Source organism: Candoia aspera, chromosome 3 (genome assembly GCF_035149785.1).
Source record: "Candoia aspera isolate rCanAsp1 chromosome 3, rCanAsp1.hap2, whole genome shotgun sequence".
Taxonomy (NCBI): Eukaryota; Metazoa; Chordata; class Lepidosauria; order Squamata; family Boidae; genus Candoia; species Candoia aspera.
In genome coordinates this window covers 82,339,238-82,483,416 of record NC_086155.1, presented here as the reverse complement: position 1 = coordinate 82,483,416, position 144,179 = coordinate 82,339,238, and the positions used below count along the sequence as shown (strand labels likewise).

The following is a 144,179-nucleotide window of genomic DNA, read 5'->3' as shown; positions in this document are numbered from 1 at the left end:
CACGCGGCGGGGTGAGCTCCCGTTGCTCGTCCCAGCTCCTGCTCACCTAGCAGTTCGAAAACATGCAAATGTGAGTAGATCAATAGGTACCGCTTCGGCGGGAAGGTAATGGCGTTCCGAGTCGTCATGCTGGCCACATGACCCGGAAGTGTCTATGACAACGCCGGCTCCAAGGCTTAGAAACGGAGATGAGCACCGCCCCCTAGAGTCGGATTCGACTGGACTTTACGTCAAGGGAAACCTTTACCTTTACCTTGGAAAACCAATCCTCATTAATTGGTAATTGCATTTTCTGTACTGTAAAGACTTTCTCAGAATCAAAGAACCCCATAGAAATTTTCTAAGCAAAGAATTTATTTTCTGAAAATATTTTCCAGATATATGAACTGGGATTCCTCTCAGAATATAAATTAATCTGGGAATAATATTCATTTTGAGAGCAGTCACCTTTCCCCAAAGGGTGAGGTTTAATTACTCCCATCTATCAATATCTAAAGAAACCTCTTTCTATATTTTATTTAAATTACATGCTACTAACTGAGTTATATCTTTTGGTATGCACATACCTAGATATTTAATAGATTCAGTACAAATATGGAACTGATATTTCTTAAATGAATGGGTAGCCAAATTTTCACTTATTGGCATCAATTCCAATTTGGACCAGTTACTAGAGTATCCTATTTTACTAAAGGCATGTATCATTTGCATCACTGGAATAACAGTGTGAGGTTTAGATATAAACAAACAAATGTCATCTAAAAATAAAACCAATTTCTGTTCAACTGAGTTACCGTGGATATAAAAAGTCTACACACCCCTGTTAAAATGCCAGGTTTTTGAGATGTAAAAAATCAGACCAAGATAAATTACTTCAGAGCTTTTTCCACCTTTAACATAACATACAAGTTGTACAATTCAATTGAAAAACAAAGTGAAATATCTTGATTCATTTTATGAATTCCAGAGTAATTCCATACTCGTTCAATACGGCAAACATGTACTGTTTATATATTTTGTCAAAGGCTTTTTCAGCATCTAGTGATAAAATTACAAATTGATCTTTGTTTTTATTCAAATCTATTAAATCTACAGCTAAACTAATGTTTTCTGCTGCTTCCTAAAGTATTCCTTAAAAGTTTGTGAACCCAAGTCAAAGTCCTGCCCCTGTTCCTATAGAAATGTTGCTGAAGGACCTGAAATGGGCTATTCATGCAAGGAAGCCCACCAACATCTCTGAGTCGAAGCTGTTCTGTAAGGAGGAATGGGCTAAAATTCCTCCAAGTCAATGTACAGGACTATCGACAGTCACCAGAAACATTTAGTTGCAGGTATTGCTGCCCAGGTTCACATACTTTTGCCACACGCGAACATGTAGCCTCAGGTCATTTTCCTCAATAAATAAAAGAAGAAGTATAATGTTTTTGACTCATTTGTTTCACTGAGTTCTCTTTATCGAGTTTTAGGATTTGTGTGGAGAGCAGATCATGTTTTAGATCATATCTATTCAGAAATACTGAAAAATCAAAAGCGTTCACAAACTATTAAGCACCACTGTAGATAGGGCTGACTTTGAAAAGCAATCAGAGAAAATCAAATGGGTGCACAATCCACAGCAAGAGCTTGGACCAAATCCATTGTTTGGAACTCTTGCTCATGCTGGATCATCATGAAAGAAGGTTAAGAGCTGGATACATTTAGCCTGAGGAGATAATATTATGGAGAAACATAATAGCATTTTCTAAATATCAAAAGAGCAGCTACCCAGAAAACGGAACAATATTGTTCTCTGCTATGCCAAAAGGTAAACAGGCAAGTATTGTAAACAAGTATAGTTTAAATGCTGTAAAATATTCCCTTATAGCACATGCACTTCTGAAGGGATTTTAACAGAGGCTAGAGGGCCATCTCTGTAGGAATGTTGTTGTTGTTGTTTATTCGTTTAGTCGCTTCCGACTCTTCGTGACTTCATGGACCAGCCCACGCCAGAGCTTCCTGTCGGTCGTCAACACCCCCAGCTCCCCCAGGGACGAGTCCGTCACCTCTAGAATGTCATCCATCCACCTTGCCCTTGGTCGGCCCCTCTTCCTTTTGCCTTCCACTCTCCCTAGCATCAGCATCTTCTCCAGGGTGTCCTGTCTTCTCATTATGTGGCCAAAGTATTTCAGTTTTGCCTTTAATATCATTCCCTCAAGTGAGCAGTCTGGCTTGATTTCCTGGGGGATGGACTGGTTTGATCTTCTTGCAGTCCAAGGCACTCTCAGAATTTTCCTCCCACACCACAGTTCCAAAGCATCGATCTTCCTTTGCTCAGCCTTCCTTATGGTCCAGCTCTCGCAGCCATATGTTACTACAGGGAACACCATTGCTTTAACTATGTGGGCCTTTGTTGTCAGTGTGATGTCCCTGCTCTTAACTATTTTATCGAGATTTGTCATTGCTCTTCTCCCAAGGATTAAGCGTCTTCTGATTTCCTGACTGCAGTGAAATATAGTTGGACGAGGCAACTCACAAGATCTTTTCTCTTCCTTTATTTCAGCTCCAGTGGTTTCTAGTCTACTTCCAGGCATAATTCAGTATGATGGTTATTCAGGTCCCAAATGACTTAGAATCTGGATACTTAAACAATGATCTCTCCTTGTAAAGTCCTAGCCATCCACTGAAATGAGAAGAAACCATGCTTTATGACTAACATAGAGAGAAGGCCTGCTCTATACTGGCATTTCTAACAATGATCCTGTTAAAACCATTTTAAGTGTATCATTTGAAGACATTATAAAATGTTAAAATAATGCAGGGAGATTCAAGGTATGTCTCCTGTAACATTTTTTTTCAGTCCAAACACATGCAACCTTATCTTCCTAAGTCCTGTTACCTTCTTATATGTAAATGCCGGATTCTTTCTTCCTTGGCCAGGAATAAAATGTTTTTCTCAGGCAAGCGTTCTGTATAATTTCAAAAATCTTGCATATCAATACCTCTAAAATAACTCTTAAGTTTCTCAGATCGCACTTTTCTGTGTCACTTGTAATAAAAGGACTCTTGCTGCTTCAGTGAAACTGATCAAGGGTGGGACCAGAGAAAATCAGACAGAACTTCAAACCAAACACAAGAACCTTTTAGAAAGTATGGCCTGAAGATGTAGAGGTTATCACTGGCTTAGCTAGCATTCAGAGGATTTGACAAATTCAGGAGCTGCGAGGAGAGCGAAGGTCCCTTCTGCACAAAGTACACAACACTCACTTTCCTATCGTATTAGATTTAAGTACATTTCTTTACTAAAAGAAGAAATCTTTTGATACTTCAACAAACCTGTATATTCATTATGGCATAACCTTTTGTGAACACTTTACAGTTATACAAAATGCCATCTGGAGGTGGTTTGCGCCATAATGAATTTGTTCACTTTTAAAATGCAGCAAAGTTTTAATTTTATGCTATGCAGATATATGATAAAGGTAAAGGTAAAGGTTTCCCTTGATGTAAAGTCCAGTCGTGTCCGACTCTAGGGGGCGGTGCTCATCTCCGTTTCTAAGCCGTTAGAGCCGGCGTTGTCCGTAGACCCGTCCGTGGTCATGTGGCCGGCATGACGACACGAAACGCCGTTACCTTCCCGCCGAAGCGGTACCTATTGATCTACTCACATTTGCATGTTTTCGAACTGCTAGGTGAGCAGGAGCTGGGACTAGCAACGGGAGCTCACCCCGTCGCGCGGATTCGAACCGCCGACCTTCCGATCGGCAAGCTCAGCAGCGCAGCGGTTTAACCCACAGCGCCACTGCATCCCAACCCACGTCCATCCCACTTTTAAAATGCAGCAAAGTTTTAATTTTATGCTATGCAGATATATGATACCCTTCTGGATATTATTTACCAAAAGTAATAGAACTTGCAGCAACAAATACTACAGCTAATAAGTTAGCACTACTGAAAATGAAATCTTATACTCAAGTAGGATTATTTAATTTGGACAATTGTACTATATGCATCTCTTTCAGGCGTGTGTGTAATCATCATGCTTGGCAAATTATTAATTTAGCAGGTACTTTGTTTATGCTAACAAGCTGCTGAAAAAAGCAGAGAAAGGCTACTGTAGAACAAAACTTGTTTACTAGATTTTTTTAAAAGGTAATTATAACAAACTGTTGCCTGGATAAACTAGAGAGGACAGCAAGATGTAAAAACCATTATCATTTTAACTATAAATAGTTGGTTAAACTTGTAACTCAAAATATAGTAAGATCTATTACAAAGTTAGCCCCATTTCAACAATGTATATATTCCAAGCTTTTCAGCAGGAAGCAAGGGAGGGATCCCTGAAGCAATGATTGAAACTTGCTGCCCAGGGGCCATCATGAAAGCCAGCCCCATGTACATAGAGGAAAGCAGTGGGAGTACCTTGGAGACAGAAAAGAAGGAAGTTGGAGATACCATTATAGTACAGCATCCTCCATGGATTAGGGAGCAGCAGCATCCTAGATTCTGAGGCTAGTTTTTCATACTTCTATGAAATGGAAGTGATTCATTTTCCCAAGTACACTTCAGTTATTTTCACATGAAGGCAGTCCCGCTTGATTGATTCATCAATGAATCTCCTTGGAAAAAAAAGTAATAGCCAGGAAAAACTGGTAGAATAAAGAATGGGGATGAAATACAAAAGTACGTTGTTACCAGTGAACCTATTTTATCAGCAGTTTCTATGCTATTTAAAAAAATAACATAAAATTACAGAATCGTAACACAAGCGCAGTGACTAATTTTGACAGCAGAACTTATTCTCAAACACATTTGCACCGGAGCACACAGAGTGTTCCCCGTTTTTCCCTTTTTGGAGATAATGAGACATCATTCTGTAGAAAAATCTGGATCAAAAAATCAAAAACTATTTTAAAACATATACAATTTCAGACAGTGGCTTCACAGAACTAAAACACCAGCAAACATAATTTTTGTCATTTTTATTTTTAAAACTATAATGGTTGAATTGTCATTAGGGCCAGTCTCAAATATACTTTATTTAGAAACCTGGTGTCTGTTTCTCTAATATGAACATATGCCTCACAATAATGACACTGTTCCAAACAAACATCCGTCTGGTGCAAAGTTTCCTGGAGAATATAAATAGGAATAATTAGATAATTATCTCTTGGGGATTGCAGAGTTCCTTGAGCTTCATCATTCAAAGTGACACCGAAGCTTATGATTGGTCATTCTTTATGCTCCACAGAGGCTGCCTGGGGATTACTGATCAGGGACTTATTGTTGTACCCCAGCTGCTGCATGAAGCCACTAGAAGAAAGGAGATTTGCAAGTATTTCACCAGCACCGAACCAGGGGCTACACAACCAATACAATTGGGGAAGAAGTAACTTTAAAATCCACGGGCATTATGCCAAGGGAGGGTGGGGGAGCAGAGTTCAGTGTCAAGGGAGCCTTCTAGGAGCAACAGAACATTTTACAAAAAAATCTCTAAAGAATAAATTTAACAGTTATTACAGAACTCCACCCTGTTATTGCAGTTGCTGAACTTGGTATCACAGTGGAGGATGCCGATTTTCAGGAAGACATCGATCATTTAAAAGTGACAGCAACCTTAGCACAGGCAACCAATTCAAATTCCAGGGTGGGGGCTGGAAGCAAATTAACCCGTTATTGGAAGTCAAGACAATAACCCTAGCGTGTACATGTTTCCTCAAGTTTCAAAGGCCACATGCTCGTTAAGAAATTAAGCAGCAACACAATGCAAACTGGTGGTGCGGATTTTTCATGAACTTCGTACATTTTGTTTTCCATTGAACAGTATAGGCAACAATGTAATTTATGGCCTCCAAATGTAACATGCCTCCAAAAAGGTATGTTAACTTCAATAAATCAATTATACCTTTAAAAAAGACAAAACCAGAATATATTTCGTTGTGCAAAGTACCTTTTCCTCAGGTAATTGATAATGGCCAACACGTTCATTTCATAGGTTCTTTCGTAGCTAAATAGCCAAAATTTCCTTTGCGATACAGTCTGTATCTATGTATTTTATCCTATGCATTTAAATACCCATCAGGTACTATGGCACAAAAAGGTTAAGATCCCCTGATAAAAGTTTTTCATTCAATAACAAAAACAATTCATAATTAAGGTAAAGTTAAGAAAAGTTAAAAGTTTCTACACACAATATCCATTTCCAATTACAGATCACAGACATTACTGAAGACAAAATGCTTTCATTTAAAAAAGAACATGCCACACACATAAAAAGCTGCATTATAGGCTGTTTTCCTTTTTCCCACAATCATTTCTAAGGGCAGCCAGTATTTGGAGAGCAGAATGAAGGCAAATGAGGCAGTCCATCAGCAATTCATAATGTTACAATTTAGTTTTATCAAGCGGTGAAGTACATAACCATGCCTTCTTTCAAAGTAGTTTCCACACACTTTAATGGAACAAGCAACGTTTGCCATCCTTGTACACCTCATCTAAAGGAACTCACTCTTCTTTAGTGTAGCACAAATTGCACAACCAACAATATATAAAACTGCTATCTAATATAACCTAGATTTGGGTGCACACAAAGTATTATAAGGTTATCTTGTAACACTTAAAACTAGAATATACCAAAGCATGGAAATTTCTACAGAGTGAAGGAATAAGCCATAAATGAATGAACGAATGATGCCTTTTAGGGAAGGGAAATTCAGATGCAAAGGAGAAAGCTATGATTACTTGAAAGTAGCAAACTCTGGAGGACAACAAAAACAAGTTTATTTTATCAGGGTCAGATTTCAACTTTCAGCTGCATTGCTTTCTCTGTTGTGGAGTTCAATGGTAGCATATATACAATTTCTAATGTAAGATTTTACTGCACAGATTATCATAGCTAAGCCCTGCTACTTAACTATAAAGAAACAGGTCAATTTTGCTGTTGCACTCTTCCAAAAGTCATCTTCAAGATATTTTTTGTATTGAAAAAGTAAAATTTTCTAAGACAGGACTTTGTGGTATGTGTGGTGCAACAGATGAAAGCAGATCATTCATGGACATTTCAACAAATCAAATGACATTTTTAAAACAGAAATGCTGCCCCACAGCTTTTAATGTAATGTAAAAAGTATTATTTACACCGTTTTTCAGTAGTAAAGTATGCAAAGCTCAAGATAAAATCATAAACAATTCAAGTTGCACATAGAACTAATTTTAAGCCCCAGCAGGGTGTGTGTGTGTGTGTGTTTTATTTATATTAAAAAGGGTCAAGTGGGTATTCACCCTTACATTCAAACAACTAAAACGCACTAATTTTTGTACTCAGCACCTCTATTTTTTACAGACAAACAGAAAAGAACAGCATTTTTGGAACATAACAGTGGCTAAGAAAATCTAGCAGCTATTCAAAAATAGTCTCCCAGGAACACCATCAAAGACAACTGACCACAGGTCTTATAATGATAGATTTACCTTGAGACATTCAGTAGCAAAGAGAGGATTATGAATACTGAATACTGATGAAATTGTGGAGATGTGTGTAAAGACACAAATAACTAGTTGTAACTGACAACTTATATTTTAGATTGTATTACAAAACTAGTGTACTGTCTTTCAGAGCAAACAGTACTTTACCACATTTATATATCAGAAATTTAAAAGGCTGTATTATTTAATAGGCTAAATTTTGCTGGCTGTTCAATTAAAACTGGACATTATGGTTTCTAAAAGGTTTTATTGCTACAAACAAGTACATTTTATCACAAAAAAACTACAAGATCTGTCATAACATATACTTTACAATGAGTGATGCAGTCCAGAAGACAGCCACACTCACAACATAATTCTATGTTTATGATTCTAGAACTATTTACGCTGCATTTAGTTAAAAAGCTTTGTGTTGAAATGATTTTAACTTTCTACTTACTTTATTTGTATCCAAATCTTGACATCAAGAAAGGAAAAACCAATGTTTACAAGGTACACAATATAGTAAGTTCTAACAGCAAGGTCACTATAAAAGTTCAACTAAAAATGGGTTTACCTCCATTTTTAAGCAAAAGTGAAACTAGATTACAGGAGGACATCTTCAAATGGAGTACATGCACAGGGTAGAGGATAACAACAGTCCTGTTTTAACTATTAAGAAATTTTACATTTAGCCATACAAACAGAAAAGTAAAAGTAGCTTGTGCAAAATGTTTTGCATTTAATTATCTTCCGTTTGGTCAAGAGTGAAGTCAGTCTGTTCTTCACCTTCTGCTTCTTCCTCCTCTTCTTCCCCTTCTGCCTCCTCTTCCTCCTCCTCTTCTGCAGGTTCATTTGCCTTGTCTTCTTCTTCTTCTCCTTGCTGTTCTGCAGTTTGATCAGTGACTTCAAATGGGTTTTCACCCTAATAATCAATAATTAAAATTGTTATTAATTCCACTAACTGAAAAATCACAGTAGCTGAAAAATGCAATGACAAGTGTAAAGAAAATTAAATCTAAAATTGGACTCCCAATTTCCAATTCATGGTGAAAACAAGTAGGAGTAGCTTCTGTACTTGTTATTTATACAATTTATATGGCCACCCATTTCACCATGGGGACTAACAGCATTTAAAATCAAAATGCAAATAACATAAAACCACAACTACATTTTATACTTTCTATCCTATATCGTCTCAATTTCATTCCACTAAATTTGGAGTATTTTACAACTAAGAACATATAGTAAACACAATTCATGTACAGATCATTTAATTGAAATATATCTATAATAAATTGTGCTTGTAATTTGTTCAGATCTACCACACAGATTTTTAACCAAAATATATCCCCAGCTACTTCTTTCCCATGGCTTTTTTAGTCCAGAATAATTGGAAGAAGCTACAACTCAATGCAGAATTCAAAAATTCTACTGCCATTATTCTGCACTACTTGCAGAAAGAATAGACTGAGGTAGGGCAGAAAGTACAACTGTGTTTCCTTATCTAGTCCTTCTGGACAGTTCAACTAGATGGACATAAAATCCAGGCACTGTAAGTCTGGCTTCAGAGCAGGGACCAACAATTCCAGAAGGATAAATTTGACAATCCCTTGATGTCATTCCACTGTATTTCCTAAATCACATCACGAGGCATGTTGGGATGAAAATATTATGCTGACCCTTATCATATGATAAACTTAAATTCTAGAATAATCAGTGCAAAAGTAGCAGGTAAGAGTTTTCTATAGAAAGCCACTATTTCTAAAATTTGTTTTTATTTAAGTAATTTATATGGCCGCTCATCTTAAAACAGTGACTTTGGGCAGCATACAACAATTAAAACCAAAACTAGCCAATAAGCCTACTGCCAATCAAGTTCTTAAACCATCTGAGTTATTTCAAGGGGATTTACTGGGGGAGGGGAAAGGAAGGACAGCAAAAACAATTACTCTTCAATGCCATAAAGACAGTTGAAACTCATCTTGGGTCATTCAGATGTGCTCACTTTTTGCTTATGAGCTAGTTCTCTACTGATGTAATAAAAGAATGATCAGCATTTTCTGTGTGTCAAGATTTAATGATGTCACCTATAATGTGCTTTTTTCTGGGCTTTTTTTTTTGGTTTGTTTTCCTGTTTGTCTTAGGCTTTTTCCCCTTTTTTCATATATACATGTGAAGCAGCAACTGACTATCTTAAACCTTGCAGAGTTATGCAACATACTTATCCCTAAACTAAAAAGAAGATGTATTACTTGCATCAGAAATATTTTAATATGAAAATATATACTAATTTAATGTACAGACATATTCACTGGATTAATCTTTTAACATTCATTTAATTTTCCAGCCCTAGTTTCTACTGATGTGTGAGCTGGGCTTTATAGCACCAACAAATGTAGTTTTGGGTTTGTTAAATTAAAAGAAATTAATTTCATATAAATTTTAATCACTGCTGCTGCTGCTGCTGGAAAAAGTAATCCATACTGCAAACTTACCTTGACGTAGCGTTCATACCGTGCCTTCACTATGGGGTTATTCAAGATACTGGTAGCAGTTAGAACACTCTCTCTTTTAATTTGTTCTTTGTAAGTCTGTAAATATTCCAGAGCGACATTCAATAAATATCACAATAGCTGAATTAACCAGATATACAGAGTTGTCACTGAAGACAAAAATTATCTCAAAAAGGTTGAATTCTTACTAATTCTTACAATCTAAACATCTGTCATTACCATTATGGAATCTCCACTGAATCTTCAGGTGGTGTATGTAGGAAAGACCTTTTACAAAATTGAACAGCCCGAGAGCCCAGGGCTGCATACAGCCCTAAATGCCTTAAATGTTGTTAAGCAACTGCAGTATGTAAATTGATAGAAAAGGAAAAAATTCTTAAACATGTGAGTAGAGAGTTTCATTAACTGATTTTCACATGTTTTTAGAATGTGTACTCTGACATACCACTCAGAGGTCATATGCAGCCTTTGACCTCAAGCAGATCTTACATTGCTGGCCTACTCCAATCTGACCCAAACTTGGTTTTACTTTAACGGTATGTTCTGACACTCTGAGACATTTTGACAATAAAATTATCCAGAACAACATACAGGCAGTCCTCATTTAACAATGGCAATTGGGCCAGGAATTTCCATCACTAAGCAATGAGGTTGTAAAGCGAGATGGCATTGCTCTGCAACAGCAATCCTGGCAATTCCCCTTGCCATCATTAAGTGAATTATACCGGTCATTAGCCCAAGCAGCCACCCCAATCCAAGCCATTCCAGGCTTGGTCACTCCCAGCCCCGAACACTGCCTTCAACTTCTCCAACCTGCCTATCTCCCCAACATCTCTGCCCTTCTGGAAGCCCTGTACCCTGCCTTGCTGGGTGGCAAGTAGACTCAGAACCATGCCGCTCTGGGGCTGCAAGAAGCCCGAGCCACAGCACAGGACGAAACTGCATTTTGATGCATGAAGCTGTCCCAAGCTGTCCCAGCCTCACCGTGCAAAGCCATCCCACCTGCCTTTCTAAGGCCTATAGGGTTGACACCAACCATATATTGTGAGGGGAGAGATCATCCGAAAGGGCAGAGACAGCCACCAAGAAGACACACCTCCTGGATCCCACAAGGTGTCGCTGTTTCAAAGAAGAGACCTGGAGTGTGCCCTCCCTACTGGAGTGTGTTGGATGGGCAGAAGGTGGTCCCACACATAACCCTGTCCTATGCCATGCAGGGTTTTATAGGAAATAACCAACACCTTGAAATGCACCTGGAACATATAGAGATTCAGTGCAGTTTGCGGAGTAGAGGTGTTACATGGACCTAACGAGGAACTCTTTTAACCACTCATGCCAATGCATTTTGGACTAACTGAAGCTTCCAGATGGTTTTCAAGGGCAGTTCCATGTAGAGGACATTGCAATAATCCAATCAGGAGATGGTTAAGATGTGAATGACTATAAGCAAGCCCCCTCAATCCAGAAACAGGTACAACTGGCACACAAGGTAAAGTTCTGCAAAGTCACATTTGCCATTTGTTCTCCAAGCAGGAACTGCAAGTCCAGGAAGACCCTCAAATTGTCCACTAAATCCAAGCAGGGTCGTGCAACCCCACCCAGAGTCAAAGATGAAATCTCTCCAGTTCCAGGACCCATGGAGTCCAAAACCCACAGCATTTGGTCTTGATAGGGTTGAGCCAATCTAAATCCCCACAGCTTACAGATACCAGGACCGAACCTTGACAATTTCACTCGGGTGGCCAGGTGCCAAGATACACAACTGACTATCATCAGCACACTGATACTGCATCCTGTGCCAACAGGTGACCTCCTCTAGCACTTCATGTAGAAGTTAAAAAGGAGAGGAGAGACTCCCAAGGCAACCTGCAAAGCAGGGGTCTATGATTAGACCACTCTCCCCCACAACCATCAGCAACTGGAACTGGCCCTGGAGGAAAAAGGAAAACCACCATAAAACAGTGTCCTCCACTCCCAACCCCCTATGCCACACTAAAAGGATACCATGGTCAATGTATTGAAGACTGATGAGCGTCAAGGAAGGCCAAGATGGATGCACTACCCCCATCCTGAGCCGGCCACAGGTAGAACCAAAGCTGCTCATACTGTATCCTGGTCCGAAATTTGACTGGAAGAGGTCCAGATAATCCACTTCCTCCAGGACCATTTGAAGCTGTAGGCCAACCACTTTCTCAACAATCCTACCCAATAAAGGAAGGCTGGACATCGTACAAAAATTGTCCAGATCTGTTGGCGGTTGTCCAATTGTCAATGGTTTCTCGAGGAGGGCAGACTACTGCCTCCTTCAGAGGCAGCAGGACTATCCCTTCTCTCAAGGAAGCATTTACCATTTAAGCATGGATCCATCCACATGCCCTCTTGAGGCCTTGACCCATCAGAATATGGGTCTAAAACACATGTGGTTGCAAATACAGTGCCAAAGATAGCATGTACTTCTTCAGGACCAACAGGATCAAATTCCTCCCAGATTACATCACAGGACCGTGCCTCGGTCAACTTCATAGGATTTGGCCATCTGGGTACAGCTCAGAATGAATCCAAGCAATTATCCACCAAGTATAAAGAACTGACCCTGCAGATAGTACCTTGGCCCCTCCTGACCCAGGAGGGATCAGTTTGCCCTGAACAGATGAGGTGAACTTTATTAGAGATGATTTGGCATTCAAGAGCATCAGAGACCAGAGCAAACTAAGACTTGATAACCAGGAACTGGGGATGAGCACAGGGGGCCAGAACACAGCCCTCCCCTGACTCCCATTATATCTCCCACTACCCATCGCCACCCCAGTATTCCTACCTGCACCTAACTCTCACTAATACTTTCCTTATCCACGACCCTGCTTCTTCTCCACCATGGTCAAGGGTGCCATTTACACTACCAGCTTACACACTCTCCCAAGTTGATTGACTGGCACCAGGATGCTTGTGACAGAGACTCAGCATCCTCAGCACAAATCACACTGCCCTTCCCACTTCCCAGAACCATCCATACCACCCCAAACTCTCTGCTCTCACTCAGGAGATGAATATACAACAATGTCACTTTTAGGAGTGGGAAGCAGAAAATTCAGCCTCACAAAAACATTGCACTGATTCTCATCATAAAAAAAAGTCCCCCAAAGCCCAAATTTAATGAATATTGGCCACTTTGCCACCAGAAGTACAGACTTCAGTGACCCAGAATGCCTCTTAATAGTTCATACCAGTTTTTACTCTATTTGGTCAGAGATAACCTTATACCTTATTTATGCTCTGGATGTTTCTGTGATATCCTATTTGCAAGTGTTGTGTTATGGAGGCTACCTTCTCTTCTCAATCTGCCTCTCTGAACCACAAGGTCATCAGGAACCCCATCCAAATGCCTCAGAGTAGAGGCAAGATAGATGGCTTCAAGTCAGAGGGTTTTTCTGTTGTGTTGCCCTGTCTTGAATTACCTCTCTCAAAAGGTTTATCTTAACTTGCTAAAAAACTGTGATATGTGATTCACTTCACACAGGTTCTTTGCATCATTTCTGAAGCCACTCTGGCATGTCTTGACCAAGTGCAGAAGCTCTTTCTGCCACTGGATATTCCAGAGGCTTCTGAAAACTTTCACTTTTCAGAAACAGGGTGCTGTGTTGCTTCAGAAAGCCCCTTTGAAGCAAAGCTTTGTGCAGCTCTATGTGTTACTTTTGAGCATCAGATGAAGACTTTTCTATATGCTTGGTGTTTTTAAGAACCATTTTTAGTGATTTCCTATATATGAACAGTTTTATTTTGCTTCCAGTTTTAGCCTGATTTTTATATGCATTAAGTCATTTATTCTTGCTGATGTTATCATTTTTATTGGCTTGCATTATTTTTTATTAGTTTGTACAGTGTTTTTTATTGGTTTGTAATTGAAATTTAACTGAACTCTAAACAGATAAAGTTGTTTTCCTAGTGATCATACAAGTTTATTTTGGTACAACTATCTGCATTTAATATAATAAAAATATGTATAATGATTGCATTGTTAGTCTATATAAACTCTGCTTCAGTTTAAATGATAGATAGCAGCAGCTCCAGTCTGAAATAAATTCACAAACTCTCACTATTTTCATGAACAGCTGAACAGGATTTTAAATTCATGCATTTTGTCAGCATTAATTGTTATGATATACAAGTTCCATGCATATTCTATTTAACACGCATTATCAGCGCTGTAGGAAATAAAATTTGCTTTACATAACATGGTAGCAGTTTTGTGTTTTAAAATATTTTCATGTTCTTCAAACTAAGTTTCCATGCTACCTAAAGATTGCCAGGCTTCAGCATCTACAACAGGGTTTTTCAAACTGTGCTTCCCAGAATCCCAGAGTTCTGTGAGAATGTGATATAATTCTGTGACAGACTAAGGGCAAAAAAAAAAAAATAGAAAAAATTGGCACAGATAAATGCATTGCACTGCTGCATTATCTCCGTATCATACAATTTAAAGCTAATAAAAATATTAGTCAAAGTAAATTTCAATAAAAATGAAAAACTAAGAACTTTACTTATTTTTTTTCTTATTTATATGGAGGGAGAAAGCTCTATTTACTGTTTCAGTAGTATCTATTATGAAAACTCAGGAACCATCCTCAAAAGGAAAGAAAGACTAAGTGTTTTTGTACAAACTGTTACTTCTTACCAGTTCTCCTATATTTGAAAGTACAGAGCGACATGAAATAAGATTAGCCATGCAAACAAAGATGTAATCAAGGGGGGATTAATATAGTAATTTATATCACTTACATTTTCTGATTACTCTGCACTGTGGAATACAGTTATGAATGATACTAACAGGTTACACAGCCATCAAAGGTCTCAAGTCTCTGACAAAACTTCAGAAAATTGGCCAGTGCCCAGGCTATGCATCTCTAGAGACACCTGCCACCTGGAACATTACTAAAATTAAATTGAGTAGATACATTTTACCTGTTTTCCTTTTGCATGCTCAGGAGATTTTAAATGCTGCTGAACAGAACTGTGTAGTGCAGGAACATAGACGCTGCATGCAGAACAAAGAACAGTCTCAACTTTCATCATATGATCATCAGCTGTAACACCTAAGAAAGGCATAATGGTTATCTGAGATTAGGTCAAAAGAAAACAGTGAGAATTCAATATATAAAAAGGAAGCAAAATGGATTTTGCAAGAGTAAAAAGGGGGCAGATATATGGAAAACATTTCCAAGTATTCAACTGCTGCATAATGTAAAAAAAAGGGGGGGGGGTTGTAGAGGGAAAAATTACAAGTATATACACATATTCCTTGCTTAATGACAGTAACTGGGACCAGAACTTCTGTTGCTAAGCAATGCAGTCATAAAGCTTAGCAATGGCAATCCTGGCAGTCTCCATTGCCACCAACAAGTAAGGATCACAGGTCATTAAATGAGGGCCTCCCTGTGATTTCCTGCCAGCTTCCAACAAACAAAGTCAATGGGGAAGCCTGCAGGAGGAGTGGAAGGGCATGCAGGTGGCAGCTGGGTGAGGGGGTGGCTGCTGCCAGGTGTGGGAGGGTGCACTGGTGGCTGCCATGGCACTACACAAGTGTGGCCAAGCTGGGGGTGTTCAAAAAACCCTGTTTTTGTCAGGTGCACTGGTGCCAAACACAGCCGGGGTGGCTGCTGCCATGTGCAGGAGGGTGCACTGGTGGCTGTTGTGGTAACAATGAACATGGCCAGGCAGGGGGTAGCTGCTACCAGGTGTGGGAGGGTGCACCAGTGGCCACCGTGGCCAGGCCACAGGTGGCTGTTGCCAGGTGCAGGAGGGCATGCAGGTGGCTGCCACAGCTGGGCAGGCACTATGGAGTGTGAGTAGCCATGCACTATGGAGCACAAGATCTTTTACTCCATAGCCAGACTCCTTAGGAGAAAAAGCAGCGCAAGTGGGAGTGACTTAACAGGAGTGACTTGTGACCTTCCCTGCTGGCTTTGCTTGTGGGAAGCTGGCAGGGAAGGTCGCAGATGGCGATCACAACCACAGGAAGATGCAAACGTTAAAGTGTGAGCCAGTCGCCAAGCACCCAGATCATGTTCAAGTGACTGCGGGGGCTGCTGGGATGGCCAATGATGAAATAGAGGACCTATTTTTGCAGGCTACTTGCCTTCCATTACATCTTTTTCAGTAATCTGAGCAGCTTCCATTTGGCTTGTAGTCTGCTGTTTACGCATAGCAGTCTTCTTAAATTTATTCACCATACATTCCTAAAATACAAATTAATATAATTTCGGAGGAATCAAAAATTATTTTCACTTATCCCAAGTTCACCTCCAACATCCTGGAATTCTAGATTTATCAGCCATGATTTGGGACAGGAGAGCAGAAAGTTTTTCTGTAATAGTGGAGTCCCGTTCTCTTCCCTTCATCTCCCATCTTCACAAGTATTACATAAAATTGTTTCTACAATGGAATGGTCAAATAAAAAAAAAAACCTCAAAAATTCCACAGCCAGAATAAGCCACTTCTACAAATCTCGGCAGCTCTTTGGCTCCCAGCTTTGTGGCTATGTTCAGACCTGGCTAGTCCTATCACATGGCAGACTGAAGTAATCTGCATCAAATGGCATTATGAGAAAGATAAAGGCAAAAATATGGTAAATGGCCAACCAAGCATTGGATTTAGCACTGAGGTGAGGGATGGGAAAGCAGGAGAGAGAATTTATAATTGAGCTCCATTTCAGGAAATAAAATGTTTTAGGATGACAATGTTACAAGATCAAACATTTTCAACATGCATGCAATGAACCACATAGTTTAAAACCATATCCAGGAAGTATTTCTTAAACAGATAATATCTATGCTTGGGTTTACACCAGTCTTCATTGTTTCTGAAGTTTTTTCCCCCTGAAGATTATGCTGTTAATTATTGCTCCCTGGATTTACAGAATTAAGATAGCTACTCACATGCAGAAACTCCATCACAATTTTGTCAAATTTGGTCTGTTTCTGAATGTGATCTAAAGTCTCCTGGTGAACAGCACTTTCAAGATGAGCTTCAATGTCTTTCTCTTCAAATGTTCGAAATTTACAGAATGAACAGGTGAATGCCATTCTAGCAGAAGATATAGGCACATTGCATATTACTATTTTTCTTTTTGTTTTAACATTTTAAAAGCCATCTCATTAAGTTCTACATACCCAGAAAAAATATAGATATGGTCCTGTCTACCAAAATTAGTGAGAATTAATTCTGAATAAATCTGTTTGGTTTGTTCTACGAGACTAGGACTTCAAGATCATTACAAAGACTTTCATGAATTTCTGGTGCTTAAGAGCAGCTTCTTGCAAACATTTACTGATATCAGCCAACTACTATAAAATTCAAAATGATTAGAGATATAATATAGCAAAAAAAAAGTCTACATTATTAATGCAAAAGATCAATTTAGTGTTCCCTCATTTCTACTATACTTTAACAGAAAAGGAAAAGCATTTACTTCAACTTTCTTGTTAAAACAATAGTCATTTGTATATCTTTAAGCTTGTCAGTACAACATGCAGAGTAACTAATTTATCAAAGTTTAATGGCATCAAGAGAACTGGATATTCCACTGGTTAATGGAATTATTTTATCAAAACATTTTTCAACTATATTACAAATGTAGCCATTGTGAGTGAGATTGTGAGTTAGTGTTTTGAAGATTACAATGAGTTATGGAAAAAGTGAAATTTGAATCAAAAATTTTCTGGCTCAAACCTTTAGCTACCATACTAGCTTAGAAAGCAAAATAAAACTTTGTAATGCATTAAAAAAAAAACACAGGGTTACTTGGTTTGAGCTGCAAGAAACCAGACAACCACCAGACAGCACCAGAAGGTTAGAATTTTCTGTTTCTCTGCCACTGTCTGGATTTTTACAGCCCAGATCTTGCAGCACCAGAAAAAAATACCTTTGACAAAACTACTCTTCACTATTATATCAATATAGTATACTATAGGATACCATAGTATAGATATACTATATCAAAATAATTATCATGGTGACTCCTCAACATGGCTTATTGGCATTCTATTCTTGTAAGGGATTTCTTGGGGATTTCAGAATATTCCTGGGTATAATGGCTTATGCCCATAAACCACAAAAAAATAACCCATATATATGCAAACATGATACGACAGCATTGAGATTTAGATACTGAACACCATGAAACAAACAGAGCCAAGGCACCCTAGGGAAGATATTATTGCCATTGTGCATGCCCTTGAATTATGGCTGGGACAAATTCATGACATTTCCACCACAAACCTGTAACCATCACCATACTTTTCACTGTTTTTCTCCCTCCTACGCCTTTGCTTCTCTCGTCTTGCCTCAATTCGACGTTTTTCTTCCTCTTCATTTTTTACTTCTGGCTTCACACCTAAAAACAATTAAGAGATAAATAAATGCTTAAGTTCTAGACTCTAACCAGGGGAAAATTTGAACTTACCCTATTACCTTTCAGCATTATTTATGATCTCATAAGGAGGAATAATTTGTGCCATGTGTGATGATGGCATCTATCAGGATGTTGTTGAATTAAAAGGGAAAAAAATGTAATTTTTAATATTTTTGCAATACATGTATGATTAAGGGCCATGTTCATAGGAGTAATATCCAGAATTGAAGCCTAGCCTTATTGTGCCAAGATAATAAAGGCACAAAGTAAATGTTGAGATTAACAATGGGAAATTGCCTCAATTGTTGGGCCTACAATTACCATTAATTTCATGTTTATTGCTACAAACTTTGTTAAAACTAGATACTTGCTGGTTTTATTGTGAAGACAGCTTATAGAATAGATGACAAGAAAATGCATGCAAGATTCCAAAAAAACAAAAAGGGGAACTTCTGCTGTGAAATAGCCCATCAGGTCCAGCAGGAGGGGTATGTTGCAAGTCCCATCTGCTAAAGAGTTCCATCTGACAGGACCCAGACGATGTGCCTTTTCTTCTGTGGCCCCTGCCCTGTGGAACACCATCCCCCCTGAGGTGAGGTTAACGCGATCCTTGTTAGCCTTTCAGAAGGCCCTGAAAACATGGGTTTTTCAGTAAACTTGGGGATCCCATGGGAAGCCTGAGCATTGGTTGTATTATGTCTTGTGGGATGTTTTTCTCCCGCGATCTTGCTTTTATTTTAGTTTTAAAGTGTTTTTATGGTTGTGACATTGTTTTAATTGTTGACTGTATGCCACCCAGAGCCCCGTTCAGTCAGATGGGCGGCTATATAAATTTGTTAAACAAACAAACATAACAGAAACTCCATAATAAGTATCCTGATTTTCCCTACATGGCTAGTGTATTTCAACATACATATAAAATGCTTTAACATTCCTTATTTTTTTCTAAACCTGTGATTGCATGCCAGAAAAAGTAACTTCAAATTTTTCACTATTTAGGGGGCTGCCTTCTTATAGGGGAGGCAGGCTTTCAGTCCATATGTCAAATGGGGGATTATATGTCAATCTGGACACGATTTTCAAGCAGCCAAACAGCTGTTCCCTCCTTTATCTGTCACTTTGAAATAAAAGTCTGCCTTATTAAGAACAGGTATTAATGAGCTATCAATTTTCCAACTGCCAAACAGCATCTAATATGGAAATAATAACTAAAACATTATACAAATATTTTTGGAAGTCACTGTACAATTTCTGTGACTTAGCAATGAGCAGAAAGAAGATTTGGATCTAAGAGCAGAGAAATTGGAAGGATTTCTGACTCCCATTTGTTGAAAGAGAGACACATAGCTCTGTCAACTGTCATAAATTATATTGCTGAAACTAAGAAAGCTTAGAATGACCAGTATTGATTTTTTTTGTGGAATAATTTTGAGCTTTGTTTCATTTGAATATTCAAAACAAATTCCAGGGCCCAGAATTCTTTAGTATTAAGTATCTGCGTCTTGCACCAGGCTTTGGTTTATAAATCTTGGATTCTTTTTAAAAGATAAAGGAGATACATAATCCTGCCCACTCATACACTGCCAGTTATAGGAGTAATAGCACTCTATTCCACAGAACAAACACTCCCTACTAGCATACATACCCTCACCCAGGCGCAGTGAACTGCCAACCTACAGGCCTCAGTGCCCCTTGAGCCTCTGAATCCAGCCTGCAGCCTGACACCTTCCCTGTATATTCTCCCATAAAACTATCAGGCTTATCAAACAAAAAACAAGCAGCCATTCATATTAATCGAGCATTATTTTAAGCCTAACAGCTGACCAGGAAAAGTCGGGGGGGGGGGGAAGAGCAAGAAAGGGAAGAGAGGAAAAGGGTAGTGGAAAGGAAATGCATGATCCACCACCATCTCTACTCATCTCTACTATGCAGTCCAAGACTTTTTTTCTCCAGTGATCATGGACCTTGATAAAAAAAGGAACAGGTTTTCCACCTCTAAGGGACGCGGTGGCGCTGCGGGTTAAACCGCTGAGCTGCCAATCGGAAGGTCGGCGGTTCGAAACCGCGCGGCGGGGTGAGCTCCCGTTGCTCGTCCCAGCTCCTGCACACCAAGCAGTTCGAAAACATGCAAATGTGAGTAGATTAATTGGTACCGCTTCGGCGGGAAGGTAACGGCGTTCCGTGAGTCATGCCGGCCACATGACCACGGACGGGTCCTTAGGGACAACGCCGGCTCCAAGGCTTAGAAACGGAGATGACCACCGCCCCCTAGAGTCGGACACGACTGGACTTTACATCAAGGGAAACCTTTACCTTTACCTTTCCACCTCTGATCTAGCCCCTACCACCCAGAAATATCCCAAACACCCTCCAAAATACTATATAGGGATAAACTTGCAATGTTGCATCTTACCTCTGAAGCCCAAAGGATATGCAAATGAAATCCTGTTTAATTTCTTTGTAAGTCATTTGCTTGAGTTCTGCAGAGAGACACTGCTACATCTTGCCTTTCAAGATCAGCAGACAACTTTAAATCCTAGCCTAGCACAGACCTGGAGAAGGGATGTTCAAGTCCATATATGAACTTGATACTTCTGTTTGAAAAGTTGAGTGGGAACACATAAACATTTGCTAAAGTACCGTTAACTAATAGATCTACATACATACTGCTACACTAAAACAGACTTAAAATCTGAAGATGGTGCAATCTGGGGGAGAAATAAATCCACTTGGCTTCAACATTAAGAGCAGTGCAGTTTTTTAAAAGTGCAAGGTAATTTAATGGAAAGCCTATTACACAGTATGAGATATGCCCACAATTTTTCAAGACAAGAAACTTCATGTAGTAAGTTCCCAGTACGCTTCATACCATACAGATTATATACAACAGCAAAGCACAACAGGGAAAGGAAGTTTAGGATAAAATTTCAGTTTCAGATGTTGAATTTTTCTTGCTTGTGGGCTGGAAGATGTATTTTAGTGACTGAAGCATTTAGAAAAAGATAGTTTACCTGTTTTAATAAGCAGCATATATACACACAATCAATTTTTGGTGAAGAACAGCTGGTAGATGGACTACTTTAAAATCAATACCTGATGAAATATTCAGTAACTAAAAGGTAAGAATCATTAATACTAGAACACTCATTTTAAGTGATAGTGTTAATGCTAAAAGAAACAACAAGTCAAAGAGAGGATATACATTGTCTGGATATTGAAAAGAAAAGTGTATCACAAGCAAGAAATTATTTGTTTGACATAGTCATTGATCATTGCTACCTAAAACATTCAATTTGAAGGAGGAACATCCCATACAAATACTGCAGGAAATAGCACAATTAATCATGTGCAGCTCTTATATGAAGATATTTCACCAGGTGAAACTGTAAACGCATTATATCTTGAGTTTTACCTGAGAAAACAAGCAAACTTACCTTCAAATGCCTGATAGATGCCATCACAGGCATCTTTTGTAAAGTCTTCATCCGTAATTGTGTCACATGCTTCAGCTTCATTATCCTAATGAAAGGTCAAATGCACAAGTTTCCAGAGTAAACAGAAGAGCTGACAAAATGTGCCATATTATTTCCAATAAAGGAAGTATTCATTTTAATCCAATTGGCTGAAGTGATTAGCTTGCAGAGGACTTAATTTAAGGAAGTCAACTCCAGTTCATTATATAGAGTTAACACGTTAAAGTGTTAACTTTAATTAATTAAAATAATTAAAGTGTTAAAGTCACACATTAAAGAGTCATGTTTTATGTAACAGACAATTTAAAGCTGTATTTAATTATTCATTGTAAACAGTATATGGGGTAATTGATTTATGCATGATCCAATAACATATTCTCATCAACTGAGTATGTCATATGCAAGGACATTTGTATCTAGCTCTACTGTCAAGGCTAAACTTGAAGCAATTGTTTCCTTATGCAAAAATGTTGCCCAACTTAGAAATGAAAATGTCTTTCCGCATTATCTTACTGGATACTTACATGTTTTACTATATTCTGTTTTTCATTTGATCATTCTTCATGCTTTGAAATGTAATATTCAACTGTCCCATCCATCCCAACAGTATTTCAAGAAGTGTTAGCTCTCAAGAATAGCTCTGATTTTTTTTTGTACAGTTCAAACCCAAACCCTTCAAGTCCCATCATCAGCTGCAGAATCTTTGTTTCAATGAGGTGACACTTATCTCATATAGTATCAGCATCTTCCCACAAAGCTTTCCAAAGCATGCAAGCATGTTTGTTCCATCAGGCTTGAGTAGTGGTAAGAGGACATTACTATGGAGTATCAGGTTCATACAGCTGTTTTAATGTTTTTGCTATGCACATTCTTTTCTTTTCTTTTCTTTATTTATTTATCTATCCATCCATCCATCCATCCATCCAATTTGTCCCCACCCATCTCCTCCCATTGGGGAACTCTTTATATATTATACTTTGTGAGTTGAAACTATTTAGATTTTACCTTGCAGACTGCCATTTTACCATTGGAAGACCTAAAGAGCAGGCTAGGTACAGATTGTCATGGAGAAAATCGATCTATGTGGTCATTAAGAGTCAACACTGACTTGATCGCACATAATCAATCATCACCATTTTAAACTGTCAGCTGCCTAAAGATCTCAGAGGTTAAACGATTAACCATTTTTATAAATGAATCTACAGAGAACTCAGAAGTAGTTCAGAGATTCTGATGCAATTTTTTTTTAAAATGCAGCTTCATACCAACGAAATCATATTTCAAAATTCTAATGCGTCAAGGCAGCCAGGCACATAAAATGATTTCTAATCCTGATTTTGTGAGGACTCCGATTTAAATAATGATAAATGAATCTTTTTATAGAAATGAATGGTCATAATCTGGTCTAAATTGAAAACTGAACACTGCTTCCCTACCAATGATTTTGAACACCTGTTATTTTTCAGTGAAACCAACTGAATCTAGACGAATTGAGATTTTTTGTAAAACACTGCTTCAAAGCTTTTAAAGTTCCTGTTTTAGTTCTGTTTAATACAATTAAACATTTCTTAGAAATCCAAATTTTAAAGTTATATGGTCTGCATCTGCCTAGTTTTAAATTCAGTATTATTAGAATTGATTTTTTTTTAATGTCTCTGGATTGCAACCACAGCTTCAAAAAGAAATTCTACATTCCAACATTTTCTCATGTGGTACCAGATGTTGCTTCAAAAATCACCAAGAAAAGACTGAGAAAGCCCACTATGTAGACAGGTATCTCTGCTTCTTGAGAAAATGTTTTTGAGTAATTAAAGTAACTATTACTTTAATGAACTGTAATGCCTGATGTAAAGTACAGTATTTTCCAAAACTAGATCTTTACCTCTGCAGTAGTGTTCTTGCTTGGTGTCCTTGGGTCTATTAGCATGAAAGGAGGAAGAAATTCAAGAAAATCAAACTGCAATTAAATGTTTTGTCTCACCTAGCAATTTGTTTAAATCCTGGGAAAATAGGAATCTTGGATACAGAAAATCAGAAGGAAACATTAAAGAAATCGGCATGTAATAGCATCCTATATAAAAAACAGGGAAAATATATAGAAGTTGGCTTAGCCAAGTTCTCTTTTTCAAGCACTGAAATTATACCAAAACTGAAAATGTATTAGACCATGTGGGATTATATCATCATACTGTGTAATTGGTTTTCCATTAATCTGTTATACATCTTTTAGTTTCAATTCACAATTGTTGCTTATATCATGTGCAAGATTATTCTTCACAGTATTATACTAAGATCAGTATAATTTTCTACACTTATTCTCAAACCAGGAATAAAATAACATATCAGAACAATTAAACACATTTTAACAACCAACTTGAAAGCAAGAAATTAGGTACCTGTAAACAACATTTTAATTTGATTAGTTTAGAAAATAAGAATGCTTAGTAGTAAAAGACCCGTCAATATATTCAAATTCACACTGGTTTTAAATAAAAATACGGTAGCTAGTTTTTAATGAAATGTATTAAATACAACTGAGTCAACAGGAAAAATTTATTGTCAAATCGTTACTTGTTATAATGGAGAAATAGCTGAAATACATAAGATATATGTATATTTTGTTTTTATATTCAAAGAGGGGGATCAACACTAAAAACATAGTAAAAGGAAAGAGAGGAAAACACATTGGAAGGCGAGAGAGAGAGAGAGAGAGAGAAGGAAACATTGACTCTTGTAAATTCTAATTGTTTAACCTAGCCAAGTATGAGATAGAATTTTCATTCATGTATTTGATACTTGTGTAAATGTTTATTGCCATCTCTATATAGGAGAAACTATTCCTAATATATTCCACAAGCAGAAAGCATAACCATTTTAGCTTATTACAGCAGTCATTCTCCCACATATATTATGATGAATGTTTATTTTCAGAAGTGGCATCCATTCAATGAGCATAGTGGGGACAGCCAGAAGATATTAAGCATTGTCTTTTGTGATGATATTTCAGCAAAGGCAAAAGCAGCACTGATGGCTGCCCAGCCTCCACCATACAGGTAGTCCTCAGTTAATGAATGCCCTGTTTAGCAACCAAAGTTACGACAGCACTGAAAAAGTAACTTTGTGGCCTGTCCTCGCACTTACAACCGTTGCGGGGTCCCCACAGCCACATGACTGAGATTCAGGCACTTCGCAACTGCCTTTGCAACATTTACTGCCATTGCAGCAGCCTGCAGTCATGTAGTCGCCATTTGCGTGCTTCACAGCTGGCTTCCGACAACCAGAGTCAATGAAGAAACTGGCAGTAAAATTGCAAGTCAGTCACATGATGTCTCCCTTAACAATCGCAGGTGATTCACTTAACTACCATGGCAGAAGTGAGGTTGCAAGCCTGTCACAGTCACATGTTGTCTCACTTAACAACCATGTTGCCTAGCAACCGAGTTGCTGGCCCCAATTGTGGTTGTTAAGCAAGGACTACCTGTATTGGGATTTATTTGGAAGCACTATGTAACCTATTATGACCATTACCTCCACCTCCCATTGGACTATAATTCTATCCTCTTACTTCTATCCTTACAATTGTATCCTCGTATTTAGCCTTATTCACTGACATTATATGCACTTTTATTAGTAGAAAAGCATTATTTATTTATTTATTAAATTTATGTCACCCCCCATCTCCCCCAATGGGGGACTCTGGGCAGTTTACAATAAAATAACACTAAAAACATAGCCATCTAAATTACCATTAAGATACAATAAAATGAATGAAAAATCCAAGTGGAGATGGAACACAATCACTAAGAGATGCTATGGCGCCAGCCATCCCCAGGTGGAACTATCGCTCTCCCCCTCCCAAGCAAGGCGGCAGAAACAGGTCTTCAATTTCTTCCAGAAGTCCGAGAGCAAGGAGACCCATCTCAACTCCAGGGGCAAGGTGTTCCAAAGGGTGGGCGCCAATGCAGAGAAGGCTCGCCTCCTGGACCCTGCTAGATGAAATTCCTTTACTGATGGGGTCCGTAGCATGCCCTCCCCGCCTGACCTGGTGGGGCAGGTCAATGTTATGGGGATGCGACGGTCCCTCAGATACCCTGGTCCCATGCCATGTAGGGCTTTAAAGGTGATAACCAACACCTTGAATTGGACCCGGAAGCAAACTGGTACCCCATGCAGCTCGCATAGCTGTCGTGTCACATGGGCTGATTTTACAGCACCAGTAACTGTCCGCGCAGCCACATTCTGGACCAGCTGAAGCTTCCGAATACTCTTCAAGGGTAGCCCCATGTAGAGCACATTGCAATAGTCTATATGGGAGATGACAAGGGCATGAGTGACTGTTCGGAGGGCATCTCGGTCCAGGAATGGGCATAGCTGGCGCACCACCCGAAGATGTGCAAAGGCCCTCCTGGCCGCAACTGCCACCTGCTCTTCAAGCAGGAGTCACGAGTCCAGGAGGACCCCCAGGTTCCGCACTGGTTCCAAATGGGGCAGTGCCACCCCATCCAGAACCAAAGATGACAATTTCCTGGAACCCAAGGGGCCATCAATCCACAGCCGCTCTGTCTTACCAGGGTTAAGTTGAAGCCTGTTGTTCCCCATCCAGACCCCCACCGCCCGCAGGCACTTGGAAAGGGTGGAGACCACATCACTTACTTCACCCAGGATGGAGATATATAACTGAGTGTCACCAACATATTGATGATACCTCCTCCCATGGTGACAGATGATCTCACCCAGCGGTTTCATGTAGATGTTAAATAGGAGAGGAGAGAGTACCGAACCCTGCAGCACCCCACAATTGAGGGGTCGAGAGCCGGATCTCTCCTATCACCACCAATTGGGAACCGCCCTGGAGGAAGGAGGTGAACTACACCGCCCACCACCAACCCCCTGAGCTGCCCCAAAAGGATACCATGGTCGATGGTATCGAAAGCCGCTGAGAGGTCTAGGAGAGCCAGGATGGATGCACTGCCTCCATCCTGCTCCCGCCAGAGATCATCCATAAGTGCGACCAATGCAGTCTCCATCCCATATCCTGGCCTGAAACCTGAATGAAAGGGGTCCAGATAATCTGTTTCCTCCAGAATTCTCTGGAGCTGCAACGCAACCACATTCTCAACCACCTTTCCCAAAAAGGGAAGGTGAGAGACAGGGTGAAAATTGCCCAGTATAGTAGGGTCCAGGTATGGCTTCTTAAGGAGGGGGTATACCAGGGCCTCCTTAAAGGGAGCCGGAAACACCCCCTCCCTCAAGGATGCATTAACCATTGCCTGGACCCAACCACAAGTCACTTCCCAGGCTGATTTTATCAGCCAGGAAGGGTATAGGTCAAGCTGACATGTGGTTGCATTCACAGTCCAGAGGATCCTGTCCAATTCCTCAGGCCCAACAGGATCAAACTGTTCCCAGATAACAGGGTAAGTACATTCCCCTGGCATCTCCCCAGACTCTGCTTCACGCTTAGAGTCCAACTTAAAATGTACTTATGCTTATAGTCCAACTTAGAATACTCACATTTTGCTGCTCTTACCGCCACAAGGTAGGCCTTGTGTTCGGTCAGATTCAGCTCTAGCTTGTGTTCGGTCAGATTCAGTCTCCGTCCTCCTCCAGCGATGCTCCAGGCATCTCTTAACCCTCTTCAAAACCCTCAGCTCCTCCGTAAACCACGGGGAGTGATGGGTCGAACAAGGAAAGAGAGGTCGCACAGGCACGATCCTGTCCAAGGCCACGGCCCTATTCCAGGCCGTGGCTAGGACCTCCACTGGACCATGCAGCAGACCCTCAGGAATAACCCCCAGCTCCCTCTGAAACCCTACCAGGTCCATCAGTCGCCAGGGGTGGACCAATCGAATGGGTCCTGCCTCCCTGCAGAGCGGGGTGGCACAATAGAATCTCAGGATCACCAGGGCGTGGTCTGACCGTGACAATGGGGACAGATCTAACTCTCCCCTCAGATCACATTGCCACTGCTCCGACAAGAAAACCAGGTCCAGGGTGTGACCACTGTCTCAAGTCGGGTCCTGAATAATTTGGGACAGGCCCATAGCTACCATGGTAGCCATGAACTCCCAAGCTGCCTCCAAGGCCCACCTCAGGGACGGCAGATTGAAGTCCCCCAGAACCATAAGCCTGGGGAACTCCACTGCCAACCCCGAGACGGCCTCCAGCAGCTCGGGCAGGGAGGTTGCTACGCAGCAGGGAGGCTGGTACAATAGCAACACCCCCAACTGTTCTCGGGATCCCAGCTTGAAAAACAGGGTCTCAAAACCGGCCACTTGCAGAGCAGGGCCCCTGAAGGCCACTAAAGATTCTCTAATGACAACTACCACCCCTCCTCCCCTGACCTGGTGTCTCGGCTGGTGCCACACTTGAAACCCAGCCGGGCACATCTCGGAGAGGGCTACTCCCCCTTCTGAGCCCAGCCAGGTCTCGATGATACATGCCAGGTCTGCCCCCTCTTCTGTGATTAAATCACATATGAGGGGGGCCTTGTTGTTCACTGACCTGGCGTTAAGTAGCAGCAGCCGAAGACCAGGGCTCATGAGGATCTGCCAAAATGCACACATGCCAATTTCTGTTCTCTCAAACCCCATCATTCAAATCACAACTTTTTGGCCCATCCAAACAACGTATCTTTTTAAACAATAAAAACCCATGCAAAGAAACCATTCACTGGCATGTCACTTAAGTCATCCTTAAAAGCATACATTTCTGAATGAATTCCAATAATGATGTTATTGTGCGGAGAATATGTTAAGTTTGGCGAGGAAGGGGTACTGCTTTTTGTTTTTGATTGCTTTGAAAGGCATTGAAGTCTACATCAAAGTAAGCCAAGTACTAGTCCCACCAAAAAACATTTTATAGAAGGAACTGGCTGATGACAAACATTTGCTTTCTACCATAACTGATCTCAATCTGAGTACCAGATTTCCATAAGCATTCATATACAAAGAACTGAACTTAGAGTCAACTATTATTCTGTTGATAACAGCCCTACAGCATCTCATGTAGCAAGCAGTCTTCACAATAAAATAAACCAGAATAAATGTATCTATCTCTATATATTTATCAACAGATTAAATTTCCTTTGAAGTGTTTAATCAAGAGCATAGTATATAGGCACAAAGCTAATGAAATATCTTGTAAATATCTTAATAAAAATTGTAATTTGTGCCACCAAGGTCAATCCCTATAAACTGGTAACAGAAGGGGCTTTGAGTCTGGAAAAGGAGGAACAGCAATGCATTATAAATGTATCCTCTCAGAAAATGTTAAATAGAGCTGTAATTCACATCTTTCATTCAATTACTTACTAGGTTTGTTTTGGTTCATCTTCACATTAGGTTTTGTCAGTTTGGGTTTCTTGATAAATGTCCCACCTGGTTTATTATACGGCTGCTGTATCATTTTTCTCTTTATTCCTCGTGCAGCTACTGCTGCAGAACTGGGTTTGTTATGATAGTCTACCACAATTCCAGGTCTATGCATGCCTCCAAAGTCTCCCATATACTGTAAATAGGTGAAGACCAAGTATTAGAAAATGATGTGGCTGACTGTAAACAATCTAGCTTATATAACAACGTATTTAAAAGTATTTTAACTCAAGAAAAAAGATGCAATACTAGTAAGTTAACACACAACAGAATTGCAAACTGATTAGTTTTTAAAATATTTGACCTCAAAGGCTTGTATCAAATGGATTTCTGCTTATTCAAAATCATTAGTCCAGACTATGAGCCTTGTCAGAATTTTACCTATGTTCACTCCCTTAGGATTCTCCAAATAATGCCTCAAACAAGCAAACAAACAAAAGAAAAATTATTTCTAGAAAACTGTAATACAAGAGTATAAATGTAAAGCTTAAGAAAAAATAGAAATGAGTCATAAAAGCCGCTGCCTGAAACTTTGATAGTTTCTCTTTTACTACGATTAAAAATGTTTCAAAATATCTTCTGGTGGTTCAAAATGTGCTCTTTGAATATCTATGTAAGATATTTTCTGTGTATACTGGTGAGTATGTTTAAAATTGGTAAATATCCAAATAAACTCTTATCCTTTAATACTGTGATGCAATTTCAGTTTAATTTATGAAATTTCTTGCTCACTATAAAATACATAGGTTTTGTTTTCAAAATTTATTTCTCCTACTTCCCTTTCTCTCAAAAAAAGGTATACCCACAATTCAGAGTAAAATCCTAAGCATGTCAACTCAGAAATAAGTGCTAGCAAGTTCATACTATACATGGAATAAGTCTCACTGAACTCATTGGAGTTTCTTCTGAAAATACATGGATAGATGAAATAATTTATTGTTTTGAGGCATCACATCTCATACATCCCTACTTCCACTAAAACAGCAATTTCCAAATAAATACATATAGAATTCTTAATGTGAACCTTCTTGGCAGGGATTTTAAGACTACTTAAAATAGTCTAAATATGTGAAATAGTGTTGTATTAAAGCAGTTAATTTAGACTGGATAAAAAACTACCTTCCATAAAATGTCCTTCCACTTCCCCTCATATAACAAACAAACCTAGTGCATTGCACTAGGCATATTAAAAATTAGTAGAAATCTTACACCTTTATCAACAGTTAAGCACAAATCAATAGTTTCAGGAATATGTATGTATGTATCACCAGTGTTGAGGAAATGATTGATAGTGAATGTAATCTCAAACAATAAAAAAATCATAATTATATCAGAAGGAGCAGTGAGCAAAGTAAAATATTAGGCCCTCTTAGATCAAAGTCTTTCAAAAGGAAGAAAAAATATTTTAACATAGAATATCAACGAAGTGATGAAAAATCTCTAATCCTAACTTGGACATCTAGCTTATATTGAAGACAGCCTACATGGTTGGCTTCATCAATTTTAAGGCACTGAATGGAGGAACAAACTGAAGAGAAGGAACTACTATAATATAATACAAAAATGCAGACATGCTGTTCTACTTAAACATTTAGGCTGCAATCCTGTAATACTTATTTGGGAGTAAGTTCAACAAAAATTAGTAGCACTTACTTCTGAATAAACAAGACACAGGATTCTACTATTGGTTGACAGTAATATATAAGAAAGGCTCATCTGACTGGATGAGTGAAATCATATAAGCAGAAATGAATAAACTGCCATAAATCTTTAATCGTAAAAGTTAGACACAATAAAGGCAGTACAATTATATAATATTTCTTTACTTTGACTAACATTTAATCCTAGTAGGCCACAATGTGTTAGAGATCATTATACTAAAAAAATCCATGCATATATTCTGTATTTCAGTTTGTATACAAATTGGGCTCTAATAAATAACAGTCTAGCAATATTTTCACGCTGCATATTACATACATCAAAGGACACTTTCTAGGTGATGTACATTTGCACGAGCAAATAGTTTCAGAATCTATTAAAGGTGCAATGCATTTCACATAAGTAAGAGCTTATTTCTCAAGGGAGGGGGGGGGGAACTAATCAACACTGTCTAGTTCACTAACTTAATTTCACAACCCTACCAGACTAAATAAATCATCTTAGTCCTTTATCAACAAATTATAAAAAGATTCCCAGCTGTATTGGGTTCCTATGTCTATGGATTAAATGCCAATTGAACCCTTCAAAGTATTACATGGATAAACCAATTTAAAAAAACAAAGGCATGCAGAAAACTTAATAAAAAATACTGTATTCCAGTCTACATTTAATATTCCAATCTACATTAAACTTTTTATTGTTTTCTTAAAGCCAGCTTCTTGAAACTCAGTACTTAAGAGTTTTAAGACAGCATCTACTGATGGTCAGCTGAAATCAAACTCTTTGTATAAATCCAGATACGAAATTATAAGGTAAGTTAATGGGACATCATCTTATAACCTGAAGCTTTCTGAACTTTAGATTCTGTTAATGATGGTTTGGTTTGGTAGGGTAATATTTGATCTTTGTTCATAACCTTTAACTTGCTCTTTTGAACTTGCACTAAAACATTAGATCCAACACAATTTTTGATGAAAATGGCTGAATATATCATTACCTTTCCTTCAGCATGATCAATTCTGATGATATCCCTTTAACAATAATTTGAAATTATCCTATTTTTTATGGCCTGCCTGTATTAAAACTTCCCTTCTACATAAGTCTAAGTGACCTTAAATTAAACTAAAACTGAGTATGAAGAACTAATTGCTTCTTGCCTCGACAAAATCTGTTCTATGGCATTTATCCTCTAAAATAAATAATATATATACATTGCACCTTTAACCTACTCAAAATGGAGAAAGGTTCTAATTAACCTTTACAAAGTTTCAAGACTTCTCCCACTAGCCAAGATGCTAGTGTTAACAAGGAAAAATGCAATTCCTTTTAACCCCTTTTAGACCAAACCCATTGCCTTAATATTCACCTTTCACAAAAGGAGAGATTTGATAAAACCTTAGCCACTAATCTCTTAGTGCTTTTACTTGTGTAAATGAAGAGAGAGACAGGGTACTAAGTTCTGGGTAAACACCAAACCGGATTGGAAGGTTTTCAACCCTAACAGTTTGGCAAAAAGTGCACCGTGATATACAGCACTTTTGTTTTAATGCTATGGTCTTGAAAGGGTTTAAAAGAGTGACTAGTGAAAAGAATCTGAAAAGATTCTGTACTTACTCCTCGGCCACGGCCTCTGCCTGTTGATGGTCCTCCAAAAGCATCATAGTTTCTGCTTCCAAATCCACTGTCAGGATAAGCAGGCGTTCCTCTCCCCCGAGAGCCTACAGGTGCAGGCTTCATATGGGGTGAAGAAAAACTGCTGTAGGAAGAGTAAGTCTCTCTTCCTCTGTCCTCCATAAACCCAGGCCTCAATTTTGAGCGTGAGTAAGGTGCTTCCCAGCTAGACCCGCCCTGGTTTCTACCTCCGAAAGAGTCAAGGCTATTCCGGTAGTTGCTGTCAAATCGACCACCATAACTACCTCCGAAGCGGCTTTGTTCGGGTTCATTATAACCATAGCCAGATCTGTACAGATCTCGCCCACCCAGAGAAGACCCGGAGTCATAAGACTCATAAGGTCCAAACCTGGAAAAGTTGTAGTGAGGAAAAAAAAAGTAAGCTTACTAAAGTTAAACATTTCAAAAGACAAGTTATCAGTTGACATTTATCAACTAAAATCAATGTATATTTTACTTTGGTAGGGTTTGCTTTGATTAGGGCTGGGCATTTCCATGCTGTGATCAGACAGAAAGCTATCTGAGTCACTTTTCAGTAAAAAAAAAAAAAAAAAAACAGTATTAAAATTCAGAATGCCTGAATTTCACTAAATTTAGTTTCTCAAAATTATTATTTAACCTCATTATTGTGCCCAGACCTAGTCTAACGAATGCAGGCACCTGCATAGTTTTAAAGGTTCATAAAACTCTTTTGTCTAAAGTCATGCCTAAAACAGTTCAACAGCATTTGAAAGACTTTGCTCTCAACTTAGAAGTTGTGACAGTATCAATAATGGAACTATTTTAACGTGATACTTCAATGGATTTCATAGTTCAGTTATATCTTATAGAAGAAATCTAAATAATCTTCCTTAACCAACTACTAGCATGCCTCATCTTCTATTATGACATTTAGCATGTATCAGAGAGGAGTGGGAAACCTGTGGCCTCCAGATGTTGTTGGACTCTACTTTTCATGAGCCCTAGCATGAAATGTTAAGAAATGCCAACACTTCAGAAACATTTGGAAGGTCACAGATTCCCTGCCTGTTTGTAGGGAATAAAGCAAACATCTTTTTATAGAACTGAAAAGTCAAAATAAATCTTAAATATTAATGAACTTTTGGCACAGAGAAAGGCTGTACATTACATGTAAACACCATATTACCAAAAGGCTGTATGCAACATTTTTAAAAGATATTAACTAAAGAACAGAAAAAAAGAAGTGTGCAGGGTAACATCAGTGTCATATACTGCACGGAAATGGGAATTCATTTTCATCCCAAAGAATTAACTATATTTTAATTCTTAGTTTAAATAACTTGAAGAAAAAGAAATTTCTATTAATTAAAAATCACAATATGAGACTAAATTTATCTTGCCTACAGTTCATATTTTTAAAACCTGAGTCATACAAGACTTTCATATTTAAAATACCAACTATAGAACAGTCCATTACAGCAACAAAGATTTTTATATAATGTGGTCAAAAAACTCCAACCATATTCAGATTACTAGATGGTAGGTACATATTTTCCTGATTCTCAAAGCATTTTGCACCAGCATTAGTTATATTAATTAATTGTTGAAAAGCACTGTGCATTTATACAACTAATTTCCCGATTCCTTAACAATCAATGTCACAAGAAACTGGAGGATTCAAAATTGTCAATCCATGTTCTTCTTACTACCACTGAAGAATTAGGATATGCAAGTGAGACCACAACCAGGTTTAATATTTCATACAGTTATTTTGTTTAAAATGCAGAGTTCTTATGAGAAAGCCAATTTAGAATAACAATTATGACCTGACGTTAGTAGACATCAACTGCAGGCACAGTGCAAAATCAAACCTTGTCAGAAATACTACTACAGTGCTAAGAACAATTATAAAACACTGCAAAAAAAGTGTGTTTTAGTGTAATTAGTACCTGCCAATAAAATAATCTGGACATGAAAAGCTGTCTATCAATTAATATTCTTGCAAAACATATATACTATTCAAATTAAATTTAAGTGTTCCTTTCAAAGAGGATGGTGAAACAAGAGCAGCAGTTTTGATCCAAATTAAGAGTATTTCAGCTCTAGATTCTGTACTAATACTTAATTGCTAGGTTTTTTAAGATCACTAGTCGAAATGGATTTCAAGAGAGATCTGTGATAAAACATGCATTACAGCACTCTATTTCATTAAAAAACACTTATTTTAAAATACGGTACACATTACATCTCTGCGTAACAATGCACAATGCCCAGCAATATGTTCAAGGAACACTTAAATTGGAAAAAGGAATATTGCAGAATATATTTATATTATGTCTGGTACACAAAGCAAATGATTCAGTATTTTACCTGGCACCACCACCTCCTCCTCCACCGCCGCCTCCATGGCCTTCCATTCCATATGACTGATTCATATAAGAGTCCATAGCTCTTGGGCCACCGTAGGCACCATGCCCATAGTCACGGTCCATTTCTTTAAAAAAAAAAAAAAAAGTAGGTTACTGAACTGTTGCAGATTAATAAGTCAACAGTATTTCCGCCCCAAGAACAGCTTATATATAATAGGCAGGATACCATCAAGACATTTACCGCCAGCGAGCAACAACACACAAATTCAATCACACAAAGAAAATTCTCTGCCCTCTGCTTTCTGGTTCAGCTAAGGGGGTTGACTTGCAGAAAAACAGAAGAGATGGGGCTAAGCAAATCAAGCTCAAATATGCCATATTTATTTGTTTCAAAAACCAATTAAGATCTCAGAGAAGGGCCACATGATGACCAAGAAGGTTTTGGGCCAAAAATATTAAAATTCTGCTTCTTCCAAGAGTATTTTAACATAGTTCAACGGTAAATGTAATAATATTATGCATGTTGCACTACATTTCCCCTCAATAAAATATTTCATTTCTCATAATTTTAGCTGTCAAGAATATTGGATTTAAAATTACATACAGTTCACTTTTTTAAACTGAGTCTATTAAGCTTGCTAAACTTAAAAGGTTTCTGAGAAATTTTCAAATTCTAGAAAACCTACATCAGTGACTTAAAGGACACATGGAACAGCAAGGAATTTGCACCAAGAACAAAATGTTGCAAATGCCTTAATTAGCTATAGACAAGTGTGATATAAAGACAGGAAAAGGTAAATAAAGTGGGATTATACATTAGGCACACCCAAGAAAATATCTGGGAAAAGATAATGACAGTGGAATATTTCCTTTTATGTAGGTTTTTAATCAACACAAAGGTCAACAGGGGTCTCAAATCTGCTGCCTGCAATAGTCCCCAAATAGCATCCACAGAATACCTTTTCGGACCTTTTGGCTATAAAATAAAATTTAAGTTGAGTTGATCCACAGAACACCAAAATGAACCTAAGCATTTCAAATAAAATGTGTGAAATCTCACCATCTCACCAGATTTCAGTCATTTCTTAAACAAAAAGTTGGTATCCACATTACTCATAAAATTACCAGGGAACCTCCAAACGTTCTTTACAACAATCCTGTAAATTAAGCTCGACTAAACAGTGACCAAATGAAGGTCAAACAAGGAGCTTCATAGTTGCCTGGGACATGAACTCGCACCTCACAGGTCTCTGCCCAAATAATTACACCACAGTCTGACCAATGAACATGTTTACATAGCCACTGCCCATCGCGCTCATTTTAAAATAGCATTTACAATGCTTTCTCAAAATTCCACTTATATCTGCCAGACTATAAAGGTGGCTACTACATACCACTTTGTAGCAAATCTCTCAACATCATCTTTTTGGGAGGGCAGAAAAATAGATAACTGAAACAGCAATAATCCACTTCAAGTTAAAAACTGTAGGTTCAGTATGGGAATACCAACTCCTACCCAGCATGAGTTTGACACCTAATATTCTTGGTTTCACTGAATTATGTAAAAATGCACTGAAATGATTTCCTTACTGCTATTATCTACCTTCTCAAACCTCCAATACAGAAAACTTAGCTAGACAAAATATACAGAACAGAGAACTGCAGATTTGTTATTGTAAATACATAGCTTGGATTGTTCCTGGTTAGATGTAACGTATATTTTGTTTAGTACCCATTTCCTAGAATGGGAGAAAAATAATACATGGGGGTTTAAATGCCTTTCACTTCTCGCACTGAGATTTAGGACTATTCTTTCTGTTTTTATCACATCATTAATGTTGCATAGCAAATACAGGTGATTAGGGGAGGCAGAGCTAAGATGGCAACAGAGCAGCAGTTTCCCTGCTGAACTCCTTATGATATTTTATTTAGTTTACCTGTTTTTATAAATAGCCTAGCTACACGCAGCAAATAAATTCTGGCCGTATAAGCTTTTTTACATTTACATTTACAAGCCAAAACTATCAACTATCAGCTTCCTATAAAAGCACCTACTGCTTCTAGGAAACTATTAGGCTTGTACAGTGTTAGTGAATTGTTTTGATTTTATTAAATAACACAATTATTTTACATTTTTATTCAGAAGGATTATATATTCATTTGACCCTATTATAAGCTGAATTAGCAAATTATATCTACACTACCCTTTCCAGAATCAATAATTAGTTACACTGTCTTAATACTTGTAGAAATTATTTCCAAATATATCGAGCATAAGAATGCATTAGTTATGGGCCACTGAGTCATGACTGGTGACTGTGTGTACAAATGTCATTTATTATTTTATTTTATTCATCACCTTTCTTCACCGCTCATCTCAGCAAGCAACTCTGGGTGGTTTACAATCAAAGTAAGATAAAAAAAGATTAAAATATAAAAACAGATTCATTATAAAATATAAATATAAAACATAAAATCCAAGATGGTGAAATAACAGTCTCAATAAAATTTCCCAGGGCCTCATCAAGGTGCCAACCACCCCCATGACTGACTATCCCCCTTTCCACTCCAAGCGAGGTGGCACAGCCAAGTCTTGACTCCCTTTTGGAAGGCTGGTAGAAGGGGGGACCTGCCTCACCTCTGGGGGCAACATCTTCCACAGGGCAGGGGCCTCTTCCTGGACCCTGCCAATCGACAATCTCTCATGGACAGGGTCCGTAACATGCCCTCTCTGCTTGACCAGGTGGGATGGGTCAATGTAATGGGGGTGAGACGGTCCCTCAGGTAACCTGGACCCACGCCATGCAGGGCGGTAAAGGTAATAACCAACACCTTGAATTGGACCTGGGAGCAACCTGGAACCCAGTGCAGCTTTCACAGCAAGGGTGTTATATGTGCCATCCTTGGGGCTCCTAAAACTGCTTGCGCAGCCGCATTCTGAACCAGCTGTAGCTTCCAGATGCTCTTCAAGGGTAGCCCATGTAGAGCGCGTTGCAATAGTTTATACAGGAGATGACTAGGGCATGAATGACTGACTGGAGAGCTTCCCGATCCAGGAAGGGGCATAGCTGGCGCACGAACACAGCCGGCACACGAACACAGCCACAGCTGCCACCTACTCTTCGAGCAGGAGTCGTGAGTCCAGGAGAACCCCCAGGTTCTGCACTGGATCTGTCTGGGGCAGTGCAACACCATCCAGAACCAAAGATGGTAAGTTCCTAGATGCCAAGGAGCCCCCAACCCACAGCCATTCTGTCTTACCAGGGTTTAGCTGAAGCCTGTTGTTCCCTATCCAGACCCCTACAGCTGCCAGGCACGGGTCACTGCATCACTTAAGTCACCCAGGATGGAGATGTATAATTGGATATTATCAGCATATTGATGATACCTCATCCCATTGCAACAGATGATCTCACCCAGAGGTTTCATGTAGATGTTAAAAAGGAGCAGAGACTGAACCCTGTGGCACACCACAAGGGAGGGACCATGGGACAGATCTCTCGCTCCCTATCAACACCAATTGGGACCGGCCCTGGAGGAAGGAGGTGAACCAGCGCAAAACCACATTGCCCAACCCCAACTCCCTAAGCTGACCCAAAAGGATACCATGGTCAATGGTATTGAAAGCCGCTGAGAGGTCAAGAAGAGCAAGGATGGATGCATTGCCATCATCCCGCTCCCGCCAGAGATCATCCAAAAGTGCGACCAAAGCTGTTTCCGTCCTATATCAGAGCCTGAAACCCAAATGAAAAGGGTCCAAATAATCCATTTCATCCAGGATCCTCTGGAGCTGCAACACCACCACTTTCTCAACCACCTTCCCTAAAATGGAGAGCTGGGAGACTGGACGAAAATTGTCCAGCATGGTGGAATCTAGTGATGATTTCTTGAGGAGGGGGCACACCAACGCCTCTTTAAAGACAGCCAGAAACACTCTCTCCCCCAAGGATGAATTCACAATCGCCTGGACCCACCCACATTACCTCCTGAGCTGCCTTCAGCAGCCAGGAGGGACAAGGATCTAATTGACAAGTGGTGGTGTTTACAGTCCGGAGAACCCTGTCCAGTTCCTCAGGCCCAACAGGATCAAACTATTCCCAGATAACTGGGTAAGTACACTCTCCAGGTATCTGCACAGGCCATGCCGCACACTTGGCATGCAACTTGGAACGGATCTGAGCGATTTTATCCTCCAGATACCCATAAAACTCCTCTGCACAGCCCTGTAGGTGAATTACTGGACCCACCTTCCCCAGAAGGGATTGGTGATCTTAAACAGGGCCATGGGACAACATTCTGCGGATGCAATAAGAACAGAAAAATATTGACATTTCACTGCTCTTACCACCACAAGGTAGGCCTTAATAGCGGCTGTAGCTTGTGTTCGGTCGGGTTCGGTCCTTGTCTTTCTCCAGGGTGCCCTAGACGTCTCTTCAGAACGCTCAACTCCTCCGTAAACCATGGTGAGTGTCGGGTTTGATGGGACAAGAGAGGTCACACAGGCGCAATTCTGTCCAAGGCTCCTGCCACGTCCCTGTTCCAGGCAGCAGCCAGAGCCTCTGCTGGACCATGCAGCAGATCCTCAGGTATAACATTCATCTTTATTTGCCACTGATGTCAATCTACAGTTCGTCCAAGGATCCCATCCATCCACCTTATCTGTTCTCTCCCATTATCTCCCACCCTCACATGACCAAAATTTATGCAGATAGATCATTTCCTCAAAGGAGCAGTCTGTCTGTATTTTATCTGGGACCTACAGACTAGCCTTCTTGCAGTACACAGAAAACTGAACGGTACTGTGTACTAAATCCATAATTTGAAAGTATCTTACCTCCTTTTTCTCACTTTTTCTGAATGTGCCATGTGCACATCCATATATTACCAGTGGAAAAAAACATTGGTTTACGTATTTTTATGTTGTCATAGAATGTTCTTATCTTCATGATCTTTTCTACATCTGTCATTTCCTTTTTTCCTTAAGATTAATCTATTCACTTCCCCAGCACACTGTTTACCTTTTCCTCAGCTCAAGAAGAACAAGGCAATCTATGACTTTTACTTCTTCACTGTCAGCTGTTTGTCAGCCCTTCAAGGAAGACCAGATCAAGAAACAGATCAAGGATTCCAGGAATGCTACTGTATTGTTGTAGGATATATTAATAGAATCTTAAAAGACAGCCCATGTTTCTCTCTGTCCCATCTTTTATCACTCTTCCCTTAATGGCTCACTCTTTCCCCTTTTAATGGCTCTCATACATTCCCCAAAGTCAGCTCTAAGTTCCTTTACAACTGTGAACGTATTAACCACATTGGTTGACATTACCTTTATATTCTTAATATTTAATATTAACCCAGGTCTTCACTTTCCATTTTTACTTTTATAATTAGCTCTCTCTTTACTTTCTGCTAATAAAGTGGCATTGTCTGCCTATCTAATTCTAGTTGTCATTTCTTTCAGTTCTGCCATTCTTACAGTGTTCTTGCTAACTCTAAGTTGAACTCATATTTTGAATCATTCTTTTCTCTTAACATAGTTCTTAAAGATTCCTCAGAATAACCAACTGTACTGTCATATTATTATCCACATTCTTGCATGATTTCTACTAGGACTCTCAAGCTTGTGGCCCATGGGCTGCATACAGATCTCCCTGACATTTTCTGTGGCTTACAATGATAGTGAAAAGAATAAGCTCTGCAAGGCATGTGTCTCTCAGCTAACAAGATCTATCCCAAAAGATAGCAGTGCTCTGTCTGGGTATGTAACAAGTGAACTGAGAGCAAACTAAACTGACAGAGACAAGGATGGAAAAGAAAGGAGATAGCACATGGCTCAAAACAATAAAATGCACCTCCCTCGTTGCACATATAGCAGGAAACTAGCTGCCAAAAATAGACAGCAGCTTGCTGATCTTGGACAAGAACTATGGATCCTCCCTGAATCTGCAACTGAGCATCAGGAGACTGGTAGAGATGTGTAAGGCAGTGGCATTCACCAAGTTCATTATACATGCTGAGACCAACAGCTCCAGCCTGATAAGACAGTGTGTCTTTGGGCTGATAACAAAGTACAGCTCTTATGAGCCGAACAAGGGGAAGCCAAACTCCTAGCCCCACTCTTCCCCACTCACCTGGTCTCCCTGTCACTGCTATAGCTACTCCTAAATACCAGTGGTAGCTGATCAGGGTCTTCTCCAGGCAGGCAGCCATGCTAGCCTTGCTTTCCCAGGACATCTCAGACAGAGGGGAGGCACTGCACAAGGGGAAGGGGCAGTGGCAAGATCCAGAAGCCCAGTGTAGGGCAATGGTCTGAGCCTGGCTCTGTTAAGAGCAGTGGGAGAGGTGCCCCCACCTGGAGTTTCAGCACTTCCATATTACAAGGTTCCCAGGATCTGCTCCAGCCTCTCTCTATAGAAGAACCAATCACCACATGCACAGATCTAATGGCAACAGCAACTTAAACTGTCATTGTACAGCTATCTTTGCAGCATATACACCCACTGGTTTAGTGACTACCTCAGTTAGTGACCATTCACAATTACAACTGTAATAAATGGTAATAAAAATTTATTTTCCAACCAATGTACACATTTGTGACCAAATTTCATGCACCTGACAACACATGTCAGAGTGAGAGTAACACTGGCATAGCTGTACAGGAGAACTTTATACGAATAAGAAGGCAGCAACCAGTGATCTTCGCAGTGTCTCTGTCAGCCTTGTGAGGTATTCCACACAAGAAGCACACTAGCTCTATCTTTATTGTAAGGTTACATTAGCAGAATCTTGCAAGTCTGAAAGTGTATCTCTCCCTCCTCATCTTTACAGGCCAAGAAACTAGGGACGGTCCCTTCTGAGACATTTGCCATGCCCCCATTCCTTCTGCAGGTTCAGCTGCCTCTTATCTGACTGCTGCCTAGTCTACCACTTTCTACTGTCTCCCAAGGTCATTCCCACATACCATTATACTGTCATGGGTTCACTTAGTGACCATTTCCCTTAGTGACCTGATCATGGAATGGAACTCAGTCACTAAACAAGGAGCAGGTGTACAGCCAGTGAAATGACAAAACAAAAAAAAACTGTTACATGGTAACTTAATTTAATAAAATTTTAATCGCATACTCTTCACTTATTATTCATTCAATATTTGTAGCAATATATGAAATTAATCCTCATACAGTCCTCAACTCAAGGTGGCAAACATACCTAATACTCCTGCCTCCTCTTACCATTCAGAAAACTGCAATACAAATGCGACTGGACCAAAAAAAAAAAATCCACCTAGTTTCAGCCTTACTTCTTTATCTGAAAAACTGAAGCGGAAGCCTGGAAACAGCGGCAGAAAACAAGTAACAAATGCAATACCCGCCGCGAGCATCAGAAACGCTGTGCGTGAGTCACGTCTGCAGCTACGCGTCCCATTTGCAGGCGAGGAAAGCTAACCTTCCTTCGTTCAGGTGTGAGAAGCGCACCACGGCTACGGGCCCTTTCAAAGGGCTCCCTCGCTCAGATTCTTTCCCATGTGGAAGATCAGCCTACGCTGAGGGCTTTCCTAAGAAAACTGCAAGGATCACGTGACCGCGAAGGGCTAGAAAACCAGGGTGCCCAGTTCAGGCTGCAGAAATACGGGCCGCCGTCCCACCACCACCACGAGGTGATCCAGAAAACGCTCTTTCCTGCCATCTTGTGGTAGTTCAAATTCCCAGATATGCCCGAGCTAAAATTTAACGGTCTCTTCGCTGGTCAAGAGATTCAGCCCTTAGAAAGGTCCCCGTCGCCATCGGTACCCCTTTCCAAGTAGCCATGCCCGTTTTCTGTTTGTTTCCCTCCCAATAAGAGGGGAGGATGGCAACTTCAGGGCTGCATCGTTATTCGTGCCGGACTGGGATTAAAGCCAGTCGGATTCACTAGGCCGGGACGTCTGTGAGAAGCGCGGCCCCCTCAGACTGCCCTGGGCCGTTCGTGCCGAAACCCACGCCGGGTGTTCGTTAACTAACATGGCGCGCCTGTCGCTCAGGGCAAAGGCCCTCACTAGGCGGGCACGCTAGTTTCCCGCCGCCACAGTCGCTCCCACCGCCATTTTGAGCCCGAGCCTCTCTGCGCTCCACGGCCGCGGCGGGAAATCCCAAGGTCTCACCTTCCCCGTAATCCATGGCGGCGACGGCCCTCGGGGTTTCTAGGCGCGTCTAGAAGCGGTGGTGGGAGCAGCGTCACTCCCCGTGTGGCGGCCGCAGGCTCCCCGTGACGTAGTTCCCTTCCCAGCGACGTAGAGGAGCAGCCGCACGCACGGATCTGGGCTCGCTGATTGGCTACGTCAAGCCCCTCTTTGAGCATAGAGCCTGTGAAAGAAGAGAGAGAAGGTCGATACCGTGAACAAGAGGAGGTTTCAATAGTCCCCTAGAGGTAACAGCAGCTGCAAGAAGATTGGCCGGGGTGGGACGGCAGTACGAACGGCTCTCTTCACCGCCGCCTAGTGGTCAAGGAGGCTCCGGTATTTATACACATAAAATGTCCAGTCGTCCGTAATAAATGTTAAGATTCATTCTGGTGTCAGATAGACGTTTGCTGTCAATGAGAAGGCATTATGCAACATGTCTATATTTTTGTATAGGGAAAACTATAGAGGGGAGGGTGGCAAGGATAAGACATCTTTGAACTCTCCCCTAAAACTCGGTGAGCGAGGCAGAAGAATTGCTCAGTTTTTTTTTTATGTCAAGAAATGTCCTCATTCACATGCATCTCATATTCCACCCATTTCCACAAAAATTTCAGCAGCTCTAGTGAACTGGCTACTCCAGTGGTTGTCAATTATTTGTACAGATGTCACAGGTGGGATTTTGAAATAATGTAGGTGGGGCACAGAGTAAGTCACAGAGATTTTAAGTCTTAAAGCATAGGGCCAAAAGCTCACTCTTTTTGGATAAAATGATTGATGAAATATAAGAAATAATAGGAGTATACAACCTTTTCAGTGCAGGCTAATTTTGTATGGGACATACAGTGATAACCATTCAGTAATAACTTTGAAGGGGTACTTAATTTTCCTACTTGCAATAAAAACACCAGTCAATCACTTTAGCTAATGTTAAAAATAAAGTTGAGCGTGATTCTTGTGACAAAATAGACATGCAGTTTTCCTGCAAATACGATGGAACTGATTTGTTCAGGGATGTTTTTCAACTTTCTTGTGTAGGCAAGCATTAACCAGCTCAAACCCATTTAAATTCTAAGTCCAGAAAAGGTCAATCAGTTGCTGTCACTTAATGTTAGAAACATGTAAGCTTCTGGAATTTGCCTTTGTATTATTTTGGACCAAAGAACAATGACTTCTGGGATCATGAACATGTTTTTCAAAAAACTACATTAGGTCAAACTATTCATGCAAACATAATTTCTGAGAGCTTTCAGAAAATGTTTATTGCCCCATGGCCTCAATTCTCCTCCCAGTTGTCCAATTTTCCATGACATTTATTCCTCTTTCCTAAGCTTTTCTGTTACATCCTCTAATCCATTTTTCCTCATGCCTAAACACATTGTGCAAACCTGTTTAAACAAGGTTTTGTGTGTTATCTTTTTAAATTGTTCTTTTAAAGTTCCTAGTTTTAATACATGCAGTTATGCAATGCATTTAATAGGATCAACTGAAATGTCATAAAGTTTTCAGCCAGCTTTTGAATTCTCCAGAACTCTTCTTGAAGTTGGATGTTAAAACAGCAGGAAAAGGAAAAGACAGGACATATATCATAGAATACTGGGGTCTGAATATTGCATCAATATTGATGCAAAAAAATCTGTTATAATTAACGACATAAGCATGGAGCTGTATGTTGACCTTGCATATATCACTGAGATGATGATAATGGAATATAGCTAAGACACCAGCAAAACTTGGGATGACCACTAAAAGCCAACAAATTGTTGACACCTTCTGTACAGGTAGTCCTTGCTTAACAACAGTAATTGGGACCGGAATTTCCATCACTAAGTGATGCAGTCATAAAGCATGACGTCATGTGACCGCTTCGCTTAGCAACAGCAATCCCAGCACTCCCCATTGCCATCACTGAGGGAGTCCTGGGTGGCTCGCAAGTAGGCTGGTGGGCAGGTAAGTGGCTGCTGCCGGGTGGGGGAGAGTGCGAGTGACTTCTCTGCTGGCTTCCCATTGACTTTGCTTGTGGGAAGCCAGCAGGGAAGGTTGCAAATGGCAATCATGTGACCATGGGACACTGCAACCGTCCTAAGTGCGAGCCAGTCGTCAAGCACCCAGATTGCAATCACGTGACTGCACGGGCACTGAGACAGCCTGAACTTCAAGGACTGGTCGTAAGTACCACTTGTTCAGCACCATCATAAACTTCGAATGGTCACTGAACAAATGGTTGCTAAGTGAACACTATCTGTATCTCTTTGCTGCCATCAAGTTGTCATAAAGAGTGTACAAACCAGAAAAGGTAGCCATAATATAGCTGATGTACATGTATTTGTCACGCTACTTACTGATGGAATAAAACAGATCTAATGGGCAAGAAAGGAGACTGCAGAGCTCATTTGGTTCCTGGTATTCCATGGAGCCAGGATGGGTAAAATAAGTGGAAGGTACCTAGTGTGATACTAAAGGAAAAATCCATCTTCCTTTTTATTCTATCAGCAGCCTTCAGAAGTAAATTTAACTGAAAAGATAGTGTCTGGTCATAGATTATTCAGTTAACTTCATGGCTGAAGAGAGATTTAATTTGAAGTTTACCAGCACTTCAGACAGGCCCCAGGGCCCAAACCTATACCCCCTAAGACCTGGCTGTGCTTTGACTCGAGCCTCAGGGCCTCAGCCTCACAGCAGAATCAGCTCTCTCTTTTTAAGGCAGGTGCAGCCAGAGTTTGTTTTCGTGCTCTGGCCAAAGGGCATGAGAACAGTTACGTAGATGTGCTGTGGAGAAAAAGCATACTTGTGCTTTCTATTTTCACAGAAGCTCTGGAACACGCTGCCCACAGAAGCACACACGGCTCCTCCCTCTTTGCTTTCCACATAGCAATTACAGTAAAGCCTCTTGTATTCTATCATACTATTGGTGCTAACAGATTGGTTGGCATGTACGTATTGCTGTGGTTTAATCGGCTGGGGGATTTTTCTCTACCTTGTTCTGCATAGGCCAGAGCCTTATGATGGGAATAGTCTACACATATTGTCAAGTAGGTAAGTGACACGATAGCAATAAAACCATATAGCCTACAGTTTGCGACAGACTTAAAATAAAACACATGGGAAGCCATTCAAACTCACTCCAACACTCTCTTATTTGGGAATCAGTTCCCATAAATTCAGGCTGACATATTTTTAGGTACCTGTCAGGGTAGCCTTACTTCGAATAAGACACGGACTCACTTAGAGGGTCTAAGGATTTCTGAGTTTATTGAAGCAGAATGCATACAGAGAAAAAGACGGGAATGCGGGTGTGGTAGCAGGGTGTCCTGTTTATACCCCGGTGGCGGACCTTGTCCTCCTCCACCCCCCATTGTCCCCCAAGCCGGGTCCGGATGGGTGATTAGAGTTGGTATGGTCTGACAATGGGCTATTCGGGCGATCTCCGATGTTCCCCTTTGTCTCTTTGCCTTCGTCCGGTGCAGGTGCGTCCCCCGGGGTAATGGGTGGGAGTTCCCCCGATCTGTTAATGGTTTCCAGGTCCTGTCTGAGGTGCGCTCCTATTGTCCTGGTGATTGATTTTATGGGTTTGGGTGCTTAAGGGATGATGTGTATGTTTAAAGGATAATGGTTATCCCTTCCTCTTTCCTGATGTGCATGTTCCCCGTTGTGATGCACTTATGCCTTGCAACAGGGAACATGACAGTACCTTTATCCTGTTAACCATGTAGCAGGATAGCTGTTAGTCTAGGCTAGCCAAGAATCTTTTTTTTCTTTTTTAAAAGTTAATCGGAAACAAATTTTCTGCTACCAAACTCCTCCTGATTTTTATCCTGTTCTTTTATCTAATAGATTACTTTATGCTTCATGCTAAATAGATTTCAGATTGAGGACTATGGAGAAAGAAACAATTTCATTAACTGGTTTGTGTTTTTAGGCAGCTTTCCTACTGTTATCAGATAATATATGAATGAATTATTGTCTTTATAGTATCAAGGCTGGTAATGTTACATTTTATATTTATATATTGTACTGTTCGTTGTTATATTTTTATTGCTTGTTTTTTGTTTTTTCTTTGCTTTTATTGTAATGTTGTCAATCATGGTACACTATTATTTCAGTGCAGATTTCAATGCAATGGTTGGGGCGTATATTTGGATCACTGTGATGTTAGATGGCTTGCCCTGAATTCAAATTGAGATCATTCTATTGTTTTTGGATCGTATCCAAGCACTGCTTTAGCCACTTTACTATTAATTATGAAGGCTACTCCATTTCTTCTGTGGTCCTCTTGTCCACAGTAGTAGATCTGGTGGTCATTTGATGTGAAGTGGCCCATTCCAGGCCATTTCAGTTCACTGATGCCCAAAATGTCTATCTTTGGGCCACCCAAGACGGGAAGGTCATGACAGAGAGGTCAGACTAAATGCGATCCCTGGGGAAGGTAATGGCAACCCACCCCAGTATTCTTGCCATGAAAACTAAATGGATCAGTACAACCAGAGATATGTCGGTACACCATGGGAAGATGAGACCCCGAGGTCGGAAGATGGTCAAAATGCTACTGGGGAGGAACAGAGGATGAGTTCAACTAGCCCCAGACGTGATGACGCAGCTAGCTCAAAGCCAAAAGGATGGCTAGTGGCCGACGGTGCTAGTGGTGAACGGCGAATCTGATGTTCTAAGGATCAACACGCCATTGGAACCTGGAATGTAAGATCTATGAGCCAGGGCAAATTGGATGTGGTTATTGGTGAGATGTCAAGATTAAAGATAGACATTTTGGGCATCAGCGAACTGAAATGGACTGGAATGGGCCACTTCACATCAAATGACCACCAGATCTACTACTGTGGACAAGAGGACCACAGAAGAAATGGAGTAGCCTTCATAAATAATAGTCAAGTGGCTAAAGCAGTGCTTGGATACAATCCAAAAAACGATAGAATGATCTCAATTCGAATTCAGGGCAAGCCATCTAACATCACAGTGATCCAAATATACGCCCCAACCACAGATGCTGAAGACGCTGAAGTAGAGCAGTTCTATGAGGATCTGCAGCACCTACTGGACAACACACCTAAAAGAGATGTTATTTTCATCACGGGAGACTGGAATGCTAAGGTGGGCAGTCAAATGACACCTGGAATTACAGGTAAGCATGGCCTGGGAGAACAAAACGAAGCAGGACATAGGCTGATAGAATTTTGCCAAGACAACTCACTCTGCATAACAAACACTCTCTTCCAACAACCTAAGAGACGGCTTTATACATGGACTTCCCCAGATGGACAACACTGAAATCAGATTGACTACATCCTTTGCAGCCAAAGGTGGCGGTCATCTATACAGTCGGTAAAAACAAGACCTGGAGCTGACTGTAGTTCTGATCACGAACTTCTTCTTGCACAATTTAGGATCAGACTAAAGAGATTAGGGAAGACCCACAGATCAGCTAGATATGAGCTCACGAATATTCCTAAGGAATATGCAGTGGAGGTGAAGAATCGATTTAAGGGACTGGACTTAGTAGATAGGGTCCCGGAAGAACTCTGGACAGAAGTTCGCAACATTGTTCAGGAGGCGGCAACAAAATACATCCCAAAGAAAGAGAAAACCAAGAAGGCAAAGTGGCTGTCTGCTGAGACACTAGAAGTAGCCCAAGAAAGAAGGAAAGCAAAAGGCAACAGTGATAGGGGGAGATATGCCCAATTAAATGCAAAATTCCAGAGGTTAGCCAGAAGAGATAAGGAATTATTTTTAAACAAGCAATGCGCGGAAGTGGAAGAAGACAATAGAATAGGAAGGACAAGAGACCTCTTCCAGAAAATTAGAAACATCGGAGGTAAATTCCAGGCAAAAATGGGTATGATCAAAAACAAAGACGGCAAGGACCTAACAGAAGAAGAAGAGATCAAGAAAAGGTGGCAGGAATATACGGAAGACCTGTATAGGAAGGATAACAGTATCGGGGATAGCTTTGACGGTGTGGTCAGGGAGCTAGAGCCAGACATCCTGAAGAGTGAGGTTGAATGGGCCTTAAGAAGCATTGCTAATAACAAGGCAGCAGGAGACGACGGCATCCCAGCTGAACTGTTCAAAATATTGCAAGATGATGCTGTCAAGGTAATGCATGCTATATGCCAGCAAATTTGGAAAACACAAGAATGGCCATCAGACTGGAAAAAATCAACTTATATCCCCATACCAAAAAAGGGAAACACTAAAGAATGTTCAAACTATCGAACAGTGGCACTCATTTCACATGCCAGTAAGGTAATGCTCAAGATCCTGCAAGGTAGACTTCAGCAATTCATGGAGTGAGAATTGCCAGATGGACAAGCTGGGTTTAGAAAAGGCAGAGGAACTAGGGACCAAATTGCCAATATCCGCTGGATAATGGAAAAAGCCAGGGAGTTTCAGAAAAACATCTATTTCTGTTTTATTGACTATTCTAAAGCCTTTGACTGTGTGGACCATAACAAATTGTGGCAAGCTCTTAGTGGTATGGGGATACCAAGTCATCTTGTCTGCCTCCTGAAGACTCTGTATAACGACCAAGTAGCAACAGTAAGAACAGACCACGGAACAACGGACTGGTTTAAGATTGGGAAAGGAGTACAGCAGGCTGTATACTCTCACCCTACCTATTCAACTTGTACACAGAACACATCATGTGACATGCTGGGCTTGAGGAATCCAAGGCTGGAGTTAAAATTGCTGGAAGAAACATTAACAATCTCAGATATGCAGATGATACCACTTTGATGGCTGAAAGCAAAGAGGAACTGAGGAGCCTTATGATGAAGGTGAAAGAAGAAAGTGCAAAAGCTGGCTTGCAGCTAAACCTCAAAAAAAACAAGATTATGGCAACCAGCTTGATTGATAACTGGCAAATAGAGGGAGAAGATGTAGAGGCAGTGAAAGACTTTGTATTTCTAGGTGCGAAGATTACTGCAGATGCTGACTGCGGTCAGGAAATCAGAAGACGCTTAATCCTTGGGAGAAGAGCAAAGACAAATCTCGATAAAATAGTTAAGAGCAGAGACATCACACTGACAGCAAAGGTCCGCATTGTTAAAGCAATGGTGTTCCCCGTAGTAACATATGGCTGCGAGAGCTGGACCATAAGGAAGGCTGAGAGAAGGAGATAGATGCTTTTGAACTGTGGTGTTGGAGGAAAATTCTGAGAGTGCCTTGGACTGCCGGAAGATCAAACCAGTCCATCCTCCAGGAAATAAAGCCAGACTGCTCACTTGAGGGAATGATATTAAAGGCAAAACTGAAATACTTTGGCCACATAATGAGAAGACAGGACACCCTGGAGAAGATGCTGATGCTAGGGAGAGCGGAGGGCAAAAGGAAGAGGGGCCGACCAAGGGCAAGGTGGATGGATGATATTCTAGAGGTGACGGACCCGTCCCTGGGGGAGCTGGGGGTGTTGATGACCGACAGGAAGCTCTGGCGTGGGCTGGTCCATGAAGTCATGAAGAGTTGGAAGCGACTAAACGAATAAACAACAAAATGAGCAGTTACTCAAGTAACTAAGCCTATGGCCAGATATCTAGATCGTTTAGCCACTGGCCAGCAGAGATGATGTAGTTCTTGCAGGAAGCCAGGAAACCTTCTGAGGGGACATTCCATCGCAATGTGATATAACATTTGCAGGACATTCCCTCAGTTACAGTTAGGATTATCAACCAGCCCCCATCTATGTTTCCAATATCGGCACCTACCAGATTAGTTTGAATTAAAAGTAATTGAGGGTAACAAAGTGCTTCACAGTCTTGAAAACACTATACAGATCTTACGTAATGTTATTGACAGAATTATTATGCTGATACTATTATGAAAGAGGTTGTGAGATACGGCATGCAAAGACAAAGGTTATGATTTGATCCAGGGCTGTGCAGGGTCACCATAAAGGACAAACTGTCTGCCCCACTAGGAATATAGCGATGCGATCACCAGCAATTTAGAAGTTGCTCAGCAATGGGAAAACTAGCTGCAAGAACACATCAGCACATGATGCACCGTTCAGGACAAGAACTGGTTCCATCTCCCCGGCAACAGTGTGGAGAGGAAAGGACATCTGCAGGCTTTGATATTTAGTGTTGCTCTCTTAGATAAGCAGAAAGCTGTGGGAAGCCGAATGACAAGAAACAGTTTTTGTGGACAGATAGAGAGCATTGCAGGTGTGCTGCCTGAGACAAACAGAATGGTAAGATAGTGTTATTTTAGCTTAAGGAAGCATCAGTGGATTACTATGTGTAAGAAGCAGGACTTGTCTCCCTGCAGGACTTCTAATGTGAAAAGCAAAGGAGGGGAAGAAAAACGCAATAAAAAGACCAAAAAGAAGAACACCTAATAGTACTGGGCTGTTCAAGCCAGCAGTAGAAATGATCCAAACAAACCATAAATGACTCAACCAAAATGTTTGCTTTGGTTCTTACAAAAGCAAAAGGTTTTATTAGGTTGGGCAGTACAATCTTGTGCTCAGTTTACCAATAAATTGTGTCTCCTGGTGCTCATTGAGGCTCGCTCTTAAGTAAGGATGAAAAAGCATCCTTTTTCCTACAACAATAATTATCTCTTGTAAAGAAGAGAATAATGTTTTGCTTCTTTCAAGCATTGCATCACCAAGGCAATTGATTTAAATAGTGTCGACACTATTCATTTGATGGAATCATATCCTGGGTTCAGATTTTGGTATGTCATTTTTAGGAAACTGGTAACCTCTAGCTCCTTTTTTTCATCTTCCTAAAGTCCTCCTCTCACTATGAACTATCCAGAGCAAATCATCAATTAATTTTAATCCAAATTATTTCACCCCATTAAATATTTTTGAAGCAAAAGTAAATTGATGAACAACAATTTGAAAATAATGAAAATCAACAAGAGAGCCAGTTTGGTCTAGTGGTTAAGGCACTGGCTAGAATCCAGGAGACTGAGAGTTCTAGTCCCGCCTTAGGCATGAAAGCCAGCTGGGTGACCTTGGGCCAGTCCCTCCCCCTCAACCCAACTCACCTCACAGGGTTGCTGTTGTGAGGAAAATAGGAGGAGGAAGGAGTGTTAGGTATGTTCGCAGCCTTAAGTTATTTATAAAAAAATAATAAAGGCAGGATAAAAATGTCTAAAAAAACAAATATGAAAATAAGATATCAAAAAAGAGACTTCAAAAAGCATCCTTATCAAAAACAACATTTCCACATACAGTTTATTAAATGAGAATCAAAATATTTTGAAGTGTGTTGCAAAATAAAAAAAAACTGGTATCTGTTATCTTTAAGTCAAAGCAATCCTATCTTGATTTTGGGGTGCTGTACAATGGAAGGGAATATATTTAGACCAGTCTATTATTTCAGGTTTGGGGACTGGGACGGAGAGTTGGTGGCACCAAGGATCCTTTGGTTCCCCCCAAATTCTTTTTCCAAGCCCAGTCCCTCCTTTTGGAACTGGTCAAACTTGTCTTTCCAGAAATCAGAAAGTGCCAGCTCCTGAGGCTGAAAGGAAGCAGGGATCCTACTCTGGATTACCCCCTCCAAACTCTTAGCATTATCTCCAATCTTGGAAGGGGAAACCATTAAATGCTATGGCTGATGGTATGTTATTGTTGGACCTGTAGAATAACTCTTTTCCAGCAAATATTTTAGTTTGCATTGATCTGTGTGGGAGACCTGTCCCTCAGGTAACTAAAAAAGGAGCATCCACTTCACACTTCCAGAGATCAAGCAACACAATACGTGCATTTACTTTTCTAATTAATACAAAAGTTACATGTATATATAGTTATGCTCAACTTGGATCCCAAGAAATCATTTTGGGGAAGCTATACTGTAACCAATAATTTAGACAAATAATTAATAATCTATTTACTGATATATACAATAGTATAATCTGATAATTCTAATACATTTTCATTTCAGTAGGTAGAGTTTCTATTTCTGATCTTATTAGTGGTACCATAAATGTAACTTTTGAAATTCCTGTCATAGCAGTTTTAATTACAAGTTTCATCTGATGAAGATATTCAGCTTGCCTAACTTAATGGGCAGTATATTTGCTATATAGGGGTTATCAAATCCCCATCATGGGATCCTTTCCATGTCTACTGAGGAATAAGCCCTACCAGGTTAATTTATTTACTCAGAGGTAAATATGTAAGAATTGCAGCTTAAAAGAGATATTTTCACATACAGAAAAATTTCTGTTAAAATGCCTCCTGCTTCAATGATTGAAAAATAAAGAAAATGTTTATTTTATCACATTTGTATAACTGCCCATCTCATATAGTGACTCTACATTTTATCTGTGCACAAATGTATGCAAATTTGATAAAGGGACTAACAATACAATGTTCTATATGTACTTTTCTGCAGCAAACTCTAATTACCTCAGTGCAACTTACTCTCATATAAATGTGCATTATATTACAGGATAAAACACTTTTAGACTTTCATCTTGGGTTGTTGTCCGTTCGTTCTTTGGATGCCAACAGCTGTTGTCTGATCTGAATGTGAATGAAAGGGATGCTTTTTAAGGGAGAGGAACTGGGCCAGAACTTAGTCTGCTGATTCCTCAGCAGGCTTGCATTAGCAAGAATGTGTGTGGGCATACACGTGTGCCTTTGGTATTAGTTAAGTAAGGACCAAAGCAACACCAGTACAATAATCATATGACAGCCATATACAATATGTGCTTTAAACTTTAAAGGACCTAATGTTTAGAAGCATTAATCTAACAATAGGAAAGGATGTACTTTAAATCCTATGAGGAAGGATGTACATTGCTGTTCACATTTCTTCCTTCCTTTTCCCTCCACATCCTTGTGAATAACAAGACCATTCTTCTTCATCATACCTGAACTAGGTATTTATCTCCTTCCAAACCAAAGCACGGGGAGAGACAGAACAGGACTATAGGGAAATGGACTGCCAGAAGGGCATGAGAAACAGACTGGGTTCACTTACTGCTTTAATCCAAATTTGTTTTAATTATGGTTTGTTGAATAAGCCACAGTTGACTGGGTCCATCCAGTATACTAAGCCTTATAACATTTCTATCAACGACAATGCTAACCCAAAGCCAAACCAACCACACTGTGGCTACGGATGGTGTGTCAGTCTGGCCAGAGAGTTTGTATTTTCCCATCTGGCATGTTCTCACAAGAAGGATTAGTTCCATAGTTCTTAATATATAGGCCAGAGAGATGGACAACTAAAAGGCTTTCAACATAATTACTCAATAACAAATGCAAAACAGAAATGATTTCACGATGAGATAACTAAATTTGAAGATTCATTTTTTTTCCATCTCTGTCAGGTAACCAAAATGTACTTCTTTGTGGTCTCTGTGCATCACAAATAATCTTTCATGCAGTGTGCAGGTGCTCAATCCTAAGCAAGGAGTAAAATGAGAAGAGCTTGTCCAACTGATGCATTGGTTTTGGTACTCAGAAGTCTTTGTTATTCTTTACAGGATCAGTTCTTTTCCAATAGCAATAGCAGTCAACTGGTGGACAATTTTGGAGTGTTTTCTGAAGGAAGATCTGTATTATTTATACTAGCCAATTATGTATTCAATAGTTGAAGTACAACTAAGGCTTGGAGGTAAACATCAATATTTTCACTTGTAATGGTAGAGCTGAAACAATGCTTACCTGAGCAGAAGCTGTAGTGATTACTTGTGCTTGTTTGGGAGGGCTCATAACCTCTGATACATGGCATCAAATTTGTCAGAAAGGAAGTAGATTTCCATGAGAACAGTCCCTTGGAAACCTACTCATATGAGAAGAAGAATCACAAATATTGCAAATGGATAGATAGAAATGTGAGAGGTCAAATCCAAATTATGGTGGGAAGGAGGATAAGATGTCCCCTGTTTCAAGATGAGAACAGCAGTATTGATGCTGATTGGTACCATGGGACTAGTAACCCTGTAATCACCTCGAGAATAACAAAATCCAGGTGACTTTGTCCATTCTAGGTATAATGCATTGTGTATTTGGTTTGGTTCTGTGGCAGAAGTTGAAAAAAGATTCCGTGTTCATTAAAAACTGCTGATGTTCTACTATGAGATAAGAATAATTAAGCCACCTATTTCATTTGTCTATTGAATATGAACTTGCAAGAAAACTAGCCTGGAGGAGGGACTTTAATGATGTTGCAATTTAAAGGGTGAAAGACAGGTTTGCAGCAGCATTGGACCATTAGCATAAAATAACCCAGAACAAGGACAGGAGGATATCCTTATTGACTTGAAGGACTCTTCTTCAGATGTCATGTTATCCAAAAACAGCAATTGTAGGATTTTTGTTTTGCACTTATATCTATGGATATAAGCAAAAGGTTGTATTTATACAAGTGTGTTTGCACAATATGCTAAGTCACCTTCAGTTGTTGACAGGGACCATACACACTGCCATCTTAAGCCTAGCTCCTAACCATCCTGTAAAACACTTCAACCAAAAACACAGGTTTACCTAAGTCTCAGTATGTCATTGAAACCTGGATCTATCATTATTTTTGGTTCGGGTAACCCAGAAAAGGGTATGTTGATATTCAGCAAGGTTGGTAACAAAAAATATATTTTGTAGACATTAATCTTGCATTATATTAGCACTGTGAAGATCCTGATTTAAAAATAAGATTGTCATATTTCATTTTCAAATTCCTTTCATGTTATTTTATAACTTGTTTAAATTAAATCAGAATACTTTCTGCCAAGGGGAGACCAACTGTAAACAAAATGTAAACAAATATCCCTGGATATGACAGCTTCATGGAGCTATAATGGTAAATCTGCATTCGAAAACCTTTCCAAGTAGCTATGACTATGGTAGCTTGGTGTTTTCAAAAGCTTTTCCCAAGTTACTGTGATATTTTCTGAGTGGAGTGGGATGGAGTATACATACTGTATAATAACTCCAAGATATGGTGGTTTCATGAACAAGCAGCTAAATCTATGGAGGTGGGAGAGATAATTTTAATTACGGATTAATGGACACAATTTTGATATCAGGGCACCTCTCTGTAGCTGCCTCAGCATTTTGGAATAGCGTCCCAATGAGTTTTGAAGAGCTCCTAACCCTTTTAGCCTTCTGGAAGGCCATGACGTTCCCCCAAGCATTGGGCTAGGATGGGGGGTGAGCCTGGAGGTTGACAGCTGGTTGGTGTGACGCCTGGTGGGAACGGTTATTCTGCTTTTAACCTGTTTTTTATTGGTTGTGTGAACCACCTAGGATCACTATGTGAGATAGGCAGCCAGATAAGTTCCTTAAATAAACAAACAAGGACAATGTAGTATCAGATAATTTCAACCTCCCAAGACACTCCATAGCAGATCTCAAAGTAACTTTTGGAAAAATGGGACTTTAACTCCACCATTGAGTGAGAGGCTTCTGAACTCACATATGTTAAAAGGTTCCAGGCAATTTCAGAAGGTCCAAACAAACACACTAGGCTTTTTGTGTGAGCGTGCCTTCGAGTCAGTGTTGATTCCTGCGACTGCCTGGACAAGTCCCTGCAGTTTTCTTAGCAAGATTTTCAGAAGTGGCTTGCCATTGCCTTCTTCCTAGGGCTGAGTGAGAGGGACTGGCCCAAGGTCACCCAACTGGCTTTGTGCCTAAAGTGGGATTAGAACTCACAGACTCCCAGTTTCTAGCCTGGTGCCTTAACCACTACACCAAAATTTACCAGTATACCAAACACATTATAAAATTGGAATGGCTGTTTTTGAATAAACAGATATATAAACTAAAATCAGAAATGTTTTTTTCCATGCAGAAATGGTACTATAAAGACCTCTGAGTATTGACAGGTTAATAATAGCTTAACCATTGCATACCAAATCAATTTTGATGTTACAATGATCCAAAGGATGAATTTTGTCACTGTTGCCCTACCCTCAACATTCAGTGGATTCATTTGTGATTGGTGGTTGATCTGATTGAAAAGGAGCCAGGGCCAGGATCTGCTCATCTGAATACCTTTACAATGTGGCCTTCTTTGGAAGGAGCCTTATCCTCTTACTGAGGTTAAAGGTTGGAGTTAGCTAGCTCAGGATGTGCTGTGATTGCAGCATCCAGGCAGGCCTAGCTGAAAGCAGCTGAGACTTGCCATGTGGTTGAAGTTAACATTTGCTAGTTTTGGAAAGATAATCCCCATTCTGGGCCTCTGCCCTCTACTTAACTTTCCTTGGTTCTCCAAAATACACAAGGAAGAACAAGGTTCCCCTAATAGAGCAAAAGAAGACATTTATCCAGATTATACAGCTTGGTAAAATTAATCTCCATTATGAAGCATAAGCAAAAGGTTAGATTTGTGTTCAGACAACAGTGGATGGGAGCTTGTGAGTGTGTGGTTGTATTATGTATCCAAGATGAATGGCATTTTGAGCCAGAAAAAATTCAGGGTGAAAAGTGAATGCCTGTAACAACATGGAGAAACCCACATTGTGATAGAAAGATGCAGAGTATTGGTTCTCACATTTCCAGCTGGGGTCAGGTATGTCTGTAACCATGTGAACAGCATTATTCTCATGCAAACACTTAGGTACCTTGGCTGTTCTTAGACCAGATGAGTAAACATCTTTCAAATGTTAAGAAAGTACTGTGCATACATAATGGTAATGACCCGCTCCATAGCTTGTAAAATAAGCAGCCCTTTATTTGGCCCCATTCTTGGGAATGACTCACATCCTTTTCTCCATCACAGGAAAATTGAGATCCATGGCTTTTTTTTTCTTTTTTCTTTTTCTTTTTTGCATTTTAGATAAGCCAGAGGTACATAATTCCAGGTAATCGGTTGCTACTAGAAACAGATTGGGCTTAACTGATGTGAAGTTGGTTTCCTATACTTTATTCTTGCTTGCTTTTAACAGCATCTATAGCAAAGTTTTGAAAAGCAGCCTCTTTAAAAACATTGTGCGTCCTCTATGAAGAAACACACACACTCATCCAAAACAGTTCATGTACACACCCTGAAACTAGTATTGTTTATTCGATCCTATTTTTTCTCATCTTGCAGGCAGTAGCAACTGCAGGTTCACTGAGATTTCTGTACTTGCAGAGCCAAATTCAGGACTGAACTTGCCATCAAATAACTTTGGTTCTGTCTTGTTTAGCATCCATTTGGAGGCTTCCTGTTTAGCACTGTGAGCATGTCTAACTAACTTGCAAAGAAGCTCTTGCAAAGGTACCCATTTTGAGGGTACATCTCACCTCCCTTGCAAACTTCACTCTGTAAATTTCTACTGAGGAACTGAGAAACCTTAACAAAGTTCAATCTGCTTTGTGAATGTAGTGCCACAGGACTCCTCATCAGGCCCTGATGTGCAGAGAGTTTTATTACAAGATTGAGCTACACCCAGGCAGGAGTGCTGTTCTGCCCTGTGCTACTCCTCTTTTGCAGCCAAATTCAACAGGAATGTTCGAGTTGCAACACTACAGTTAGCCAACATTCTGGTGCTTGGCTGCTGTGAATCACAATCAAGGAGGATTCCAGGAGAAACACAAACCAGACAGTCTAACATAAACCAGTTTTCCTTAACACAGCGAGATGGATCTTATTCTATGAGAATGAATTTAATTCCTTTAAAACACTGCTGGCTGGGGAATTATGGGAGTTGAAGTCCACACATCTTAAAGTTGCCAAATTTGAAAAACACTGCTTTAAAGCATTCTCAGCAAATGACCTTCCCCTCTTCTTGGGATAGCAAAAGTAGCTACCACAGTTTGATTATGGAGGGCATTCAGAAGCACTTCCTTGGTCAGTTGTAAATTTCCCATCATTCAGCTGATTCCTTGGAGGAGCCTGGCTTCTAATATTATCAAAATGGCCAATGTACTTTCTCCACACCATTTATAATTTGATGAACATCTACCATGTCTGCCTCTCTTTTTAAAGAAACTTTTAAAAAAACACTTTTTTCTAAATCTAAGAAGTCCCAAGTTTTTCTTTCAGGGCAGTTGCTTCAGCCCATTCATCATTTTGTTTGCTCTTCTCCAGTTTTTTAAGATGTAATTAATTGAAATTGTGCATAGTGTTCCTAGAGAGCCCGCTGGGGATATCTGCAGAGAATTATAGTATTATCAGCAGTTAATCCTTTAAATGGAACTCACCTTTTTGACTGTTGCCAATCTAAATTGCTTGTTTCGACTGGTAATGCACACTTTTGTAGAGACAGGTCCAGAGGAACCTTGTAACACCAAAATCCAGATAGACTTAACAGAATCAAAGCCTCCCCCAACTATCTATGTATCTTTTCTAATCATGGTATATGTTCAGGCTTGTGTTCTATTTAGGGTAGTACTGCTGTTACAAAAGGTTAGAAAATACAACCTAAGGGGATTGGAAAGGATGCTTTGACTGCTTTCTTATGCCTTCATTTAAAGGACACCTCCCAATTCTGTATGGCCGGACAAGTTTTCAGCTGAATTAGATGTTGTCATGTTCACCGTTCCAATGTTACCGTTACATCGTAACGTTTCGCATGTCATTTGGCTGATGCGTGTTTCGTCTGGGAGGGGAGGAGGATTCCATCTCGTGGGATTGTTATATGTTAGCAGCTGGATTGGAATGTGTTTGGGTTATCTCGTGTGTTCAAGGTTCCTTTCCCAGGACATCAGCAGAAACGGTTACCAGCACCTGGGGGGGGGGGAGTTTGCAACGGCAGGGCGAGGGGAGGGATTACGTTTGAGCCGAGGGTTTTTAGTTTGTATTTGGCACGCTTTTGCTCATTCTCAGCTTTCTATGTATTTGCATACTATTCTTTAATAAATCAGATATCATTAAGTTCCTGCTTGTGAGTCTGAGTCTATTAGGGTAGGCAATCCTTACAGATGTTTAGTGGAACGCTGGGAATGCAGCGAGTTGTGGTCCCAACTCCTTTGGAGGGCAGCAGCTTGGGGAAATGCTAGGCTGCTACTTTTATATATTGCTTTCCTACTATCCTTCTGCCAAAATATAAAGGAGAAAGGACATGAAAGGAAGACAGGAAAGAAGGAGTGAAATTATCGCTTGTCCCCTGCTTTTGGAGGAGATCCCCAGCTGTCCCTTTGCTACAGCTAGTTGAAACAGAGGTAATCCTATGAAGAGGAGAATCCAGTACTAGTTGCTGCAGTTTAATTGGTTGTCATATAGGAACTGATTATCTTGTGAAGCCTGACCCAATTGGCTAAGCTGGCTGGGATTGATGGAAACTGAAATACCTGGTTACTATGGATGCTCTGCTCCAGCAGTAGAATTGTTTGGAACAAAGTAACTAACCATTCCACATACCTGACTAAAGACTGCATTCCTTCATACTTCATTTCTTGATCCAGGCCAAAGCCACTTCGGTAGTCATCTAGTTGGGAATTCTGGGAGTTGCAATCCCCAAGTTAGGAAAGGCTGGCCTAGAGAAACCCCAGTAGTATCTCAACACCCATCTTTGTCCAAGATAAGCTTGGTGTAAATTGACATGCTCTCCACTTTCCAAGGACAGCATCTATAGCAGTGTTTCACAATCTGGATGACTTTTCCCCATGCTGGCTAGGGAATTCTGGGACTTGAAGTCCACACATCTTAAAGTTGCCAAGGTTGAGAAACACTGACCTATAATTCTGGATTCTGCAAGCCTGATGAGCAGAATGCATTTGTGTTTGAGTGCTATCTTTCCACTGCTGATGCTAATTGTACCTCATAGAACAGCTTAGCAATTAGTTGCCCTTTTCGAATTAAGTGATGCTAAAACTTCCAATTAGGCAGATTATCCAGAGAGAAACAAACTGCTGCAGCAGACCCTGGCTTTTCTGTTACTAAAATTGGCATGCCCACAATATAATTTTTATATATATAAAAAGCTTTACCTTGAAAGTATTGTTGGTGCTTTATTTTTCACCAGCACCAGGTGTGTCACTCTTTCTGGGCAACCTTGGCTTTTGAAGGCCCTACCAGGGACTGAGTTCCAAAAAGTAATGGTGGGGGCCATAGGATGGGAAGCCAAAACCTAAAATGGATTTCATTCCATTTTCATGTTAAAAGATTGCTCTCCAGTCACATATCTAATACTTTTCCTCTTCTGTTACATTAAAATTTGATCACAATTCTTAGAAGTCCCTGGAGGACTGCAGCCGGCTTTGAGGCCTCAATTTTGGTCAACTCAGCTTTCTCCCAGGGTTAGCCTATCAATCCTCTCAGACGGTCCCCATCTGTATGCTCATTTAACATTAGAACAGGACTTGGCACTCACATTTTCTGTTGACATCCTCAGGAATAATCTGCTCGGTGTGGGCAGGGCCACCCCTTCTCCCTTTCATTGACCTCCTTTTTTTCTTCCTCCTCAGCAGGCCGCTAGCTAATGAGTAGATTGCTTACAATTCTGCAAATGGTTTTTAAAATTAAATCCAGGGCTGCTTGTCATTCTTAGGTTCCTAACTCTGCATTAGAAGCAAGAAACAACAAGATTAATTCTTTCCTGTTTGGGGAAAAAAGGCATTAAGGCCAGTTGAATATGCACTTAATAATTGGCTTGATTAGAGAATAGCTGGATTAGAACCACAGACAATAGTGCAGAAAGGCTTAAAAGGAGGGGCTTTAGCTCAGAGTTAGAGCATATGGTTTGCAAAATGGAAATGCTGAAGATCCCAGTTCAATCCCTGGCACCAATTCAGTTAAAAGGATTAGGTTGCAAGTGATTGCAAACCCTTTCTTTGTCTGAAGCTCTAGAGAATTGCAGCTAGTCAGAGTAGACAGTACTGTAATACATGGACAAATAGCGTGACTTGGCCTGTGTTTAGATATGCGCAAAATGTTTTGAATCAAACTGTATCAAATTCATACCTCTGCCCACAGCAATAGTGTGGCAGTTCCACTGCCTGCAACTCATTTATTAAACGGGAGGCAGAACCACCCAAACGGGAGGCTTATTAGGTTATCTTACCCTTTTGTTTACATTAAGAAAGCCAGCATGGTGTGGAGGTTAGAATTCTGGCCTTAATTTGCTGTATCAACCACAAAACTAATTAGGTGACTTCAGAAAAATGAGGCAGAGAAAGCTCTGAGCTCCTTGACAAAAGGCAGAACTCAAATGTAATGTTATTGTGAAACATGTAACTGTTTCTCACATTCTAACTATGAATTGTGGCAAAGTTGGCCCAAAAGATTGGTTACCATTAGACTAAACCATTTTGGTAGCAACTTTTCCAGGGTGCTTCCAATAAGACATCTAGGGCTATCAGTCAAAAAGCACTACACACTTTTCTATATCATTATCATTATCATTATCACCTGCTCCAATAGATACTTTTTGTCCTTGATGGTTTTTCTCCTATAATATCTGCCCAACCACATGGATCTTACAGGGTTAGTGAGCTCCAGATTCCTTCGATTAAACAATGTCATCTTATTAGGAACCCAGAAATGCACCTCCTCTGAAGCAACAGCTGTCTCTGGAATGAGGTTCCCCCTGAGATCTGGATGGCCCCCACTCTATTGTTCAGAAGAGTGGTGAAGACTTGGCTCTTCACCTAGGTCTTTGGTGAGAGAGATCCCTTGTTTCATTCCACTTGTCTGACACACTTGCCATCTTTTACTGATTTTATTGCTATGTCTTTGATTGTTGTAAGCCACCCAGAGTCACTGGGAGTCAGGCAGCATACAAGTTAGGTAGGTAGGTAGATAGGTAGATAGATAGATAAGAAAATGGACAGTACAGTTGTTGGGAAACGTAAGAGGTTTCCAAGTAGAAGACAGTAACTGGACTTTACAGATTCCATGGATGAAGCATGATGATTGCACAATTAAAATCTCCTCTGGAACCACATCAAAAGAAACACAGCTTGGAAAATGATGAACAGTGAAGACTTTCTGGCTATGACAATCTGTCACCTCATCAATCACCAGAATTGATTTGACTGATCTGGCTTCTTCTCTCACTGCTCTGTGCATGTCCCTCCCAAAGCTACGCACCTGGCGAAAGAAGACAATGATCCCAGGTAGGAGTGTGCTGTTCTTTGGTCGAGAGTATATGATAAAGGTACGAATGGAAACACAGCTTAGAAAATGTTAACAGAATGCAATTGATTGAAATAAATGATATGCAGGTTTCAAGTTTCAGGGGGGTCTTTTAAAGTGTGCCTATATTCGTGATAGGCAGCTGTTTTTTTGCTTTTAAGTCTATTTTTCAGATCTAGACAACTGTACGGCTTGGGGCTTTTGCAGTATTTTATGAACTCTTTAGAAATTTTCCATTGGTGACCACTATGGAATCTAGAAGGAAATTAATCTAGTGACTCTTAACACTAACAGGATAAAAACTCTTTCCCCCACCACTACTAGGAAATTGCCATTCCCCAGACTTCATCCAATATAAGCACTAACCCCAAGCATCAGCAGTAGAGAATGTGTGATCCTCCTTATGATCCTAAACTAAAAACATCCCAGCTCTAACTGGTTGGAACTACTGAAAATTGAAATTAGGCAGTTTTCTTCCCTCATACACAAGCAGAGAACTACTCTGATCAAAACAATAGCCACACTGCAAAGTGTTCTAGCAACAGCGTACAGAACAGTGTTGACAGAGGCTTGAATTCAAGTCCTCACTGGCTGACTTTGGAACCAAGGCTCTCTTGGTTTAGCCTATGCCGCAGGTGGTGTTTGGTTTTGTTTGGAGCCTTTGAGTCAGTGTTGACCCTTGGCAAACATGGAGCAGTTCATGCATTTTTCTTGGCAACAGTTTTGGAAGTGGTTTGCCCTTGCCTCCTTCCTAGGGATGAGAGGGAGGGACTGGCCCAAGGTCCCCCAGCTGGCTTTGTGCCTAAGGCAGGACTAGAATTCACGCTCTCCTGCCTTCTAGCCTAGAGCCTTAACCACTACACCAAACTGGCTCTCTGTGCCACAGTAGCTTGTGAAAATCAGAATGAATGGTGGGAGAATTATACACATTCCCCCTTATTCTTTGGAGGAACAGAAACATTAATGAATCGCAAAGAGGATGAGAATGGAAATTGTTTTAAATGTAACAGGCATGAGAGATTTCAAACTTTTAAAAGGATTCTTTTTACTACATGGTAAGTTCCCCTTCATTACTATATACATTGTTTTGCCTGATGTAAGACAGATGTAAAATTTCAAATAGCAATTTCAAAAAATAAAATTGTCATTGTTTTTTTTCTGGAACAAGCAACAATAAGACAAAGCACAGGCAAAGAAGCAAACTAACTCAAAAGTACTGAGTGTTCATTGTACACCCATGCAGCTCAAGGAATTGGACTTGAAGGGGAAAAAAAAACACCTCTGCTACAGGTTACATTAAGCCTGTGGCCTAATTTTTCAGGCAAGCATTTTGAGACCTCAAAATGGGCCGATCTGTGTCTAACTGGCAGGCACAGCAAATTGATGAAGGATTACCAAACAGGTCTAAACAGTGGCCTGCTTCTAGATTAGATTCTGCTCAAACGACAACATGTATAATTAGAGACAACAATCTTTAATAGTTGTTCTATGGAATTAGGTGGTACCTTCAGCTTCATTTCTTACATTCTTTTAAAGGAATGCTGTCCAGTTTTACAGATACTTTTTAGAAATCCTTTGAATTAATCGCATACACTGAGGTCATGGAAAAATACTGATGAGGTGCTGGCTGTTGTGTGCAGGAAGCCATAGTTGATTACACAAATAACTTTTCAAATGTCTTCCGTCACTGACATTTCTCAATATATTTTCATCATGCACAGTATAAGGCCCAAGTAACAGAGCAAAAGACTCAGAAGCAGCCCTGCCCTAGCTTGCTACCCCACTGCACTCTCACAGGTACTGTCTCTTTTCTGGAGGCGATTCACATCCAGGGTGTGAACCTGGGGTCCATTTATGCAAAAATCTGTGGTGTTGTATGGCAAAGACTCCCTTGGTCATGGCTCCAGCATTTCGATCTGTGGAATGGGGATTGGATTTTAATTGTTCAATACTGTATGTTCCTTCCTCTGGTCCTCTGACTGAAGCATTCCCCCCCTCCCTCAGGAATGATTTTTAGCAAATGGCAATGATATTGCCTCTTGCTGGGTCCTTGATTTTAAATAGCAACGTAGCAGCACAAAGCAAAAGAAACTGGCAGCTGCAAATAATAATTAAATGGCCACATGATAGTTTTTATTTATTTATTTATGGTAACTGATGAGCTTACATAAGATAACAGCTAAAGTAGTAAACAAGCCAAGCGTGGAAGCACCAGTATGAGCTCTAACGCCACATCTGATTTGGCCTTTATCAGAGAGCTGCTCTGTGGCTGATGTGGCTTCCCTCCCTTCTGTGATGGTCCAGATGTGCAAAGGCGGTTCTGATGGCCAAAAAAGATGCAGTGCCTACTTTCTGTTCCACAACACTATGCAGTGACATGCCAGCCCATGGCCATTAGACATATACTGTGGCATCCATTATTTTTATAGTACCTCCTTCTCCCAAACTCCTATTCTGATGAAGGGTTTGCTCCCTCAACTAGACTTGAATTCTCGCTTCAGGAAAGTCAGTACCTGTTTTATTTGCTTTATCCCAAGCATCCTTTCTTCTACAGGTCCAGCTGTCCTTCTCACCATGTGCTAACTGGACAAATCAGCAGTATTTATACTGTACAATATGTATATTTCTTTTAGGGAGTATAATGAAAGATGAACTCATTTGAGCAGGGACCTCTGCAGCATCTCAGCTTCTTTGTCCTTGATACCTGTGCCAAAGATGCTTTTATATCTAAAGTGCTGTGGCAACCATACTCTGCTGGCTGAAGATGCTTTCTCCGTGTGGCTGGGCAGAATGATGTATTCATTCAGACTGACTTCTACCTGACTGAGTTAAAAAGGGAGAAAGCAAGGATACTAACACACAACTAACTGCCTGGAGGTATGTTGTTGACAAAGATACCAGAAGCGTGCTTGTTGACGATGTACATTCTGTGTCATTTGATGAACTGAAAATTCTTCCCCAACCTGCTAGCCCTGCAGAGAATAAATATGTCAGGCCTTATTGGTTTACCTTAACCGTTATGGGATGTAACATTTTATACAGTAATAGAGAATTTTATCACTGCTTTTTTATGATTTTCTAGATTTTAATTTTTTTTACAAGTCATTTCTATTTCCTGATTTATAACAATTAAGTGGAAGTTTTAAAAAAAGCTTTTCACGGTGTGTAGTGATATCCATAATACAGCAGTTATCTATTTTAAATTTAGCATGGAATAGATTAAGACATTTTAGTATTATTTCAAATAAAGGATGGTAAATAAAAATAATTCCTTTAGTATTCAGTAAGTAAAACTTCAATTTAAATTAGCAAATACAACTTTTGCCTCAAATCAACCAGCAAATACAACTTTTGCCCCGAATTCAGCTGAAATTTGCAGTCCAATGCTATATATTTCTATTCAGAAGCCTGCCCCAATTGTATGGGTATTGCCCCAGAGCAAATATGTAAATAATTTCAACATCTGAATAGCAGCTTATGATGAGCTTCTCAGCTATATTGCAATTAAGTTAAAAAAAAAACACATTTTCATTTACATATTGCAGGGCAGATGAAAACTATATTGGATTACTTACTATTGGATGTATCTATAGATTTTTCTTGCTGATCAATAGCAATAGTACTTGCTTTAATATCATTCCAATTTTATAAAGTAAAGAAAACTATGGCCTCTAAAACAACTCTAAAATGAACAGAGCCATTTAAAATTATTTATAGTAAGAAAAAGTCACCAATTTAATCATGTACATTAAGCAGGCAAGCAATTTGTAAACATTCAAAAGCGGCAGCATCCATGTTACAAACATCTTAAAAGGAAAAAAAAAATCAAGATTGTTTAAGGATTCCCTACCCCTTCTTCTTTGCCTTCCAAAAATTTTGGAAATGTTTAAAAATACTACAAACACCGAACGAGCTTCTACCAGCCTTAACAGTCCTTTCTTACAAAAAAAAAGAGTTCCAAATTCTCAACACAGCATTTTATTACAATGTGTTCTTTAATATGATCTATATTGGTCACTAAGTTCGAGCTCTGTTTAAATCCCATTAGCAAAGGGAATGTTTGTATCTTGATTCAATGCTTCTTTAACTTCTGAGGGCAATGTATCAAAAAGATGATCTTCTACAATGAGTCCACTTTTCCTGAGAAGCCGACACTGCCCCAATGTAGCTGGTAGACGGTCTAAACAGTTCCCCTTCAGCTCTAGGTTAGTTAGTTGCAACAGCTGACCAATTTTTTCTGGAATTGAGGTGATACAATTTTGTCCCAAACTCAAAGTTCTCAACTTGGAGCACTTAAACAGCTGTTTTGGCAAAATATCCACTTTATTTCCTGTGATATGCAAATGCTGAAGATTTTGAAGCAACCCTATTTCCACAGGAATCACTGCAATGGAGTTGTAGCTTACATCTAAGCATCTGAGTTTCTGTAAACTGAATACTGCAACGGGTAAGGATTCGAGTTTATTATTGGAGAGGTAAAGTGACTCCAAGTTTTTAACATGGGTAATAGAAGGAGGAATGTTAACTATCTTATTGTGCCACAATTTCAGACAAGTCAATCTTTTTAAATGTTGGAAGCTGATGACTTCTTCAATTGTGCGTATGCTATTTGACTTTAAGTCTAGTTCCTGCAAGTTAGTGAGACTGAAAATGGCATGGGGAATACGTTCCAATTCACAGTTCTGCAGCTCTAATTCTGCTACATTCATCATTTTCTTAAGGCTATTCAGTACAAAAAGCTTGGTACCATCATTATGAATTACCAACTTGGTTAGATGTGGTGCTACATCTGTGATGTTAGATGGAATTTTGGTCAGATTGCTTTTCACATAGAGAATCTTAAGGTGCCTTAATTCTCTAAGTGATTCAAGTCCTATCATTTTATTATTTTCAGAATTCAAATTGCCTACCAAGTACAACTCTCGAAGATTTTTAAGTAAGTATACCCAAGCTGGTATCTCTGCAACATCAGTAAATTTCACATGCAGGCATCTCAGGTGGTCACGAAGAAAACTGAAGGCTGTCTGCTCCACCTTTGCAGGGCAGTGATAGAGATGTAGCTCTTGAAGGTTAGTCATCTGGGATATTTTAGCTGGGATTTTTGCTTCAGGAATCAGCTCAAGTTTCAACACATCCAAGTCTGTCAGATCAAAAACTGCATCTGGGACGCCTGATAACATGAAAAGATGCAACTCTTGCTTATCCTGAGCATTACGAGAAACATGTTGCCTCAACTTTTCAAAAGTCCATTCGTGGTTCAAACTTATTTCCCTCAGTTTATTTTCACTGACCTCTGACAAAAATACACCAAACCTCTTGGAGTACAGCTGATCGTACTGATCAACCATGTGCAAGAGAAAAGCAAAATCATTTTTAACATCTGGAATATCGCTGAAACTGCTCTCTTCTCTAACTTTTTCGAAGGAGTATTCCTTCAGGGGTAACCGAAACAACCAGAAGAGGGTGTATAAACAGACAAAACCATAGACACAGATGAGAGAAATGTAACTAATAAGCAACTTTTTTAACATATAAGCCATATTGTGTGTGCATTCAAATTCCTGGTAGCCAGTCAGATGTTCCACTTTGGGCATGCAAATATGCTGAAAACTGATTTCATTGACAAAATTTGCTGTGTAGCAGAGAATAAATATGAATTTTACAGTTTTGATGACAGTCTGGACAACATAGAGCTTATAAATCAAATCACTATCCTCGACATGGGCTCGAAACTTCCGTACTTTTTCAAAGAGTGCTTTGGCTTGCTCTCCATCTTTTTTGTCCAAAATAGTCATACTTGGGACCTCAATAACTGGCTTTTCTGCTGAAAACTTGAAACCAGTTTTGCTTATCATGGGGGTACTGGCATTTGGACTTCCTTCATCACTACTAGTTGATACATGCTTTGGCAGAGACTGGGCCCCAGTTAGTCTCTGTTTATTCTCCTCAGAGTCCTCACATGCTGTTTCAGACAATGCTTTTGTAGTCCAAGGAGATTCAAAGCATTTTCCTAAAATAGAGACAAAATGCTCAATCTTTGAGCAAGTTTTTGGATATTTAAACCAAAAATTGCTACTGACCATTAAAATAATTGTATGTATAAGAGCTAAGTAGGGAAAGTACTTCGAATACCAAGGAAGAGCCAAGTGATAACACATCTGGTTAATGAAAACATATTGCTGATAATCCAAGTTAGTTTTGCGGCCCAGAAAATCTTTCTGCTCCTTCTTTACTTCCTGACTTGCAACAGTTGAATGTAATGGTGGATAGGCAGTTCTACTCAGAGGTATATCAGGTGTAGTGACAGGTGTCCTGTCAAAAGATACAGTTGTAGCTGCCTGTTTGTCTTTGTCTTGAATAGCTGGTGTTTCGGATTCTGGGATATTTGTAGCTTTGGCACTTCCCAAGGGGCTGGGCTGCATTTTTGCGCTTACAGCAGACTGTAACACAGGCAAACAAACCACCTGATCTTTGGTCAACTGCATGGTTCCAGCAAAAATGGCAACCATTAGCATTACAACTGCCAGATAGTCCATAAAAACATCCCACCATGGTTTCAGAATACGGTAAGTTGGCTGAATGTCATTCAGAGATGCAACTTCTGCAAGGGTAAACATTCCTGCAACAAAACAGAAGTTACTGTTATTTGCTATTGACGGGCACAATAATAACTTATGCTTTTCTTTATTTCTAATTTCTATTTTTCTACTTGTTTTAATTTCAATTTTATCTCTTATAAATGGTGGACAATAGCTACTATTATAACTGTCATTATCCAAATGAAATATATTTTAAGGTCTTTCAAGCTGTATTGACAAGAAATTAAGATTGTAACACTAAAACATGCTACTTAAACATATTTTAACGTTTTAGTAGATGTTTTAGTGTTACTATCTTGATTTAACACTTTAGCACAGAGATGAATAATTTGACCTACAAATGACCTTCACTGATCTAATAGTACTAGATGGAATACATAATAATTCTCTATCTTATCAATTATAGCCATTAATAGTATCAATAGGTCAGAGCAGTAGTCCATATAAAAGGGACAGTAAGCAATACATATGTGATTTTATTTCTTCAACTTCACATATACTTATCCATTCCAATATGGATATACTACTGTATTCCCCTTCCCAAAACACTGAACATTTAATATGGTAAGGAAAATTCAATCTGATGCAATGGACAGGCAATGCATCAATACTAATAAAATAATCAGCAGGTTGAAATCCTCCTGTTAATCCCTTCCCACAAAATAGGTGCAGTATTATACTCAAGGTTTTATGGTCTATATCCAATAACCTGCTGCCTGATTTCAGTTTTAAGTGTCTCAAAACCAAAGCAATCAGTTTGCTTTGAACTGCCAAACAAGTGATGTTTCTTTGGAACACTGGAAGGCCTAAAAGCAGGAAGGAAGGATTAGTGTAATTCAACGTATTATTCAATCTGAATTAAGCACATCTTTAGTCTATTCCACTGAAATAAAAGAGAATGAAAATATATTCATGATCATGAACTTGAATGATGTACTGCCCTGTCCATGTTTAACTCAATCCTAAATTGTCTGCTTAAAAAAACCAATTCTCTAAATTCAGTGTAAGTTTATTTTCAAATGACCAGGATAGATTTGGAGTCTTGATGTCTTCTGAGTTACAAATATATGGTATAAATATGAAACACAAGTTCTGATAACACTGATTGTCAGAAATTAGCTACTTGATACAATTAAATCTTGGCAAATATGACCTTAGGACCCTATCCTAATCATGACCTTACAGGAAGTTCATTAAAAGCAGCTCTGTTAGCCAGTTTAAGAGCTCTAAACAATCCAAGGAGGAAGCACAATGTAATTTAGATGTTCTTTATAAAGCCTTCAAGTAATAATGTTAATAAACAGAATGGAAATTTAATATTTTTCTTATGATAAAATATTAAACAGATTTCAAAAGCCAAGACAGTAGCACTGATGCCAGAGAATTCTTCTAACATCTTCTCAAGTGAACAAAAAATATACTTTTTTCACACGCACACATAAAAACAGTGCTTCTTCAGTTGAAAACGTAAGTGCCACAGCTAGTCTGTAAGAATCCAGCACTTTATGATTTGACTGGTTTACAATAATGTAAATAAAAAGCCATTCCAAAACCAACATTCTTCTACCACATTTCATACAAGCATAAATGACTTCTGTTGCAAAGGCCACTAATCATAAGCCAGCATTCTCCAAATCAGATACATGCCAGACTTCTATAAGCAATAAACTGCTTGATCCATGTCATTGCTGAGACTGCGGAAAACAAAAAGTATACAGTGGCCTTTCCATCAGTTTTAAGGCTGCAATACTACTGAACCTAGTGGGAATGAGTAAATATACTTAATTCTTAATGCAGTAATAATTCAAAACTTTGAAGCCAAGAGGAAAAACTAAAAATAATTATTTCATTATTCCAATTAGATACAATTACACATATATATTGTAAGCACACTGAATTCAATCTACTAGGGCCACCATATGGACTGCAAAACTCTGCCTGATCACTAGATTCTAGCAAACAGTTAAAGTTTTCTCTATCTCCTTGTTGCCATCTTTTTTTTTAATCCATTCAATCGTGTCTGATTCTTGGAGACTGTCTAGACAAGTCCCTGCAGTTTTCTTGGCAAGGTTGATTGGAAGTGGTTTGCCATTGCCTTCTTCCTAGGGCTGAGAGAGAGATACTGACCCAAGGTCCCCTAGCTGGCTTTGTGCCTAAGGTGGGACTAGAACTCAACATCTCCCGCTTTCTAGCCTGGTGCTTTAACCACTACACCAAACTGGCTCTCATGCTTCCATCTAGTGATGGTCCAAAGTTTTGCAGCCCACATTTCATAATAGCATTTTGTTTTCCTACTCTCCTCAAACTTAAACTAGAATAATCTTTCCATCTCCCATTATCAATAGTGTGGAATAGTCAAGAATAGTCAACCAACAAAAACTGTGGTTAGATAACCAAGAGCAAAAGCCCAGAACTTTAGACCTTTAGACTTTAGGGCCAGAAATAGTTCCCATAAGTCTTGGCTATAGTTCACAAAGCAGTTCCAAAACTTGAAAGGAAAGTGAATTTTCTTATGTGACAAAGAAATTGACTTCATGAAGAGTAATATTAATTGAATGTATTGTAATCAATTAGTTTAGTAATTTAACTGCATTTAACTTAAGTAAGGATTTTGTCCTGGTCTACCCACATCTTTGTTCTGTGTCTCTGGCTATTTTAACAGTGTACAAGGCACCAAGTGTTCTACAGTGTTTGAAATGCAGAAGTTTGGTGGTATTATACATGTAATTCAATATGCCAGTAGATACTTTCAAGACAGTAAATGTGGAAAATAGGATGAAAAATATGGTTACTCATTTATTCTCAGGAAGTATATGAGGAATGTTTCAATTTATTTATTTATTTTCTATCCCGCCTTTATTATTTTTATAAACGGAACAACAGCTAGAAGCCACATTTTTAGAAGCAGTGTGAGCGTGGCAGGGCTGAGGGTGGCTGCTGCTGGCAGGGGAGGGTGCAAGTGACTTACTGGAGCAACTTGTGACTTTCCCTACAGGCTTCCCCATTGACTTTGCTTGTGGGAAGCTGCCAGGGAAGGTTGCAGATGGTGACCACATGATCACAGGATGCTGCAACCATCACAAGTGTGAGCCAGTTGCCAAGTGCCCAGATTGTGATTACAAAACTGTGGGGGTGCTGTGATGGCCAGAACTTTGAGGGCTGGTCGTAAGTCTCCTTTTTCAGTGCCGTCGAAACTTCAAACACTTGCTGAACAAATGGTTGGTAAGCAAGGACTATCTGTATTAGGAAATTTTTGCACAACAGAATCACACTACCTCAAGACTGGTATGTACTTAGCAAGCCAGTTTAGTCTGGTATATTAAATTCTGCATATATTGTTAATAACCTGTACAGGCTGGAAAACATTTAATATTTCATAACTCTTTCTATGGTTTTTGGCAGGGATTATGCATATCACTGATATGCATAATCACCTCTCCAGTGAAGGAATAACAACATGTATTTTGAATATAATTAGGTTAAAACCTGGGTTTTTATTATGCTCAGAAAAGTTACACTTTTAAGCAAAATATGCTGCTTCAAAAAAATCCAGTTAAAAAAAACATCCAGGGAACACTATACCCAGTCAGCTAAAGCAGCTATTCCAGTTAAAATATTTTTTTTTCACATAAAGAACCTTCTCGCTGTTCTTGTATTTTCTAGGCCACCTTTTCACCTTCACTTATCCTCAGTGCACTTTTAAAGTAGGAATAATAGTCATATTCTTCTCCCAGAATCCTAAGAATTGTAGTGCTACAGGAGAAGATATAACAAAATTCTCAGTATTTCACCAAATTATCATTTCCTAGGATTATGCTGTATCCCCATCCTTCCTCCATAAATCTCAGGATAATAATCTTGGTTCTGATCCTTAACTACCCAAGCACCTGGCCCCTTGCTGGTAAGCCAGTGAGTTTAATGATGGATTTGAACCCAGGACTTCTTGCTCCTACACAACCTGCACTTTTGCTCAAAAACAGCTCAGCTCTAGTTAAAACAGAACTGCAGTCCCATTTTGTATGAGAATAATCAAATACTTAGCTGGTTACAGTCTCATATAGCTAAAAAAAAAACCCCTAAAAGCTGTTCTGTTTAAAAACAAAAGTATGTTCGGGTAGTGGAATCACTGTTAACTATTTCTAACGTTTGGGGGGAAAAAAGAGATTCCCCAAGTCTGTTTTTCTTCTTACATACTGTATATACCTGTTTAACAATAGCAATTAAATTGTAGCAATTTAAATATCAACAAGTATGTTATGAGACAACTTTTTGTGAATTAGAATCTATTTCTTAAGAGAATAATAATAATAATAATAAAAAATTGATGTTCACAGTGTTACAGAATTGCAGTGACTAAACACAAAAATCATGAACTATGCTTCCTTGGTTCATTTTAGTTACGAACTCTAAAAGCATACTTCAAAAAGCTGCCCTCAATCACACTTCACTGATATGTGGAACACATTAATTAAAGCTGCTCTAAGAATTATTGAAATAAATATGTCTGAAAGCACTTCAGAAAATACTCATTTTATTTATTTATCTATCAAATTTGTCCCCACCCATCTCCTCCCACTGGAGGAGAATTATTATATAATTCTTATTTCCATAAGAAGGGAACAGCACACAGATTTCTCCTTGAATGGCTGGCCTCTGTCCGAGGTGAAGACAACTTTTTTCACTAGGGGACCATATTCTTTCAAGTGTAACCTGCTGGGGCCACACAGTGGGCAAAGCAGAAGCAAACACTGCTTAAATTCAGAGTAAAATGAGTGGGAAAGCTTATTTTCCAACCCCATTTTTCTTGGACAACATCCTTTTCTCTCTTCTAAACAGCCTGCTGTAAAGATGATACAGATAATGCTAAACAAAGGTCTGAACTGCGTTCCTGAAGAACGTTTTTAAAATTAGGCCAAGGACTGCATGAAAAATCTCCAACTATTACAAAAACAAGAAGGAAGGCTTGCTCTTTCAATCTTTGCTGTTTTCAAGAATCAAATAAAGTAAACTACCAATTGCTACTGAATACATCTGAGACCTGTGTCATTAGTCATATTTGTCTGCAGTTCTAACAATAAAACCAGCAGTATATTACAAGAGATAGTCAATTTGTGTATTGATAACAAAGCTATGTAAATGTATTAGGAAAAGCTCCAACACAATTCAATTATATCAGAACTTGTAATGGGAGGAGGGGAGTGTAAATGGAAAGAAAAAAAAATATCTTTCTTAATTGAAGTTTTGAAGTTCAAAAGAAATTGTGTGCAGATAAGAGAGTCAGGCCAGAACAAGAAGTGTCACAATTAACACATCTGTGGATGCTAAGATAATGTAAGAAACTCACTTGCAGCCCTGGGTTACTCCAGAAAGTATGAGTATCAATTTATTAGTACTGTCTGCTCAGTTAAATTTCCCCTGACTAGATGGTTAGAAAATTCCTCATAATGTAACCCCCAAGAGGGTTACATTTAATGACCAAGCCTATGTTCACAGATTTCAAATGACAAGTTACTGGATTACTCATTGAAATGGAGAAGAGATGACTTTGCATGAAAATAAACCTTGCCCCAGAGCTATATTAGATGGTAAAAAATTCACAATCTATATTCAACTAATTTTTTATTCAGTGGCTATGGTCAATATTTCCCCAATCCTCTGAAGGAAAGTTTCATTTCCCCAGCACTGAATGTACTGTTGACAAGTGTTATTTTACCCATGTATGCACATATATGCAGAAATCTATGGTCTATGGTTCCTTGGACATCTGCATGGAATTATTAGCAGTGATTTATAGTTTATCTTTTAAGACACTGAGGACTGTCCTGACAAACATAAGCAAAGTTAATACTTTCATCCACATCAACAACCCTAACATGTGTGTGTGTGTGTGAGAGAGAGAGAGAGTGAGAGAGAGAATAGAAATTCTCATATTTCTATTAAAATAATTATTCAGTGTCTTTCTCCGTCTCTACACACAAGCAGAAAAATACAATAGCAACTCATGAAGAATAAATATAGATTGAAAGAGTACTCTACAAAGATATGTGGGGGAATACATAGGTCTTATGTACTGTGTGTGGCCACAAGAATCAGCCCTCAAGCTTACTGTCCTTCCTTTCATTTTGAATAATTCCATATTCCTTAGTCAATGGGTTTTGTAAAACATTGTTTGTAGTAAGTTGTGCAATCTAAAATTTTATTTCCAATGCAGAATTGACTAGACAGCTGCTATACTGGGCAGAAGAGGATGAAAAAGGAAATACAAAATCATCACGTATACTATTAAATAGGTGGGATTGGCTCTGTCTGCTTCTACCATCCCTCTTTTCCTTATGTCCAATGGCAACGTAAAGAATTACAGATACAAGTATTCTTAAATTAGTATTTCCCTTTGCACTTTCAAATTTATTCTATTCTGATTAGAATCTTAAATGCATATCCAGAATACTCACCATGGTTCAAAGCTGAATATGACAATTTCTCCTATTGCAGAGCCTTGTTGTCTCCAAATTACATGAGACAAATTTCCTGTTCTGTTTCATCTTGAAAAACTTATACATACCTAAAATGAAATCCTTTTATGACTGTGCCTAATAGTGTATTGCTTGTAAAAAGATTTAATTCAGGTGTTATATATGCACCATTTTGTCTGAACATCTAAAATACCTTGTAAATATCATCCGCTTACTAAATCCTTTTTCTATGAAAACCTACCACTTTGTCCCATCTATACAATTACAAAACAAAGTAAAGACTTTAGCTTTTGTTTGAACAGGTGTTAAAATGCAACCAGGGAATCAAAGAAACCCTTTGGGATTGAATTAATTCTCTGCTGAAAAGCTCAAGAATTTCAAAGCAATGATTCAAGTTCCTTACAGGAGCTTATCTAAATTAATAATTCTGAATTTAAAAAAAGAAAGAAGGCATTTTTAATTTTCTGTCATCACAAGCATTTTAAAAACATTTTAAGTAGAGCTGGCATTAATCAACCTATCCCACCATTTGAGGACAACAAACAGAGTCAGATGCAGTGCAATTTTTTTCAAACTACCCAAGCACACCTGGGAAAATTCCCATATACATACTTTCCCCCCTCCCTTGCCCAGAAACTATTATAAATCCATGATCAGAAATGGTAGATTTTACCTGCCTTGTACTCACAGGACTTTCCTGAGTAGCTATACAGTGACTGACCAGTTCAGATAAAATATTTTCATTGCATGTAATTTCAAATGTGTCATTACACAAGTAATCCCTGTTAATCCCTACATTTGTATTAAATAATTCAGGTATCAAAATTAAAAGATATATCGGTTCAGCCGGTATTTTGAATGATGCAAAAATTATGGTAGGGTGGCCCAGAAAGGTTGTGGAATATATTTAGTTATGCTCAGACAACTATGAATATTTGTTAAGACTTTGGGTTATAGCTAGAGGAATGAGGACATAGATCAATGACAGATTCAAAAAATACCAGCCTCCTCAGCTAATTTGTCACTCATTAATAACTACATGAACTGCTCTTTGGACTGTATTAACCACCCTAGAGCACAAAATGGTAATTGGTGAGGCAGCAGCATTCGTACTATATACTGAACACAGAAAGCGAGAGGTATACTCTCACCTACAAAAGCAGCTACTTTAAACAGCTGCTGGAGAAAGAGGCTCTTAAAAGATCCTAATTCTATTTACATTGTACCTCTCTTCAAGCATTTAGCTAAAATTTGTGGAGGGATGCAAATGCGATAGAGAACAGGACCTATTCCTTCCTTTCTCTGACCTTCATGAGTTCAGCTGGATCTCTGAACAACAGGTGTACAGAACCAGCTTGAATGCAAATGCAGTTCTCCATGATTATTAAGTTCCTTCTAGGTTCAAGTGGTTTAACACCAAACTTGTAATCAGATTAGGGTTCCTCTGAGTCAAGATCAACTATTGGTGAATCCATGGATAGACCCATACACTTTCCTTGGCAACAGTATGGAAATGGTTTACCATTGCCACCTTCTGTAATGTTTTTCAACTTCCCAGTCTAGCCTACAGCCTTGCTATTTATTCTCTGATAGTCTTGCATCCAAGCCCAGACAAGGTCAGTCATGTGCTACCCCCATTCTTCAATTTCAGTTGTAATCCTTTATTTTGGGGTGGACATTCCAAATAAGTTGATCTTATCTTAGTACCAGTAACACTGACTTATCTGGAATATCCAGACTAAAACAATACAGAATTGTTGTAATACAGTATTTATTATTTCTGGTCCCACAAAATGTTCACATGACCATTCCTACTTAAGACTAGCCAGTAACCACAATATGAACCAACAACTAATCAGAAATGACCACTTAGGGATCACATAACACAATTAGGGAAAGAAGAGCCATCAGCTACAGTTAAGGAGCTACATGGATGACTCCTACTCTCACTTTAAAATTTAAACAAATAGACAAATAACAAATCAACAATGGCCTTCCAAAAACTGGTAAAAACCTGGCTTTTTCAGATGGCCTCTTGAGATTGATTGTGGAGCCAAAGGCACTTATATATTTCTTATGATAGTTCTAGTAAATCAAAGTAATGTGTTATTTATTACTGTTATTTTACTATCTGTAAACCACCTGGATTCCACTGGGATTAAGGCAATGGAGAAATTGCATACATACATGCATACATCTGTCTACAGTACAAATATACACAACACAGGGTTTACCAAAAATCAGGCCCCATAGACAAATTATATAAATTACATTAAATGTTCAAATTGGTTGCTATTTTCTTCTAAACACTTACTTGCTTGACGCATGGTATTTGAACATTCTTAAGAACAAGAACATTTTTTCTGAAAAAAATATTTAATAAAATTAATAAAGCATATTAAAATTGGCCTATGGGGCCTGGATTTTGGTACACTCTTTATATAAAACCACAAACTGGCTGTCAAATATCAATGATATATCAAATATCTCAAATATCATAATCATTTCCTTGATTATGAGTCTTTTTCTAACTATATTTCATTCTGCATAAAGTCAAATATCTCAAATAAATATAATTATAATCAAACAGTTCAACATAGCCCTGGATTTTAAAACAACTTCTAAAGCACTATTTGATTTTTTTTTAACATTAAAAATCTATTTACCAATTCTTCACTAATGCAAAGTACCATTTCTGATGATTTTACCTTCTGATTTTCTCAGATTTCCTTTCTCTAAATGAATTGATACAAATGTCTTTGCATACAAGAATAAAAAAATGCACTGAAAGTATGCAAGAATTTTCTTTCACCGGATCTTCTATATGCTATGATGCATCTTATAGAAGAGGACAACATGGCTGAAGATACTACATGATGAAATATATGGAAGCATTAAACTATTAGATCTATATCATTAAAAGATTTCCACTATTTTATACTTATTTTTCAATGTATTGGAGTAAACTGGAATTAAATAAACACAATAGCAGCAAGTTTATAAAAGCTCAGGCTTTTTAAATACAAAGTTTTGGAGGAGCAAGTGGGCATTTTCATCAAATCAGGTGAAAGAAAGTCAGGTAAGTAGATTCCAACTAATTTTTTATTTCTGACTAGAAATGCTTAGCCCTAAAGAATGCATAATGCAGTTCTAATCCCATAATAATAAATTATTAGTCGGAACGTACTAGAAAACCAGTGGTGGTTGTCACATATTACTGTTTTCTTAGCTCAAACAGCAAAGGCACATATACTGTATGGGACAGTACAGTCTATCCCACATTTTGTATTCAGTAGCTTCTGCAGTATTTAATGTACTTACTAACAATAGCAAAGGACTGAAAGTATGAATGCAAAGATAACTGAAATAAACTAATCATTACATAAATTAGTGTGCAACAAACTGTTACGTTCTTAAATAAGTGGACAATCTATAAATTCTGGTTGGTCACGCAGAAAAAAAAGATGGACTAGCTGTAAAAGAGTTCTTAAGGAAAAATCTTGAGTCATTGTATACTCAGTACTGGAAAAAGTATAGTGTACATCACCTCTCTATTATATGGTGACAGCAGATTATTGCAACTTTAAGGAAATATACAGGAAATTAATAGAATATTTCAGAGAAAAGGAATGAAAACATTTTTTAATTTATTTTTTAAAGAGATTTATATAGCTGCCCAAATCACTCATGGTGACTCCAGACAGTTTACAAAAATAAAGCCCCAAATACAAAACCCACTACACCCCCACCCCCAGGCAGCAACAATACATTCAAACAAACCACTTGATGGGCTCTGCATCATATGCTCCTGTGCAGTGTAGTTTCATGGTTCTCTGCTTACTAAGTGGTGTTGCTCTTCTGGTATCATATTCCTCAGAGCCAAGAGTGACAATAATTTGATTTTTGGTGCTATGGAGAATCGAATGTGATAGGTTCTCCTATAATCCAACATTATGATGAACCAGTTCAGTAAGGAATCCACAATGGATACTTAAACTTTTTGAGAAAGCTTTGTGCATACCCACAACCCATCCTCACAACAATCTTCTTTCAAGTGGAATTCCTAGTCTCTTGTTAATACATTTAGAATGGAATTCCTAAAGGATGTGCGTCTACACTTTAAGAAACACAACAGGAAAAATGTTTCACAAACTATTATAATAAAAAGTGGATATTTCACACTCTCAAGTATAAGAATCTTGAAAGATATTCTCTGAATTACAGGATTTACTCCTTTTATTGTGCTGACATTCCTTTAATTTTACAACTCATCATGTGAAATCTCTAAAATGGTTTCTTTCAAAAATAATGTGGTATTAAAGGGAAAAAAAGCCCTTCAAAACATCTACCAAAATTTTGATTAACATAAAAATTATCAATTGGAAAGCATAAAAACACTACAAGTATATAACTTAATTTTATTCTATAATTACCTTCATTTTCTTAACACTAAATCCAGTTTTATTCCTTACTCAAACCTCTGCAAGTTTTAAAACAAATGCCTCCAGAAGTCTCCCACTGGCTCCAATATGCTTCCTCTAGATCTTTATCGCCTTTGTTATTGTCTCTCATTAATACACCAGAGGTAAAAAGGCAGCATCCAAAACTTATGGCTAACATGCAGCTCAGCTCAGGTACATAATCAAGCAGAGAATCAGTCCATAGTGTGTTCTTTCTCCTCCTGGCAACAGTTTTTCTAAGCACATGTTACTCACTGAAACATGTTCCTGCAAGCAAGACTTCAACACTCCACATAAACTAACAGAACAACAGCTGTTACTGAACTAATTCTCTAAGTTTTGAGGGGGTTTTAAAGGTTTTTTTGTCCTTTTCTGTGAAAAAGATGAAAACAGGTATTAACTGTTGTTTAACATACAGATGAAACCAAGGAATTCTTGTATGCAAAATATAATCTCTAAATATTATGAGGAATTGATTAATTTTCTGTACAAGGCTAGGGCAAATTAAACGGGAGCATAACTGAAACATACTCCTGGTGAATTTTTGTACTTTTATTAGTTTTTTTTAAAAACAAAACAATGCAAATGTTTAAGATTCCTTAAAATTTAGAGTAGTGCTTAGCTATGGTCTGAGGAAGGAGCAAAATGTATACCAGGGAGTTTTATAAAATTCAGTAGAGCTGATGCTTTTCCTGTTGTCCCTTACACCTGCTACAGTACTAGTTTTGGACCCCAGCAGCAGCACTGCTGCAATGCATTTCGATCCCATTTGCACACGCTTATCAAGCAGCATTGTAAAGGGTTGGAAGCTGAGCAGCTGTATTATTCAATATGATTGAAGGCAACCAAACTTTATCTGCCATGATACTTTTGAAATAAAATATGGTGACCTGCACCAATCAGAGGTGAAAAAAAATGTTTGGTCCTGCATCAACTGCTTTATTGCCAGATGCCATGTCAGGCTGCTTGCTCAACAGATGACTGGAAAATTGGTATCTGAAGCAACACTGCTGGGGAACACACCTATAGTACCACATACTTCAGAAAGATATACCGAGGGCAATTTGCCAAGGGTCCTCAAAGAACCAGGCCTTCAAGAATTAGAGCTGTAAGTTGAAAATGACTGACTGACTGCAAGTTTTATATGCCTTTTACATGTGGAGTATATAAGCACTACAAAACCAAAGAATATACATGTAATATTTATCATATTTATCATAGCTGTCTGTATAAAAAAGGGGAAAAAAACATGCAATTCGCACTCATTTTAGTTTAGCTAATTACAGTACAGGGAACAAGCATATCAGTGCCTACTATTTAAGTTGCCCAGCACCTTTGAGTGTAATGGTTATTTTCAACATTTACAGTATTTGCATTGCAAAGCAGTAATTATTGAAACTAAATTTCTCCATAATTGGTTTGTTCTTCAGAATACTATGATTTTAGATGTTTTGGTAAATAATTATGTAAAAGGTAAATTAAAGCATAATGAAAACTTCCATAGCAACCTGATATCAGCATAAAAGGAAACAATAACTTGCAAATTAAAGTTTATGTTTGTTAGGCCAAATCTCAATAGTTTAAACATCCAAAAGCACATTCCAAAATCACCTATGCCATATACTTTTAAGATAATTGACAGAAAATGCTGATTAACTGTCATAAAAATCATGATGATCATTTTATTCACCCCTATTACTAGAAGGAACAGAAAAGATAAACTAAAAACAATAAATAAAGGCAAAATAAAAGAATGCGGACAGAAGCAAATGCCTTAGAATGCAAAAATTTGACAACTGAATATGAAATTATTTAAACTGAGATAAGACAGAAAACACAGGATGACAGGATACAAAAAAAATTGAAATAAAAACCAAGATTTTTACTTTGGAAGAGATAGTAACATCAGCATCTGTCAAAGGAACAGAAGAATAGGATGAAATGAGTAAAGGTGTTTTGAAAGTTCAACCTGCCAGTGAATTTAAGAGGACATAACAAGTCAAAATGATTAACAAAAGATGATGATGGCAGTTCCTAAGAAGTAAATAAGGTTAGCGGGTAAACAATAATACCAGGAGGCTGAATTAAAGAAACTAAAGTGCCAATGGTTAGCTCAGAGGCTGGATCTCCCTTGCAGCCCACTAAATGCCCAAGTACCCACCAATGTTGTCCCACCACTCAGTGTCAAAAGAAGAAAAGAAAAAGACAGAAAAAGTCTGTTACACAGCTGTTGCCATTTTTAAAGTGGCTTATTTTATTTTTGTACAAAAATTGCCCCTTCCTCTAATAATGACACGTTCCCCACCCATTCATGTCATGTACAGGTAGTCCTCATTTAGCAACCACAATTGGGACTGGCAACTCGGCCATTAAGCAAAGTGGTCACTAAGAAACCGCAATTGTGCTTATGTTTTCAGCTTTCCTTTGCTTTACAGACCTGCGAAAGTTGTAAATGAAAGTTGTTACTTTTTCATCACCATCGTTAACTGGTTGCTAAACAAGGACTACCTGTACATCCCATTCAAACCCGCATTTCCATGTGTGAGTGCACACACGCACACTATTAACCTCCAATGCTTGCAAGTATGCTGGGGAGGGAAAGCAGCTTTATTCTGCCCCTCCCCTAGTAATCAGCTTTACTATTTCTTTATTGTTGAGACCCTGGAGAACCAACAACAGAATTGGGGCCTGTAGGTTGGGTGAGCCTGTCATTGTAGTTTATTCTTGCATGTCTAGGGTTATGTGGTTTAAGTTAGATTGCCCTCAGCTGCCATTGTGCTACTATCATGTTGCTGTTGCTTTGTTATTTATTCTTCTTCTGTTGGTTTCTTGACCTTGCGTTCGCCGAGTCACAATGATGAGAAGCGAGGCTATGTAAATCGGTATAATAAATAAATAAATGATAGCCCCAACTTATCCCCTCACTCTTACCCTCCTTCATCATTGTCCCTCAGTCGGAAAATGCAGTTGCTGACAAAGCTACTCAGGCCCAACATGGCAACCGCTCTGGCCATCGCTCTGCAAAGACTCTATGGTTGACAACAGAATCCGCTCAGATCCTGCCACCTGCAGGGCCAGTGTTTTGCAAAGCTGAATCCTAGCATCTTCCTACACTCCCAGAATTTAAGCAGCCCAATTAGCATCCTCATTTTAATTATGGCAGCAGCAGGGAAGGGAAAAGAAATGGGGTGCAAAACAGGAGGTTGAGGTCTGCATGAAATCTACTGGGTTCCTTCCCTAGTGTTATAACTACACCAATCATCCCCAGCCAGCATAATCATTTTGGGTGAAAATAACAGAAGTGCTGAAGGACAATGTTTGGGAAAGGTTACATATGGCTGCTGTGCCATCATACTCCATCTCTCATCCTCCCTCTTCCCTTTGATCTCACAGAGCTATGGCTAAATGAGGCCAGATACAAAGCAAAAATCTGGTATCAGGTTTCAAATTTATTTAATATTTTATTTACTAGATATATACCCTGCCTTTATTTTGCATCTCTCAAGGCAATTAATGTTCCCTCTTTCTATTTTACCCATAAGAATCCTGTGAGGTGGGTTGAGCTGAGCGAGAGTGAGTGGCTTAAAGTCACCCAAGTGGCTTTAATGCCAAGGGAAGACTAGAACTCATTAGACTCCAAGTGTTTCCAGTACTGAGATAAAGAACTGAACTCTCTTCATAAAAACAAGTCAAGGAGGCTGCTGGAGTCATGACTCAACCATTTCACCTCTAGATAACTCATTCTGTCAATGGATCTGAGGTCACCATCTTGGACACAGCATTCCCTGCAAGAAGTTTGTAGTGAAAAAGGGGTGGGTTAACTAATACATGCGACCCACAAAAAGCAAAGGGTAGCTACAGATGCAGAAACACCATTTCTGATCAACACTAGATCTAGCTTTTTCAATCTAGCTATGTTTTCTGAAAGTTACTGTTAGATCTTATTAATTTTAAAAATAGAAAAAACATGAAAGATTTACAGAGGACATTTTCTTTAAGGGAGGAAAATATTACACATACATCCATTTTTGGATGGTCATAAGCCAAAAGAAAATCCTTTAAAATTTCATTTGTTTCAATGGAATAGAGTTAAACACCAATAGAGTTACCATTCCCACTACAGTTAAAAAAAAATGCTTCAAAAACAGACAAGGCACTGCATAGGTCTCTACACTTTTAGGAACATTAAGCAAGATCTTCAAAGATTTTTATCTCAACTGCACAAAGAACAGACATTTGTTCCCCAGTGAATTCTGGGGGCAGGAGTTACATTGTGATCTTATCTCAGGTTTGGAAAAACAGCAGTATTACTAGTTTGCTCACTCATTTTTCTGCCTACTGATTAAGTTTGTCCCCATTAAGAGTTCCTGTTTCCAATATTTATTTCAAAGTATGAGCCACCCCTCTGATTCATTTTTTGAACTACTATCTTAAGTCTTTTGTCCTGTTCCTCAGTTTTCAGTTTCTTGTCCTTCTAAACTGACTCTAAATGAAATGCATGCCTTATTTATTGAAAGTATACAAAACGTATCAAGGAGAAAAGTTGTCTGGTATTTCACTGATTTGTCTGAAGAAATAATGATTTGAGGCTCCACAGCTGTAACTATCAGGTTGAAAACTTTTCAGAGGCCAGATGTGGGGCCATTGACCCCATTTAGACTGTTGTGTAAAGAGGAACATTCAAAAAGAAGGTGGGGCCATGATACAAAAGTGGGCCAGGGTAAAAACGAAACTTGATTTAATTTAAATTTACTTAACATTAAGTTACATTAAATAAAATTAATATGATTTTTACCCATAGACACGTTTTATTTATCCTGTCACATTAAAAATTACAGCTTGGTAGCAATTTTTGGAGCACGCTTAGAGGCTACATGTGGCTCTGGGACCTCAGTTAACATAACCTTTAATTTAAAGTTAATCACACTTATGTTTTACATAATGTGAAGAAAAGTTGTTAAGAACAAAAAGAAATCAATTAAAGCTTTCAGGTTAGAGGGATATCATAGATCAGCACTCTTCAGCTGTATTGGCCAGGATTATATGTGCTATAATCCAATATATCTGGGAAGTGTATGCTTGAGGAATGCTGCCAGATTTATAATCCTTTTACTTCTTATGTATTTCCTTTTAATCAGCAAGGTTGCCTTGGGTCTGAATTCTTCAAGATAGTATATCTGCCAAAGGTCTGTTTTGCTGGCCTTGAGAAAAGTAGATTTATAAATGATATAAAAGGCCTCATCCTCAGCAAAATCCAAGGCATGCCTCTATAACCCTTAAACATTTTTCATCCCCTCTGCAAATCTTGCTATAACTCTCCCCTAACATAATGCAGATCCAGAAATTTCACTGCTGATATTGACAGTGCTAAAAAATTCATTACTATGTAATTTTATTTTAAAAGCAATTAGACTTTCTGCTGCTTTTGTGCTCCAAAATGAGAGGGAAGTGAAAGGTCTACAGCCAGATATTATTCACCATGAAAGAGGAGCACATTTTTTCCGTTCTGAGAAGAATATTATACACATCACACATTCATTAGCATTACTATTTAATGTATCACTAAATAATTAAGAATGGACAGAAGACCTTATTTGATGGATTAGACACAAGACTATTGAGCTATTGAAAGAATCTGCTCTGGAAGGATAGTTAGCTGGAACAAATTTTCAGAGCCAGAAAAATTCCAACTCAAGAGTTCCGCCTATGAAAACAGATCCATCAGTAGAAATACAACAGATCCTATTAGCAGAAGTCTAATCCTCATCCTCAGATTTTCCTATGATATTTCAACTGTATGGGTTACCTATAGGTTTTAACAAGATTAGTGGACAGATAGCAAAATCCCTATTGATAAAAAATAGTTTAGATTTAAAGATACTATGAAATACATGTGGTCCTCATTTAACGACCATTCAGCGACCGTTCAAACTTACAATGGCACTGAACAAATGGTAGTTATGACCAGACCTCGTAGTTATGGTCATCACAGTGTCCTCTCAGTCAAGTGATTGTAGTTTGTGACCTTCCCTGTTGGCTTCACACAAGCAAAGTCAGTGGGGAAGCTGGCAGGAAGTTGGAACTCGTGGTCATATGAGGTCCTCACTTAATGACCTCTGCAGTCCTCACTTAATGATGGCAACCAAGACTGCCAGCACTACCATTGCTAAGCAGCACTGTCATGTGGTTTTTCAACTTATGACGCATCTCTTAACGATGGAGTTTCCAGTCCCAGTTAGCGTTGTTAAAAGAGGACTACCTGTATGTCTTTAGTTAGCTGAGCAACTCTGATTCTGTCATTAGCTAGACCAAGATAAAATAAATACACACGCATAAACACAAACAGAGACTGGAACTGGGTACGTTTGGGTCTCTGAAATTGGAACCTGAAATGAAGCAAGCAAAAGGGATCAGAAATAATCAGATGGTTCTTAGGTGGAATGGCAGAATACAAAGTCAATAAATAAATGTCGTAATATTTATTACAAGATTTGTTAAAGATAAAGTCTCCTCTGACTATAACTGATGAAAATCAGTGAAATGTTTTTCTAACATTTTGAGGTGCGTACAGTATATGTACATGTGTATAACTAACTAAGTAACAAGGGTTGTACATTGTCCAGAGCCATAAAACATTCATTTCACATGTTTAACTCTCCATTCCTCCCAATGGTCCTTCTTATCCACTTTGGAAGTGCAACCCCCTTCAGCATGCTGTGTAACAAGTGAAGTGGTCCTCTAGAGCAGTGTTTCTCAACCTCAGCAACTTTAAGAGGTGTGAACTTCAATTCCCAAAATTCCACAGCCAGCAAACACTGCTCTAGACACTGGAAGCTGCACACTTCTGACAATCGTTCTTAAGCCATATCAGTCCAGTGGGTACTCTGCACTCCTTTGCTATGCATTTAGGGCTGCTTAGAGTTGAACACTCCCGTTTTTTTATGCTAATGATTCCAAATCTAAAAAATAAAAGCCACTAAGCTTCTCTTCTAGCTTTTCCTCCTGAATGTGTGTTTTCTGGTAACAAGAAAGGAAACAGAAGCAGTGGGTAAATGCAAGGCAGGAAAGCAGCAACAGCAGGACTCTCGCAAAGTTCTGGTAATATGGCAGGATGACTACACAACAAAGAAGCCCCTTCTGTGAGCTGGCATGACAACATTTATAAACAAGGATATGACCAAATTCAAAAAAGAAACAATTAGCTAGTCACCATACATGCCACCTGAAATCTTAATCTCTATAAAGAACAGAGATAAAGTAGACTTTTCTTGGTGGTATGGAAGGTTTTCAAGAGGGTTACATCAGCAGTGGACAATTTAAGGACCTTGGGGCAGTGCAACCACCCAAAAGTTTAGACAGCATTGACAGACCCTTTCAGAGTTGTAATTTTAAATATGTCAGAAAATCATTCAATACATTTAGGGGAGAACATAAAAAAAAAAAACACAAAATTTATTTTTTTTGCAAGCTCCTATTAGATTTCTGGATCTTTTTTTAACCCAGTGTTTTAGCCTTTGTTATTATGGACAGGTATTGCATTAATGAGAGCCAGTTTGATGCAGTGGTTAAGGCATCAGGCTAGAAACCAGGAGTCCATGAGTTCTAGTCCTGCCTTAGACATGAAGCCAGCTGGGTGACCTTGGGCCAGTCCCTCCCTCTCAGCCCTAGGAAGCAGGCAATGGCAAACCACTTCTGAAATCTTGCCAAGAAAAATGCAGGGACTTGTCCAGGCAGTTGCCAGAAGTCAGCAATGACTTGAAGGCACCAAAAATGAATGAATGATTTTAAAAATCAATAGTGCAAAATTAACAACAAAAGCAGTAGAATGCAAAAAATCACCACAGAAGTCTGCAAAAAACCTGCAATTTCTAAATTTATCTCAGCTTGGGTAATAATTTCTCATGCAAGCAATAGCTCTGACTTCCACAGGAATACCTCCCATGACAAATGGTTTATTATGATACATGACACAGAATGGAAAAAACAGACTTCATGCCCTGCAGCAACCCGCTGTCCTCCCACAAAACAATAAAAACAAAACAGACAAAATCAGAAGCCCAAAGATGCTCTGTCACTTCTACTTGGCTCTAGTATATTGTTAACATATAAATACATCTACCATGCATTCAAGAATCTTTCATTTTTTTAAAAAAAACATACAGAGTAATGTAATATCTATATATCTGTGTGTGTGTGTGTGTGTGTGTGTGTGTGTAATTTTATTTTGTGGGAGAATTTTATTAAATAATGCAGTGTTTCAGGAAGGAAGGTTTTTTAAGCATAGTATGGAAAAAGAATGTTTTCTCCAACCATCATAAAAAAAAAAAGATTTAGTATCAAAATTAGGAGACACCAAGAAACGTACACATATTCTGACTGTTGGAATAATTTATTTAGACTAAAACCAAATTTTAATCTTTATCTTTAATCTACAACAAGCAGTTTCATTCTAATAGAACCCAACTCATGTATTACATCCAAATGCTTTTGGCTGACAGCAACCAACCAACCAATCAAGGCATTAAATGATTGGTTGTATAATACATTATTGGACCAGGATTTGCTGTTGGGGTAGGAATTCTGGATTTTTGTTTTCAAATTATGCTTCAACTTATTTTAGGGCCTCCACTACATTTTTCATGCATTCTTTCACAAAATCCTGCTGATTTCCAGCAACTGTTCTTGAAGCTGGAGAAGTCGAATTGCAGCCAGCCTTAAAGGTTACTCACCCTTGGCTGGAATAAAAGCCTTAGCTTCCATCAAACCAATATTACTTACTCAGCTATGCTTGTGTCAATTTCAGATAAATTAACATCATGCTGACTTGTTACTCTGGTATTTTGGCAAAGTAAAGGGGCAATTTTCTTATATTTAGGGCTATCTCTTCAATGCAAATAGCCCCTCAATAACCTCTTCTGATTTATGGTCACTTTCATAAGAAAAGGCAGGTAGTTCTCTTCCCAGCAAGCGCTTGCCTGAGATTCATTTGTGCCTTCAACAGCTTTCAGGATTCTCGGTGTCTTGAACAGCATCTTTCTAAAAAGGGATCTAAGGAAGCAAAAGTTTATGAAGGATATATTAAGGGGGTTTAAGTTTCTGGCAATTGATCTATATGGAAATAACCTCTGAAATCTTTGATACTCTCACACATAGCAAGAATTTCTTTTTGCTGGGAATGTACCAATGGCAAGCTTAGATGTCTTAAACGGCAGTTGTTATGTTGGACGGTATCACCTATGCTAAAATAATCATTTAGCCTAGGAGCAAGAGTGGAAACAAGGAAAAAGCTTTTTCCTGAGAAGCTGTTGTTGGGGAATCAAGTATGCTGTGCATTTGAAATCCCCTTCATTTGTTCCTATTCAAGACAATCAACAATTGCTTTGATTATTCTGGTATTTTCATTCCCTTCTGTATTTAATTGATAGAACCATTCTATACACGACACATCTGCAAGAGACAGAAGCGGAATGCAGTGTTCCTGTCCTAACAGTCAGGAATCACGCTGAGACGAGGAATAGGTCTCTAGTGTTTATTACTGCTACGTAAGACGGAAAATCCTGACAAACTGAAGAAGCGTGGGAAAAACCCAGACAGATAAACCCCAAAGGTTAAGGCGGGTCTGTTCTGTGTCTCTTTGAATGGCTGCTCAACTCCTCACTACTACGCATGCGTTTTCCCCCCTGGATAGGGGCCCCCTCCTGCTCACCATCAGTGCTCATGACAGTTCCAGACTCACTAGGCAGAAAACCTTTCTCAGCAGAGAAACAATTATGTCCAGGAATTCATATGAATTGCAATTCTACAGAATTATAAGCTAAGTACAATTAGGATTGAATTGCTAAAGTGTGCCAAGTTTTATTTTCTAGTTACAAAATTAAGAAGCATTATAGGTTGGTAGGCTTTGGCAGCTGACAAGAAAATGGTCTGAAGTACATATTAATCACACAAGGCTATGCCTTCTACTTTCAGCAAACGATTGTTACTTTGTCGTGGTGCTGGAGCCTGAGCACCTCAATGATGCCATGAGCTAAACCGTGAAGGGCCACCCAAGACGGGAAGGTCATGACAGAGAGGTCAGACTAAATGCGATCCCTGGGGAAGGTAATGGCAACCCACCCCAGTATTCTTGCCATGAAAACTAAATGGATCAGTACAACCAGAGATATGTCAGTATACCATCGGAAGATGAGACCCCGAGGTCGGAAGATGGTCAAAATGCTACTGGGGAGGAACAGAGGATAAGTTCAACTAGCCCCAGACGTGATGACGCAGCTAGCTCAAAGCCGAAAGGACGGTTAGCGGCCGACGGTGCTGGTGGTGAACGGCGAATCCGATGTTCTAAGGATCAACATGCCATTGGAACCTGGAATGTAAGATCTATGAGCCAGGGCAAATTGGATGTGGTTATTGGTGAGATGTCAAGATTAAAGATAGACATTTTGGGCGTCAGTGAACTGAAATGGCCTGGAATGGGCCACTTCACATCAAATGACCACCAGATCTACTACTGTGGACAAGCGGACCACAGAAGAAATGGAGTAGCCTTCATAATTAATAGTCAAGTGGCTAAAGCAGTGCTTGGATACAATCCAAAAAACGATAGAATGATCTCAATTCAAATTCAGGGCAAGCCATCTAACATCACAGTGATCCAAATATACACCCCAACCACAGATGCTGAAGAAGCTGAAGTAGAACAGTTCTATGAGGATCTGCAGCACCTACTGGACAACACGCCTAAAAGAGACGTTATTTTCATCACAGGAAACTGGAATGCTAAGGTGGGCAGTCAAATGACACCTGGAATTACAGGTAAGCATGGCCTGGGAGAACAAAACGAAGCAGACATAGGCTGATAGAATTTTGCCAAGACAACTCACTCTGCATAACAAACACTCTCTTCCAACAACCTAAGAGACGGCTTTATACATGGACTTCACCAGATGGACAACACCGAAATCAGATTGACTACATCCCTTTGCAGCCAAAGGTGGTGGACATCTATACAGTCGGTAAAAACAAGACCTGGAGCTGACTGTAGTTCTGATCACGAACTTCTTATTGCGCAATTTAGGATCAGACTAAAGAGATTAGGGAAGACCCACAGATCAGCTAGATATGAGCTCACTAATATTCCTAAGGAATATGCAGTGGAGGTGAAGAATTGATTTAAGGGACTGGACTTAGTAGATAGGGTCCCGGAAGAACTATGGACAGAAGTCCGCAACATTGTTCAGGAGGCGGCAACAAAATACATCCCAAAGAAAGAGAAAACCAAGAAGGCAAAATGGCTGTCTGCTGAGACACTAGAAGTAGCCCAAGAAAGAAGGAAAGCAAAAGGCAACAGTGATAGGGGGAGATATGCCCAATTAAATGCAAAATTCCAGAGGTTAGCCAGAAGAGGTAAGGAATTATTTTTAAACAAACAATGCGTGGAAGTGGAAGTCGACAATAGAATAGGAAGGACAAGAGACCTCTTCCAGAAAATTAGAAACATCGGAGGTAAATTCCAGGCAAAAATGGGTATGATCAAAAACAAAGATGGCAAGGACCTATCAGAAGAAGAAGAGATCAAGAAAAGGTGGCAAGAATATACGGAAGACCTGTATAGAAAGGATAACAATATCGGGGATAGCTTTGACGGTGTGGTCAGGGAGCTAGAGCCAGACATCCTGAAGAGTGAGGTTGAATGGGCCTTAAGAAGCATTGCTAATAACAAGGCAGCAGGAGACGACGGCATCCCAGCTGAACTATTCAAAATCTTGCAAGATGATGCTGTCAAGGTAATGCATGCTATATGCCAGCAAATTTGGAAAACACAAGAATGGCCATCAGATTGGAAAGAATCAACTTATATCCCCATACCAAAAAAGGGAAACACTAAAGAATGTTCAAACTATCGAACAGTGGCACTCATTTCACATGCCAGTAAGGTAATGCTCAAGATCCTGCAAGGTAGACTTCAGCAATTCATGGAGCGAGAATTGCCAGATGGACAAGCTGGGCTTAGAAAAGGCAGAGGAACTAGAGACCAAATTGCCAATATCCGCTGGATAATGGAAAAAGCCAGGGAGTTTCAGAAAAACATCTATTTCTGTTTTATTGACTATTCTAAAGCCTTTCACTGTGTGGACCATAACAAATTGTGGCAAGTTCTTAGTGGTATGGGGATACCAAGTCATCTTGTATGCCTCCTGAAGAATCTGTATAACGACCAAGTAGCAACAGTAAGAACAGACCACGGAACAACGGACTGGTTTAAGATTGGGAAAGGAGTACGGCAGGGCTGTATACTCTCACCCTACCTATTCAACTTGTATGCAGAACACATCATGCGACAAGCTGGCCTTGAGGAATCCAAGGCTGGAGTTAAAATCTCTGGAAGAAACATTAACAATCTCAGATATGCAGATGATACCACTTTGATGGCTGAAAGTGAAGAGGAACTGAGGAGCCTTATGATGAAGGTGAAAGAAGAAAGTGCAAAAGCTGGCTTGCAGCTAAACCTCAAAAAAACCAAGATTATGGCAACCAGCTTGATTGATAACTGGCAAATAGAGGGAGAAAATGTAGAAGCAGTGAAAGACTTTGTATTCCTAGGTGCAAAGATTACTGCAGATGCTGACTGCAGTCAGGAAATCAGAAGACGCTTAATCCTTGGGAGAAGAGCAATGACAAATCTCGATAAAATAGTTAAGAGCAGAGACATCACACTGACAACAAAGGTCCGCATAGTTAAAGCAATGGAGTTCCCCGTAGTAACATATGGCTTCGAGAGCTGGACCATAAGGAAGTGTCCTAACAGTCAGAAATCACGCTGAGACGAGGAGTAGGTCTCTAGTGTTTATTACTGCTACATAAAACAGAATCCTAACAAACTGAAGAAGCGTGGGAAAAACCCAGACAGATAAACCCCAAAAGTTAAGGCGGGTCTGATCTGTGTCTCTTTGAATGGCTTAATTCCTCAGTACTACGCATGCGTTTTCCCCCCTGGAGAGAGGCCCCTTCCAGCTCGCCATCAGTACTCATGACAGGAAGGCTGAGAGAAGGAAGATAGATGCTTTTGAACTGTGGTGTTGGAGGAAAATTCTGAGAGTGCCTTGGACTGCCAGAAGATCAAACCAGTCCATCCTCCAGGAAATAAAGCCAGACTGCTCACTTGAGGGAATGATATTAAAGGCAAAACTGAAATACTTTGGCCACATAATGAGAAGACAGGACACCCTGGAGAAGATGCTGATGCTAGGGAGAGTGGAGGGCAAAAGGAAGAGGGGCCGACCAAGGGCAAGGTGGATGGATGATATTCTAGAGGTGACGGACCCGTCCCTGGGGGAGCTGGGGGTGTTGACAACCGACAGGAAGCTCTGGCGTCTGCTGGTCCATGAAGTCACAAAGAGTCGGAAGCGACTAAACGAATAAACAATAACAACATGCCTTCTACATCCAAACATCATTCTCTTTAATTTGTGCATGAATTACATTTAAAAAATTGAATTAAATTAAATTAAATTAAGTTAAATTAAGTTGAGTTGAGTTGAGTTGAATTAGATTCTGAGAGCCAGTTTGGTCTAGTGGTTAAGGCAGCAAGCTAGAAACCAGGAGACTGTGAGTTCTAGTCCCCACTTAGGCCCAAAGCCAGCTGGGTGACCTTGGGCAAGTCATTTTTTCTCAGCCCTCAGAAGGAGGCAATGGCAAACCAGTTCTGAAATGTTGCCAAGAAAACCGCAGGGACATGCCCAGGCAGTCTCCAACAATTGGGCACAATTGAATGGATTAAAAAAAAAAGAATTAAATTAAAAGCTAAACAGCTCAGCTTTTGCCTGGTAACATTTTATTTATTTACACATAAATGCAGTGTATATCCTATACTTGTTTTTTACCAGTCATAAGTCAGGGACATCAAAGCGTCCAATTCAGAAAGGAATTCCATAGAAACATGGGTTGGACAGGATCTTGAAAGCCTTATAATCCAACCCCCTGCCCAGGGCAGGGTTCTTAAGATATTTGCTCTTTTGTACAGAAGGACTCTCCAAATTATGTTCTCAACTCAGGAGAAGAATTGCTTTGAGCTTCTCTGAATGCAAGACTAACAGAAACCATGCAGTTTACATAGCATTACTGTCTTTTCACTCTGGCCAAAGGCAGGGAAATCAAAGGAAGACTACATGGAAGGAAAACAAAGGAGAACTATACAAGTATACAAAATGCTTTCAAGATGTCAAATATGTTAACAGGCTGTTGAATTTATATCAAACACTGCCATATTGTCATAATGTTCTTTGGTTTAGCAAGCTGTGGTTTTTACGCCATAATTTATGGCTTACGTTTTGTGTATCCAACCATTGTGGTGCAGTCAATAAACCTCAGTAAAACAAACTACGGCATAACTTGATACGGGAGCTAGGCCACTATTTGATTTGTTAGTTTTCTTCCCCACCTTTCTCGCAGGAGCTCAAAGGAATCTTATGTAATGTTCCCTCCTCCCATTTTCCCAACTATCACCCCCTGCGAGGTAGCCTGAGCTGAGAGAGAAGGACTGGCTGAAGCTCATCCACTGAGCTGCTAAGGAGTTCAGCCTGGGTCTTCCCAGTCCTAGGCTAGCACTTTCACCACCACACCACATTGTGGCGACTTTTTCCCCAGAAAGTTTCAGGAGGGTGGAGCATATTGTTCAATACACCCAAATTAGAGATTGCAAAGATATTCAAATGTCTATTTTAAAGAAATATCAATGTCTTTTATAACACTAGAAATAGGCTAATGACTCAACCCAGCATCTTACGTCTGCAATCTTTTATAGCCAAATTTAGAAGCATTCCACCTCCATACCAAAAATATATCCCTAGTTTTTATTTTAACACCTGAGAAAACAAAGTGTCAGCACTTTAGCATAAAACTTTAACATAGTGAATCCTGGCATACATTTTGAAATTGGAAAGCTGTAAAATGCAGGTTATAAAACTCAATGCAATTTTCATTCAAACAATAGACTGGGAATGGCAGTTGATGATCTTCCTTTCACTAGATGAAATGGTTAAATAATTACATAAAGCCTCTTTGGCAAAGTCAATACAGAGGGCAAACTTAGTCTCCAAATGTCAAACACTTGTTCTTTCTGCATCATTCTGTGGTCTTGTAACAGTTTGGAAATAAGCTGTTTGGACAGGCAAAAATTGTTGAGGTGCAGTAAGAAAAAACAAAACAAAATTTCTCCTGAAGGAAGAAGAGGGCTTTTTAGATATCTTTCTTTCAAAAGGTTTTTTTTTCCTGTTATGCGAAGAGAAAGCAACAAGAAGGATCTAGAACAAATCTGGTTCTGCCAGTTTTTATCAGGTGCCCAAGTTAAAGAAGGGCCTCAGTTTAATTATTTAATTATTTTCTATTGTGGATGGAGATACACTGGTTGTCACTTGAATAGAGCAAGTACTTCCTTTCACTGATTTACAGGCTGTAAACATTTCTTTCACAATCCCCTTCAGCTTCCATCAAAGAAAATATTCATAGAAGTGCCTGACCTTTCCAGCAAAGAGAACACTTTGCTACTGATTATAGAATGAATCTAAGAACCACCAAGCCAGGGACCTTTGAAATATCATTTTAAAGCTTTGCTGAATATTTGAATCTCTGATTTGATCTCCAGTATGAACAGTTATATATAAGGAGAAAAGTTAATTGCTGGACTTAGAAAAGTTTGCAGCAATTTTTAACTTTAAAACAATTACTAAAAAAAAAAAAGAGAAAAAAGCTTTAAATTTTTCAAGCATTCACATTTTAAAGGAATGATTGAAAACCCTATTACTGCATACGTGATTACAACAGAGAGAGTGGTCATAAAAGGGCTTTTGATCTTGATGGAATCTGTTCTCAAAGCTTGTCTGACAGTATGAGTTAATATTCAAAAGGCAAGCTCACTGGGGTGAACTAATTCTCCTCAAATCCATCAAATAATGCTAGTATATTAAGAGTGTTTTTCAGAATACCAGTGAGATTATTTTTCATGCAGGGAAAAAAAAACTTCTCTTAATTATGCCTACTTAAAGTATCTTGACCGAAAGAAAACACAAATGTCAACTAGTTCCAGAAAAACATAGGCAATGATACGAACAGTCATCGCCATTTCAATTCACTGCATTTCCTGCTGGGTCAGACCCCAAGTCCTACCTGTGGAGGATCCTCTCTACTGGGGGCAGTACCACCCTTAACACTTTACCTGGTGTAGTGAGTGGGAGGAAGCTGGTAGATCCAAAGAGGCCTCGCAAGGCTAAAGCACATCCACTGAGACCAACTATTTTGCTACTGTTTCAAGGGAAGTCTGGCCACTGGGTTACTTCTTGAAGGCCTGCCTATATTTAGGTTTTATGCAATTATTTGAAAATAATTTGAATCCCAGTTGGTCACTGTTGAATTGTTACTACCATTATGACTTGACCCTTGGGCTGTTTTGCTTTCCTTTTTCCTCCCCATATCAATTTCCTTTTGTGTTGTACCTTTCTCTAAAACTCCCAAAACCCAACCCACAGTGACATTAGAAGGGACTGAGGGTCTATTGGCTCCTCCATACTACAATAGAATTGCAGTAGAATTAACCTCTCACTGCAGTGGAGGGGCAAGGCACAAACAAGCTGGATGACAGCCTGAGTAAAATAAATAGTATCTTAACAGACCCTGTATCTCCTCTCAAATGCCAAGATGATTTCTAAAACATGAATGGTCCCAACTGGTAAATACCACATTGACATGAAAGCTCTGTTTATGTGTTTGATCTGTGGTGAATAAAAGGTCTAGATGTAGGTTTGATCTAAGATGACTGCTTTACACATACAACATCATTTGATATTATCAGTCATCAACTGATGTACATTCATCTGTATTCACCCTGAGACTGAACTACGTGACAAGAACTTTACAATTCAGGCAAAGGAGAAAAGAGAAGCAGAGAACATACAATTCAGATGGAACAGACATACAACAGAACTTCCTTTTGCTGCCGATTTCTATTCTCTATTTATACTTTGCTTTTTGGCCCAAATGGGATCTGATGCTGCATACTATACCTTAATTCCAAATCCCACAATTATGTTACCACAGAACCAAAGAGAAGTTCACCGCTAATTCTGTGAACCCAAGCATTACATAAACATAACATACATCTAGGATAATATGCATTTAATACTATTTCTAGAAGCAAGAGGATTGGCTTTATAAAACAGGGAATCAGCTTTTGTAAACTTCTCTAAAAGCACATACAATATTTTGCCAAAAAGCAGAGCGTAGAAATAAACAGGAAGTATCACAATAGCAAAGTGGGTTCTAACAGGAAAACCAGGATGATATAGACAAATTTTCATTTTTTTCTCTTTATCAAAATGAACTGAAATAAAACACGGATCCCCTGACTCAGAAGGTGCTATGAAAACCATCATCATCTTCAGGGACTGGAATGTCACTTTTAAAGCAATCTTCAAACTACCGTCTGCCATGGAAGCTCAAAGGGCAATTTTGAGTGAGGCCAAACGGCCACCCAGGACTGCTGTGAGGGAGACAACACTGAAGGCAAGTGAGCTATAAATAGACAGGATATAAATCAGACAGGATACAAATCTAACAAATAAATGGATGTTGAAAACCACGTCATTTAGGTTATGCCATAGCATCTGGTGTGTGCCAGTATATTTTATGTACCAGGAAATGCTACATGTATTGTCAATACAACTAAAGTTGATAAGCTAGTCCAATGATTCTCAACCTTAGCTGTTTTAAGAAGTGTGGACTTCAACTCCCAGAATTCTGACCTAGTCTATCCTTTTTCTGTATTACTTAATAGCATTATGTGAAAGCCTCTTGACCCAAGCCATGATAGAAAGTGGAGGTTAGTATCTTTGGGCCAATCTGATGATGGCCATGGCAAATGAAAAATTGCCTTGGAATGTAAAAACGATATGTGGTGAAAAGTACAGTATGAAATAAGAAATGCATGGAAAAGAAAAAAAAACTTATGTATCTGTAATAATAAGAGAAATTGATTATGTGCTATCAAGTCATTTTTGACTCCTAGTGACCATTTAGAGAATAAGAGAAATAGGATAGATGTAATAGATCTGAATCTTGCTGAGTACAGTTGGTTAATACTTGCAGTGAAGTAGAACTGTAAGTTTAGGTTTAATTTTGAATGAAAGGGCTAAAAAATATGTCAGAATGAATTGGTGTCATTTAGGTTGTGATGGATACATGAAAATAGGAATTAGTAAACTGGTGATAGTTGCATGGTATGCTCCAGAGAATGGTGATACAGATGAACTAGAAATGAGTCTGGGGGACAGTTGTGCAACATTCTAATTATCCTCATGAGGCAAGAATGGATGGGTAAGAATGAGTCAGTACAGAAAAAACAACCAGGCCATTCAGAGACCAAAGAATGAATTAGAACTGTGACTGTTTGGTGAGTCTTATCAAAAGACCTGTCTCAGTCAAACCATGTATGTGAAAGTCTATTCATGTGTGTACACATCCAAATGAAGAGAAAAGCATGATTAATTTGATGGTTTACAATGAAAGATTCAGAGGACTCATGAAGGACAGACAGATGGACCAGACCATTATTTGGTAGTGTCAAGAGTGTATCATGGAAGAAAAGGAAAGATGTGAAAGAAATTAAAGTGAAAGAAGAACAACTGCAGGAAGAAAATGTGTGAGTTCTGCATGAAAGAGTATCAGAAGGATGGATTAATCTCCCAACAGGCTGAATGGAAAGCAGTCATAAGGAAAAAGGATGTGGCAGCTGCTTGGAACAGAGTGAAAAGAGTTATCTTACAAACTGCCATAGAAGTGTATGGAGTTATATTGGTGGGATCTATGAAAAAGAATGCTGGGTGGAATAACGAAAGGAAAGTTTGTGGATGAGAAAAAAGTGTGTGTTAAGAGAATGCTACCAAAAATCAGGATTTTAAAAAAAGACATAGTATATTGCAAACAGAGAGGAAAAAAGATAGCTGTAAAGGAAGTAGTCAAAAAGCACAAAAATGCTCATCTGAAATTAATTTATCAAAGACCAAGGCAGTTCTGTTTAACTGGAAAAACTGTAAGTTATACATAAATGACAAAAAAATAGAGCAAATAAAGGTACTCCTCATTTAGCAACTGTCTTGTTTAGCAACCATTTGCAATTACAACAGTGATGAAAAAGTAATTTTGCGACTAATCCTCACATTTACAACCTTCACAGATTGTAAAGCAAAGGAAATCTAAAGTAAGATCATAAGAGCAGTTGCCATTTCACTTAGTGATTGCTTCGCTTAATGACAGAGTTGCTAGTCCCAATTGTGGTCACTAAACAAGGACTATGTGTAGTTGAATTTGTTTATCCAGGCAGAATATTTACTAAAGATGGGAAATGGATGGAAAAATGTTGATGTCCAAATACTGATAGAAAGGTAGCGGGTAGTAAATGCTATATTGCCAGGGATGAGTGTTTGTTGAAAGAAGTGAAAATGGCTATGTACTACTGCCTGCTTCTGCCCGTTTTGTTATACTAAACTGAGGATTGGTATATCAGGAGAAAGATTTTTTTAAAAATTAATTTTTTTATATTTCAAATTTAGTCACCGCCCATTTCACTCAAAGAGCGACTCTGATAACTAAACCAAATGGAGTGGAAATGAGTTACTTAAGTCTTTATAATAAACATGAAGAGATAGAGTCAAGAAAGAATGTGCGTTGAATGAATGTTGATTGAGTATAAAACTGTATTACCAGTAGGAAAGCAGTATGCGGAGATGGTTAATTATATAGAAAGAATGAGCGAGGACTGAATCACAAAACAAATATATGGAAGAAGAGTAAACAGACTGAGAGGAAGATGAAGATCATGAAAACTGTGATTAGACAGACCAGATGAGATCCTCAAAAAGAAAGAGGAACGAGAAGGTTAAAGAGCAAAAGGCAATGCATGAGTGGTATATAGATGTGGTGGAAGTAAGTATGATTTGCAAGAATAGAAAGGTACAGAGAGTTATAGTGAATGGTGTTGGTGTATTTAGTTATTTAGTTACATTTCCTTTCCTTTTTCTTATTTCATTCATAAAATATGTACACTGTGTACAGATTCTCTCCCTCATTACTCGGTCTCTTGTCTATTTTCTTGTATTTATATGCCTAAATTTAGATAGTTAATTCCTTGAGGAAAGAACCTATCCTTTTGTATCCTCTCTAATATCACCACTGTCCATAACACTTCATAAATAATACTAATTAGTTTCACTATGGCATTCACAATTTATGCTAACTTTTATTCCCTGATACTGGGACATGGGGTGGTTGTGGGCCGAAAGTCAATGTATAGAACAGAACTCCAGATAAACGCAAGTTTGCTTGAAACTTCAGAAATATATTCTTCCCATCTTGGAAGGAAAAGTCTTCTTAAAGACAATACAAGTTTATAATTGGGAATTTAAATCTATTAAAAACATGATGAAATTATGCTCCCCTGGCCGCAATTTATATTCAAATCACAGTCTCATCACATTTCAGCAAGCAGGAAGAATAGAGAGTTACATTCATCTTTCTACTCTCCTGTTCCAAACGTTTCTGCATAAACGCTAGAAACAAATAAGATGGTTTAATCCATTATTGATATAAGAAGAGTGCATTTTGATTACTGTAGGTAACTGAGCCTCGTAGGTTCTTACCCAAATCAAAATGAATTTAAATAACAAAAGATTCCAATGTACAAAATATTATTCTAGATCGTTTTTATCTATATTTTTAAAATAATTTAATAGTAGACCTGTCCTAACTTAGAGTGAAGAACCACGTTGAGACAGTGACTTGGTCTCTAGTGTTTATTGAACAGCTCTAGGAGACAGAAAATCCTGCCAAACTGAAAGAGCGTGGGAAACCCACACAGATAAACCCAGAACTCAAGGCGGGTCTGCTCTGAGTTTCTTTGAAGAAAAGTTCAAAGCCTCTAAACTATGCATGCATTTTCCCCCCTGGATAGGCGCCCCCTCCAGCTCACCATCACTACTCATGACAATACCATTATACCAGTGTTAACACTTTGCTGATACTGGCTGTTTTCACATGATCACCTTATCCCATGGTTTGCCGAGTAAACGTAAGCCAACTGTTCCACAACATGAAAGCTGAAACCAATGTCTGCAAACCGTACTGGCTGGATTCAACTATCATACTAGCCCCTAATCAAACAAGCCACGTTAAGCCTAGTCACAATGTATGGACCCAATAACAGGTACTTCCTTTGCTCAATCAAGAAGCAGATTATGTCATGAGTACTGATGGTGAGCGGGAGGGGGCCTCTATCCAGGGGGGAAAACGCATGCGTAGTACTGAGGAGTTAAGCAGCCATTCAAAGAGACACAGATCAGACCCGCCTTAACCTTTGGGGTTTATCTGTCTGGGTTTTTCCCACGCTTCTTCAGTTTGTTAGGATTCTCTGTCTAATGTAGCAGTAATAAAGCACTAGAGACCTATTCCTTGTCTCAGCGTGGTTCCTGGCTGTTAGGACAGATTATTTCATTATAACTTAAGTAAATATAAGTCTGTTTCAAGTGATGCTCTGTTCAAAATAAGGGATATTGCTGCCAAGGTTGCTTCTAGGATTTGGGTTAAAAAATGTAACATATGAACAAGGCCTCTAAGATTTACTGTCAGACTCAAAGAGAGACCTTGCTATTAGGCTAGTCTTCAGCTCCATTCTTCTTTGTTGTTGTTAACAAAAAATACAAAGATTATGCAGTGTCTTTCAGTAGCAATATTTTCGGCCACCTCCTCTGAGCTTTCTTATGAATGATGCAGACAGTAAAACAGGCAATCAATATTAAAAACTAGAACAGATGTAATACGAATTATAGCAAGCCCAGAGCAGACAGAAACAGTAAACATGCCTCCGTTCTATGGGTTAAAACTTGCAAAATTAACTCAGAACAGTGCCCTTTTCCTCATTTTGCATCATACATTATGAAACTTTTGTCGTGTTTCTTTGTGTCAGGCAAACTTCCAATCTACATATTTAATGAATAAAAAAGGGAATGATAGGACAAATTAAGAATTCCTCTCCAGAAGAAATGCGTTATTCTACCATCTATAAGCTCAAAACATGTCTTAAGGCAGAGCTGGTTCTAGGTCTAGGCAACCTAGGGAATTGCCTAGGGTGTCAAATTTTAGGGGGTGCCAAAATTGAAAAGACTTTTGAAAAGCACAATAAAAAAGTGAAAAACAGTAATGGCGCACACTGTGTGCCAGCATACCTGCTTGAGGGTTAAACATTATTTTGCAGAATTGTTGCCACATGACAACAATGGATGCTGATGTAATTAAAATTATTCACGGTGATTCAGTGCAAGAAAAGAAAAAAAATGTCCAGGGCTGAAAATCGTAAGCATAAAGCTCAAAAATTCAAAGGAAAAAAGAATCAAGAGGGTGCCTTTTTGAAATTCCTAACAAAATCAGAAGATGAGCTGAACCACAGGGGGCACCAGAATATGACCTGGCCAAAATGTCTAGAGCCGGCCCTGCTTAAGGACAAACCTTATCATGCAAAATACACAGTAACTGTAAATGTGAATAAATGCTGCTTAACTGATATCCAGAGGTTCCAATGAAAGTATAATTCACTAAAAATTCTATGAACAAAAAAGAAACAACACTGTTCAAAAAAACTGGAAAGCTGAAGAAAATAAAAACAAACATAAAATGTTTGGAAGCATTTACCTACTTTTCTTCTCCTGACTTTAGCACTGAACACCCCCACCACCACACAAAATTTAAATATATTTGCGCAGCTGGCTTTTTAAATGTAAGATTTTATATTGTAAAATGCTTTAAATGTAAGATTTTACATACGTATGTAATGTTTTAAATGAAAGACTATCTTATCCATCCATCCATCTCCAATACCTGAAGCCTTCAACCTGGCAATTTACATAGGCTTTCAGGATTATCATAGTTCTCTCTTATGCAAGACCTTATTAAAAGGCTAGATCAAGGCATAAATGCAGTAATAAAAATGGTTAATCTGAAATCCTTAAACCAGCCAGTTTATTGGAAGGGCACAGAGGCACTGGAGAGATCTTTAACTTGGCCTGTTCCCAGGGCTGAATAACAAATATGATTTAAAACTAAATGTCTATTAAAGGTATTATATTCAATCTAGAATTATTCCATACAAATATATGCCTGCATGAAAAATATTTTTAAAACTTACGGGTGGTGACGTGCCTCAAACTACAGTAAAGAAACCAACAACAGCAGCTCTGGGAAGAAAAACTATTTTCCAGTATGTACCAAAACACTTTTATAAGGTCAAATAACCTTGGAAGTGGTTATACATGACCATCACAGGTGAAAAGTATAGGATTTCCCCCAAGAATTAAGTCATATACAGATGATCGTGCCAACAGCTTCATACCTTCAGCCACTTCAGTTAGGATCTTTAGACTTAGTATTAGACACCTTATAAAGTCATCAGGAATGCAGGGGGATGGGGGGAGCACGCAAATTTGCAAAACTACTTGGTATTGACTTGGTATACTCATGACACATCCATTTCAGGTCCAACAGGTTGATAAATACTTCAGGGAGGGCAATCTGCTTTACGTCTTCTTGAACTGGCAGACTGCGTACATGGCATTCTGATAATATCTCAGAAATAAACGGCATATCCTTTTATCTAAAATCGATTGAGACAATATAGATTCATGCATTACATTATGCCATGGTTTCTTTTAGGTATGACTTGTAGAATTAGCTATAATGACTAAGTTCACGTGTAACTTACAGTTTACATACTGCAATGGCTGGCTTCACATATCAAATAAGCATATTTGCGCTTGGGATGGTCCATGAACATAATCATTGTTCAATCTGAAAAAATTGTTTGTTGCAGAACTGACAGTAGAAGAGTCATCCCTGAGGCTCCAGGATTTAAGTTCAAGGAGCTACATTTACACATAACAGCACAACATTCTGTAACTGAGACTGAACATGAAGGTTGTAATTATATTTTTTAGGCCTTTCTGGTAACATGCAAGTTATTTTGTTAGTCTGATAAGCCTTGAAAAGAGCAGGAGGAATGTACAGAGTCCTTCTACTAAACAAGAATATTTTGCCAGACAGGCTTGATAACCCTACTATCCCGTCTATGGCTATGATGGGCACTGCAGAGATAAGCCTGAGGAATCACTGAGAGCTGGATTTAGCTCTGCAGAACTTCCAAGGACATTCTAATTAACAGCTTGAGAGCAGTGGGTATTCAAAATGCCTCCATTGTCCTACATTTCTTTACCACCAAATTCTCCAGTCACCCAGCCCAGGAATTTTCCAGCCTCAGTTCCGCTGACATTAAACTTTTCCCTGAGAGTGAATATGAAGGAAAAAGGTGTGCTTGGTGTGGAGTGCACCACCTTCCTCTGCATTCTGCCCTGTCAGAAATGGATAAGGGAATTGGAGTGAGGATAAAACCAAATATTGTCATACAAGAAAAATGTAGAGTGGAGGAACAGGAGAGAGGGCACAAAGGAGAGAGGTGAAAAAAGTCTGAAAAAAGGAAATTACTACAGAAGTGACAGCAAAAACAAAATAAAAAGAATCTCTTGGGTTCTATCAAACTGAAACAGGAAAGCACTTTCCCCAAGAAAGGGTAAAGTACTTATTTTGGCCATTTTGGCCATGCCTTCTGACTGGAAGAAGAGTTAACGCTTTTTTGGGCTGGTCTCCTATGCTTTGAACAAAATGCACGCTTACAGCTGACTGCTACCAAAATATCTAGCTTGGTTTTTGGAAAAGGACTGGCAGGCTAGTTCCTGCATTGCAGGCCTCAGATTTCTAAGGATGGGATAACTATCCATAAATACTTCATCCAACTCACTCTTACTACTAAGAGTAGTAAGCATTGGTATGCTCTCCATTAAACTTGTGACAAACCCAGCTAGACCGTTTTCTTTTCAGACATTGCAAAACCAAGCAGTTTTGACCATTTTCTACACTCTGCAAGGACTGGTAGAATGCACACTCCTGAACCAGACAATGTTAAACATCTGCTTTTATCTTCCAGAAGTGAAGGGGATTGGGAGGGAGGACAAGCAACTCAAACTCATTTTCAGAAGTTCTGAGTATCTCATGGCTGCAGCCTAAACCAGTAAGAATTCCAGCTCAGAGCTAATCTGGAGATGAGATTATAATGTATTTTATTAATAGAGCAAAAAGGAAAAAAGAAATCAAGAGTACTTAACAGCGAAAACAACAGACACATTCATTTGGACCAAGGTTTTTGTGCACTTACTAGTAGCTTACTATGTTGACTTCTTTATTAAATAAAACTGACAGGCTGAATACTGCACAGCTATTGAAGTCACAAGTCTTTTCAGAGAAAAGAACAAAGGTTCTGCGTTCAACCCAAGCTTACATTGAGGGTTACAACATACCATCAAAAATATTTAACCTATATTATGACTGCTTGCCAATACATTTGCAACTCTCAAAACAAAAGCTCTTGTTGCAAAACAACAGTTACATCAGTTAACCACGGAGAGAGTAGACACAGAGAAATATAGTCAGCTTGTCACCTTTCTCAATTTATATTTCAGTGGAAAAATGGGGCAGCTTTCTTTTTTCCATCCAGGCCTTGCTTTTTTGTATCAACTATGTCCTTCTTGCTCTGCCAGACTGCAAAACAGCTTGCAAAAAGGGGACATAAACAGTCCTTGCATCAATCATTGCAGAGGCTTCAGAGCAAACACAAAAAAATACTGGTCATTGCTTATTGCAACCAGTGGCAATGTCTATGAAACGAGGATTCTACATGAGGAACGGGGGTATATTTTGTACCCAATGCACTGCCCCCTCAATGCCAAATACAGCGGTTGATAAATTTACCACCTTTTGTCTAAAAAGCGGCGAGCCTGTCACACATGTCACCCGAGCTTCCCATTCTGATAGGGCAGGATGCACGCTCAACAAGCACCGTTCTCCCAACCCCTCAATGGCTGAGCCAAAAGAACTTTACACCGGAAACCCTCGTTGTCCTCTTAAGGCACCGAATGCTCACCGTGACAGAAAAACACCCTAAACCGGCCGGATTGTATTTCTTCTACAGACCGAAGGCTGAACTTACTGCCAGGACAGAGAAGATGTGACCAAGGCGGCCGTGGGCCCTTCCCCCTCTTTCTTTCTTTTTTTAAATTAATTAATTTAAAAAAAAAGGATCTAGGAGAGCAGAGCCAGCACTAACCCCACCGTTGCGCCTGCTCTCATTTAAAACCGCTCTCACAGTCCAGCGTCAATTCAATTCCCCTCCTCCAGCGCCTCCCGGCTACAGCCGGTTTGCTCTGATGCTCCTACTTTTCTGTCTGCTTCCCGAGCGGCACCACCATTGTCTGCGAGGCTCCCCGGGTTGCGATACAGTCGCTCAGGTGGCTGCACGAGCGAACAAAGAGCGGCCGGCGCTTGCAGGCTGGAATAAGCCGGTCCCGGAAAAGCCCACTCGCTGGGAAGCCCCAATCGAGGAAAACAACGTGCCTTTTACCCCCGCCCTTCGCCTCTTCTCCCTCCCGCCCCTTCAAATCAGACTTGTCAACTGCGCATTTGCATCGAGCAGCACCGAGGCTCGCGCTAAGCAAGCCGGCGGCGGGGCGGGCATATATGTATGTGCATATATGTGAAAGGCGGCTGTGGAGTAAGGGAATAAATCACTCAGCAGGCGGAAGCCCCGCCGCTCTCGCGTGCACAAACGGGGCTGCTAGCTACTCAGTCTCCCGTTTGGTCTCGTCCGTACCTGACCAAGGCGCGCTCTTCTTTCCGCCCTGTTCCTTCCTAGCGTGGCTGAAAGCTGCAGTTTCCTGGAGGATCAGGAGAAGGAAGCGAGCCCAAGAGTCACTCAGTCATTTTGGTCAGTCCTGCAGAGACGCGGGGGCCTCCTGTGAGAGAGAAAAGCGGGGTGGGCTGTCAGGCTGTACTTGGCAGCATGGACGCTGCTCCTCAGCGCAGTGCTCCCTCCATTTTCTCCCTCGAGGCTCTACCGATAAACCCGAAGGAGACCTCTCTTCCCATCCATCCCCTTCCCGGCAAACCGGCTGCCCGCGCCAGCCGCCCCGCGCCCTTCTAAACGCGTATCCTTGACCGCGAGATTCCCTCGCTCTCACCCCAAGCCAGCACCGAGTTTGAGATGGGCACCCTCGAATCTCTTGTAAAGTCCGCAAAGTTTTCCTCGTCTGGCGGCGCCGCTTTGCTCTCTCGCGCTAGATCTCCAACCCAGGCTGATTCACATCAGCACCTTGCTGGCTGGTATGAGGCGGGAATTAGGAACCTTCGACGTATTACAGCGAAGCGCTGTTTTCAGCGGGCTCCCCGTTTTGTAGAAGCCAGGAGAGCGGGACGCTGCGTCGAAGAATCTATCTGCTTGCATAATTTTTTTTTTTTTTTTAAGAAATAAAATCTATTGTTCCCGAGGCGGATTGGCCGTCCGCCTGCTATACTAAAAAGAGCTCAAACTTCATGCAGCGGTAATACTCCGCTCCGTTCCCATCCACGCGCGAGTTAGAGCAGATCTTATCAACCCTGGATGCCTCCCCACTACCTTCATCTCAGAATCAACACTCAGAAACAGGCTTCCTCTCTCGTTTATCATCGAGGCAAAACACGTAATAAGCTGAGTTATATTAACGAAGCCTTTGAACATTGCTTTTAATATTGCCCCACTCAAAACCTCTCCACTTTGCCACAGATAGGTCCAGCCCAGGGTCAAAGCTGTTTGGGCTAAGCGGCCGTTAAACACGACAGGCTGGGTTAAACTGGAAGCAGCAGCCTGAAATAAGTTTTATTATTACTATTATGTATACTCTGTGATCATCTCCCTGTCCGGGCCATCAACAGCTTATCTCAGAAACAGTCGTCTGCAATTCAACAACCGCTCAAGGTTATCCATTCCTCCAGTATTGTGGACAAGATAAGACTGTGTGCAGGAAGTTTTACTGACTTACAGGGGAACAGTGCAAATTAACTGCACTTCCTGTTTGCTGGATGCAACTCAACGTTCTGGTTTTTCTTGGACAAATGAGAGAAACGTCATTCTACACAAATACTTCGGATGGTAATTTGTTGGCGCCACGTAGTGATCAGGGATGAATCGGCCATTGGTTGAGAATATCCATTCTATCTCTAGTCCCTTTTTAACACCCTCTCCTGAAATAACAGGCTGCAGAATTGAGAGAGAGACAGTGTGGTGTAGCCCTTGAGATGTTGGATTAGGAGCAAGACCCAGATTCTAGTCTATCCTCAGGCAGGAAAAGAAACTCAAGGGGTGACTTTGGTTGAGTTGCTCTCTCTTAGCTCAATTTACCTCACAGGGTTGTCGTCATGGGGAAGAACAGGAAGAGGGAGCACTCTTGCGCTCTTCTAGGAAAAGGCACAGTATCATTTTTTGTGTGTGTGCCTTTTGTGCCTTTTTTGTGTTGACTCCTGGCGACTGCCTGGACAAGTCCCTGCAGTTTTCTTGGCAAGATTTCAGAAGTGGTTTGCCATTGCCTTCTTCCTAGGGCTGAGAATGTGTGACTGGCCTAAGGTCACCCACTGGCTTTATACCTAAGGTGGGACTAGAACTCATGGCCTCCCAGTTTTCAGCCTGATACCTTGACCACTACACCGGACTGGCTCTCCATAAACATCATAGTCTGTACGTAAAGCTACAACCTTCCCACTCTGGTACACATTCACACAGGAACTGGATATGCATACCCAGAAAATGCCTTCCACAAGGTTTTCCTGAATTGCCATGTTCTTCTATCCATACACGGCACAGAAACATTTAAAATGTTCACAGCAACATGTCAGCCGTAAGTTGTGAGTAATGTACAATTATTCTCTTAATCCAAGTTGGTGTGCTTTTGAACCAAGAGCCAGACTCTCCTTTTAAATGTTGATGTTTATCACTTTAAATGTCTATGTTTATAAAACACGTCCATTCTTCTTTAGTAATTAAATACAATTTTAAAAGCATCAGGGTTTCTCATCTTAATGGATAGGACATAATGAGTGGATAGTTCGAGAGCAATGAAGTTGTACAAACATGCAGAAAGTTAATTTAGTATTTTTTTTAAAAAATCTCACTACTGCCATGAATACAACCCTGCTTTTGAGGCATCTCTGCATCAAAAGATTCTGAGTACAATCCTATTCAACCTGCAGGGGAGCAAGATTCATAATCAGGCACTTAAAGGAATGTAGAATACATCAAGAGCAAGAAACAGGAAGCGTGACTAGTTTAATCTGCTTTGTTCACTCCTATGAAGCATGAAAACAACTCATACTGTTATTATCTAGGACTAGCAAAAGGAAGTCTGTTCAACATAAAACTTTCACTTCCACCATTCTGCCTGCTAGACCTCCTGCTTTTCTGCTCCACACTATCGCTTTGAAGAAGCAAAAATCTTGTTGTGGGAAGAGCTGCTGTTTTTGCACGATCTTAAATCCCAATGTAGAGTAGAAGGCCTTGAGTTATAGACATGACTGCTGTACATTCATCAGGACTTGCATCTTTTACCCATTATCCAAGCAGGGAGACTAGATAAACCATCTAGTTCAGTGTTTCTCAACTGTGGCAACTTGAAGCTGTGTGGACTTCAACTCCCAGAATCCCCACACAGCTCTAGTTGTAACAAGTACACAGTTCTATCTGGTAATGTGAGAAGTGGGTACCTCCACTTTTTTGTGTGTATGCCAAAAAAAACACCTAAGATAGCTGCACTTTGTCTCAAGTCCAGCAGCATCCACAAGAAGGAGTGGGGACCAGGGGATGCAGAATGACAAAAACTGTTGTGCAAGTCCTGCCCCTTTTGTATGGACGTTGTGACATTGCACATGTATCTCAAAAAGGCACAGCTTATGGCGTGATATATTATTTTGATGAAAGCTGGAAGCTCCTGTAGATGCCCATGCTCATATCCCTATAACATGCTTTGAGTTCATGATCCTTTTCTCAAGATCTTTGTTATTCTCTTCTGCCCACCATTACTGCTTCAAGATCCAGATCCACCTTTTGTTCAGGAATTCAAGCATGATACAGAATACTTCCTCCTGCTTTTCCCCACAGCAGTATGATAATTGGACCTAGCTCATTTTGGGGCTTACCATATCAAATTGCAGATAAACTTAGCGTATCCATGTATTAAGATAAATTTGTACACAGAGTATTAGATGTTAGGAAGAACTGAATGCTTGTCTCTTGGGTCAGGTTAAGGAGCTTGTGGTCTTCTTTATACTGCCAAACTACACTCCTAGTTGTATATACCATTGGCCATTCTCCTGGAGGTTGCTAAGAGCTCTACTTCAGTAACATCTGCAGCACCACAATTTCATATCCTCGCCCAAGCAAAGCGGACTAGGGGGAGGACTATCCCATCAGGTAAGTCCCATACCTGCAGCTTGAAATATTATGATCTAGACCAGTGTCAAGTACTGTCAGCATGGCTGGCTGGGGAATTCTGGGAGTTGAAGTCCACACAGCTTGAAGTTGCCTAGGTTGAAAAACACTGGTCTAGATACCAATTCTGTTCACTAGGACTGGGATTCAGTGGGGAAAAAAGTTTCCTGCCACTATTCGAATTTGGGATTCTACAACTGATCGTTAATGCATTTCCCCCCACAAGTGGTATTCTTTGAAGAGGCATTCTTTGTTCATCCTTTCAGCAAAGACACTGAGATTTGTGTGTTGCAGCTTCCAGTGGGAACATGGCAGTCTGAACAGCTGCGCTTGCAGGTTCGGTGAGAACTGACAACGCGGCAATTTTTTGGCTCAGGCAGGTTTTACCTGAAGCCCAGGAGCGTTTTTCCGGAGAAAGGAAAACGCTTGGAAGCACCCCATCTGTCCTCAGAAAGGCTGCCTGCAGCCATAAAATTGCAAACAGCGTTTGCTTTCGACTGGTGAGAGCAGCTGGGAGGCTGGGGCGTCACCATTTCCAAGCCACGCTGTAGCCTTAAAGGGACATTAAGACTGGCCACCCCATTTCTAAATCAACCAATTTATTTTTAAGTTTATGTACCCTAAGAGAGGCTTTCTACAGCTATCCTGTTCAGACTAAGCACCAGACAGGTTCTCAAAGAATATTCTTTATTAAATAACTATTTACAATAATTAAGTCCTTGATATGTGAGACTGGGTTATGCAAGCCCAACTGGGCCAACTGGATCCGACTGGAACACAAAGGCTGGAGGCAACAGTTCTTGAACTGGAACAGTACTGGAACGACACTGATGCTGAATCTCTGACTTACTGGATCTGGGATCAGGACTACGAACAACAGACAGGGATGAACTGAAAACTTGGGGCAGGACTTGAACTCAGAGCAAGGTTAGACTCGGCTGGGGGTTCTAGACTAGGCTAGGTACTCTGAACTGAAGACTTGAAGACAAGGCTTGAAACTGGAACAAGGCTGGACACCCTGGACTAAGCTGGCAACCAGATCCTGAACACAATAGGTGTGAAATTCCTGAATACAAAGGAGCATGCAAAGCGTGGGTGCACAGGACTGAAGGCAAATGGCAGCGTTGGAACATCAAGGCTTGCCCACGCTGCTGAGCAGATCATGGAGTTTCATGGCTGGAAGCAAGGCAGAGGCTGCTGGGCACAGCTGACACTGATTCCTCGTTGGCAGCAAATGCAGGATTCAATTTGTCTTTGGAGTGGAGCTTGAACACTGGTTCCTCTTTGGCCACAGATGCTGACTCTGACGCCAGTAAGGACTCTTCTCCCGAAGCTGCAGGCTTAGAGGATCGGTTGTCTTCAGCAGCTCACTCTCTGCCCGGCTGCCTTTTATCCCGATCTTTGGCGCACTTGGAGTCTCCTGTAGCCAATTGGGCTGCCTTCTCCTTATGCGCTTTTCAGCCCGTCTCTGGCGCATGCTGATTGGCATATTCAAATCCTCCTCCAGATCTTGCTCAATCAGCATTGTGGATTCTTCCCACTCTGCTGAGTCATGCTGGAGTTTCATTTCTCTGATTCCAGCCCAATAAGTTTCCAATTCCTCCTCTGACTCAGAAATAGTTTCACGAGTCAGAGGCAAGCTTGGTTCTGACAACAGCAAGGAGAAATGTGTTCTCTTGGTGCTTATCATTAGTTTTGTGATTAATTTCTTTAAAAAAAAAAAGTTTTGGATTTTGCTTCCCATCCAAGTATTAAGGAAGATTGAGAGTATATAATCATCTCCCTGCTATTATTTTCGTACTTAATTTGAAGATTTTAGCATTCTCCTACACGTTGAATCTGCTGTTTTGAACTTGCAGCTTTCTGTTGCTACTTTCCCTGGTGAACTGCCTGTTATCATACTTTCACTTCTCTAAACAAGTTTCCGAATTTTTCTATTATCTCCCACTTTCACTGGTTAAGTACCTAGGGGGCGCCATAATCTACTGCATGAGACATGGAGGATTTCAAGCAGACTTTCTCAGATTTTCATCGAGACTTTAAACAGATCCTTTTTGATTCCTGTCAAACTTTTATGCAAGGCATTCAGGACATGGTGGAAAACATGAGGTTTAAAATGTGTCATCTGGTTGGGGATGTCGTGGAAGAAACTGAAGAGCTTAACAATGATAGAAATGTTTCTTCTAATAGTGAGATCGGGGTTTCTGTCAAAATGCTGGATGAAGATTGGATAGTCAAGTTGAAGAAATTAAAGGGACAGATCGAATTGCAAGCCATTAAGTGAAATTGAATTGCTGATGGAACGCTATGGAAAATAAGGAGTTTTTATGTGTGGGAGGCTTTCTGTTGAGAAGTCGTTCTTAAGGGGGGCAGTTGGGCTGTTTGATCTCTTTATGAAAAAAGCTGTGTGTGTGTTGTGGCGATATGTAAGTGCTCTGGTTTATTCTGAAGTGGGGTCAAGGCTTAAGAATATTTATCTGGATTGCTTCTAGGGCTGGTTTGACTTCATCTTTAACGATTTGGATTAAGATTAACAAGGTATAATAATAAATGCTTGGTTTTAGGCTTATTATAATTGTTGTATTATTAATTATAATGGCAGGCAATTTATATGCTTTTTAGTTTCATCTTTATTATAGTAGACAGAAATGTATACAATAGTAGTAGGAAGGAAATAATTAAATAAATGTTATCTTTGGGGGGAAGTTAAGAGGTTTGTGTGCGCGCGAGCATGTGTGTGTATGTGTGTGTATATATATATATATATTCTTTTTCTTTTAATATAAGGGGATGGAACAACTGTATTTAGTGATTTTTATAATGTGCCAATGGAATGATTTATAGAAATAATGTGATTTTGGTTTAATATAGAGTAAGGGATTGATTTATTGTATATCCTTGCTGTTAAAAGTCGGAAGTCACCTCTTCTTGTAATTTAAAAAAAAATTCTCTTGTGTTTTAACTGTTTTTTAGTTTTTTAGTTTTTTTCTTTTTGTACTTTTTTTCTTTTTTGTAGTTTTTATCTTTGTCTTAAATCTAATAAAATTCTTATTTAAAAAAAAGAGATTTGTGTGTTGCCTACCTGTATTCCCCTCTCCCCACACACAGTTTTTTGTATGTGGTTGAATCTTTCAGGATTCATATTTATGTAACAATCAAAAGAATAAGCAGATCCACTCTTACGTAATGGGTTTAAGTCCCCATTTGTCTTATTGAGGTAGTTAGCAAGTCCTATAATCCTCTGACTCTTTGCAATATCAGCAATTACATGGCTTTATTCCATAGTTAGCAGGACTTCATGGAACTTTCTTGCATGTTCTTCAGACAGTAAAGGAGTTGTGTGGAATTTCTTTCAAATCACTGCATGAGATAACCAACATTTTTTAAACTGAACATTTTCCATTAACTCGAGAATGATGAAAGGAAAATTTTTAGAAAGGAGCTGCAATATAGTCTACTGCTCTCAGGAAAAGAAAAAAAGAAAGAAATGGGTGAGTGAATTGGGCCAACCACTGAAGAGAAAGCACTGTACAGCAATTTTGTCTTTTCCTGCCTAACAGATTTTCTTTGTTCAAGAACCATTAACTACTGAAAACACAAAAAAGTTACCTATCTGGAAGACATCTGGCAGTACCTTTTCCAACTAACAAATGTTATTAAAAGGCAAAAGCTGTCATGAGCTGCAGTTCAGTTTGTCAGATGCAAACAGTCATTCTATACCACCCTGTGCATCTGATGAAGTCAGCTACAGTTCAACAACCTTATGCATTTTAATAAAATTTGCTAGTTGGAAAAGGTGCTACCAGACTCCTGATTTTTGGCTACCACTGTATGGACTAACAAAGCTTTCCTCCTATAACATAAAAAAATAACTTCTGAACTCCATGTGAATTTTGATAAATAAGGCAGGGAGGTTGTAAAGAACTATTATCTATCCACTTTTTCTCTACATTACTAATTTCCAATATCAAGAAGATATAATATCAGGTACACATATGGAAAGTTTCACCTCTTCAAGAATGTTCTCTTCATTTTTAGAGGATACAAACTGACAAGCATCCATCATAGCTTGACATGCACCCTTTGTGCAGATGCAATGATGATGCATAAGAATAGCTTCTTTGCTCTCATTGCTGTCACTGAATAGGACATCAAATCCGTTCTAGGTGCTCAGTCAGGTCTTGCCATTGTTCTACTTCTTTTATTGTCCTTACCTCTCTTGAAAACTTGGTTCTCTTCAATGAGAGGGAACCAACTGATCAAAATATCCCTGTAAACCCAATGGTGATTAGTATGCAATAAGGTAGCTAAATTGTTACATATCTCTTTCAAAAGTTATTTCTGGAAAAACAGAATGGCTATGTTTTCATGAGCTGATAGAAATCCTTTTCCTAAGTACCTTCAGATGCAATCTGAGAGATTCTTCATGCAAAACACATAAATGGAGATTACATAAACTATTCAGGTTCTTGCTATTCAAAACCTTTTACTGCAGTTATTCCCATTAGATAAATAGTCATTGGCCAATATCATCTTAGGGCCAACTAATTTGGGGACAAAAGACTGTGTATTACACAGCAGGATGATGAAAGCACAGAGGGATTTATTTTCAAAAGCAGTCTATGTAATGATAGTTCTATGGAGTGAAATGTTTATATACAGATGCTTATACAAATCAGGTGGTTTTCAGCATACCAGCACTTTTTTTAAGTGGGCAGGAGGAAGAAGATAGGACGATCCCATGTAATGACATCTTTCTTTTTTAAATCAATATATACAATGAATTGCTGAATTTGTCTAGTCCCTTAGGCTGAGGCAATTACCATGAGTAGCAATTAAAAGTGTTGACTGCTTTAGGAGACAATCTTTATTTGAAACTGGATAGAGGAAAGTACACCCTTGCCAGTTTGCCAACCGATCTGTGTGTTTTCATATCGTGTTACCCTTCTGGGCTGCTTAACTGGTTTGGAACTTGGAAGCAACTCTATTATTATTCTAGACAGTCCATGTGATGCTGGACAGACTCATATATGGTCACTGGCCAGTGCAGCTTCTGAGGGTTCCATCTTGTCCTTTAACATTTGTATTAAATTGCTGGGGGAAATAGTAGAGAATTTGGAGAATTTATATTACCAAATGTTAATTAAATACATATCTCTTTCCATATAAATGCATATAAATTCCATATAAATATAAATACATAATTAAATACATGCCTCTTATAAGAAAGCTGCTTATGTTCTGAACTGCTGTCTTGCAGTAATAATGGACTGAAAAAGAGTGAAGAAACTAAATGGATCCAGATCAGAAAGTGAAGGCAGATCATGGAGTAGATTCACTCTTTCTTGGATGGGGTTGCCCTCCTCTGAAGACTTGGTAAGCAGATGAGTACTGTATATTTCTCACCCCCAGTCTACTGTCAACACATTCTATGAGGCCACTGCTTTAAAAGTGTTCTGAAATGTTAGATTAGATTATTACAGGATGAGGTTATTAAGTGGCCTGTAATTCCCTTGTTAGAAAATTTACCATTGACCAATCCCATTATGAGATCTATGAGACAAATCTATTATCCCCCAGGAAATTTGACGAGGTGAGTAGCAGAACATAGCTCCATGCAATAGAAGATTCAGTGTAATCGTCTGTGGCCCCACAGTCTAGTAAATTAGACTGAAACCGATATATGATAACATTTCCTTTTCACAGATGTGCTGTTGCTAGTCCTAGCAATTTTCTTGTGTTTTTTTTAATTTGTTCTCCAGCCACAAAGAAATATTTTATGTATTCCTAATTAACAATGCAATTTTTTGAAATACCTACCTCATAAATACAAGAATGAAAAAATGCTTGTTGAATATGGGTGATTTACCTGTTTTGGAAAAGACAGTCTTTTCTATTAATCAAGGATGCTGGAATATGTGTTACTATAGCAGAGATTTTGTAATATCTTACAATAAAACTTGTATTGTTGATATTACAGTAGTGAATTCATTTGTAAACTAGTGACTATTGATAAGTACAAAATATAAGGTAATTTTTTTTCTTTCGTAATTTGTATTTTTAGTTTGTACTTTTACTTTTTAAAAAAATTCTTTTTCCTTAAGATTAAAGATTGTCTTGTTGATTGTGCATGTATAAACTAAGTAAATTTTAAAAAAATAATGAAAGAATGTCAAAATTAATTGAAATTTGGTGTTCATTCAATATGTTTGAGGTATGATTTCAACTAATGGTCTGTTACTAAAATAAGCATTCAAAATTATCCTGGATAGCAACTCTCAATCTTCTTTGCTACTTATGTTTAAAAAACAAACACAGTTGTTTAAATGCAAATAAACTCAAGGAAAAGAATCCAAATGATTTCAAACCTCCTTGCTTTAATAATGTTGAGTTCTTTGATTCTGTTGCATTATATATAAAGTTAGTAAGTAATTACTTCTGAAAAAAGTTATACAGGCAGATATTTTTTGCCTAATATCAATATCCGATTATATATTTTGTGAAATAATTTAGAAAAAGTTAATCAATGGATCTAGCTAAGATTTAGCATTTGTAAGCTTTTTTAAAATAAGTATGTGCTAACTATTCTTCTGAAATTAATGTGATAAATATTTATGACTGGATTATGCCATTAAGATTCCTGGGGGAAAACGTGTAGTTTTGGGCAAAAAACATTCAAATTACATTACTGTCAAGTATTCAGTCCCATTATGAAATTAGGAAACTTTACCTAGAAAAGAGCTAGATCATACTTAACAGTTTCTGCTGTAGAACATATGATGATCCCAAGTTTTGCAGCTATATATGTTTCCTATTAAGCACCGAATCTCCTGAGAATGCTTTATGAAGCCAGCTGGAAATGCCTACAGAAAATGTTCCTAGCCACATAGTCTATTTTTCTTTATTAATGCACAAATTAGAATGTATCATGTAATTGGAACATTTATTAGATAAATTATTTATCATATCGTCAACAAAATTAAAGTTCCTTACTCAAGGGGAATATTAAAACAAATAACTGAAAAGGAGTGACTGGCTTTTTCATTAAATGGGAATTACTTACCATGTATTCCTGCTTTCCCCTGACAAAAGGAAGAGTCCCAAAACTGTTGAGGAGGTGGCTCCTCTATGTAGTAGATTAAGTCCAAACTTCAGATGCACCCATCCAGATCACACTAGAAGGACAGAAGAATCCCTCAACCTCTTACAATGCCCACCTGTCAGCTTTCGAAACAGAGAGAAAAAACCTTAGGCATCCCTGCATATCATTGGTCTTACATTGTTGGACTAGGAGTGGGGAGCCCCACGTCCAAGTCCATCCTTAGGCATGGAAAGTTGCCTGGGCCACTCATCTTCTCTAAGCCCAACATACCTCACAGGATTGTGGTTATGGGAAAAAACAGGTCTTGCACCACACTTTGATATACATGCATTCCAAATAAAAATACTAGATACTATATATGAAGATGGAGGAAGCTACTAGCTTTCTATTTTGAATGCGTAGATCCCAGAGAGAGGTGTATGAAGTGCTCTCTCCTGGTCAAGGAGAACAGGAACACAGCATAAATATCATCTATTTCTCTTTTCCATAAGCGGACATTAGAAGCTCTTCAGAAAACAGAAGAGTAGTTTCAATCCAAGAAGGAAAACTAGGGACCTCAATTTAAAGAATCTGTTCCCTCAATGCATCATTTGCTGAAGAGAAAACATCCATTTTGCAATGCCAGGAAAAGAGTGAGATAGTCACTTTCTAAATCTCTTGACAGTTCCAAATATTAGTTGATGTGACTGTTCCCTTCACCAGATCAAAAATGTATTCTGGGATCCATTTATCTAGAGTTTGGCAGGCCAGCAAGATACAATATCTCAACCTTTAGAGACACAGATGATTTAGGTACTTTTCTTCCTACTTGAAACAATGGATCCTGCTCATGGATCCTGCTTTGTAAAATAGTGTGGTTTTATTAAAGTTAAAATATAGTGCACCATTATGTTCAACCAGGGCTCCAGTTTTTCTTGATGATGTATAGGCTGAAGGAAAGACAAAGCTGAGGATCTCAGGAGAGGACAGCAAATATTGAAACTACCATTAGAAAAAAATATTTGAAATATATTTTGAAAAGACAAAAATGCTGGTAAGTTCAAAAGGAGCATAAAGCAATGTGACTTCAGTCCATCACCCTTATTAAATTTAAAACATGTATTGAGAAATGATAACATTATTGAACAATGTAATTACAGTAAGGGGGCTTTATGCCATAAGTACAAGAAGAAATCCAATCTAGAGTAATGCATGTTTGTATGAAAATATGACACGAATTATTAGAATCTCTGTAGCTCACTCATGGTATTTGGATACAATCTTCTATACCTATAGGTAGTCCAGATATCTACCTCTCAGCAACTGGCCAACCTTGTTTGGGCTCAGAATCTAAGCATGATAAGGTCTGGTTAGTATCTGGATGGGAGGCTGCCAAGGAATATCAGGACTGTAAGGTAGATTAGGTAATTGAAAAAAATCCCAGAAGAAAGCAGTGTCAAGCTACTTCCATACTGTTGCCCAAATAAATGTCAATGTCCATGAAGCCATCATGAATCAAATTTGATTTGACTTACCATATAAGCAGCATTATGATTGTTAATAGGGCTGTATAGGGTATCATTTCAATTAAATATTGTTATATGGTAGGCCATCCACAACTGAAATTAGCTTTTCAGCGTTGAGTAAAACTTTCCCTGACACTTGATATAACACAGATTCCTTTCATCACCTTGAAAACTTATTGTCTGGATTCATGCATCAAGCCAAGCCACAGTTTGTTAAATAAGCCATAATTAGTTGAGCTTACACGTTGTTCTAAGCCATTAAACATGATTCACTAAACACAACACTTCATGTTCATACACCACACTTAACCAAAACCAAATAAAGTACATTCTGGCTTACTATGATGTGTGAACTACTAGACCACAGGCTGACAGGCCGAGAAATAACAACAGAGAGGAGGAAAGAAAAAAGGAAGTCAATGGCAACGCTGACAAACAAAGCCCTTTCTTATACAACCTCCCTCCCCAACATGGGGGAGGATGAACGATGCAGAGTTGATGTAATAGGCAACTTTTTGAGCCAATTATTGATAGAAGAATTTCAGGAAATACATAATTTATTCCCTCAAAGAACTTTCCAAGCTTTGAAGCTTTTCTTTTACACAGTTGTAGCCCCAAAATCCTCTCTGGCAGATTTCCATGATTGTTTATACAGGGGATGAAAAATGCTGTTCTGAGTAACAGTGAAGGCCTGTATTTCAAAAACAGTGTTGATTCCTCCACATCAAAATAACTTTTACCACTATAGACAGAGGGGCTATGTCAGTTAAACTTAGTAATGGGGAAATGAGCATTACTTAGTGTGCTGAACGGCCAACTTGACTTGGGAGACACATTTCGCCAAAACACAAAAAGATTATTCACAGTTAAATCTGAAGAAAGCTGGCTTTGTTCTGTTACAGCAGACATACTATTCCAATTAGGCTAATCACTGCATATTCTAAATAGTCAAAGTACATATACAAAAAAGAATAATTAATTTTTAAAAATTAAATACAGCTTTAGGGAATTGGAATTATTATTTTAAAAAGTGATTCCAGGAAAAGGGTGTAAAGGAATGTTTTAACCTATTTCCTAATTAAAACTAACACATCAGAGCTTCCAAATGCTCCTCAAGGCAGGAGGTGAGTAAGAAAAGATGCTCACCGCAATTCAAAGTAGGTATGATAGCTGGGTTTAAGCATGATGCTAACTTGGCTTGTTAGTGTTACGTATGAACCAGGCCTCTATGATTTATTACACAATGTCTTATTTATTTATCAAATTTTATCACCGCCCATCTCCCTCGCAAGGGAGTCTTAGCTTGATGTGTAAACCCAACCAATGTTTGTCAGATGGTTTGATCATATATGGCTGCATTTTTTAAGCAGGGCTTCCTTACATTATTAAAAAAAAAGAGGGAGAAACCAATTCCAATTGTGTTTACAAAAGTAGAAACAGGGTTAAAAACTATCTGGCTTGCTCTACAATCCATATCAACTATTTACTAAACAATTACAACAAAAAGCAGACTATGCAACACAACACCATGAGTCATATCTAGTTTGGCCCTAAAAAAGTAACACTATCCATTTAGGTATTGGGTATTATACGATAAAGCTACGAAGTCTAAGTCAACCTTGTAGATGAACTTTTAACAGAAGCCATGGAAGATTCAAAAAGGATAATCTAGCTGACCTTAAATCTGCAGTTGCTGGATAATGTGAAAAACAACAGATTCTCTTGTAAAAATGCAGGTTTTTATACATTACCTATTAGGGGAAGAGCTACACAGATCAATCTACCTAGAAATTGGCCATTCATACAGAGGGTATTAGGATTCTTCCCAGTGAAAGAGCCCAGAAGAGCTCAAAGCCACGACTGCCTGGTTCACATTTTACACATGTCAACTCAATGCCTAGGTCCTTATCTCAGCACATTCAAGACAATATGAGAACCAGAGCCCTATGCGTGTATGACTAAGCACTTGTAATTTTGTTTCTCCAACTCACAGTTCTGCAAAAGGAACGATCTTGATTATATAAACAGAACTGCTTCTCACTGTTGTGAATGGAATCTCAGGCATATACATTCCATCTAATGCAAAATCAGGGTAGATCGCAGCCCCCCCATCTCCCCCCATCAAATTCTCATAAAAACAATAAACTTGAACAGCACCAATACCAAAACATCTCTCAAAGTTATACAGTCATGGGGTTAAAAGTTAATTGTAAGCAAACTGATTATGAGCAACACGTGTTGTTTGTTTCTTTGTACAACACAAGGTATGATTAAATTTCAGTAGAGTAGAATACCTTAGTTGGTAGCTGACATAAGTATGTTAAAGATGTTCTTGAACTTTTTGAGATTACTGCAGTAATAAAAGCAATTAAACCATATATCAAATCACTTACTCTGTTCATACCAATGACAATATTCTAGCCTAAACATTTATAGTTATTGCAGCTTAAGTCACCAAGCATAGAGTACTGAAGTTAGGCCAAACTAGTAAATGCCTGAAGTCAATTATTGTAGAAATGTTGTAGTAAAGGAGGCAAGGGGGAATAATAGTGAGATCACATCAGTAGAGAAAAAGTATTAAATCTTCCTCTCACTGTGTTCCAGAAATTCCCTCCCCAGCTATAATTTGTACCAGCAGGGAAACATGGCTCAGAGAAGGGGGACAGGAGGCTTGAAAACCCTCTATCACTCTAAATGGACACAAAGTTTTTCTCTCGCTGCCCAAAGCTTACTTGAATTGATCGCATCAACTCTGGCTAGTAAAGGTGCTTTGAACTTAATTTTTAAGAGATGTTTCCCTCTGTAGCCACCCTTTAGAAACCATTTTTCAGGCTTACTTTTCTTTTTCAAATCACCATTTTGGAAAGATCAATTCTAAAAGAAAATCACATTATAATTCAAGAAATGTGTCACTGTTTACTTGACCTTAGAAACATTTAAACTCAAAAGAAATCCAGATACTGCAGTACAACAGAATGTGACTAGCAACTCAGAAATGGTGAAGCCAAGGAATGAAATCATGTGACTTGTATATTTGAACAAAATTTCCTCAATATGAAGACAGCATTTAAAGGCTCTGATGTACAGGCAGTTACAGAGAATATAAACGCAAACATTGAAAAGATTCTACTTGTTACACCTAAAAAAACCTAAAGAACAATACCAATTTGTCTGAAAGCTCTATAATTCTGCACACAAAATATGTATTATTATACTGAGCCTAAAATATTAATTAGCAAAACATTGAAATATTATTTTTCTTTCTTGTTAGAAAGCTATGCTTTAGATCTGGACAAAGCCCAAATTTCAAGATAGATCAGGATAATTCAAAATGGATGTTTGATTACTTGAGAAGGAACAAATGGTTCCAATCCACTGTGATACCAATCAAAATTCTCTGCAAAGCTCCAGTCCCACTGTTCTGAAACTGGTGGTGTTGAAGAAGCTATTCCAAAAAAAAAAGGAAAATAGGAACTTATTTAAAAGTTCATGATGGGGATAGAAGGGAGGAAGAGGAGAACCTGCCCAAATGTTTAAGCCTATCCACTCAGTGGTGCCTTCGATGGATGGCAATATCATCAGGAAAGGGTCTGTCATCAATGAGCAATGCCAACTGTTCAAATTGTAAGCACAAAGAATTTATTAGGAGTTTGGGGGACACTGCAAAAAAAGGCAGGGCATGTAGCTGCTGAGGTCTGGAGGCAATTTTGCCCAGGGCCGCAACTGGGGGGGGGGGCAAGCGGGGCACGTGCCCTGGGCGCCGTGCTGGGGGGGTGCCAAAATGAGTGCTGGGGGCACCAAAATGAGCACTGAGGGGGTGCCAAAATGGGCATGGAATCCATGTTTGCCCCACGTGACAAAGACCCTAGTTGCGGGCCTGATTTTGTCCCCCAAAACAGTGCAGGATGCCTCTAAGGAGCCACACCTGACTCAAAGGGTTGCTATTTGGGCTGGGGTCAAGCTGGGTCACTGTAGTCATTACACTTTGGGAGAACAGTATCAATTTCTCCTTTCCTCCTACTCTCTAGCAAGTTCTAGTAGCAAGACTTGCATGATCATCTGAGGTGGCGGCCTATAGCATTGCCCTTTGTTTAATGCTTCTTGAGAGGCTGTATAACATTGGTTGTCCAACAGGGAAGGGTTAAAAAATCCGAATGGCTACCACCATAATCCTTTCTACTAAGTACCCCTGGGAAAAGGCAGATACAGCAGCTGGTCTCAGTGTTCTTTTCTCAATTAAAGAACAGAGAAGAAGAATCAAAATCACCTGAGAGATGTTTTGTTTCTTTACACTTCGGGGAGAATTGTCCCCAAGAGAACACCATTCTGTTTTTCCAAGCTGTGTTTTGCATCCTGTTGGATCAGAACGGAACACAAGTACAGCCATGTTGGATCAGACCCAGGCCCATTTTAGGCCAGCATTTTTGTTTTGGTCCTAATGGTTTAAGAAAGGCAGAAAAACTGTTCTCTGTCCCATGCACAATATTATACACCTTCCTTAACCATGTCTTCTCTGAGTCATCTTTTTTTAAAGAATTCCAGATGTTCTAGCCTTTTCTTGTAAGGAAGATGCTCAAGTCCTCTTTTTGCAGCATTATGATGTCATTTTTCAGATCTGGCAACCGAAACTGCATACATGCAAATATTTTAAAGATGTGTGTAAGGATATTAGAATGTTGGCAGTTTTATTTTCAGTCTCTTCCCTACTGATCCCTAGTATGAAATACCAAATTGCACTGAATAGGCTATTTCTACAGCCTCAGACTTTTACAAAACCCTAGTAATTAGTTAATTCTACTAACCTTAATAGTTAGTTCTAGTCACTTGGTAGAAACAAACTTATTCTTTACACTTTAAAATAAAATTTTGGTTGTTCTGATATTGTTGCCCAGCACACAGAACTTAATCTTGAACTGCAGTGTTGTATTTCATTGGAAAACATTGCAATATTTTTTAAATCTGCAATTTTCCAAATATAAATCGTGATTAATATGTTAGAGCTAAACTAAGAAATGGGAGGTAACAATATTTGAACTGAAAATAATGGGAACCAGAATTTCAGTTATATTCTTTTCATTTTCTTCCAAAATTTGCTTTCTTTAGGGTCAATTCCATCAGATAAAAATCTATCATATACCAAGTTAACATCTAACACCTTGCCTGTAACCTCAAGCAGTTTTGCTTATTCTAACTCAGTGTTTCCCAGCCTTGGCAAGTTCCAGGTGTGCACACTTCAAATCCTAAAATTTCTCAGCACTCATGGTCATTACTAAGAGTTCTGGATGTTGAAGTTCACACACCTGGGATTTACCAAGGTTGGGAAACACTGGAACTTAAGGACCTAGGCAGAGATTCAGGCAGGTGATCTTGCGAGAAGCCAGGGACTGAATTCCAGAGCATCTGCATAACCAAGATTATGTTTTACCAAGCAATGGTCCTTCCCATTTTATTTATTTGTTTATTTATATTTCATATTTTGTCACCACCCATCTCACTAAGAGCGACTCTGGGCGGTTTACAACAAAATTAAAATAACCACAGATTAAAATGCAATAAAAGCAAAATTCTTCATAAAAATATAAATGTAAAATATAAAATCCAAGATGGCGAATCCAAAGATCTTAATTTAAATACATTGAATTCCCTGGGCCTCTTCAAGGTGCTAACCATCCCCACGACTGATTACCCCCACCCGTCCTGACTAAGCAAGGACCACGCTGAGACGAGGAGAAAGTCTCTAGTGTTTTATTAACTGCTATTGTAGACTGAAAATCCTACCAACCTGAAGAAGCGTGGGAAAACCCAGACAGATAAACCCCAAAAGTCAAGGCGGGTCTGTTCTGGGTTTCTTTGAATGACAGCTCAAAGTCTCTAAACTACGCATGCATTTTCCCTGCTGGATAGGGGCCCTCTCCTGCTCACCATCCATACTCATGAGAACCCCCGCCCCAAGTGAGATGGCAGAGCCAGGTCTTCACTCCCTTTCTTCCCTCCATTCCCTATACATGGAAATAACTATTGTACCTTCTGGCTTCTGACAATTACAATAGAAAAGGACTTGAGTTTTCCATTAATCTGTGCAATCTTGTTAAGGTAATATATATCTTCCCTTAAAATGATTTTCTTTTGAACTTTGCATAGTGAACTATAGAGCCAAATGTAAATTTATATCCTAAACAGATGAGCTTGATAACATACAGTACAACAATACTGTTTTCTTCACTGCCTCTATTTCCAACATTTAAAACAATTTTATCCACTCTATACATTTTAGATTATCTATAAGAAAAAAAACACCCATTTTTTCAACCAACTCTGACCATAGCTGGATGGCACACTAATGCCAGCTTATAGCTAGTTGCAATGTCCCTTGTTTGTTCTTGCCTCTGGTCCTTTTTTAGGCCAGAACAAACAAGAGGAGCAACCTGTGGCTTATTTTAATGTCATTAACAAGTTTCATCTCTGGCCAGAAAAGGTCTCTTTGGACATGATACATTTGGTCATGCCTTACTGATCAAAATAAATCACAGAAAACTGTTGTACCCATCACAGTTTTATTCATGGATAAGGTATTAATCTGAGTTGCAATTTATGTAAATTAGTCCTTATTAGCCTTCCTCATGATCATTCGCATCTTAGATACCTCCTGATTGGATTATGGCAAAGCACTCTACATGGGACTGCCCTTGGAGATAATCCAGAAGCTTCAGTTGGTCCAGAATGGTGTGGGTAGTTATGGACACAACCCATTATGCCCATGGGAACTGCTATTCCTCAACTTGCCCTGGCTCCCGACAAGCTTCCAGGTACAATTCAAGATGCTGGTTATCACCTTTAAAGCCCTACATGGCACAGGACTGAGTACTTGCAGGACTGCCTGCTTCCAAGGACATCTTCCTGCCTCACACGTTCCCATAGGGAGGGCACACTCCAGGTCCCCTCATTTAAGTATTGCCATCTCATGGGACCAAGGAAGCATGCCTTTTCAGTGGCTGCCCCTGCTGTCTACAAAGACCTTCCCCAACATACAATGGGCCCCAATCCTGCTGGCCTTTGGAAAAGCAGTCAAGGCTTGCCTCTTTCTCCAGGCATTTGGGCCTAGGTCAGTATAGGCCCCATTGGTTGTTTTCATCTATTCCATTCAGTTTGCCGTTTTGCACATCCTGGTTATCTTTTAATGATATATGGTTTCTTCTTGTTCTTTAACGTTCATATTTGTTGTATGTCACCCAGGGTCATGTTGGTTGAGTTATATAAATGTGGCCACATAAATGCTTAAATAAATAAAGATCAGCTATCAGGACAGACCAAATTTTGTGCCACCTCACTGATTGAAGGAAAGCACATTAAAGCAGCTGTCTGGATGACTCCTTAGTCTCTTTACTTCTGGTGGAAGGAAGAGAAACATTTTTCTAATGCCAAAAGGAACAGATGCAATTTGTTGTTAGTTACATCTTCAGCTAAGCTATGATTGTAAAATAATGACTATATAGCTCTTGAGGACCAACTGTGGCATATTTGCTACATCTTAGACTGGATTGGTGCACAGCTGATAAACAGAAAACTCTGCAGACAATAGAAAACTGCTGGCTAAGGTTAATGAGCCACAATTTTTAAGAGTTCAAAAACCACAAGATGTGCACAATCTTTATGCATGCACTAATGTAAAAAAATAATATAAAATCATGATTATACTGTATTAGGTAGAAGCCTTATGAGTTTTTATGCTGGTTCCAAGCCTTCCAATGTCTGTAATAATGGAAAAAAACATGAAAGGTCAGATTAATCTTCTCTTTCCAAGCAAAGCTTACAGGCTCAAGAAAGGTAGAGAATAGTTTTCTCTCTTTTGATGCTCCTTAAAAAGATCTTGGAAAGAGTATATTAAAGCCTTATGAATAGGAAAATGGTGTGAAACATGAATTGAAGGAAGAGATCCAGCTCTGATTTGCTATGATGAGAGAAAAAGAGTTTCTGAAGAAGCAGATTGATCCTCCTTCCTAAGTGAAACAGCATTGGTGAGAAAGAGTGAAAAGGCCCTAGAGTGGCCATTCCTATACCGTCAAAAAAAGACTGCAGACTGACCCATTTCCATATGCCAATCTAAGACGTATAGATGCAAATTTAGAACTAATTACTGTAATTTCAGTAGAAACACAAACAGCTTTCAACACAGTGCAGGGTCATTCAGCAGGAGGTGAAAACAGTCAAGATGGCAACCACAACCACTTGAGCAAAGCCCCACCCCCTTTTAAAAGGGGGTGGGGCTTTGATTGGTTGCAGCCACCATTTTGACTTTTCTGACTCCAGCCAAGGATGCCCTTGGCACAGTGGGAAGACAGTAACCAAGAGGCCTGTGGGCTGGCTCATTCCACTAAGGGGCAACACAAAAGTCCTGCTTTTCCTCCCTTCTGATGATTGTTTCTCTTTGAAAAAGATCACTCTTCAGAAAATACTCTCAGGTAGAAAACTGTTCCCTGCAAAGTAGTTATTTGTTTTACTGGGCTTACCTACCACTTCAATTGTTCGCTGACTCTGAGTAGCTTACACTCCTACCATGCAAAAGGAAAATTAAAACAACTAAGAAATTAACCAGATAAATAACATTACAAGGTTTAATACTCCTATGCTGAGGAATCATTAAAAAACCATATATGTACACTTGTATGCAGGAAATATCTCTCTCAATGCATCTCTCTCTCAAAGCCCTGTTGAAATAATCAGACTGCTTTCCTAAATCCCTCTAATGCTGAGGAGAACTCCAGAGGAATGCTGGAGATATGGCTATCCCATCCCATAGCTTGGGCCAAATTCCCACACAACAGCTGCAGGGTCCCAAGAGATATCTATGACCGATCTTAGTAGCCTCCTTTCTTACTTGGGCTCTGGCTTGCTCATTCCTTGACAACTAAGCCAGGTCTCACTCCTCCTCTTTTTTCCATGCTGTTCAAACCTTGTTGGCAGCTGCCTCCGCTTCCTCTACATGCTTCTTCAACCGTCACCCTTTTTATTGGATGTTTTTATTTGAGTTGTAACAGTTTAATTCTAAATGCTGTTATTTTATCCACATGTTATTATTAACTGCGTTAACGGTATTTTTAGTGGAAACAAGGGATATAAATATCCTATCTAATAACCATCAATTCCTGTTTCTGACATAAGTAATGAACAAACTTACTGAATATAATGGACTAAATGGTATTATTAAAATATCATAAGTCATATCTTCCTAAATCAGGACAGTGCCAATAGACTGTTTATCTGTACAATGATGTTAATGGTTAAACAATCCACATGCCTAATTCCTCACCTTCAAGAGCCTTTGCTTATTTATCAAGAAAAAGGGACGCGTTATTGCCAAGATAGCTGCAGCTCTGCCTGCACTATGCTGGGTGATACACTGTTTCCCCCTCAATTGTTTCCTAAACAGACTTCAATGTCCCAATGCTAAACCATGACTTAGCTCAAGCAACCCCTAGTCCATGAATTCCCAGCAGCTTTAGCCCTTCAGATGTTGCTGACTACAGGTTCCCCATCCCTGATGAATGAAGACATTTAGGATTACAGAAAAAAAACTGATGAATGAAGACATTTAGGATTACAGAAAAAAAACTTGCTGCAGAGCCTACATAGCATTGATGAAACTTAATTTATTTCCAGTGTGCATGCTTGTTTGATATTAGGTTTGTCTACCTAAACATGATTAGTTTAGAAAACCAGGCTGTTTAGGATGCTTATTGGCTAATGATGATATCAAGTATTCATACTTCTTGTGTCTTATAACCAGATTAATGTTTAAATATTGGAAATAATTTTAAAGAGAAGGACTGATTTGCAAATGTACAAGTGAATAAAGTTGATATCCACCAAAAAAAAAAAGTGACAGAAGGTCAACTGCATGGATAACAAAAGGATTTTGGGGGTTATAGTTCATCAACATCTGAAAGGGCACAGGTTGCCCACCCCTGATTTATCATTGCAAAAATAAGATATAGTGACCTTTGGGCTTGTGTACTCCTACTAATCCCACCAGTGCAGACTAAAGTGGCCTTAAGTGGTTAACAGTGTTCTGCAGTGCTTCAGAGAAGATTCCAAAAGCAGATGGGGATTGAACATCTGTCTCCAATCCATTAAAGCACCCAGCAGCATCTTGCATGGCAGCAGTAGGCAGGGGCTACACCTGCACTCTCACATGGTTGGAAGCACTTTTTGGAGCTTGAATCTAATCGCTGCATAACCGTTACTGGTTAACTTTTTATATAGTTAGTTGAGGCAAGTATACTTCAAGCCATAGTTTATGAAATTGGCTTCTTTTTAATCATCTTGGAGTTAAGATTAACTAGTTTGTCCAAGTTCAGATGACATGCTAAATTGTGATTATTCTAAAAGGAAGCATCTAATCTCCTCTGTGGCAAAAGGGGGAATGCTAAGTGCACAAGGCCAAGATTAATTCTCACATATAATTCAGCATTACATTTCAAAATGGTCATGGTAGCTTGTCAACTAGAAAAAGAATTGTGCATTTATGTCTTGCACGTCATATGACTGGGCTCATCCATATGCTTAGCCATGCTTTGTGTTAACCATAATTAGTTAATAACTTCACTATGTCCAGAACTATAGAGCTTTCAACTAGTTCCATATGTGAACCTAGCCTATGAATTGTTTTCATATTACTCTAATACAGGATAGAGAACTCGAGAATCTTATGATGTAATCCCATTAGAGATGGATGTTTGACTTTTTCACCTCCTCTTAATTTCTCATTATTTCTTCACTATGCTTGTTACATTTTGTTACTTCATAAACTTGTGCCCAATTTTGTTTAACAGCACCCAGAAGATTGTAAGTATTTCTGTATGTATTTTCTCTAAAGTAGCGTTTTTGAGTACACTTTTCATAATACAGTAGATGCTCAGTTAACTGGAACTCAAGCAACCTGCACTCTTAAGCAACTGGCACAAAAATCAAACCAGAAAAAAACAGCACTCTCAAGCAACCAGAAAAAAACAAAAAACCAGGCACTCTCAAGCAACTGGTAAAAAAAAAAAAATCTGTATCTCTCTGCTGCCATCTAGTGGGTATTAGGGTTTAATAGTAACTCTCAAGCAACCAGAAACTACATTTATCTGGCATCTAGTGGGAGGAGATGGGCAGTGACAAATTTGATAGATAGATAAATAAATCTACCAATCCCCATGGGTGCCAGTTAACTGAGTCTACTGTATACACATTTTTCCTTGTGGAGGTGCGTTGCAAAATTCTAAAAAAAGAATTTAGACCCATAATTGTATTTCTACACTGACCAAAGGGCCCACATCAATTGTAAAAATATGGATTAGGCCGAGATGCAATCATTCTAGTAGAAACTGTACTGAAGGTTACTGAAACTTAATCTCTTTCTTTCTCATTCAACTGGTACAACAGATAGTAGGGTAACAAAGCTTCTCTATTAGACGGAGGGAACAAGGGAATGATCAAAGACCACAATATTTTGAAGGTTTACCTTGGACTATAGAAATATTATGGAGCTGCTGTTTAAGAGCAAACCAAAGAATCTCTAATCCAGTGGAAAACTGCTAATCTGCCATAAGCAATTTCCTGCAGACATGATATTGAACTATAAACTAGTCTTTATGGTGCCTTGCCCAGTACAAAAAGAACATTAATGCATTTGCTGCTACCCGAGGCTTCATAAATTAACAGAGCAATGCCTGAAGGACAGGGCAAATAACATTTCATACTTATAGTCACCCATTTCTACCACACCTAGACTGCAATACACTTCCTCCTATTCTCCTAGCACATACGGTACTAAAGTATGGAGAGATTCATCTCCCTCCAATTACTTTTCTTCCCATATCAGCAGTACAATTAGTTACTTTCTGTTCTCAGCAACAGCTGCTATTCTCAACATTTATGGATGCCTCTCGGCAAGTCACTGTTGGCAGCTGAAGAAAAAATGTGGGGGGGGGGAGAACAAACAAAAGACTTCTTTGCAATGGAATTTAATCTGAGGATATTAGCCTTCCCAATTTCAGTGGACTTGCTATAATTCTGGATGTATTCCAATTTCTATTCATAACAGTCTTTCTGGACAACATGAGCTGGAAGCATCAGATCTGGTAATAAGATGCTTTATTTTCTATTGGTATTGTCAGATCCCCCCAATCTGGTTTTACAGAAAGCCTTATCGGAGCATCTACCATCATTTCCTTCTCCAAGGAATGGAATCCGTGTCACCAGATGGGAGGGGGTGTGAAGTTGGAGTGTGAAGTGGTTTATTATGGCTATGGAGGACATCAAGGACACGGGGTTGAGATATGCCAGGAATACCATCTGGATGGGAGGGGGGGTGACATGGTTTCATGGGAAAGGGGACTAACTAAGGGAATGTAGTTTTTAAGTTAGGTTTGAGCGGGAAATCTTTATTTGCAGCTTGCCTTCTGTACCGTTCATTATGCTTCATTAAAACAGTTAAAGGAATCCCAGCCTCCTGACTGTGATTGTGTGAATGCTCGAATGATCAGGTGCTGACATTAAGCTGTGAATCCCATATTTTCAAAAACTCTTCCTGAGCAAGTAATCAGCTGAGAGTTGACGAACCATGCCTAAACACAGAAAATCCCGGGCTAAGCAGCCATCACCTTTACCGTCATCGGAGAGGACAGTGCTGTATGCCAAAGTGGAAGAAGAAAAAGTTGAGACGGAGGAGAGCTCGGGGAGCAGGGACAGCGAGTGCGAGATGGAACCCTGGCTCAACACTACGGAGTTGGAAAGTGCCCTCCGTTCCCTCAATTTCGTGAGAGAGCCTCAGATGCCAAGCGTTATCACAGAAGAACCACAGATGGGTTCTTCCCAGCCCGGTGCCAGAGAGGAAGAGGGAAGAGCCCCTCCACCCGTGGAGGCACAAGTAAGGGTGCAGAGTCTGGGGTCGCATGGGACCATTCCAGACCCCAATGGAACTCCGCAAGAAATGCGGAGCCTGGAGGCGAGGATGTCTGCTATGGAAGTGGTGTTGCAGCAGGTATCGAGAACCCTGGAGACCGTGGCGTACCTCTTGGCAGAAATCTCAACTCAGCTATCCAGAGTGGCATCGCCGGACTCACAAGGAAGATGGCATACCCTAACCCCAACCCAGGATTTCGAATCCCCAGTGAGGCGTCGGCGGAGTGGAGGCCACCCAGAGAGCCAAGGTGACTGGGGGAGAGCTCTGCCCAGCGGGGCGACATCGGCTGAGACCCTGAAGGACATACAAGTTAAGTTCGATGGAGACCCATGACAGCTGGCGTTCTTCTTGACCAACATGTCCATATACATGAAGGAATATGGGACTTGCTTTCCCACTGAGTACAAGAAAGTGACCCAGGTAGGCGCCAGACTCTGGGGACCTGTGGCGGAGTGGTTTGTGCAACTGCACAATGCCATGGCCCTGGAGCTGAACAGCCTGCGTGACTTCATGAGGGCACTGAGAGACCGATTTGAGGATCCACTCGACAAGATGAGGGCAAAGACAGGTATCCAGCAACTTAGGCAAGGGGGAAGGACCGTGGCGGAGTATGCCATGGAGTTCAAAGCTCTTGCCAGAAAAGTTATGGACTGGTTGGAAACCACTAAGATTGATTAATTCAAAGGGGGCTTGCAGCCAGAAATCCTGAGATGCGCACTCTGCCACAGAGACCCCCCCCCACTTTGAAAGAATGGATCTGCCTATCAGGGGAGGTAGAGAATACCCAATACCAATTCTGTTGGCAACTCCAAGTGCAAACGATGGGAAAAAGTACCATAGCCCCAGGTCAATTTCCCTTCACCCAGCAAAAATTCTTCCATGACAAGGAGGACCAGAAAGACCGGCCAGGGAAAGGAGGCAGCTGTTTCAAATGTGGGAAGGACACCCACAGAGCAGCAGAATGCCCACGCAGGGAGTCAGACGCACCAAAAGGAGCAACCAAACCGGCTAAAACCCCACCAACTAGATGCAAGGCAGCCGCTGCAACAGTGCTGGCCCAAAAGGATCCAGAGGTGAAGTCCCTGATTGACTGCAGCGAAGACTCCGAACAGGAGGAACTGGAGCTGGCAGGAAATGAATTTCACCTGTTCTAAATTGCGCCCACAAGCAGGTGGAAACTCCAGGGCGCAACATGCCTACTTCGGAGATAGACAACAAGGAAGACCCTTTGGTGAATGATGATTGCCCCACCTTGCTGGTGAAAATAGAACTAAAAAAGTTAAGAACCCGGCACAAAGCCAATCTGACAGCTATGTTAGACTTGGGGTGCACAAAATGCTTGAGACACCCCGCCCTAATTGACACACTGAGCCTTAAAACCAAAAGACTTTAAAATCCTATTATTTTCACACAGATGGACGGTTCAGTTGCCCACGGGGGACCCATGGAATTCCAGACTGAGACTTTGGCCATGAGGTTGGGGGGGCATAAAGAAACCTTGCAATTTATTGTAGCCCCTATTGCCAACTATTCTATCATCCTGGGACTCCCGTGGCTAAAGAGTAGAAAGCCACAAATTAACTGAGACTCAGGTGCTTTATTGTTTAAAAATGGGGCTAGCAACCTCTTTACTGTACCACAACCTGGGCGGAATGTAGCCGGCACCGTCCGGCAGAACCTGTGGCACAGGTACATCACCATCAACCTGGGCGGAATGTACATCACACCCCTGCGGCAGAACCTGTGGCACAGCCCGACATTCCACCCGAGTATACAGACTTTCTTGATGTGTTCGATGAGAAAGAGTGTGACCAATTGCCTCCTCACAGAAAAACTGACTGTGCCATTGAAATTGACCCAAAGGCTAAACTACCTAAGCCTAAAATGTATGCTATGTCAGAAACTGAGAAACGAGTTCTCAGGGAATTCATTGACAAAAACTTAGAGAGGGGGTTCATTGAGCCTGCCAATTCACCTTTGGCAGCCCCGGTGCTCTTCCGGGTGAAAAAAGATGGCTCTCTGAGACTCTGCACGGATTACCATGGAATAAATGCCATCTCAATAAACAATCAATACCCTCTCCCCTTAATGAAAGACATACTATCACACCTATCAAAGGGAAAAGTATTCACCAAACTTGACCTCAGAGAAGCCTACTTTAGAATTTGAATTCGGGAGGGGGATGAATGGAAAACAGCATTTAACTGCCCTCTAGGTTCCTATCAATACAAAGTCCTCTCATTTGGGTTAGTGGGGGGCCCTGGAGTGTTTATGCAATACATCAATGAGGTCCTCCATGAGCATTTGTACAAAGGGGTCCTGGTTTACTTAGATTACTTTTTAATCTATTCTGACAACTTCAAAGACCACGTTCAGCTTGTCAAGAAAGTCTTGTGCAAACTGAGAGATGCTAAGCTGTATGCCAAGCTCTCTAAATGCGAGTTCCACAAGTCCCAGCTGAACTATTTGGGCGATCGTATTTCTTCCAAGGGGGTCGAAATGGATCCTGCCAAAGTACAAGACATCATGGGGTGGGAACCCCCTCGCACCAGGCATCAACTTCAAAGTTTTCTAGGCTTCGCGAATTTCTATAGAAATTTTATCCCCCAATTTGCTCAAATTGCTTTGCCTCTAACTGACTTGTTGAAAACTAGAGGGAGGGGGGAAACCTGGAAAGTTACCTCCCTGGGGGCTAGACTTGCCTGGACTTCTGATTGTCAAGCAGCTTTTGACCGTTTAAAGCTTCTTTTTACTAGAGAACCCATTCTGGCTCACCCAGACCCAACTCGCCCCTTTATTGTGCAAGCAGATGCTTCTGACTCAGCTACTGGGGCAGTTTTGGTGCAAAAAGATGAAACAGGTTTCCCCCGCCCCTGCACATACCTCTCACGCAAATTTTCAGACTCTGAGCACAACTGGCCCATTTGGGAAAAAGAAGCTTTTGCTGTAAAGACTGCTCTCACATATTGGAGGCATTTGCTAGAGGGTGCTCGTTATCCCTTTGAGGTTTGGACTGATCACAAAAACCTCCAAGCTTTACAAACCCCGGGGAATTGAATGGCAAACAAATTCGTTGGGCTCAATTTTTTAGCCGTTTTAATTTTACCCTAAATTTCCTTCCTGGCAAGAGGAATTTTCTTGCTGATGCACTTTCTTGCCTCCCGCAATATCACACTGCCCAAATTCAAATTGTAGACACAGTTTTCTCTCAGAAGCAGCTTGGAATGGCTTGCGTAACACGCAAACAAGCAGTAGCCAGGAAAGTGAAAGTGCAGGCTGACCTAAAAGAGGAACTGCTTCAGGCGCTCCCTAACAATCCCTGGCTACAATGTAACAAAGCCCAATTAACTGAAATTGACAACGTCTGGTATTTTAACGGCAAAATCTAGGTGCCTGAGTCTCTTCGCCTGACAATTTTGCACCATTCCCATGATATTAAATCTGCAGGTCATTTTGCCTTCACAAAAACTCTCCACTTGGTGAGGCGCCAATTTTGGTGGCCCTCCCTTCATGCTAATGTACAGTCCTACGTCACCTCATGCCACGTCTTGCCCAAGCAAAGAAAAAGGGGGAGAACCGCAAGGACTTTTACAACCTGTAGCCTCCCCCAACGCTCCATGGAAAGAAATCGCCATGGATTTTATTGTGGATTTACCTGAGAGTAAAAACAAGACTGTTATTTGGACTGTAATTGATTTGTTTTCCAAGCAGGCTCATTTTATACCTTGCGCTAAAATCCCAACTGCTCAGCAATTAGCCAAGCTATTTCTCACGCATATCTATAAAATTCACGGATGTCCCATGCGTGTAATTTCTGATAGAGGCATCCAATTTACTTCCAAATTTTGGCACGCATTTTTGAAATTAATTGGTGTCCGGCAATCCCTCAGCTCCGCGAGCCATCCAGAGACAGACGGAGCGACTGAAAGAGCTCAGTCTACTCTAGAGCAATTCTTACGCTGCTACATTAGTTTCCAACAGGACCATTGGGTGGACCTCCTTCCTTTCGCTGAGGTTGCTTATAATAATGCAGTTCACCAAAGCACTGGGTTTACCACTTTTCATATTGTTTATGGCCAGGACTTCGTTCCAATACCTGAACTTCAATTGCAATCCTTGCCTGACTCCTCAGTAGCCAACTGGGCTGCACAGATTGCCACTAATTGGCCGGTCATCCGCCAGGCGTTAGATCACACCCATGAAACTCAGAAAAAGTTTGCTGACCGTCACAGGCACCCAGAGTGGAAATTTAAAGTTGGTGATCTTGTTTATCTCTCTACCAAATTTTTACGCTCCCAAAAACCCTCAAAGAAGCTTGCCCCCAAGTTTGTTGGACCTTTCCCCATCACAAAAATTATTAATCCTGTGACTGTTCAATTGCAATTACCCCCTACCCTCAAAAGGCTTCACCCTGTTTTTCATTGCAGCTTGCTTAAACCTGCACTGGAACGTTGTAAGTGGCACCAGCCTGCAGCAACCCCTCCACCCATCATGATCAATGGCCATCAGCATTTTGAAGTTAAAGATATTCTGGACTATTGTTTTTTTCACAAATCTTTACAGTACTTAATTCAGTGGAAGCATTTTCCAGATTCTGAGTGGGTTAATGCATGTCATGTTAATGCTCCTATTTTAACCAGAAGGTTTCATGCAAAGTATCCTTCTAAGCCCGCTCCTTACTAACCTCATTGCTTAATTTTATGTGATATCTGATTGTTTTTTTTAGTCTTTCTTGGGGGGGCGGTATGTCAGATCCCCCCAAAGGTTTTACAGAAATCCTTATCAGAGCATCTACCATCATTTCCTTCTCCAAGGAATGGAATCCGTGTCGCCAGATGGGAGGGGGTGTGAAGTTGGAGTGTGAAGTGGTTTGTTATGGCTATGGAGAACATCAAGGACACGGGGTTGAGATATGCCAGGAATACCATCTGGATGCGGGGGGTGACATGGTTTCATGGGAAAGGGGACTAACTTAAGGGAATGTAGTTTTTAAGTTAGGTTTGAGCGGGAAATCTTTATTCGCAGCTTGCCTTCTGTACCATTCATTACGCTTCATTAAAACAGTTAAAGGAATCCCAGCCTCCTGACTGTGATTGTGTGAATCCTCGAATGATCAGGTGCTGACAGGTATGGCAAAAGCCCTGAGCATTTCTCATACATTGGTGTCACATGCTTTAGACTGCTTGGGCTTTGCACATGATATCTTTTTAGGTGACACCAGCACCTTTTTATTCTTAGAACCTTGGGTACCTACATCAACTTCGGATTTGTTCTTTAAGCAAAAGACCAGAGGGGGAAGGAGTGACCTGAGGATACCCCCAGAAAGTTCCAAATTCAATCCAAATCATACAGCTTTCTGGAACAAGAGAAATACCCATTTAATTCAATCCAGCATTGTGAGGCTTGTATTTAAAATACAATACCTTCTTCAAAGGAAAATCTCTAGAGTTTCATTCTCTATTATAAATGAAGTTGGTTTCTGCAAAAAAGAGTACAGACCACTGAATTTTATTTTCTTAGTTCTCAAGGAGTATCATACCAGACTGAAGCTTCATCTTTACCATGAAAATCCATTCTCATCCAGATCGTTAATACCGTATAGTAGTTATACAACAGCACAGTCTATACAGTCTACAGACTCTGTCAGAGGCCTTCTGGTCTGTTAATATTTCATATTTAGGGGTGAGATGGGCAGTGAATAAATTTGTAAAATAAATTTTAAAAAAACATATTTCTTAACTTTTACAAGAGGTGAGAAGAGAGGGGTGATACCCAGGAGTCTAAGCATCCTTCCCAAGCAGTCAGAAATGTGAGGAAAAGAGATACCAGTTTCTATTTGCAACAGTGTAGAGAGCTAGTACAGCACAGGGGCAAAATCCAAAATAAAAATCAGAGAATCCAAGGTTCAAATCCAAATTTATTTACAGCACAAGTATAAACATGTCTATTAATATCAGCAGAAGTTGTGTTCAATATCACACACTGCCATAACGTGGCTTTGTCAATATTGCAGCTGAATGGAACCAGTCAATTCTGACTCATTAAACAAACCACGAACATAGCTTCACTATGTTTACTTGCACTACCTTCCAGGTAAACAGGTGTAAGTTTAAAGTCTAAGGCTATAATCTTATGTTCACTTACCTGAGCACAAGACTCACTGAACACAAGGTCTTACTTTCCAATGCTCACAAAACCTGAGCTTTGTGCTTTAAGCGGCTAAACCACATCACTTTCTCGCACGCTCAGCGCCCCTTCCCCCATGCCACAAAAGGACCGGCCTACCGAACAGGATTGTTGTAAAGGATGCGCAACGTGATCGTTCCAGCCTTTTGAAAGCCCGCAGCTCCCGAGCATTACTGATGAGATTACCCAGAATCTCTTATCCGCAATACAACAGGGCGAGTAGAGCATCCAAGAATCCGGGTAGAAACAGTATCAATAACCCGGCAAACCGTGTATTTTACGCACCTCAGCTGGCCGGAGCTCTGGGGAAGTGAGTCACTCTAGCAGCGCAGCCATGCAGGCGGGGCTAAAGAGCTGGACGAGGGAGCGCGAGAGAAGCTCGGGCGAGGCAATCCAGACGAAGACCCACGCTTACCTCTTCGGCCTTGCTGGAAGAAGGCAAAAGAAAACCTCCACCATTTTTTCACTCACGCTCTCGCTCCCTCGCTTCTCTCAACGCAGAGCGAAGCCAATGGCCAGGCCCTATCCAATGGCACCAGAAGCAGAGCCCATGTGATTGCTGGCGACGCCTTTCCTCCCCGCCTCGCGGTTCAGGTACGGTGCAGCCAAACCGAGCGGGGGCCCGAAAGGAAAGTCAGACGCGCGCCCCCGGCTCTGCGCTGCTCGTGCCCGGATGCTTTATCTTTTTCTTTTCACAGATTGGCCGGGCGCCTGCCGCCGCTGGCGGGAATGCCCTTCTTCGCTGGCTTGGGCACAGGTGAATGTGGAAGAGTAGTGCAGAGATGCACCCAGCAGGAGGAGGTCTCGGGTACTCGCCAGCCTGCGATCCGGCTGTGACCTTGATCCGTTTTGTACAGGTCCAGACCAGGCCCTGCGGAGGCTGGGTGTCATAACCCAGCTTTGATTTCCTTTGTACCTTTTCTCCGTGCGTCGAGGGAGGGAGCATTCCTTCCTCTGTTTTCCCCCGGTAGCCAACCTGTGAGCAAGGATAAGCTGAAAATGACGGTCCCAAAATCACCCCAAATCACCCAGTATACTAACATGGCTAAGAAGAGACTTGAACCTAGGCCTGCCTTTAATGTGCAGTTCCCATTAGTAGCTGATACTAGGTAGCAGAACTTGGTTCCTGCAGAGTGACATAATTTTGGATTTATTTTTTTTTGCCCTGTTTGCCAGAATAGTTGGATTATCCTTGGACTGTATGCATCTTGATTTGGGGAAGGGGCAGAGTGGGACTTGATATTCTCCCTTGAGGCTTGGGCTGGTGTAGGGCCAGATCCTCACTGAACTGGGGCCATCTTCCTTAGAGAAACCTAACTTTTTCTAAAACATGGTTTGTTTCACCATGGTTTATAGAATAAACCACAACTGGGAGGATTCTCACAGTAGATTAAACCATGGTTTAGAATCACCCAGGGCTCTGTGCCAAAATCAAATAATTTTGATAAGTACTGAGCAGGCTGAAACAAACAGGCCTAAGTTTTTGATGTTCTTAAATCTTGACAAATACAATGTAGCAGATGTTTCTGTTCACTATAGAGCAGAAACAATTCTGAGGGAATTTGGCACCATTATTTGTAGGCTGAGTTCACACAACAGATCAAGGTAAAATGCATTTTGATCGCTTGCAGAATAAAATGTGATTTCACAACACCTGTTTTTTTAAACAATATTTAACTAAACTTGTTAAGCTGCAACCCACATACATTGAACCAGCAATCACAGTTCATGTGAGTGTGTTTGTAAACCTAGCCTACGTTAGGTGCTATAAGGCATTCAGGACAGTTTAAATGTCAGCTTCCTACCTTCCAGGAGTGCTATTACTGCCAACTAAGTCTGAGGGAGGTTTCTGGCTATGTTTACCAGATCCATTGAACCACAAAGGAACCCAGCATGTTATGTGAACCTAGCCTGTGTGATGGCTCAGTGGATCATGTGAATACCGAAAACAAGACTGAGTAAATCATCAATAAGTTAAATATAAATAAGCATAGCATGCAAGCATAGCAATATAATAAGGACTCTGGCAGTGGATGCTTTGCTCATCATGGCATCAGATTGAAATCTGAAATAAGTAATATTATTACTTATAAATAATTTCTCCTCAAGAAAAATTATAGTAATTATTTTTTAAATATCCTGAAAATTCTGGATGCAGGCAAATGGCCCAAAATCATTGAATTTAAGAATTGCAGTTTGACTAAAAGTTTTTAAGGATTAATGTAGAATAATTATATGATAATTTGAGCCTCACTTCGCTCATTTTAATGTGGCTTCATTATATTTGTATGTAGGCAGCATATTGTAAATACCAATTACAGTACCAATTATTAGATAACAACAGTTGAAGGTAACTATTGTTTTCTTGCTCTGCTTGTGAATTTTTAGCTACATCTGGCTGGCCTATATAAATATGTTCAGATGTAGAGATGTGAAGATTCTATCAACCCAAGAACCAACTTTTCTGGAGAACTCTGGAATGTTCTGTTTCCCACCGGACTACGTCATTCCAAGAGGTAATTCAGCAGTTTTCCAGAGATAAACTGAAACAGTTTAAGGGGTTCCAAAGGTTGCTTGGCCCCCAGTAGGCTTGTTTCATTCAGATTGTTATGTCCAGAAAATCTTGAACTGTTTCTGGTTTAGAAACTGCCAAACAACTCCCCTATCCCAGAACAGAATGGTCTGGAGTACCTTTGACATCATCCATACGTTGATTTCACTAAATTAGCCTTTAAATGACCTCCTGGCCTTACGTGTGTATATTTGTGAGGTTTTGTGCACATAAAGAGAGAAGACATTGAAAAACACCCCTTAACTCTGTAACTTAAATAGAATATTTATTATTTGTAATACAACTTTTATGTTACATGTAAGCAATATGTGCAGGTAAGCTATATTACTTATCCTCTTCACATCAGTATGCAACCTGTTCTTCCACTCTTCTATACCCATGCACTGTATGTGCTTAATATAGTCAGGTTGCTCTTCTTTTTCTTTCTTTTTTTATAATGAGTTTAAAGAAATGCCAGACTCCACTTCCATGATTCAGATTTTAGATCTCTGCTGACACAAAAGATGTTGCCATTTTGTTTGAATGCTGAATAAGGAATATATAGAACAGCAAATTGATATTTTACAGACCTCCTTGACATAAAGATGACAGGAGTGCTTCTAAAATCTCAGATACCATTGGAATGGAATGGGGAGAATCATGTTCAAGTCTACCCTCAGCTGTGGAAACTCACTGGTGACTTTCCATCAGTCATCTTCTCTCAGCCCAACCTACCTCACAAGACCGTTGTGGGAATCAAATGAAGGGAGATCGCCACATAAGCTGCCTTGAGCTGCTGGAGGAAAGGCAGAACAAACATCTTCTAAATAATGGATAAGCAAATGCCATTAAAAATACTAAATGTCTTCTAAACATCAGTGATAAATGTTAACTAATAGTCATGGGTATGAGATAGAAAAGGTTCAAAGTTCCAAATTAACTCAGCACAAAGCATTAATAGGTAAACAGAAACTTAAATTACAAAAGCTCAAAGATTAATTGGCAGCTCAAGCATAAAGAATGTCTTTAATTCTGTTAACTCTTTAGCAAAACTATACATAAGGACAAAATAAAAAAACAAAATTGTTTTTAGTTTTGTTTGGATTTTTTAAATAAATAAGACCAAAAAGAGAGAGTGATATATAAACTACTGTATAACTTGCTTAGATAATTTTGTATTGCCTGATGAATTTATGAAGTCACTCCTGTATTTCCATTCTAATTTGGATCCCCAGATCTCAGCTATGGAGAATTGTTCTACCATAGTAGAGTACCAAGTGCAGTGCAGGAGACAGCAAGTGGCTTGGTGGGGGCCTTTGGAATGCTAACATAGAAGGTTAGATCTTAGATCGCAATGAATCTTAGGAACCAGGCATACACACAGAGTTACCCTCTGAATTTCCAGAACAAAAATACCGAATTAGCTCAATTAACTCGTGAACTTGGAGCACCCATTTAATGCTATGGGATCATTTTGTTCCTGTCAATTTTCCCAAATTCAGGCAGCGAAGTAACTTTTAGGGAGTATGAAAACTGAAAGATAAACTTGCTTAGCCCCACAATAATTCTTCTCCAGAGCAGTTTAAAAACCAAGTAGAATTCTGAGCTATCTTGAGGACTAGTGTAATGGGCCATCAGAGCTTGCTCCTGTCCCTGCCTGGAAAAAAATGAAGCTAAAAGGGAAGTGGAGTATGTTTATGTCATGGGGAAGACTTGACAGACTTATTTTCCAAGCCGTACATGACTTGGGCAATGCACCTAAGACATTTCTGAAATATTTTGAGTGGGGAGTGGGAGACAAAGCTTAAACATCATGACTATTATATGTCCCACTGAGGCTCTGGGTAAGTTTTGGCAGGCTGTTTTTTTCTGCTTGAATCTGATCCTCTTTCGGGGAAGCCCAGCATATAGAGCTATGCAAAATCCAGACCACCACTAGATTGCATCAGAGAGTTGGGGTTTTCTCTATCACCAAGTTGCCATCTAATGGTAATTCAAAATAATGGTTGCCTTACCAGTGCAGAGAACTTTTCAATAATTCAATCTGAATGTAACTACAGTGTGTAGAATGTTAACTACAGTAACCAAGACAAGATCTGCGATTTCCTTTGACTTGCTTCTGCCTTTATTTTTGGATCCTCAAACGTTTGGTGCTGAATATTTTAAAAAATTCACTATTCAACCAATTAGGATTAAAAGTAATATTTTAAAATCAACCAGTCAAATTGCTGTTCAATGACTTTAGCGGGCTTGACTTTTCTTCTTCTCAAAGAGCTCCCTCTGCTGTCCAGTGTCCTTGTATAAAAGCAACAGCCACAAGAATTGACGCATCAATCCCAATGAAGAAAAAGATTGCTCCAGTGCTGCTGCTTAATAAAATCATGATCACTGGTCTGACTTTAAAACTTTGAGTGATATGAAACATTACAGTATACAATTGACTTCCTGTAATTCAGTGGAAGCTGAATTACACACACTTGCATCCCCAAATCTGTGGAAGGCCCCTTAATTCCTACAGCACAAGTAGAGAAAGAAAGAAATTATGCTGGCAGGTATAGGACTGCAGACTTTTTAGAGTGGGTAGGCACTTTTGGAATTACATACCCAATTTGGTCTCATTTAGCTGGATATAATTAATCCCTGAATAGAGCAGAAAATCAACCATTGAATCTAATCTGAATACCATATGGAATACAGATGCTGGTTTTTTAGGTAACAGTGAAGGGTCAGCCGAGAAAGAAAAAGTGATTCGTTAGGAGTTTGGGATTTAGACATTTGATAACATTTTCTAATGTTTTAATAAAAATACTAATTAACATTTATCAGTTTAGATGACGACAAAGATTGTGCCCTTAGACCCCCAAAATAAAAAAGAAGTGAGAGTCTCCTAGCCACCTTTGTACAAATGGGTAAACTTTGGAAAC

At 39.6% G+C, this 144,179-nt stretch overlaps 2 protein-coding genes across 12 annotated transcripts; both read right to left on the bottom strand.

The window, feature by feature from the left end:
- Positions 1–7,688: 7,688 nt before the first annotated feature.
- ZNF326 (zinc finger protein 326) lies at positions 7,689–43,143 on the bottom strand. 4 transcript variants are annotated; one of them, XM_063298239.1, is made up of 12 exons: positions 43,010–43,143; positions 34,871–34,994; positions 32,483–32,888; positions 29,150–29,345; positions 23,719–23,753; positions 21,798–21,882; positions 18,231–18,345; positions 16,889–17,036; positions 16,090–16,189; positions 14,916–15,046; positions 9,939–10,034; positions 7,689–8,365 (listed from the first exon to the last, which is right to left on the bottom strand). In XM_063298239.1, exons 1-12 carry the CDS (start codon positions 43,023–43,025, stop codon positions 8,183–8,185), a joined length of 1,635 nt encoding a protein of 544 aa, XP_063154309.1. In that variant the 5' UTR covers positions 43,026–43,143; the 3' UTR covers positions 7,689–8,182. The 4 variants fall into 4 exon arrangements, with proteins under 4 accessions (XP_063154309.1, XP_063154310.1, XP_063154311.1 ...); XM_063298240.1 differs by having other exon boundaries at positions 18,249–18,345; XM_063298241.1 differs by lacking the exons at positions 21,798–21,882; positions 23,719–23,753 and having other exon boundaries at positions 43,010–43,142.
- Positions 43,144–66,542: 23,399 nt separating this feature from the next.
- Positions 66,543–139,115, bottom strand: LRRC8D (leucine rich repeat containing 8 VRAC subunit D). Of its 8 annotated transcripts, none has more exons than XM_063298234.1 (4): positions 118,623–119,846; positions 118,029–118,189; positions 107,324–107,465; positions 66,543–69,622 (listed from the first exon to the last, which is right to left on the bottom strand). In XM_063298234.1, exon 4 carries the CDS (start codon positions 69,618–69,620, stop codon positions 67,038–67,040), a length of 2,583 nt encoding a protein of 860 aa, XP_063154304.1. In that variant the 5' UTR covers positions 69,621–69,622; positions 107,324–107,465; positions 118,029–118,189; positions 118,623–119,846; the 3' UTR covers positions 66,543–67,037. The 8 variants fall into 8 exon arrangements, 6 of the variants coding, with proteins under 6 accessions (XP_063154304.1, XP_063154303.1, XP_063154306.1 ...); XM_063298233.1 differs by having other exon boundaries at positions 118,029–118,140; XM_063298236.1 differs by lacking the exons at positions 118,029–118,189; positions 118,623–119,846 and adding an exon at positions 138,990–139,115.
- Between the last annotated feature and the right edge of the window lie 5,064 nt (positions 139,116–144,179).

Excerpts from the sequence above, each read along its gene's own strand:
- ZNF326 (XM_063298239.1), bottom strand. Across the intron at positions 32,889-34,870 it reads GGAGGAGGTGGTGGTGCCAG|GTTTGGACCTTATGAGTCTT; the intron begins GTAAAATACTGA and ends CAACTTTTCCAG. Across the intron at positions 29,346-32,482 it reads GCAGAGGCCGTGGCCGAGGA|TATATGGGAGACTTTGGAGG; the intron begins GTAAGTACAGAA and ends ACCTATTTACAG.
- LRRC8D (XM_063298236.1), bottom strand. The coding sequence starts at position 69,620 with ATGTTTACCCTTGCAGAAGTTGCATCTCTGAATGACATTCAGCCAACT.